The sequence below is a fragment of the Corythoichthys intestinalis genome, chromosome 14, assembly GCF_030265065.1.
Source record: "Corythoichthys intestinalis isolate RoL2023-P3 chromosome 14, ASM3026506v1, whole genome shotgun sequence".
NCBI lineage: Eukaryota > Metazoa > Chordata > Actinopteri > Syngnathiformes > Syngnathidae > Corythoichthys > Corythoichthys intestinalis.
In genome coordinates this window covers 42,300,258-42,410,041 of record NC_080408.1, presented here as the reverse complement: position 1 = coordinate 42,410,041, position 109,784 = coordinate 42,300,258, and the positions used below count along the sequence as shown (strand labels likewise).

General features: G+C 38.8%; 5 protein-coding genes and 1 non-coding gene across 7 annotated transcripts; 2 read left to right on the top strand and 4 right to left on the bottom strand.

Moving 5' to 3' along the window:
- The first annotated feature begins 4,310 nt into the window (after positions 1-4,310).
- LOC130930260 (ras-related protein Rab-3A-like) lies at positions 4,311-16,196 on the top strand. Its single transcript, XM_057858086.1, has 5 exons — positions 4,311-4,462; positions 8,714-8,938; positions 9,088-9,206; positions 9,603-9,727; positions 14,227-16,196. Exons 2-5 carry the CDS (start codon positions 8,714-8,716, stop codon positions 14,415-14,417), a joined length of 660 nt encoding a protein of 219 aa, XP_057714069.1. The 5' UTR covers positions 4,311-4,462; the 3' UTR covers positions 14,418-16,196.
- Positions 16,197-18,144: 1,948 nt separating this feature from the next.
- Positions 18,145-23,061, bottom strand: jund (JunD proto-oncogene, AP-1 transcription factor subunit). The gene has a single exon (XM_057858416.1). The coding sequence runs from the start codon at positions 22,844-22,846 to the stop codon at positions 21,971-21,973; it is 876 nt and encodes a 291-aa protein (XP_057714399.1). The 5' UTR covers positions 22,847-23,061; the 3' UTR covers positions 18,145-21,970.
- A 15,100-nt stretch (positions 23,062-38,161) lies between these two features.
- LOC130929376 (pyroglutamyl-peptidase 1-like) lies at positions 38,162-50,729 on the top strand. Its single transcript, XM_057856476.1, has 5 exons — positions 38,162-38,267; positions 38,714-38,766; positions 38,881-38,997; positions 47,220-47,452; positions 47,537-50,729. The coding sequence occupies exons 1-5, from the start codon at positions 38,237-38,239 to the stop codon at positions 47,754-47,756; spliced, it is 654 nt and encodes a 217-aa protein (XP_057712459.1). The 5' UTR covers positions 38,162-38,236; the 3' UTR covers positions 47,757-50,729.
- Positions 50,730-53,889: 3,160 nt separating this feature from the next.
- Positions 53,890-80,346, bottom strand: LOC130929347 (homer protein homolog 3-like). Of its 2 annotated transcripts, none has more exons than XM_057856441.1 (10): positions 80,126-80,346; positions 79,997-80,045; positions 78,502-78,658; positions 70,660-70,791; positions 70,458-70,562; positions 65,268-65,401; positions 59,662-59,818; positions 55,405-55,512; positions 55,238-55,318; positions 53,890-55,147 (listed from the first exon to the last, which is right to left on the bottom strand). In XM_057856441.1, exons 2-10 carry the CDS (start codon positions 80,017-80,019, stop codon positions 54,962-54,964), a joined length of 1,083 nt encoding a protein of 360 aa, XP_057712424.1. In that variant the 5' UTR covers positions 80,020-80,045; positions 80,126-80,346; the 3' UTR covers positions 53,890-54,961. The 2 variants fall into 2 exon arrangements, with proteins under 2 accessions (XP_057712424.1, XP_057712425.1); XM_057856442.1 differs by having other exon boundaries at positions 65,268-65,380.
- A 4,878-nt stretch (positions 80,347-85,224) lies between these two features.
- trnan-guu (transfer RNA asparagine (anticodon GUU)) lies at positions 85,225-85,298 on the bottom strand. The gene has a single exon. It is a non-coding gene; the product is annotated as a tRNA-Asn (tRNA).
- Positions 85,299-88,598: 3,300 nt separating this feature from the next.
- On the bottom strand, positions 88,599-100,359 carry LOC130929398 (ceramide synthase 2-like). Its single transcript, XM_057856502.1, has 11 exons — positions 100,258-100,359; positions 99,878-100,047; positions 96,508-96,625; positions 96,258-96,376; positions 96,128-96,185; positions 96,008-96,058; positions 93,489-93,581; positions 93,270-93,398; positions 93,082-93,191; positions 91,308-91,461; positions 88,599-88,799 (listed from the first exon to the last, which is right to left on the bottom strand). The coding sequence occupies exons 1-11, from the start codon at positions 100,294-100,296 to the stop codon at positions 88,602-88,604; spliced, it is 1,239 nt and encodes a 412-aa protein (XP_057712485.1). The 5' UTR covers positions 100,297-100,359; the 3' UTR covers positions 88,599-88,601.
- Between the last annotated feature and the right edge of the window lie 9,425 nt (positions 100,360-109,784).

The window sequence follows — 109,784 nt, the reverse complement described above, 5'->3', positions numbered from 1 at the left end:
AAGCAGGAATCATGGGTTAGTTTAACATACGGTATTTTGTGGTGAAGTAAGTTTCTCAAGCAATCCCAAACCAAATTAGAGCTACATTATGGGAACGGAGCTAGCTATTTAGCTAGCTACGATGGAAAAATGACTGCACTGTCTAGGTGTTCAATACATTAATTTAGACAAGGCTGGATTGTGTCATATTTAGTGATTTTAGCGCTTTAATTGGAAAAAGAATTACATTTGCCTTAGGGTTGAATATTGCACGCAAGTATGTATTGCACATAGAATATGTGCAAATAGAAGTGAAGTAGCAGCAGTTTCACAGTGAAGGCATTTAATATTGCACGTGAATAAATATTGCACATAGAATATTGCATGTAAATGAATATTGGACATTAAGTGGTGTGGTGTTACCAGGATACACATAGCCTCTTTCTAGGTCTTGTGTTTTCCGGTCAGCTTCCTCGACTTGTACAAGTCCCTGTTCCTCGCCATCTTCTTTCTGCCCTATTTGACTCTGCTCCTCTTCCTGCTGGTCAGCCCCTCCAAGGCCTTGCCCTTCCTCGCTTTGGAAGTCACCTCCTTGGAGAAGTTCGCACCAAAACAGTTGAAGAGGGACCTGCTGATGTGCAGTAAAATGGTGTTGGCCAGCCTGTGTCCCTCCTGGCACCTGTACCCCTGCAAGGTCAGGTCTGAGGCCGCCAGGAACTCCAGCGGGTGCCTGAAGCCGTCACTATGGTGCATGGCAAAGGAGAGGAACTTAAACCTGCGGTCCTTCGTGTCCTTCCTGCACATCAGGGAGTCCGCAGCTCTTGGCCGCAGCAAGCATCGGTATTTATAGTTCCAGCACACGTCCTGCCCCTGCCCGTTCAACACAGAGATCATCATCTGGAACATCTCCACGACGTCGGCCGTGTCCCTGTGTTCATCCTTGCCCATGGTCATGGCGAGGAGCCTCAGCCCGACGACCGTGTAGGGGTTGACGACCGCCATGATGAGCCCGACGCTCTGCTTCTCGGTCAAAGATGGCGCCAGCACCTTCTGGGTCAACTTGTAGCGGGCCTTGACAGACTTGTAGTTCTCCCAGCTGGAGATTATTATTATGAATTCTCTGATCCAGCATGTGTGTGTACTGCCATTGTGCACGCATAGTATGGAGAAAACACGCAAGCATGACAAATTTGGACCGAAACGTCTGTTTTTGGATAGGAACACTAAAAAAGATCCTCAGCACCCCCTGCTGTAAATGACGTCCAGCGCCCCTGACTGTGCTACTTCAGCAACTTGTTCAATGTTAAATAATAGAATCAAAACACACAAAAAATAAAGTAAACATGAACTGTTTTTTTGCTATCAGTGCCTTTTTTTTAATTCATGTACTGCTGACATTAAATAATGATATTTCAGTGCTCCAGTTTAAGACATTTATTGCCATTGACAGCAATGCGCGTCCAATTCATTTGAACTGGGGTAGTGCAGTTCTAGGATTTTTCTGAAATAGCCAAGAAGGGGCATATGTAACCCACAGGGGCCAAGTGTTGCTGCCATCTTTGTTCAGTGTTTGTTTTGGTCAAAAAGGCAGTACGCATCTTTGCTTTACACTGTGCAAGTTTGTAAAAAATTGTATTTAAAGGTGCACAATGTAAGATTTGCACTTCAATTATTCATGAAATGGCCATAATGTTTCAACTGACATTCAAGAAACGTGTTTTTTGGAAATACTTCTAGTATGGCTGAGCGGAGATTTTCACGTTTTAAAAGACGATTTACGCGTCGCAAATTTCTTTCTCTTTTGCTTCAGTGGTCATCATCAGCCAATCATAAAATCAGTTTCCAGTCTTTATCCGGGTTGCCATAGCTCTGTAAACTTAGGCCATGTCTACACTGAGCCGTTTTTTTTTTTAAGATCCTGCCCTAATTTGTCGGGAAAAAATAATTACGTCCACGTGGCCTAAGGCACATGTGTCAAACCGATTCCAGAAAGGGCCAAATGGGTGCAGGTTTGCTTTCCAACCAATGAAGAGGACACCTTTTCACCAATCAGATCTTTTACATGCGTAATCAGTTAAACTTTGTCAGGTGCTGCTTGTTTCAGTAGGAAGTTCATTGGTTAAACTCTCTGCAAGGTATTGGTTGGAACAAAATCCAGCACCCACTTGGCCCTTTCTGTAATCAGTTTGAGACCTGTGGCCTAAGGCCATGTCTATATGTAGCAAGGTATTTGGCAAAAAGAACTTTTTTCTACAGTTTGGCCTATCATCCACATTTATACGAGGGTTCTTGAAAACTGCGCCGTTAGTGAAGATGTGCGAATTCTGCTTTTGTGGCACCATCATGTGGACACTGATTACTGAAGATTTAACTGTGGAAACGTCACCAACTGCGACAAACCTTATCCCTACGTCACACATGAGACCAATGTTTACATTAGGAGTAAATTAGACAGGTGCTTTTTTGCTTCCATTTATTTACAAACTCTTGCAGTGCTTCATATTGAAGAAAACATGCGAAGGATGGGGGTAATATGGATAATTATTTTTCGCCCATTGCTATGAATGTACTTTAAAAATTAATGAATGCGGTTGGCCGAGGAAGCTTTTTTTTTCTACAAAAGTGCTGGTGTGGACGTGATTATTTTTTCCCTATGTATTAGGGCAGGATCCTCGGTTTAAAAAAAAAAAAAAAAAAAAACCCTGCTAGGTGTAGACATGGCCTTAAAGTTCTTTTCCTGCAGATTCTCCAATGTGAAGCGGCATTCTAGCAACCCGAAGGGGAAGGGCATTTTATGCTTGTCAATTTTTGATCTAGTTGCAGTAGCATGTTTTTCGGCAATAAATCCTGCATTGTGCACCTTGAATCATATTGTGTGCAAGTAGGATACAATACATGGAACAATAATTTTAATCACTTTTTTGAAAAGCCATTTCAAACACCAAAAGCACCATTAATATTTAACACTCTAGAAACCACGTTATCTCATTCTCTCACTTCAGAAAAGAAGGATTCACCAATAGCATACCGCAAGAATGCTATTTTTAGACCGTGACGTCTCCATCGTAGAGTGACATTATAGGCACACCCTCGCATACAAACCATGTTATTTCTGCTACTTTTCTCCGGTAACTTTCCAGAAAAGAACATGCCGATCAAACACTGCTGCTATGGAACTTGTAGAAACGACTCCAGACATTATGATATATGAAGGATGTTTTTTTCATACGTTTCCCGAAACCAAAAAATCGGAGGTAAAAAATGTTAAGAATGGATTAACTTGCGCGGATGTCCAAAAGACCAGCTTAACGCCAGCAAGGTGAAGCCATTCACATTTCATATGCAGTAAACATTTTGTTGGGGGCCGTTTTCCTTCAGAGGATGAAGAGGTAAGCCATTTTGATATTTGTACTTATTTTTTAGCGTGATGTTTTGCTGTGCTGCTTCTGTCTGACAATGAATGATCTGCAAAAAATTAAAAAGGTATCTGACTGCCACTGTTACCTTTTCCATTATAAAAAAAAAAACAAAGCAACGACTTTAGTAAGGGAGAAGTGTAAATAAATTATCGAATTAAGATTTGTTATTAATGAAAAAAATTAAAAGTGTTTGTTGGCTGTCACTAAATAGCATTTGCGATCGCTACACAAATAGCATTGTAAATTGCCCCCAAGAACAGTCAGAGACATAAGACAACCAGAGGATATACTATATAAAAAAGACAGGGCATATAGTGGTCAAGGATAGATTGTTGAAACAGGAGAATGTCATTGTCAGTGGCGTAAGGCAATGCACACAAGAAAGAGTTGTCGATAAAAAAGCTACCTCTGGATCAGGTCGGCTCTTTTCCCCATCTTTTTCAGCCCTCGACACTCAGTCTTTAACTGAACATTTGTATGTTTTTCCACATCTTTATCAGTGATTTTGGCACCAGGGACATCATTTTCGGACAGGATTGGTAGGATTAGCTCAGTAAACATCTCGTTCGTACACTATTTACATGCATTTAGCCTAGCAACAGTTGCCAACGTCAAGAATATTAATAATGAGCAAAAGTGACGTGTTGTGTGCTGTATAATGCTTTGTGCTAAAATCGGAACAGGGGCACTTCAGGGGCCATTCGAATTACAGGTGGGGCCAGTGCCCCTGTAGCCCCACTCCTACAACCGCCACTGACTGGAGGCTAAAATGCCAACCCCCAGTCCGAATGGATAGACGTCTATCGCCGTCAACGGCAGGCAATGAGTTAAATCCCTACTCGACATAGTTCTCCGGAGTGGTAGTGGGAAGGGGATGGTGCTGCGTAATGCCTCCTCTCCGATTGGCGGATACTCTCGTCTATCATTCTTACAGTTGGGTTTAGCCCCGCCCAATAAGGCCTGGTCTGTCAATCAAGAGGCGCACGCTTTACTGCAGGTGCGAAGCTGGGCAGGCTCCGGGCTAACTACTGCAGCGAAGCCGAGAAGAAAACAAACATTTCACGGTAAAGCAGATGATGCTATGTCAGCGCTTCACCTAGTCTGTATTACCGCTGCTATTTGATGGTTTGTCGAAAGCCGGCGTATCTTTTTGGATTGATTTGTGTTGCCATAAGAAGGAAGAGTAACCTTCATTTGACATAGCTAAGGATGCCTAGCTAGCGCCTGCTGTCACATAAATAGCAGCAACGAAGCTGTTTGGCAGCATTATTACATCTCATACAGCATTTCCTCGTGCTTGTAATGTCGTCCAGCTCAATAGAACAGGTTTTCCCCGGTGACAATTGGCTATATTTTACTGACGGTGGATACGCTCCGATGTGAGAAGTCTCTTAAAATGATCGAAACGTGTTTAATCAGTTTCGTTGCGTATTGGTTGTTTGTTTTTGTGTGTGACTCGTGCGATAAAGGGGTCTAGTGAACCATATGGTTGTCCGTATTCGGCTTTCCCAGCCTTCCTTGGAGCCTGCTTGGATCCAGTCAGACGGTTGATCTGATGCTTAGCCTTGTTAAGCCCCGCTACTTCCGTTGTCATCCTGCACATTTGGCCATAGTGCTCTGATTATCGACTAATAGGGTCCACACTAGTACACTATAAACTCAAATATATCCAGTATCCACAACTTTTTTCATTTTCATCCGCCGTTTCTGTTCTACTGCTTTGTCAAGAGGTTTCAAACCGGCGGCCAGAGGCCCAGATCCGGCCAAGGGACCAAAGAAGAAAAAAAATATTATAGGTGAAAGCTTGTATTAGTAGAATAAATGACTTTATTCTCGCAAGATTATGACTTTAATCTCGTAATATTACAACCCTGCTCTCATAGGGTATTTTTTTCTTTCTTTCTTTGGCCATTGTATTTTTCTCTAAAATAAAATTAATATAAAACATCCATAGTCCAAAAATCAGGGAACAATTACTGCTCCTTTTTAACTGAATAACTAAATATAATTATTTTTAAATAAAGGGAAAACAGTGGTACCTCATAGGGTTGTTCCGATCATGTTTTTTTGCTCCCGATCCAATCCCTATCGTTTTAGTTTGAGTATCTGCCGACCCCGATATTTCCCGATCCGATTGCTTTTTTTTTGCTCCCAATTCAATTCCAATTATTCCCGATAATTTTTCCCGATCATATACATTTTGGCAATGCATTAAGAAAAAATTAATAAAACTCGGACGAATATATACATTCAACATACAGTACATTCAATATACAGTACTGTATATGTTTGTTATGACAATAAATCCTCAAGATGGCATTTACATTATTAACATTCTTTCTGTGAGAGGGATCTACGGATAGAAAGACTTGTGACTTTGTATATTGTGACTAAATATTGCCATCTAGTGCATTTGTTCAGCTTTCAATAAATGATACTGTAGGCATGCCCAAATGCATGATGGGAAGTGGAACCATGACTGTACGTAGTGCTACCAATGGATTTATCTTCTCTGCGTTGGGAAATAACATAAGGTGATAAGAAAAAGATCAATTGCTACCTTGCTTCCCCACATTGCTTCCCATGATATTTCTAATCGTAGGGAGAGGGATTGTAAGGCTCTAGCAAATTAAAATAAGGCTCCAAAGGCTGCCAAAATTCACTCTACTCATTTTACGCTGCCTTTTATCTCTCTACATAGGTAAAACGGCGCTATTACAGATTGAGCGCGCCAATGCGTCAGTGGGTCGTGCAGCGCATGCATTAATTGCGTTAAATTTATTAACGTGATACATTTTTTAAAAAATTAATTACCGCCGTTATCGGGATAAATTTGATAACCCTACCTTAAGCCTAAACTAAAGACTCTGGATGAATGTAACATATTATGTCTGTAACGTTAAACACAATTAGAAAATGATTTAATTAAAATATATATATATTAGGGCTGTCCCAAACGACTAATTTTCTCCCGATTAGTCAGCCGACTATTTTTACGATTAGTCGACTAATCTAATAATTTAATTTTTTTTTTTTTTTACTAATTTAGCAATGAAATTGTTTTGACGCTTATCAATTCACAAAAACATATTGGAACACTTAAATTATTTATTAAAGTACAAATAAACACGTAAATCACAATAATAAATCACAAATAAACAATGAGTTCAAATGCTGATAGAATTAACTAGTGCAAAAAATGGAATGTAAACAGATTCAGAACACTGACTTCGCCTTTCCAACATGATTCAAAACAATTCTTAAAAAAACACCTAGCATTAATAGTTTAGCATAGTACTATATATAATAGTATTATAATAATTATAATAATTATTCATTGCCAGTCAGATTTTTCATAAAGGGTGTCATTTTAAAGGCTTAGTGTAGAATCTGAATTCTGAAGTATGTGGGATTAACTTCAGAAATCGCTATTTATATGATGAACATGACATGTTTTTATTTTGAAATGTTCACCGGAAGTACGTTCGCTAAACCGCTAACTTCAGCTTTACATTCCTCAAAAAAAGCACTTTTTGTCATTGCATGTAGTGTCAATAATACATTTTTGGGTCATTTTTTTCGTTTGCAAATGCTGTTAACCAGCGATTTTTCATGTCTGAAGTGTCACCTTTTAACCGCAAGTTTGCTTTCGCGAGACAACTGCCAAAGTTTTATAGCAGGCTAAAGTAAGTTGCCTTTTTCCCCCATTCACCTCAGTGTAGCAGTGCTAACGTTAGTGTTTAATATAGATGTGTTTTCTTATTTTGTATGTCTGAACTTTAATTCTACAGCGTGTTGATAAGACAAAGGAACTTGAGACTCATATGCCATCAGCACGCACGCACCAATGTATGCACGCACGCACGTGCGCAGCTATAAAAGGCAGCCGTGAAAATTACCGCCCTCATTTTTATTTGCCGTGCGATAAATGGACTCATTGCATATCGTGACAGGCTTAGCAACTTCAATAAAACATGTCATTAGTTAGTTAGATTGACTTACAAACTGGGTAACGGCGCTTTGGGTGTTTATTCACGGCTGACGTGCAGCCAAGCTTGGCGTTGAAGAGACAGGACACAAGAGTGTTCCCTCCTTTGTTTCTTTGAAATAAGTCAATGTTTTGGACAGTCTGGTGCGCTTTTTTGGCTTTGTGCCGCTTTCCCCGCTTGCATACAGAGCGTCAAACATTCTGAACTTTCCACGCATATATTTTTTTAACCCTTCATTAACCGTCGACGGGATGTTGTGCTCGTCGACGGATTTACGTCATCGATGACGTCGACGATGTCGACTAGTCGGGACAGCTCTAATATATATATATATATATTAAAAAAAGGCATGGCCGATATTTTTTTGCCGATTCTGATACTTTGAAAATGACGTGATCGGACCCAATCGATCGGGACATCTCTAGTACCTCAACATACGATCGCTTTGACACACAAGCTTTTCGACATCCGACGTAAAATTTGACTCGCCCTTTGTTTCTACATCCGACGACCTGCTCAAAATACGATGATTTATGACAGCGCCGCAGTTTGTTTTTCTGTAAGACTGATGCAAGGCGGATATTGTTGTGAAAGAAATCAACACGAATCCCAAGAATGTGCAGGTGGGGAAAAAAGGTGGTTTTTTACCATTGAAATGAGGATGGAAATGACGGTCCTCCTCCGTTCACAGGTCTTTATAAGTTAAGGTGACATTTATTATTATTGCATTATCGCCAAAGAAATCGCCAGCTTCGTCAGGTTTTTAATCATTTATTTCAGGACTTGTGCAACAAAACATGCCTACTGTTTGCCGCAGCTGACGTAAACAGCAGAACATGAAATGTAATGTAAAAAGCCCTCACTCACTCCGGTACACCACGCAAAACACATCTGCCAAATGAGAACCCGATTCGTTACATTATTAAAGGTATTTTTATTATTATTACTGTTATTATTTTTACGATTTTTATTTAATTTATTTGTTTTGCTCTCTGTAATTGCTATTTGCAATAGTGCCAGCAGTATTTATTAAGGATTTAGTGTAGGTTTTCGGGCTGTGGAACAAATTAATGGAATTATAATGCATTCTAATGGGAAAATCCTGCTCGAGATTCGACCATTTCAACTTACAAACAAGGAACGAATTAACTTCGTATGTAGAGGTACCACTGTATTTGACAAGATCGTGTACTGACACCCCTGCGTGAATGCAACATTTAATTTTGCAAATCTTGAGATCTTAGACTTTCCAATGCTTTTTTTCATTAATTGCTTCTACTCACTGATCAGTGTGTTTATTAAATTTTTTTAACCCTGTTCTTATAGATGGCGTCTGCAAATGCCACATACGGACAAAAGGAGTCCTCGGACCAGAACTTTGACTACATGTTTAAAATTCTTATCATCGGCAACAGCAGCGTTGGCAAGACGTCCTTCCTCTTCCGCTACGCGGACGACTCGTTCACGCCGGCCTTTGTCAGCACGGTGGGCATCGACTTCAAAGTCAAGACCATCTACAGGAATGACAAGAGGATAAAGCTGCAGATTTGGGTAAGGCGGCCAATGTCATTTAGGGGTCCCGGGCTGGTATTTGCTCAAATTCAGGCATACTAAAGCCACCTTTCTGTGAAATGGCATCCACATTCCCATGCTTGATGTTCTCAGTTGGTATGGTGAGTTTGTGTTTGGTGTTGTTGCAGGACACGGCTGGCCAGGAGCGATACAGGACCATCACCACAGCCTATTACAGAGGAGCCATGGGCTTCATCCTCATGTATGACATTACCAATGAAGAGTCCTTCAACGCTGTGCAAGACTGGTGAGAAGACACTTGTGTGGCGTATTTATGTACTGTTGTTGCCTAGCAGCACTATCCTATGTTAATACTTTAGTCCTCGTGACAAGACTTTATGATACTACACAAATACTCTATTACGATCATCACGGATCTAGTGAATTGAATGGACTTTATTGGTTTTGTTTTAACATTCCACTTGTTAGCCAAAATAGGGTAAATATTTGTTTGAAACCTGTTTGGTTGCCTTGTTGACATTGCACATATCGACTGCAACATTAGGTACACCTGAACAAACAATTCTATCAACTATATTGAGAGGGTAGAAAAAGATCCCAAGCCTCAGTGTCTTATTGTTTTATGCTAGGTTAGGGCATGGCAAGTTTAGCAAATGTCATCGTGTGTTTTGTACCTTCACAGGTCCACTCAGATCAAGACCTACTCGTGGGACAATGCTCAGGTGCTCCTGGTGGGGAACAAGGTTGATATGGAAGATGAACGTGTGGTGGCCACAGAAAGGGGCCGGCAGCTGTCAGAACAGCTTGGTAAGTGTCAATAAAAATCGGCATACTGATGATCATAGTTGATGTTTTCAAAATGTTCACTTTAGGGGTGTTCATCAACAGTTTCATGACGATATGATATTGAGTCGTTGGATGATACAATATTTGGGAATACTATTGTCTGCCATTATTCGATACGATTCAAGGGCCTTTGTTGGATCATATCCGACCCGCCGTGCCATTTTATGTGGCCTGCGAAAATAAATCATGTGCATCTATAGTTTTTTCATTAAAAGGAAATGTAAATATACAGTAATTTCTGAACTTCTCAAGAAAAGATTGGGGACTTCAGTGGTACCCTGACATCCGATTGCATCGACATAATTGAAATCAAATTCTACTCGTCATTTGTCTCATTATATGACGACATGCTCGAAATAGAAGGATTTATGACAGAGTCACAATTTCATTGTTTTTCCGCAAGACGGACGCACAGTGGATTTTCTTGTGAGAGAAATCAAGATTGGTCACAAGAAGGTTAGTGCAGGCGATGGAAAAGGTTATGCTTACCATTGAAATTAAGATTGAAATGATAGAAAAATATGAGCGTTTTGTGCGCGTCAGTGAACTGCCAGGACAATAAGGCCGGAATATGTCTACGATCCTCCTCCGTTCGCTAGTCTTTATTAGTTGGTTGGTTGGTGTTGGTGTTATATTTATATAGCGCTTTTCCACCTTCCAAGGCGCTCAAAGCGCTTTTACATCGCCAAGGTGACAATTATTATTGTAACATCGGCAAAGAAGTCTTCAACTTAGTCAGGTTTTTAATAATTTATTTCAGAACTTGTGCAACACAACACGCTGTCCGCTGTAGCCGATGCCAACAACAATATGAGAAAGTAATAACTCCCTACTCTTCCACACTCACTCTTGTCGTCAGTCACACTGTGCGTTCAGGAACAGCATGCAAAACACAACCGCCACATTACAACCCGATTCGTTACATAATAATTCTTACTCTCTTTTTTTTTGTATTTATAATTTTTTTGTTTTGCTATGTGTAATCACTATTTGTAATTGTACCAGGAGTATTTATGAAAGATCTAGCGTAGGTTTTTGGGCTGCGGAACGAACTAATCGAATTATGATATATTCTTATGGGAAAATCCCGCTCGACATACGACCATTTCAATTTACAAACCAGGTACTGGAACGAATTAAATTTGTATGTAGAGGTATCACTGTACAGAAATCAGAAAATATTAACATTTCCAGCCTATTTTTTAAATAAATGTCCCGTTTTTTTAAAATGTCAAAATTAGGACTGTCAAACGATTAAAATTTTTAATCGAGTTAATTACAGCTTAAAAATTAATTAATCGCAATTCAAACCATCTATAAAATATGCCATATTTTTCTGTAAATTATATATATATTCTGTAAAATAAATTGTTGGAATGGAAAGATAAGACACAAGATGAATATATACATTCAACATACGGTACATAAGGACTGTAGTGGGCATTTCACTCTACTGTCATTTAAATCTGTCTATGCTGTCCTCACTCCGAAGCGTCTACTATTTCCAAAGCTAGACAGCTAGTGAACGACGCCTTAATAATTAGACTTCTTCCTTTTTCATCTGGTTTATTAATAAAATGACCTCAAACCATTGTCCTCTTTAGACCGTCGTAAAACTACAAAATAAAAGTACACAAGCATTGCTTTAGCAACAACGTTAGCTTAGCACGCTATACAGGTTCACTAAACATAAACAAGAAGCGTCTCATACAAAAAATATAACATTTCGCTTACTAACATAATATGTACATTCTTTACAACAACCATACTTACGGACAAATCTTGTCCAAGGATCATATAAGCACAACATTATCAGCCCGAGACGTCGTGCAGCCATAATGAAGAAAGAAAAGAAGAAAATAATAAACCATGTCGCAAAGCGACCACAAGAGTTCGCTGTTGGACAGCAAAAAAAGCCTTGCTGTAAAACTTACCAAAAGGCAAAATACTTTCTGAGCGGGACATGTGCGTTAATTGCGTCAAATATTTTAACATGATTAATTTAAAAAATTAATTACCGCGCGTTAACGCGATAATTTTGACAGCCCTAGTCAAAATACCTCGAGATATGATAAATTAGTTTCACAAAAAGATTTTCAAGCTTTTTTTTTTCGCTTCACATTACGAAAATTGATTCATAATCCGAAAGATGATACGTAATGTAATAGATAATTCCTGTTCGTAGCAATCCAATACTATAACTAGTGCTGTTGTTCGTCTTATTATTCTAATAAGCAGACGAGGCATGAAAATCATGCTCAAACACTTAATGAACAGTTTCGTTTTCACTCTACCAGTCACGCAGTGCAGCGTACACTTCTTTGTATACAAAACCCCGTGGCTCCATAGGTAATCACTTTGCACGCTGGGTAATTGAGTTCTAACTCCTAAAACCATAACTACATTTGACTATAAATGTTAACAAAATATACACACCACAATGTGCTACACAATGCTCATGTATATGAAGCAAAGAAATTTAACTTATAAGTGATGCTTTAAAGGGTATGACAACACCTGGGGAAATGCTAATATTCCATCATTTGTCCATCAACGGATGCCTTTTGAATTCATATCATGCCACTTCGTGTAATTACACACATCGCAACACCAAGAAAATTATAGAAATTAGGTCGATTGTACAAGCTAAAACGACCCGCCCCCGAGATCCCGGAAATCTAGCATATTGTGTGCGTGACGTCACTATAAGGAAACAACTGGCTCAGTGCTTAGTACTGAATGGCGGCGATGATGGCGGACAATTTTGTTTCTAGTTGCAGCGACGAATCCGATGTAACGAACATTCTTCTAATGGTGACGAGGAGAGTTATGAACCTTTCTTTGGTGTTTTGGGTTATCAATTTGAGCTCAAACGAAAGCCAATGCAGCCTAATGAAAGGATCATTGAGGGGAGCAATCACACTGATGAAGCACCGGCGGCAACAGAAACACCGAATGGTTTGTTTTGCATTTCTTTTTGTGAAGCTGATACACCGTGACCGCAAAATAAAGTAACGTATAGAATAATTATCATTTAATGTGCTATCATCGGTTTTCGCTCTGCCAACCGACACAAATATGAATGGGATTAGAGGATTTGTTCTATATATTTTACGAGCGATAATTTATACATGTGTCCAGTCCTATATCCAATGCGTGATATGTTTTTTATTATAAAAGAGTACTCACCCTGGCCATTTCCCTCCTTTGCTTTGCCTGGGGTGGTGGGGTGGTCTCATCAGAGCCAGTCATCGTCCTCTTTCTTGTTATCTCGGGACATTTAGGTGGCTGCGCGTGTAGATGGGCACCGCATCTGCTTTCAGCAGCAATTTCTTAGCAAAACCTGATTTCATTTGTCCATAGTTCGTATAGCTTTCAGGTGTAAAATGCGCACCACACAAAACCGTACCGGAGGTTGGGTCTGCAAAATTAGCCCTCTTAACACTGACGAACTTTACTCATTGTCTGCGTAGTCCAGCTCTTTTTCTCGCGTTCGGGAACTCATGGGTACTACATTGCGACAAATGGCTATTTGTAAACCACATAGCATGACAGGTTTGAACCATTTTAGCGATTTTTTGATAAAACACGAACGCAACTCCCTCGTCGATAAACAACGATGGCACCTGCCTCGACCTTTTGTTTCCTTGTTATGACGTCTCCGCCCCATTCGGCTGTTTCCGGAATACTTTCGGAAATGTTCGTAATTTTCGATATATTTTCGATAATTGCTCATGAATGCGATTTATTTTTTTGTTAACTTTATTAATATTTGTTATCTTGCCACATAACGGTTCTATTGATATCTCACAGCCGCTTAGTGTTTTCATACCCTTTAACAAGGCAAAAACAACGGAATAAAATGGCAAGCAATTGCTGCTGAAGTTAGCCCGTCGCATAGCACTGTCTTCGCTATGAGCTCAAGTAGTCATTTGATGACATCTGTAGAATGAGCGTTAAACAGTTACACATAAATTCCACTAGGGGGTGACAAAGCATTACAAATAAAGACGGGCAATCCGAGGAGATGGCAGCAAATTTAATGTGTTTTTAGTAGAGCTTGAAATGAATTAGGCGATTCACATGAAAAATGCAATTCATTATACGAAAAAAAATCAACATACGAAAGCCACTCTGGATCGAATTAGTTTCGTATCTTGAGGTACCATTCCAGTTTTTGTTTTTTTTCCAAATTTGAAAAAAGATATTTACTGTTTCAAAGTTTGTTTTTTAAAGAAAACCAATAAAGTGAAGTTCAAAATAGTTTGATTCATTTGTTCATCGATTATTTGATTCTAGTTAAAAGACTTAATGGCCCTCTGATGGAAATTACTATGGACTACAGTGTAGTCTTTGACACAAATGTTTAGTACTCCGAAGCATGATCATTCAATGCCATCCATCCCAGTCCGAATAGATTTGACGTCTCTCAATGTTTGTCTCCTCCTACGGGCTGACAGGTTTTGAGCACTTTGAAGCGAGCGCCAAAGATAACATCAACGTGAAGCAAACCTTTGAGAGGCTAGTGGACATCATCTGCGAAAGGATGTCTGAGAGCTTGGACAACAATGACCCCTCCGTCACCGGAACCAAACAAGGGCCGCAGCTCACTGAGCAGCCGCAGAGGTCCCATCAGGACTGCGCTTGCTAAATGCAATGCACACACACGCACTACATCTCCCATCCTGGAACCCATAGTCAATCCCTTTTTTAATGTATCTTATCCGTTGGTCATGTCAACAGCCACGCATTTATTGAATACACCCCCCCACCCCCCGAGCTGACTGCTGCTGAGACTAACGAACCTACTTCCTCTTCATAAACAGTCGATTCCCAAAGATCTGCTCTATGAGATCTATATTATCCTCACAGCATACTGCTAATTGAGTCACGGGATGAGTGCTCTTTTAACATGCTCATGTTTCCGTGTTGACCCCAACACACAAAATCCATTGTTGTCTGTAGTTTGGTCACAACCCTTCCTGCCATTCACATTCACGCCTCTAGTCCCCTCCATTTTTTTCCCCCATTGTCCCACTGAGCAGTTTATATCCAAGTTGATCAAAGATTCATCAGTCCAAGTGTTTGTATAATTTATGACGGAAACTTAAAGCAAAAGACAATGGATCCTGTGTATGAAATGTTATTTAAGATTTTATGTTGCGCCTTTCAAGCTTTTTAACTTAAGAACACGCTTCTTTAAAGTAGGCTGTGGCATCAATTTAGGTTTTGATGCGCAGACCCTCAGTGTTGAATATTATAGCTTAATATGGTTTTGTTTTTCCCCAAAGTTTTATCACTACAGTAGAAATGGGTGGGCTGGGTGACGTGAACATGGCAGATTTTGAGCATTTCCTCAAAAAGAATCCAATGTTGATACTTTTAGGTGGTTTATTACACTCAGGATGTGGTCAACTCTAAAGCTAAGAAAATTACACACATTGTGCAGTAAAATTCAAAATGACATTTTTTGAAAGACTGCTAGCTTAATCCTACTATACAATAGTAGACATTGTATGGAAACCACCAGTTAATTAAAAAAAAAAAAAAAAAAAAAGAACAGAGATCAGACGACATGAAATAGTCTAGCCTGATGCTACTCACAAACTTTTAGGGATATTTTTTGCAGGTCAAATTTCTGCTAAAATGCGGGCTGACTTTTAAAGTTCTTGTTCATAAAAACATGAATATGAAAAAAGACAAATCTATGACTAAAATGTGGAGTGAGCCCATCAACCCTCCGTTAGATAAGAAATTTGGAGCGATTCTGTTCGCATCCGTGGTCATCTTTCACAGTGGCAACATGCGGTTGGTTGGCTATCTATCTAAGCTAACATTTGCTTTTTGGGTTGTCTGCTGGCATGGTCGCTTTAGAGTGCCTTGCTGTGGGTCGCGACTGCATGCGCATGTCACCGAGAGAACGATGGAAGTAAGGGCTGGTGGGTAAGCGCCTCATTGTTGCCCCGTGTGGCCTAAAAGTAGATGACCTTCAAAATTTTGTGAAATATTTCACCTGAAAGATCCCTAGCGTTATGAAAGTAGTGAATAAATAAATGTATGACTATATATAAAGCCAATAGCTATGCACATAAAGATGCATATAAAATGGAGATAATACATTATACATAAATATGCTTTTTAATGCTGGATTCCATCGTTAAGGTGCATGTCGTTGGTGTTGCTGGTTAACCGGGCAGGTTGTCACATCTGACAAGTTTTTTTTTTTTTTTTTTTTTTTTTTGTCACCTTAGACTTGCCAGCACATCAGCTCCTACTCGGTCTGTTTTATGGGAAAGAACTATTTATTTTTTTGCATGCAGGTCCAATGTTAAAACTTGAATTTAGTTTGGTTTGCCTGTGTGTGTGTGGTGTGCATGTGAGAATATGGTGTCGCTTTTATTACTTTTTTGTATTATTTATAACTATTTTTCACGTCTCATTCTTCCTGTAATGTTGAATTCTAATCTGCATCGTCTTTATTATGCTCCCTTTTTGTTTGTTTGGTTTAACATGTCAGTGTTTACAAACTCGAGACAAAACATTCCAGGCGTTTGGTGGGCAGCTTGTCTTTTCCATATCAGTTATGTAACTTTTTAAAGCATTCCACTGTAACAGCAGACTGTTCTCACAGAGCAATAACATGCCGTGAAGAAAGGAATTAAAAGTACAGTTTGTCTTGTACTGGCAACTCTTTCCAAAAGGCAGTAAATGGAATACACCGAATACTAAATCAAAGGTTGTTTTTTCCCCCCAGCCTCTGAGTGGTTTGTGTTGCTATTGTTTGTGTTTTGCTCTGGCTGTAAACGTGTATATGACTCAAGAATGCCCTCCCTGTCATAACTTGTAAATAGCTGTTTTCTGCCCGTCTGGTATTAGTTGTGTGCAATGTGCTGTAATCTTGTGATGCCAGATTTGCTCAAACGAGGGATCAATAAAAAAAAATCCTAGCAGCTGGACTTCGTGGTAGTGCTATTATCTAAATGTATATATAAATTTGTGTGTGTGTTCGTTTACTATGGACTCTGATACGGCTTGACCGATTTTCTTGAAAATGTGCACATTTGTACTACTAGTGTCTGCAAATGTTCTTTGATGGGTTTGATCTCTGCAGGCTTCAATTTAGTGCGTAAATTTAAACTCAAAATTAGCATAAAAAATCCCTAATTTTGGAGGTAAAAGACAAGTCTCTTGCAATTGCAATGTTGCAGTTGGCTTTCAAACTTTACGGTTTCATGTACAAATTTAAATGTGCTGCAATGATATGTTGTGGCTTTGAAAGCTCCACAAAAAAGACGCTGGATTAAAAAAAAAAAAATTGGGAGGAATATTACTAATGGATTCATTTCGGCTGGATATCTTAATCTCTATAACGGTGAGTTTATTAGTGTGACTGTGTTCGTGTTTTATGGACGCCGAAACTGCTGGTTGGATTTTGACGAAATTTTACACAGTTGTACTTTATGTGTATAAGGATGTTTTTAGATGGGTTTGTACTCTAGGCCTCCATTTAGTGTAGAAAATTAATTCGAAACAAATGTCACTTTTCACCTGAGCTACGCTGGGCCATACTGCTAGTTACTCCTAAAAGTAGGTCTAGTACAACAGATTATTTTGATAGATCAGATGGTTCTTCACAGATTTTTGCGATAAGTCGACTGAACAGCTCAAATTTAAATCACATTATTTACTGATATCATTCGGGCTTCACGTTTAAACTAAATGTGCAGTGGAACTAAAAACTATGCGCTGAGATTAATATACATAGGGGAGACTGGGGCAATGTGAAACATTTTTTACATTTGCTCTCCTCCAAGCAAGCTTAAACAACCAATCAGTAAAGTTTACTTTTTTCCCATTAATGTAGGATGTTTGCTAGCAATGGAAATGATCAGAATGTACTCAGGATAAAGAGTATTTAAAATATAACCAGTTTAAAAAAGTATTGTGTCTTACTTTTTCCCCCATCTAAAGTGCAAACTAAGCCAGATTACAAAAATTAAAGGGGTAAACTGATTTAGTTCCTTTTTCCATCTTAATATCAAATATCATAATAGCAAATGTTATGAAAGTTAGAATCCTAACAGGTAGCTTGACAATAACACAATTCAGAATGAATGTCAGAATAGTAACAGCATCCTCAGGTTATGTCGATTTGACTTTTTTTTTTAAAACTCAAAATCTACTACATCATAATAGAATACAGTACCATCATAACATAATACATTGATTCCTCGTTTTTTGCACCAGAGAAGTGAAAAATTGCCAAGTAGCTCACCATAATTTTTTTTTAAATTGTGTGTGTTCAGTTAATTTATTCAGATTTAGTAGTGGAAAGAGATGCATACAAGACATGTTTTTTTTTTTACCCCCCCCCCCCCCCCCAATTATAATATATATTTTAATAAATGGTTTTTAAGCACTTCAAATGAATGATTATAAGTTTTAAACATGTTACTGTCCCACCAAATTATTTTTAAACAAGAATAAAGTATAAAAATATTTGTCGTTGTTAAATACTTGAGTGAGTCGACTAAAATCCGCTCAAGCTGCTCTTACAAGTTGCCACAGCAACTGTTTAACAAATAAAATGATGATTGACACATGTGGCGCTTTGAAGCTTCGGGTTCCAGGCTTCTGTGGCAAGATCAAACATTAAAAGTCTGTCATTAATCGTTAACTTTAATAAGCAACTCCAGTGCCCTGCCTTACGAACAAAGAGAAGGAAGAGGGAGGGAGGGAGGGAGAGTGAGACTACGCCATCGGCTCGGGACAGCTCATCTGTATTTATTTTTAATTTTAGAAAATCTGCGATGGACTGAGGGCACGAAGTTTGAAGCGCGAAATAGCGAGGGATCACTGTGACAAAATTACCCATGGCCAGATCTGTTTCCTGGATCACTTCTTTCATCTTTTGAACTCTCTTCATCGGGCAAGTGGGACAAGGATATCAATCTCCTCAGAGCTTCTAACTACAATTTTCTTTTTTGTTGTTTCTTTTTCAGGTTAGTCTTTTCTTTGCCTTTTCATAGCCAGTTTCTGACTGTGACCATGTGGGACATAAATCAGCTGACCAGGCTTATCGAGGTGGACAATGTGCAGTGGATGGATTAGTATCAGTTACTGAATTGTCTGAAGCGAGTAGTTCATCCTTAAGTGGATCATCTGCATGGGTGGACCATCCAGATCTTCTGCAGTGGCAGGCTGCACTCAGGGTTTGGCCTGTCCAACACCATGGATGGTGCAAATTCTTAATCAGAGAAAATTCAGGAGATCTTAATCCAGATGTGATGTTGTGTAGGTCACTGGTGACATGAAGGAGTGAAGTGAGAAATCTCATCTTACCCCATCGTCACAATTTTGTAAAATAAACAACCTCTCCTAGCAATACAGGCTAATCTTAAGATAGCATCAAAACAAGGTTTTATAGTCCATCAACATGTGTGATAAAATATTGTCGAGTTAAAACAATTTGCTTTGGTACAACAGCTCATTAAGATGACATAAAGAAAATTCTTAGTTTCACATGAAAAAAAAATAAAATTTGGGGGGAAAAAACACATTTACCACAGTAGTAGGAAGATCACTTTTTCAGACAAGGTGAAATGGTAGGGGCTTGAAAACATGATGGTTGCATGATCACAAATTTTACTGTAGACATAAAGGGTGTCTCATATTACCCCAGTCTCCCCTATTATGAATACTTTTGTAACAGTATTAACTCTCGAAGCAAAAGCTGATGTTCGCACATATTTTGACTAATTACCAAATGAATTGGTCTTCTTTCATTGTAGACTACATAAATGGTCTTTTTTTTTTTTTTTTTAATTTAAAGATATATAATTGAATATGTACTTTTTTTTTTAATTTCTTGAAAATTTAAAAAGATTTTTATGTACAATATAATTTAATATAATACAATAATTTCTGTAGAGAGATTCAAAATTTGGATGATGTTTAGGCCAACAATGTTTCAAACTGTCAAACTAGTTTTTGAAGAATATAATCGATTAGCTGTCGATTATTTATGGCAGCCCCACTATTCAATTAAATGTGACTGTGGCGTTCCTGCATTTTTATCTGTTGGCCAACAGAGGGAGTCATAATACAAGTTTATGATTTTATTTATTTTTTTAATAAACTGAACCTCGAACCAGGCAGGGTGTGGAACCTTTTTCCTACCAGATGCCATTTCAGTTTTTTATAGTCTCTTGAGTGCAATAATACATTTATGTTTTTTTTAAACGCACTTTTATTATTTTGAAAGCATTTTTGCTCTTTTTACAACCATTTTCTGTTCCTAGATTTGCAGGCCAGTCTTGATGAAATGTTTCCCTCAAACTTCATCTATTGTAAAACGCAAGACAAGAGCACAGTTAACTGGTAAGAAAAGCTTTGTTTTATTTACAATATTAACGAAACACTCGCTGTGTCATGTAGTGAATTTAATAAATGTCAGGTAGAGATGAGTTTATCATATACTGGTAAATGTGTCATCCTAATACACATTCATGGCAAGTTTGGCATCTAAATTCTACGAAGCACACGACGGTTACAAAACATGCAGTGTTCATCTTTGAGGAACAAAATGTAAATAAATGCTTCAGTAAATAAAAAATAGATATCTTTGCTAAGTGCTTGTAAACACGTAAGGCAGTATATATGTACAGTTGGATGGTAGCACTTAGTGACACCGTTACATTTGGCTTTTGAGATTTTCCATCAATATCCGTTACATTTTATATGGCCTAAAAAGCCAATCGTTGGCAGCAACTTCATATTTCTTGGTAAAAATATGTACCGGAATCGCAAAATATGACATATCTAATATCGTGTTGTTGTTTTTTTTTAACAGTGGTACCTTGACTTATAGGCATAATGGTTCGTCGATGGACGCCCAATTCATTTATGACTGCATGGGAGAGGCAGGCAGCAATCTCAGTCAAAATGGATTGAACGTCCATTGTCGTCAATGGCATTGGGGAAATTAAATACCAATTTTGCACGAAAAAAAATCTACCTCTAAGTCATGGCACCACTGTATATGAGACAAACCTCTATCAAAAATACTTCGGCGTCAATTTGTTGCATACATGTAATAACACAATGAGGCGATTATACATTGACTCCATCTGGTTTCACATTCATAACGGCCCTGTGAGAATACATCCAAATGAGTTTGACAGTCATGCTGCTGCATGGCACTTTGCTACATGGCACTTGAGCAAGGGCGTAGGATTGCATATAGAGACGGTAGGGACATATCACTACCAGCATTTTAGGATGCTTAAATTGTCCACACAAACTTTAAAGCAACCTTATTTGCATTATTATCATGACTTCAGTTATATAGATGATTTAGATTGTCTTCCATTATGTTGTAAGGATAGAATTGACCCTACTAATATTTAAGTGAATTATTTTCATTATGTTCAGACTTACAGCAGCAGCACCCACTATATATATTTTTTTAATTTTTTTCATTTTTATTTTATTTATGTGGTGTTAAAGCAGACCAAAGGCGCTTTCATTTTTTGTTTAGTTTGGCTGTGCTTGTGGAGAACACCAGCAGTGTTTTTCCTGAAGGAAGGCTTCATTTTTATTTATTTTTGTTATTAAGTTTTTTCACTTATATTCAATGTATGTATTTATACAGGCAATGTTGAGTAGTCTTAAGACAATTTTTTTTTTTTTTTTTTTTTTTTTTTGCTTTCATGGATAGTTAACAAGTTTGTATTCATTGTGTATGTTAATATATGTTCAAATATTGCAAATTAAATGTACTAATAATATTCAGACATTTATTCAGGAAGTTTTCAAAGTGCTTCTTTAGTAGTTTTTCCAACAAAAAAGGTTTGAATTAAACGGTGTATCACCTGAACCAATACATATGAAAGTTAGTATAAAGCCAATACAGATTTATTTTGCATTGATCATTTAGCCTATCAATTAATTAGGTTCCTATTTGTGAGAAATGTAGCCCTGACCACCGTTCATCCAATCTGCTTGGTATTTAATGTCCTGTCCCCAGCATAAAGTGTACGTGCAGGTTATGCTGTTTTATCGTCCCTACCAATGTTGAGACCAAACCTACGCCCTTGCTCTTGAGCAACAAGCCACTTCCACCGAGTCCCACAGCATCAGACCACTCTGAACTTTTGAACCTTTCAGTTCATCTGCAGGGCACCTTTCCAAAAATGCCTTCGATTAGTAAGCTTGGACCTGGTTAGGTAAAAGTTGGCATCCGCTGCTGACGTGGTTCATCACCTTCTGCTTGAGCTGGGCCACCTGCTCCCTTAGCACGCTGGCCGTGGACGCCAACTCCGTGTTCTGCGTCTTCAGGCTTTTGACTTTGTCCTCCAGCCGAGAAATCCTCTCCAGTTTCCTTTTGCGGCACTTGGAAGCAGCTATCCGGTTGCGAAGCTTTTTCCTCTCCGCCTTAATGCGCTCCTGGTTGTCCATGTCGATCGGGGAGAGAGGCGGGCTCTCCCCGAGGCTCTGCATGTCCGGAACCGTCTGCGGCTCGTCCTTGACGGCGCCGCCGGCCGACTGCAACCGCGACAGAGCCGCCGCCGTCGCCGCGGCTTGCTGTTGCTGCTGCTGCGGGCTGAGGTGGGACGGAGGCGGCGGGAACGGAATGGTGTCGGTGGAGTAGTTGATGGTGGTGCCGCCCAGTGGGCTGGCGGCGTAGCCGTTCAGCGTGGTATACACGGGCAGATCCGTCGTCTGGAGCCCGGACGAGCCCACCGCGTTGGCCGCACCGAGGAGCTCCAGCCGGTCCACCGACACACAGCCGGCTTCGCTCAGCTGGTTCTGCTTATGCAGGTCCTCCAACGCCTTGACGAAGCCCTCCGCGAACTCCTGCTCGTCGCTGGCCGACTTCGGGTAAAGGAACTGAGATGCCGGGTTGGCGGCGCCCGCCAGTCCGTTGGACTGGATGATGAGACGCTCCAGGTCGGGGGACGCCAGTTTGAGAAGCCCCAAGTCCGGCGAGTTGAGCAGCACGTCAGAGTCGCGCAGAGGGTTCGCCTTCAGATCGCTGCTCTGCGTGTCCAGGTTGAGATTGACGTCCTTCTTCATCATGTTTCTGTGGGAATTAATAATGTCCTGTCCATTCTACACCCTCACATGAGGGTGAACGCTCCAGTCCTAAACATGGAGGAAAGCGGACGATCTCTTTTGCAAAACCGCTGGACGACGGGGTCTTCCTAGACTGGTTTTCTCTTCCTTGTGGCACGTCCGCTATGCACTGCTCGCTTTCTAGCCCTAAAAATTCCATTATGTCACTCCAGAGCGCGCAGATTGGCCCAAAATGACGTGCGTTTCCGGTGCCATTTGAATATGGGGCCGGCCCTGCCTTTGTTGCCATGGAGACTCTAGGTAAACTCCAAACAGTGCAATGCATTGTGGTTTGATGTCATAGCATAAAAAAGCTCAGGGTCGCCAAAAGAGAGTGGAGAGAGACTGCATGGGCGGGGAAGGTGTGAGAGGCGAGGGCTGGAGGAACCACAAGCAACCATTAGAGAACGGCGTAATATGAAGCAGATTTATAGGGAAAGCTTGGCATTTCACAAGAGTGTTGCGCTTGGAATCTGTCGATTCACCAGAGCTGACAAACAGAAAATATTATAATGAAGTAAAAGTACAAAAAACTTGTTTAATTGCTGATTCAAGTCCTTAACTGAACCCCTTGACACCAAGATTTAAACAAATAAATCATTGGCTGCCATTTACAGCGATGGACGTCCAATCCATTTTGACTGGGATGCTTGGCAGTAGACGTGCTGATTACCGGTTTCAAGATATACCGTGGTATAATAATGTCACGGTTTCAAAACGGCAAAAATGTTAAATCATACCGTCCCTAAGGTATCAGTTATTTTTTATGTCCCAAAAATGCATGGAGAAATCCCTCACTTGCAGCTGCAAGGTTCAACCCTACCCCACCGGTTGATACTCAGTGTCAGTGAGTCAGCTGTGCTACATGATAGCTGGATGAGGTGAAACTCCTGAAGTTTTTCCCCCATCGAAGAAAACAAAATCCCCTGTATGGGAATACTTCGGCTACAGAAAATTTACAGACAACCGCGGCTTAGTGGAGGAGGGTCAACCGACATGTAAAATATATTTGCAGTGGGTGGCTGCCGAGGAGGCAATACTGCCAATATGATTTCGCATTTATTCAAAATTAAAGGTTAGTAAACACTGTCATGAACGTTTCCCACCAGCTACGAGATTTAACTCCAGCGTGTTTAGTGTGTCTAGCAGTGGTAAAATGTGGTGTTTTTTTTCTCTCTGGCAACTGTCTGTGTTGAGAAAGAGAGTGTGTGTATAATGTAACATTATGAGTCATACACACATGCTTTATATGGAAAATAATTATTTTTGTTCTGATGGTAATAATGTTCAGCTGTGGCTGTGGGTTTAGGCTCACCTAAAGGACTGCATTTATTTTAATTGTTTATTTAAGATATGCTTTTTTAAAATTTCTTTTAACTTAACATTATAATTAATGTTACAATTTGCAAATGTTTTGAAAAACAAAAATCCTGTTCAATGGAAAAAAAACATGTTTTTTTTTTAACCCAGATATCTCTAAGTAACACAATTTAGAGCTTTAGTTGCAATACTGTGATACCGTGAAACCGTGATATTTTGGCTTAAGGTTATCATACCGTCAGAATATCATACCGTCACGTGCCAACTTGGCAGCAATTGTTGGCAAAGTGACAACTCAGTTCTGGACGAGTACAGGTCTGTTTTCAAAGGTTGGTCATCAGAAAGATACTCAAAGTACATATCAAGCAATTCAAGTACCAAAATGCAGTATTTTTACTAGATTACTTCCCACTACTGGGACAGTGTGAGAGTCCAGGGCTGTAGTAATCACTTGCAACCTTTTGAATGATACCCAAAATTAACATGTAATGACCCGGAATTGCGCTCCAAAATCAATGGGAAGAGACCCGAAGTCAAAGGGAAGTGACCCGCAATTGCCCCCAACTCAGCAGGAATTACGATATTACAAAATCCATCATGAAAGCATTCCCATGCAATTTCTCCATCAACTGCATGTTCTAGTTCTGATATAAAGCAGATTTTAGAGTGAATTATTCTCCTTTCATTTGCAAAGATTGCTCCACTGTGGAATCCCTTGTCTTTTTAAGTATTAAAAGTCACATTTGCCCAATAGGGAAAATTTCAAAATGTCAAACTGAGAAAAATGCAAAAGACTGTATGAGTAGAAATGGGAGGGAGACGGTAGAAAGGAAGAATCCATGTGTTTTTTCAAGGATGGTGAATAATGTATATGTATTTTTTCTCATATTCTCATGGCAAACAGTGGGATGAAAGCTAATCATCACATGAATAACGCTAAGAATGGACCTCAAATGTCAATTCAGACAGTTACTGTGAAAGAAATATTAGTGCTAAAAGATGGCTGTATGTTAAAACTGGTTGGCACATATGCCTCAATTTTGACGTTATGGGTTGAAATCTGGTTTCATGATTAAATAAGACATAGTTGCAGTTCTTTTTTTTCATAAATGTCAAAAGAAGACTGGGCTAATACATTTATATAATAAAAGGTTTAACCCTTTTATGCATGAATTATGAATTTAAAAAAAAAAAAAAAACATACAGTTCACCTATTTTACTCATTAGCTGCCATTGACGGTGCTGGCCGCCTAATCAATCTGTTTTGAATGGAATGAGCGAATGAAAAACCGTTTATCCACCCCTCCCATTCAAAATGGATTGGACGTATAGCGCCGTCAGTGGCACTGATAGATGAGCATTCAAGGCCAGTCCTTTCAGTTTAAATGAACTTGACATCCGTGGCATGAAATAAATTAAATACTTGGGCCGTGGCCAGAGAGTGTTTCTGTTTTTATTAGATTTAATTTCTTTAATTCAGCTTTTATTGAATTAGTATTAATTAACATGTTTATTTATTATGATATCATTATGATATTATGATTTACTTAATAATTAAAATATATATATATATACATTATAATAATTGCTTTTTTTTTTTTTTTTTTTATGATACAAAAATAGTCACTTGCCCTATGAAGGGTTGAAGGTCATAAGCGTCAACATTTGAATAGCTGTCCACTATAGTGACCACTGCCCCTGAAAGTGTTAAAATTATAGCGTTGGGACCAGATCCTGGATATACCATATTATTATTCTGCCCATATATGGCAACGACGTCAGCAGACCGTCTGCATCAGTACCACCACTGAGCAGAAAGGGCATCATTAGTTTCCACGGCAACACTACATCACGAATGACGCACAGGAGACGGAGAAAGGTGAATGGGTTCCGCAGTGCAGCTCGTGTGGGCGGTGGAGGGAGGGCTTCTCATTCATATAAGTATGAATCAGTGTTGCTGTTTCGAACATTAGCAGCCTGCATTTCAACAGACACGTGTTCAACCCGTATATGAAGAAAAAAAAACAACAACACCCCTTCATGCTGTCGAGCATATTTTCCTTCACAATGCCTATTCACAGCCACATAGTGTCCATCGTCTGAGTCATTTCGAAACCGAATGGGTGTCAATTGCACTCAACGTGAAGAAAATAGAGCCTTTTCAGTACTAAACTGAGATTAGTTCTGCTTTATTGACAAACTAATCAGATTTGTTCTAAAAATCGTACAATGGTGAATATGTCACTTTGTGTAAGACATGTTTTCCCCTCCCTATGCCTTTGGTGCCCTTTGACTTAAATACACTCCCTCGGGAGACGCTAAGTTGTCACCAACGCCCTGTGTAACATACTAGAACATGTTCCTAGCTGAGCTGCACAACTGCAACGTATGGCGGGAGGACAAAAATGCAAACATAAAAAAAGCACTTTTTGTAGCTAGAGGGATAACAGTATTTTATTTACTTTTAATTTAGCTGTAAAGTCATTAGACAAATGGCCTAAAAAAGGACCTTAATCCTTTATAGAGCAAGGGATTTTTGGTCTCAGCTGCGGAGTTTCAGGACAAAAAAAACTTTCATTCAGAAAAGTTCAAACATAAAACGCTCCAAATTGAGGAAAAAGCCAATACAACTAATATCAAAAATTCAAACACAAAGCACTCCAAATGGAGAATAATACCTAGACCAGTGTTTTCCAACCACGGGTACGCGTACCCCTTAGGGTACGTGAGCACATTGCAGGGGGTACGTGGAAAAAAATAAGAATTTCTTTCCAAGATGATAAAAAAAACATTCTTAGTCATTTCATAAGTCCGTCAATAAAATGGTAGGTGTTCGCTATGACTTGATTCCCTGATCAGACAACAACCTGTGGCACAGCCATACCAACATCAAACAACGGGGAACCTGTTTACCTGCAGGTAAACATGGATAAATGGCTGAAATGTCCAGTTGCTGTGGATCCAGGAGGAGGAAAAAGAGCCCACCGACAAACACAAGAAAGATTCCAAACCTAAGATTAAGCCAAAATATCATGATTTCACGGTACTGCAATTAAAGCTCTAAAATGTGTTACTTTGAGATATCTGGGTTTTAAAAAAAGATCCATTAAACAGGATTTTTATTTTTCAAAACATTAGCAACTTGGAACATAAGTATAATGTTAATTGAAATAAATAAATAATTAAAAAAACATTAAATTAAAATAAATGTGGTCCTTTAGGCGAACCTAAACCCACAACCACAGCTCAACATTATCACCATCAGAACAAAAATTATTATTTTCCATAAAAAGCACGTGTGTATGAATCTTATCATGTTTGAATTTGAATTTTATTGTCATTTGTCATCATCATCATCAACATCATCATCATCATCAACATTAAAAATCAACGTAAAATCAACGTAAAGAGAAAAGAGAAAAAGAGAAAAGGAAAGAAAGAAAAGAAAAAAAGAAAGAAAAGAGGGGAATATTTGTTTATCCAAGAAGATGAGAACAGACATGACAAAGGGAACGGAAAAAAAGCCAAGGCTTATCGGGACCCGTCCCCCTTCCACCAAGGTCGCACAGGCAACAGCTCTGGATCAGTCCAATGACAGTCTAGCTCCTTTTGTTCAAAAAGTCATTAATTTCCATGGAGATTTCACATATAGTAATTTATGTATCTTTGATCAGTTCATGTCCTAGTTTGGTGAGGGGTGAAAGCCAGGGGTGCTTTGGAGGCTCGCATGTGTTGCATCCACTGTAGAAGATTTGTGGTCAGCATCCCTTTAGGAGGTTAGTCATCATCATCTCTGGCCCGGTTGGCCCGAGCGAGTCTCTCATGATCACGCAGCTCCGCGTCAAGTTTTGTGGCCAGTCGTGCGGCGGCGTCACTCAGCATTGCCTGCTCCTTCATTAACAGTGCCAACTCATCGCCGTTGCGTCGAACAGTCTCCAATGTGTCATGGAGTTGGTTCTTCATCCTGATCGAGAAGCGACGAACCCAGAGAGCAGCCAGTAGCATCAGGAAGGCTAGAGCCAGCAGCGTGCCGAAGATGTACAGATCCTCAGCGTCCTCTATCAGGAGGGACGTTAGGCATAGCGGTCTCCATTTACCCCAGGCGTCCTCCACATATCCAGACGTGAAGGTGGTCACTGGGCAAGGACGTTGACCAGAGTTAGGCCGCATCGTAGAGAATATTCCGTCCATCGAACTGAGAGCCCAGTTTACCAGTTCCATAGTTGCCTCAGGAGGAAATTCAGCGTGTACGTAGCTGAAGCAGAGTCCGTAATGTGATTTCGTTGCGGGGCACGTCCCAGAATTGTTATGTCTTATCTAGTTGGCCCTGACATTTAGCTTGGTTTGGTGTGAGGACAGTCTTATCTGTGTCGTGTGTGCTTTTACTGTTGAGTCTGGGCAACGTACTGGCTTATTATGTTTTTTTTGTACATTTTTTTGAAGTAGCTTAATGAGTTTATATTCGTTAGCGCTGCATCACATGTATTCCATAGTCGAGCCCCTGTGTTTACAACGGAAAAAGATTTCATTTTAGTCCTAATGGACTGGTAGGAAAACGTTCGGGATACTCTCAGTTTGTAGGAGGATTCTACATTCTTCATTCTTACATTATACATACACTTTTTCTCTACACAGACTGTTGCCAGAAAGAAAAATAACACCACATGTTTTACCACCGCTAGACACACTAAACACGCTGGAGATAACTCTCGTAGCTGGTGGGAAACGTTCATGACAGTGTTTACTAACCGCTAATTTTGTATAAATGTGAAATAATATTGGAGGTATTGCCTCCTCGGCAGACACCTTCCACAAACATGTATTACATGTCGGTTGGCCCTCCTGCGGTTTAGAGGAGGAGGGCCGCGGCCGCCTGCAACTTTTCTGTAACCGAAGCATTCCCATACCAGCGATTTTGTTTTTTCTTCGACGGGGGAAAAATTCAGGAGTTTCACCCTCTCCAGCCACCGTGTAGCACAGCTGACTCACTGACACTGAGCAACAACCGTTGGGGAAGGGTTGGTCTTTACAGGTTCAAGCGAGGGATTTCTTCATGCATTTTTGGGACATAAAAAATAGCTAACTCCTTAGAGATGGTATGACGGAAAATTTTTGCGGTTTTCATACCACGGCATACCTTGAACCCGGCGATCGGCACATGTCTATTTATGTATATATGTGTGTATATATTAGTGCTGTCAAGCGATTAAAATATTTGATCGCGATTAATCGCACAAATGTCATAGTTAACTCGCGATTAATCGCACATTGATCACAACTTTTTATCTATTATAAATGTCCCTTGAATTATTTTAATACTCATATCAACATCGAAAAGTGGATAGGCTTGCTTTGTGCATTTTTTTTTATTGAAAACAATATGTAGTGTTTTATATTTCGCAGTACCATTCTCACTTTGAGCAGTCATTCACATTTCAAGCAATATCTAACACAAGTTCAAACACGTACCTGCAATAATATAAAGAAGCTCTTCAGTGTTGTTAGTCATATAGAGCTCCCTCACTCACTCACTCACTCACTCACTCACTCACTCACTCACTCACTCACTCACTCACTCACTCACTCACTCACTCACTCACTCACTCACTCACTCACTCACCCAAACTCACTCACTCACTCACTCACTCACTCACTCACTCACTCACTCACTCACTCACTCACTCACTCACTCACTCACTCACTCACTCACTCACTCACTCACTCACTCACAGATAGCCCACACTGGTATTAGTAGTTACAGTAGTATATGGGGAGAGAGGAGGGATATGTCTCTGTGTCTCTCTGTGTGTCTCTCTCTCACACACACACACACCCACACACACATTAACATTACTGTTCTGAAACATATATACTTTGATTATTAAATTAACAGATAGGCACATGACATGGACAAACTATAAGTTACCTGCACTGCTCCAACGCAGCTTTGAGCTTCTTCATTTTCTCCAGCTCGGTAGCTGTTGGCATGGCGACATTGGTTGGGTGGAGGCCCAGCGCATCTCTCAGATGTCCCATATTCCGCTGGACGTGCTTGATCATTTCAAGGGTACTATTCCATCTAGTTGACACTTCCTGTGTGAGCGACTCTTTCTTCTGATGGTGTGCTAGCTCCACGGCATTTGCTGGGCTGTGTTTGAAATGTCCAACTTTTCGGCATTTTGCCAATGTGCTGTCAAACGGGCTGTTGTGTAAAGAAACCGCAACTGCTCGGTGCACACTGTGTGTGATGCACGGCAAGTGTTCAAAAGGAAGCTGCCTGGCCGCAGCAATCAAGTTGCCTGCACTATCAGTGGTTTGTGAGACCACTTTGTGTTCAATGTTCCAGTCTTTGGCTACTTGCATGAAATGCACTGCAACAATGTCGCTGAAGTGTGCACCTGTGGTCATGTCTGGTGTGATAGACCCCGGCCTCCATTGATCTTGTGTTTAGGGCCTGTTCTTGTGCTGCCATGATCAGTGCCTCCGTGCTGTCCTTCAGTCCGGCCTTTTCCAGCCACTGGTATGTTTTCCCCATGTCAGCTACCCCCTCAATTTGTCGGTGGTATACACCATGCAGGGGCTGGTCCTTCCATGATATCTCCTCAGGGTCCTCCTCCTTTCTGAGCTTCTGTTGCCTGAGGCATTCACCGAGCAGGTCATCACTGGGGGCCATTTTCATGATGTACTCTTGGAGGGATGTAGTTTCCTCCTGGATATTGGCTCTGATGCTCACTAGTCCTCGGCCTCCCTCTTTCGGCTTTGTGTAGAGCCTCAGGAGGCTGGACTTAGGGTGAAACCCTCCGTGCATTGTAAGGAGCTTCCTTGTCTTGATGTCGGTAGCCTGCATCTCTTCCAGCGGCCAGGATACGGTGCCGGCAGGGTATCTGATTACTGGTAGGGCATAGCTGTTAATGGCCTGGATCTTATTCTTGCCATTCAGCTGACTCTTGAAGACATGCCTCACCCTCCGTAAGTATTTGGTTGTGGCAGACCTCATAGTTGCTTCCTCAAGGTTCCCATTTGCCTGTGGGATCCCCAGGTATTTGTAGCTGTCCTGCACATCAGTTATGTTGCCTTCAGGTAATTCAGCCCCCTTCAGTTGAGATCACCTTCCCTCTTCTGGATACCATTCGCCCACACTTAACTAGTCCGAATGACATCCCGATGTCATTGCTGTATATTCTCGTGAGGTGAATCAGGGAGTCAATGTCACACTCGTTCTTGGCATACAGCTTGATATCATCCATGTAGAGGAGGTGACTGATGGTTGTTCCACTTCGGAACCGGTACCCGAAACCACTCTTGGTGATGATCTGGCTGAGGGGGTTTAGGCCTATGCAGAACAGCAGGGGTGACAGAGCATCTCCTTGGTAGATACTGCAATTAATGCTCACATGTGCAACTGGCTTTAAGTTGGCTTCTAGAGTTGTCTTCCACAGCCCCACTGAGTTCTGGAAGAAGGTCCTTAGTGTCCTGTTGATGTTATACAGCTTCAAGCATTCCATTATCCATGTGTGTGGCATTGAGTCATAGGCTTTCTTGTAGTCGATCCAGGCAGTGCACAGGTTGGTGCTCCTGGCCTTGCAGTCTCTGGCGACAGCCCTGTCCACCAGTAGCTGGTGCTTGGCTCCCCTGGTGTCATTGCCATTCCCTTTCTGTGCCCTGTGCATGTATTGCTCCATGTGCCTGCTCATTTTAACCACAATGATCCCTGATAGGAGCTTCCATGTGTTGCTGAGGCAGGTGATAGGCTGGTAGTTGGATGGTACTGCCCTTCTGGGGGTCCTTCATGATGAGGACTGTCCGACCTTGGGTTAGCCACTCTGAGTGGGTCCTCGACTTCAGCAGTTGGTTCATTTGTCCTGCTAGGCGTTCATGGAGTGCAGTTAGCTTCTTAAGCCATAGGCATGAATCTTGTCGGACCCTGGAGCTGTCCAGTTCTTCATTTTGGACAGTCTTGTCTGGATGTCTGCTGTTGTGATGACTACTGGGTCTTGTTGCTTGGATGTTACGATGTTCTGACTGCAGGTCTGCCATCCATTGGGCGTTAGTGTGGGGAGACGCCTCATTTCAATTCAATTCAATTCAATTCAGTTCAATTCGATTCAATTCAATTCAATTTTATTTGTATAGCCCTCAATCACAACAGATGTCTCAAAGGACTTTACAGAGGCAATATGATACACAATTAGAAATGAAGCAACAAAGATGTATAGATACAGTTCAAGTCCTGGGTATCCCCTATTCTTAAGACCCTCCATGCCGGCAAGGAAAAACTCCAAAAACTCCAGAGCCAATTGGGAGAAAAATGAGAATTTTCCCAGATGCTCTTCCAGTATCGTTCAGTCTCAGCCCTGGGTGGATCTGCTGTGGTCTTGCTACCCTGCCTACCTTTAGCTGGATTATTGGAGAACAGAGTGTTTATTCTCCTGGCCTCTACTTCTCCTGTGTACCTCTTTAGGCGGCTAGCTTGGGCTGTTAGCCTTTGCTTAGCAGTCTCCAGTGCCTCAGCTGTGGACAGCTTGCTATATTTCTTGGGCAGTTCCTTCTTAGGTTTCACGTCTTTGCTCAGCTCTGTTACGAGGCTAACTTCTCTCCGTGTTGCTGGGATTTTTGCCTCTAGCCTTCGTTTCCATGGAGGCTCCTTCCGGCTGCTGGCGCTGCTTATCTTGTCAAGGATGACATATATATACTGTATATATTACAGATGTGACGGAAAACCTTCGGCTAAATGGAGCTAAAATTTCATTTTCGGTTTTCGGCTAAAATGCCGAAAGTTTACCACAGAATAGTGTGAAGATCCATAGTCCTCATGTGATGACATCATCAAAACATGGCGAGAAGCAACACTACCGGCTCACAGCCAACATGTCCGAGGTGTGGTAGTATTTTGAGGTATCAAAGAAATATATAAATTATTAAAAGAAAAAAAATACATTTGCTTCATCGCTGCTACACACCTGTCCTGAAGTTACTTTCCATTGATGTCCTGCTTCTCATCGAGTACCGTGCATTTGAGCACGTGCGTGAGTTGTTTGGAGTTCAAACAAGTGAGCAGTATACAAATAAAATAGTATTTAAATGCATACATGTGTATTTACTGTGGTTTAGTACATTAATTTTATGGCACGAGCACTTCTTCTTTTTGTCACATTTTTTCCGCGACTTCCAAACCCTGTCTGCCAGTCGTCGTTTAATCCGGCCGGGAGCGACTTCGCTCAACATCATCGCCGCTAGGACTTGGCCCACTCGCCTGGCTCTCGATCGATTCAATTTGTTGCACGAGAAAACAGTGAATTATTTTTTTAAGGAGTGCCAGAGATTGTAATAGCCTTGAAAAGAGCTTTACTAATTTCGAATAGGAATAGTTTTTTGTTTGTTTGTTGTGAAATACAGTTCCACACAAATGTACATTGGAAGCTCATTTAGCTTAGCAACTGGTGGCATGAAACCCATTTTTTGAGTGTCCCAAAATTCCGAGAAAATGCATTTGCCAAGGTTTCATTGGCCGTAACATCCACCGAACAGAATGCTGCGGCGACACTGACGCCTCTACTATTGGACACGTTCGGAGTTTGTCACAAAATGCTCAGCGCCCTGAGCCAGCGTAGTCCATCCCTGCTCCCGTACCCCAGCAAAGGAGCCATCGTCAACCCCCGGGATCCAGGGTGGTCCCCCGGGCCACCCACGCCCCCATCAACTGGCCTCCAGGGATGGGAAGAGGGGACACACCGCCAACCCACGCCCACCTCCACCCCCCTCCGCCCACACGGCCCATGAGCCACAGCCGCAGTCCACCAACCGGCACGGCATGCCACGGGACCCCCAACGGCCCACCAAGCCCAGGGCAGGGCAGGGTCCCCCGCCAGAGCAGGCGACATCCAGCCGACACACCGGCGTCTAGCCGACACGCCGGCGTCCAGCCAACGACCCACGACAGAGAGCAGAGCGGATACCCAAACAGAGTAGAGAGGGGAAGACGGAAGCAGAACACCAAGGAGCTGCCGTGGGTCGACGCAAGTTTGGAGCCCCGACCTCCCCCCACTCCCACGGCCGGCAGCCCAGGCAGAGGGGAGGCCATGCCCTGGGAGCCACGCCATAGAGAGAAAGTGTGGGACCCACCGACCGCCCTGTTACTGTGGCTGCCAGGTCCCCGGCTGGCAGCCATTACCCAGCACTGTGATGGGATTGTGTGGGGATGGTAGTGCAATGTATGCATTAAAATAGGAGAGCTCGGCTTGGGGCTGTGGGACCGCTGCATGGAATTTCTCCTAGCCTCCCGTCCCACCGCCCTTTGCTGGGGCTCCCCCTTGGAGTCCGATGTGTGTGGTGCGTTAAAAAAAGTGCGGGAATGGCTGGGCCTGCTGTGAGAAGGTAACCGTGATCTCACCCCCCCAACAGGTCCCATCCATCCCACAACCTTTGGTGTGTGATGCATTAAAATCAAGGGGGAGCCGGGCCGGACTGTATGGCCCCGTCCAACTCTCCCCGGAGGAATGAATGAGTATGTAGGTGCCAGGGTGAAACATATTTACAGTGCAAAGTGAGGAGTGCGTGAATTAAGATGCAGGCTCCCTCAGGCGTGGCCCTGTCCGCCAGAATCACCGCCCGCAGGGCGGGAGAGGCGCCAGGGCGACCCGAGAGGGAACTGTGGCCGCCGCATACAACCGCCACCACCAACTCCCCTCCACGCCACCCCGGTTGGCCAGGGAAGGGCCGTGGCCCTGGGGCGGCACCCACACAGCACCCCCACCAGCCCGCGAGACCACCACACGCTCGATTGGACCCACACACGATTTGATGCAACCAGACAAGCTCAAGCTGAAAACCCCGGCGCCAGGACCGGTGACGGAAAAGCACAGGGCAGGATGCTAACAACCTCCAACCAGCACCTGTAAAGCTCACATCATGCTAACGTCTCTCTGTCAACAGTTAACGTTTCCATTTGAATAGCGCCTGATCCAACGTGACCAGGTAGCAAGCAAGGTGTCAAACAAACAAAAAAAACTTTTTCAACTTATATAATCAATCCCCAAAGTTAAATATGCCATTGTTTCAATGTTTTATTTATTTATTTTAAAAAAAGAAAAATCACCTAACATCAGGGGGTGCTGCAGCACCCTCAGAACCCCACTTCCTGCGCCACTGTCCCAAGGGGTTTCGGAATCTGCACCTTTCAAACAAAATTTCTCGAGCCTTGGGGGTCTTAGAACATTTTGGAAGATGTTTGCGTACTTATGAGAAGCGACAATATTTTACTTTCACCTGATTGTTAAAAAAAAGGCAAAGGGCATTAAATCGGGAAATAATAAACCAAAATAATTTTTAAAATAAATAATGAATATACACGTGTATTACTCGGCCTTTCGGTTTTTCGGGCAAGTGTTTCCAATATTCGGTTTCCGCCAAGAATTTTGCTTTCGGTACATCCCTGATATAATTACAGTGATCTCTCGCTACTTCGCACCTCAAACTTCTCGCCCTCAGTACATCACAATTTTTTTTTTAATTAAAAAAAAAAATGCAGTATTTTATAGAGTCCTGATCACGTAGTCTCTCACTCCCGCTCCTGCCGCTTTTCATGGTCAGGCAGTGCACTGGAGTTGCTTAGTAAAGTTAACGATGATTGACAGACGTTAAGGTTTGATTTAGTCACAGATGCTTAGAAGCCAAAAATTCAAAGCGCCGCATGCATCAATCAACGTTTAACTTGTTCACGCTGCTGTGGCAACTCAATTGGGTGTAAGAGAGCAGCTTGAGGGGATTTGAGTGGACTCACTCATTGAAGCAATAAATAAAGACAAGCATTTTTCTACATTATTCTTGTTTACAAATTATTCGGTGGGACAGTAACATGTTTAAAACTTATCATAAATATTACATTTGAAGTGCTTAAAAAACATTTATTAAAAATATATATGGCCTACATTAAAGTTTATTTTTAAATTATACTTTGGGGGGAAAAAAGTACAATACAATACATGTATGTATCTGTGTCTAAAACATTTTTTTGTGCAACCGCGGTTTTTCACTTATCGCGGCAGGTTTTGGTCCCCATTCACCACAAAAAACGAGGGATCACTGTAATCGGGAAATAATGAATTAAAATAATTTAAAAAATAAATAATTTAAAAAAGAGTATTTTTTTTGTTTTCGGTTTCGGTCAAGAATTCAGCTTTTGGTACAATTCTAATATATACTGTTCTTCTAAAAAAATTTGCATATTGTGATAAGATCAACATTAGACTTTCATATATTTTAGATTCATTACACACAACTGAAGTAGTACAAGCCTTTTATTGTTTTAATATTGATGATTTTGGCAAAAAAGTCCAGAAAAAACAAAAATCCCTATCTCAAAAAATTAGCATATCATGAAAAGATACTTTAAAGAAGCTACTAACCTAATTATCTGAATCAATGAATTAACTCAAAACCCCTGCGAAAGATTCCTGAGGCTTTTAAAAACTCCCAGCCTGGTTCATTACTCAAAACCGCAATCATGTGCAAGACTGCCGACCTGACTGCTGTCCAGAAGGCCATAATTGACACCCTCAAGCAAGAAGCTCAGACACAGAAAGAAATTTCTGAGCGAATAGGCTGTTCCCAGATTGCTGTATCAAGGCACCTCAGTGGGAAGTCTGTGGGAAGTAAAAAGTGTGGCAGGAAACGCTGCACAACCAGAAGAGGTGACCGCACCCTGAGAAAGATTGCGGAGAAGGGCCGATTCCAGACCTTGGGGGACCTGCAGAAACAGTGGACTGAGCCTGGAGTAGAAACATCCTGAGCCACCGTGCACAGGCGTGTGCTGGAAATGGGCTACGGGTGCCGCATTCCCCAGGTCAAGCCACTTTTGAACCTCAAACAGCGGCAGAAGCGCCTGACTTGGGCTACAGAGAAACAGCACTGGACTGTTGCTCAGTGGTCCAAAGTACTTTTTTCAGATGAAAGCAAATTTTGCATGTCATTCGGAAATCAAGGTGCCAGAGTTTGCAGGAAGACTGGGGAGAAGGAAATGCCAAAATGCCTGAAGTCCATTGTCAAGTACCCACAGCCAGTGATGGTCTGGGGTGCCATTTCATCTGCTGGTGCTGGTCTACTGTGTTTTATCAAGGGCAGGGTAAATGCAGCTAGCTGTCAGGAGATTTTGGAGCACTTCATGCTTCCATCTGCTGAAAAGCTTTATGGAGATAAAGATTTCATTTTTCAGCACGACCTGCCACCTGCTCACAGTGCTAAAACCACTGGTCAATGGTTTACTGACCATGGCATTACTGTGCTCAATTGGCCTGCCAACTCTCCTGACCTGAACCCCATAGAGAATCTGTGGGATATTGTGAAGAGGAAGTTGAGAGACACCAGACCCAACACTGTGGATGAGCTTAAGGCCGCTGTCGAAGCATCCTGGGCCTCCATTACACCTCAGCAGTGCCAAGGCTGATTGCCTCCATCCCACACTGCATTGAAGCAATCATTTCTGCAAAAGGATTCTCGACCAAGTATTGAGTGCATAGCTTATATAATTAATTGAAGGTTGACTTTTTTTTTTTTGGTATTAAAAACACTTTTTTGTATTGGTCGGATGAAATATGCTAATTTTTTTAGATAAGGATTTTTGGTTCTTGTTGACTTTTTTTGCCAAAATTATCAATATTAAAACAATTAAAGGCTTGAACTACTTCAGTTGTGTGTAAGGAATCTGAAATATATGAAAGTCTAATGTTTATCAGTGCATTACAGAAAATAATGAACTTCATCACAATATGCTAATTTTATGAGAAGGACTAGTATATTGTAAAATTTGTTTAAAAAAATTTTTTTTTGTGTGTGTGTGTGTTGTTGTTGGCGCCTGCCTCTGTTCGTTCCTCATATTCAGTGCTAGTCGTAATATGCAACGCAAGGCAGTAGATGGCAGTAAAAGCTAATCCCCGCGCTTCAATTTTGCCTCACTTCCGGTCCATTGCGGGTCATATGACAGCTCTCCAATGTTAGCGGTGGAGGTAAAAACTCACTCCACTCAGAATAATAACAAGAATGGGCAATAAGAAGAAAGTCATAGTAACAGGTGAGTTGACTTAATATACAACTAAACTGTTATTACAAATTGTTAATATTTACAGTTATCTTTGCTCTAATTTGGCATATTCGACATAAAACAGGAGTTGTAATTTAACCGACCGGATCAAAGTAGGAACTTAATCTACAATTCATTTCACATTTTAGTTCAGAAAGACAAAAATTTCACACTTTTTTTCTTGAACCAAACGGGAGATTAACAACCTTCTGTAGTTAATGTTTAACTTAAACCTTCAGACCTGGATTTACTGTTAAGCACTCTTTTAAGATCTCTTCAGGAACCCGAATTATTCATTGAAAATACAGCAATTACCTTTATATAATTATTTTTAGAGGGATCGCTGATATGTAAATGACCCAATTTATGACTTAAAAATGACGTTTTCCATAATGTGTCTCCTGCCTGTCAGTAAGGAGTTCCTCTTTGCTCTTCAGGCTTCGAACCTTTTGGAGAACATGCTGTGAACTCCAGCTGGGTAGCAGTACAGGTACAAGTACAAGTTGAAGTATTTTTTCACTGTGTTGAATAAAGGTGGTGTCAAATTCAAAACACAAGTGTGGCTGGAGGAATGGATAACTGATGAGGACTGTTTCACGGACAGGAACTGGAACGACTGGGGCTGGGTGAGGCTGTAGATCTTTTTGTTTGTGAGGTGCCTGTGGAGTACCAGGCAGTGCAGAATCTACTTCCATCTCTGTGGGAACAGCACCTACCACAGGTGAGTCATAAAGTGCAAACAGTATTTGTACCAAATTTCTTTTATTGAGCAAAATAAGATATATTTAAGAAATGTACACCACACAAAAACGTGCATATTTACTGAAATAATTTTAACATCTCATCTAATATCTCTTTTTATAGTGAGTGTGAGTAGCAAAAATCTGCACTCGATTGATAACAAAAGTCAGTGGCGTAGTACTTCTGTTGTCCCATTGAGAAAAAATAAACCTACGGTAATTTTCGGACCATAAGGCGCTACTTTTTCCCGTCATGTTGAATCCTGCGGTTTATAGTCCAGTGCAGCTTATTTGTTGATTTATTTGGGTTGATAAGTAACACTTTATTTGACAGTGGCATTATTAGACTGTAATTAGACAGTCATGATTATGACATGGCACGACACTGTCATGGTCATTACTGAATGCTTATGACAGATGTCATCGAGTGTCATCCGGAGAATTATGTTACTAACTCCATTTATGTCCTGCCTGGATCTTTTACATCCATTCAAAAGTATGATAATTTGTCGGCTGACATTAAATTCCATCTGTCATAAGCATTCACCAATGCTCATGACAGTATGACAGTGTCATGTCATAATTATGATAGTCTTATGGCGCCACTGTCAAATCAAGTGTTTCCAAATACCATAACTACTGTGGTACGAAAAAGTATCTGAACCTTTTGGAATTTCTCACATTTCTGCATAAAATCACCATCAATGTGATCTGATCCCTCTCAAAATCACACAGATGTAAAAACAGGTCTGCTTTAACTAAAACCACCCAAACATTTATAGATTTTCATATTTTAATGAGGATAGCATGCAAACAATGACATACGGAGGAAAAATATGTAAGTGAACCCTCTGCCTAAGGAGACTTAAAGAGCAATTGAAACCAATTTTTAGCAAACAATTTAAGCCATGTGTGTGCCCAATCACTGATGAGTGGTTTAAAGCTGCCCTGCCCACTATAAAACACACACAGGGTACCCGTGGGTTATTAAAAGTTTTGAAAAAGCATTGAATTTAGTTTTCCATTATCAAAGGTATTAAAAGTATTAAATTAGCTGTTGTAAGTCTGGAATTTTTTCAGCGTGGTCTTAATTTTCAAGAACATCTCAGTGCAACCTAAATTATATCCGTGACGTAGTTTTTTTTTTTTTTTTTTTAAATCCATAACGAAGATGACGCATAGAATTTTTACGATGCACTGCACTACAAATCGAAATGCAACTAGTGCGTGCCAAACCACCACAACCGGCAAAACGGAGAATCCACCCACCTCTGCATCGGGAATGCGTGGAACGAAAACCCAGCAGGCAGAAGTATTGTGGATTCTGAACACCAAAACAGACCACCATTCATATACTTCAAATGAGTCCATTGGTGATCTGTTTAGAATACTACGTCATTTTTGGTTGGCATCGGCTGTCACAATGTTGGTCATATCGCGTTTTGTTCCAGAGGGAGCGTTCCCGATGTCTTAACTGTCTTTTGTAAAAAAATTCAGTTGCCAGAAAAACCGCACATTTTCTTAATGTTTAAATAGTCTACATATTTTTATGATTATAAATGCATTTCCACAAAAAATAACGGGGGAAAAGTTTGTTAAACATAATGAAGGTCAAATCGTGTTTTTTTCCGGAGGGAGCATTCCCGACTTCGTAACTGCAGTCAATTTAAGCTCATCAAGACTTTAAGATAGAGGTATAATCGGGCCTAAAAAATTCAGCCCGACCCGAACTGGTCTGCGGGTATAGCCCGACCCGCGTTTATAGCCGCCGCTATGATATTTGAGTCATCAGCCATCTGCTGTGACCAGGGAATTTAACGCCTGCTTTCACGCACACTGCTTCCCATGTCAGTCGACACGGGAAATTGTTTTCACACACAACTGCTGCACGGTTAAGTCCCGCGATATTCCTGTTGTTTTGGAGTATGTGATAGGGGCTCAAGTTACATCCAGATACTTTAGGTTGCAGTTTATGGGTCATGCGAAGGCAGTGGAGCTGCTTAAACATTTCGGTTTGCCTTTCGAATGAATGTGAATTTCGCCGTTTAACTCGAGAGTTAGCCATGTTCACTGGGGTCTTGGCAGGTGCGCTAGCGGCAAGCCTGTTACAGAAGATGGCTGGTCTGAGTCCTGTCCTCCTCCTCTTTTTGTCCATAATTATTGTGTTGCGTGTGTGTGTTTAAAAAAATTCTGACAGACTTTATAATGTTACTTTAAATGTGTTGTATCTTATATATATTATATATATATATATATATATATATATATATATATATATATATATATATATATTTGCATTCTTTTGTCAAACACACTTAGTAATTGAGGTTAAATTTGATGTTCAGTGCTTTATTTATTTAATATGATTCAATATGATCTAAATAATGGGTGCAAGAAAAGTATTAATTTTCAGTTGAAATGGCATTAAAAAAGGTCTTAAAAGTCTTGAATTTAGATTGATCAATTCTGGGGGGACCCTGCACACACCTGGTAAGAATTGTCTTAATAAGAATCATTGTCTGATGTGCATCATGGCTCGGTCAAAAGAGCTGTCTGAAGACCTGCGATCAAGGGTTGTTGATTTTTATAAAGCTGGGAAAGGATACAAAACCATCCCTAAAAGTCTGGATGTTCATTGACAGAGAGGTTGTCTATAAATGGAGAGAGTTTGGCACTGTTGCTGCTCTCCCAAGGATTGGCTTTCCGACAAAGATGATGCCCAAAATCCAGCGCAGAATACTCAGAGTGGTAAAAAAGAACCCTATAGTGTCTGCTAAAGATCTTCACAAATCACTGGTACAGTCCAATATCTGTGCACACATCAACTATATGTAAAACTATGGCAAAGAATGGTGTTCATGGAAGGACTCCACGGAGGAAACCACTGCTGTCTAAAAAAGCATTGTTGCTCGTTTAATGTTCGCAAAAAGGCACTTAGACACTCCACAGAAGTTTTTAAAAAATATTTTGTGGACTGATAAAACCAAAGTTGAATTGTTTGGGAGTAACACACAACGTCATGTGTGGAGGAGAAATGGAACAGCACACAAACATCAACACTAGTGATGTGTTCGTGAGACCTCATGAAGCGTGTCGACACAGTGACACACTGTGTTGACACAGTGTGGATACTGTGTCATTGAATACTGACACCTGCTGGACATAAAAAAATCCCTACTGGCAACCCACTTGACAGACTGACACTGAATTGATGACATAGCATGTAAAATCAAATCATTTAAGTCTTTGCATTCATATTGCATTATTCCATATCTTTAAATTATGTGAACGTATATTATAATGTGAATATGTAAGTAATAATGAATGGGTGAATGAGGATGCTTGTGGACTTTTTGTTCTATAAAATTTTATTTAAAAACAATTGTTTTTTTAATGTTTAAAATTTAGTTGGTTCCTTTTTATTTATTTATTTTTCTAAACAAGCAATTTCACCTGCTATGGACAACACACACTCGCATGGAACCAACCAACGATGCCAGCATGCACAAGAATTTCTTAGCCAGTTGAAAGAGGTTTGGATAAGATGTCCAATAGCTCCTCCAGAATTGAAGAAAATCTGCATTGCGTGCCATGTTCGGCTCAGCCATGCATCGTTGCACTTTTGCAATTTCTTCTACAGTTGCATTGCCTCCTTGACTCCCCACTTCGTCATCTTAGTGCGACCATTGCCCATCAGAAAAAAATTGAAGTGGACAATAAATAAATTACAGCTTAATTACCGATTTCCAATAAATTACCAAAAAAGCTACTGTGGGAAAGTAAAGGAATGACTCTATTAGGCTCGAGCGTATGACGTGGCACTCGCGAGGTTTCCGCCGCTATCGCCATTTTGGAAGCGGGAAACATAAACAATGAGGCATTTCAACACAGGTCGCTCTTTAAAAATGGTTGGAAATTATTGTGCGGTAAAGAATTGCAACAACCAATCGAATAGAAAGGAGAATGTACAGCTCGACGGAACACCATTGAGTTTCTTCCGGATCCCTACATGGAGAAAAGGCGAGGGAAAGGTCATATCTGAACTTACCAAACGTCGAAGAATGGCATGGGTGGCCTCGATCAGAAGGAAGGGCATAACGTTTGATTCTCCAGTTACACACGGAGTTTGCTCTATGCACTTCCACTCCGGTAAGTTAATTTCGTTTGTTTACGCAAATTTCGGTAACTTTATGCCCTAAGTCGGCCTGTTGTTAGCTAAAGCTACAGCTAAACAACTAGCATGCATACATGTGCATTGTCTTCATAAGACAATTCCTGTCATTGCTAAATGAAAAAGCTGTAATATTTTGACGTGAGAGAGTGGCAAAGAATTTGTACACAGGCTACATTTTCTGCAACAAAAAATTTGTACATCCGTGGTCACAGACTAATGTAAACACACATTGCCTACCTTTGCTAGAAAGATGGTGTTGCCGTTTGCTATGCTCATATTGTGCAGATCCTGCACCCATCCGCAGCAAAACTGTTCGTCGCTTTGTAGCGATTTGTAGTTTCGGAATTGCTGATGAGTGTAGTAACTTACACCAAACACTAAATACAGCATGATGTCCATTTCGCGTAGTGGTGGAAGCTTGTCGACATCTTTATTCCATTTGTGTTTGGCTTGCTCGTAAGGGTCAACATTGTTCACATCCTTAAAATTGCTCACATATCTGTCCTTCGCCGTGGTAACAAGTTTGTCTCTGTATCGAACTGGCAAGTTTTCCTTACTTTTTTCCATCTTTGGCACTCGTAGTTGAATTGTATTTGCCGTTAAGTTTAAATGTCCTGTGATGCAGACGTGCTTCCGAAATGGCTGCGTTGTCGCAAATCTCGCATGCTGTTGTGACGTAAACGCTCGAGCCTAATACCCGTGTTTATCTTGGGATTATCAGAAACTTCATTCTCATGCTTGGCCCAATAATGCTTCACCATTGAGGAGGTGGCTACTATTTGTATGTGACAGGTTGAAAGTACAAATGCAACATTTCAGCTGCAAAAAAAAAAAACATTAATAATATAATCAGATATCTTTGAGCCATGACATGTGATAGAATCCATTCAGATCAAGAATCGCACTCACGCGAACGACGAGTTGTGGACGAAAGGCGAGTGCATAAACCACTAAGCTAGCAGGTTACTTGCCAACAGAATCTCTTGAAGGCATTGAAGGGAATATTTTCCAGCACCGCAGACGACGGACCCGCGTGTACCCGTCACACTAATAAACTAAGAGTTACGTTAAAATTAATTATATTTTGAATGGAAGATGACAAGTGCGTTTTTCCTGTGTTACGTCCATTTCCACAGCATGTAGACGAGGAAGTAACTGTGAGACGTGGATTGTTTCAGCAGCTCCATCGCGTTGACAGACGCGCTTCCTTTTGAACCAGTTCACCGCGTCATGACTGTGTCGACACAGTTCAATGAGTTTATGCATCGGTCACGTGATTTTCTTGTAGCGATACGCGCACCAACTCAGGGGTTGCTCCATGAGCTCGGCGCGCGCACCCGCGCATTTGTGTCACTGGACCCTTCACTAATCAAGACCTCATCCCCACTGTGAAGCATGGTGGAGGTAGCATCATGATTTGGTGCTGTTTTGCTGCCTCAGGGCTTGGACAACTTGCAGTTATTAATGGAAGAATGAATTCAAATGTTTATCAGGATATTTTGCAGGAAAACCTGAGGCCGTCTGTCAGACAGTTGAAGCTAAAAAGAGGATGGATGCTGCAACAAGACAATGATCCAAAACACAGAAGTAAATCAACTTCAGAATGGTTTCAGAAGAATAAAATACACATTCTGGAATGGCCAAGTCAAAGTCCAGACTTGAACCCCATTGAGATGCTGTGGCATGACCTAAAAAAAGCGATTCATGCCAGACATCCCAGGAATCTGACTGAACTACAGCAGTTTTGTTGAGAAGAATGGGCTAAGATTAATCCTGATCGATGTGCCAGACTGATCTGCAGCTACTGGAAGCATTTTGTTGAAGTTATTGCTGCCTAAGGGGGTGGGGGGCACAAAATATTAAATGCGATGATTCACTTACTTATTTTCCCCCTTTTGTCATTGTTTGCATACTATCCTCTTTAAAATGTGTAAACCTATACATGTTTGGGTAGTATTAGTGAAGCAGAAACTGTTTTTTTCATCTGTGTGATTTTGACAAAGATCAGATCACTTTTGATAGTGATTTTATGCAGAAATGTGAGAAATTCCAAAAGGTTCTGATACTTTTTCATACCACTGTAGCAATTAATGAAACAACTGGAACATTAGCTGAAGAAATAATTAGCACAGAACTTGACTTTTGATTGTTATTTACATCTGCAGTGTTGCAATGCATGCTAGGAGGCATGTTGAATGACAACAATGTTGACAGCAGGTGGCAGCAGAGATTGACTGTTTCCCCCAAGGGAGCAGTGATGGCCAAATGAAACTGCAATTAAGCTTTGCAGCTAATTGGTTCAAAGCTTCATGGTGATTCATTTGGTCTTTTGACAGTCTTATGTTGCCGCTCTCAAACAAATTGTTACCGGTTGATATCTTTGGTGTAAATATCCGATTATACAGTGAGGACAGCTGCGATTTATAGTCCAGTGCGGCTTATCTATGAACAAATGTTATTTTCGTGTCAAATTTGGTGGTTGGCGGCTTATAGTCAGGTGCGCCTTATAGTCCTAAAACTACGGTAGTGTGCTAACAAATGATCCAAAAAAATACACATTTCGTTGAGTTTTTCAACAGATAACAGGATAGAGCCCTCACTCCACAAAAAATAAAATTTCCAGATTTATTAGGGGTGTTACCATGATGCAATATTTACCAGTATTCTGAAGTTTGATTTGATTCGATAGTTTTTGATCGATTTAATATATTATGTACGCATTTAGCACAATGTTACATTTCACATAAATAAGAACTAAAAAGCAGTTTTAGACTTTCATAATGAAACATTTTAGACATTTGAATGAAAAACATTGTTTTGAGCAAAACAGCACGTATATCTAAAAGATGGCGATTTTCATCGATATTTTGCATTTCAACTGATTTGATTGGCTTGTTGCTTAACCAATCGATATATTGATCCAGATTGTTGTATCGTTACAACTAGAGGTGTGCAAAATTTCCGATTCTTAGATTATTCGCGATTCGGCAGTGGAAGATTCGAGAACGATTCACAAACATCCAAATTCCTATTATTGAAATATGTCAAGTAAAGCGGAAGTAAAACACACTCAGCGCGCCGCGCAGTCTTCGGGAAGCAATGAGGAACGGAGCGAGAGTAGCTAAACATCATGCTTTTCATTACCCAGCCCCTCGGGTAATGCCAATGATCAACTCACGGCTCTAGCTCAACTCATGCCACGAGATAAAAAAACACAACAACATACGTGACTGCTGCCGAAAAGCTGCTACAAAGTACATCCACATAATGTTACGGTAGATATCATTTATATAGGACTAGATGCAATATAGATACGGTAGCGTTAGCAGCACATCTACAAAAAGCTAGATGCGGGCGTTAGTAAACGGCCGCCATCTTAAAGCAGTACACTTCCCTGCAAGGCTGTTGTAGTGAACCTTCCAAGCAAACCTAATTAACTTTTTATCTAAAATACTCCTAAATCGGTAAAATATTGACTTTAATCTATCTTTAAAATAGTTTGAAAACTTTCACATGTCGAAAGTAGACAAAAGGGAAATTATGGAATAACGGGAGCAATTTTAACAACTTTAATGGTTGATTCACAACATTAAATTAATTGAATGTAGTTTAAAGCTGCTGATACAGAATGTGGACTGGAGTTTTTTATTTACTGTTACTTTTGTATATTTGTTTACTGCTATATGTTAACTTGTTACTGAAATAGTAGTTTGGTTTAGCCTGAGAGTATTTATGAACAATTTTGGAACTAATGTACAAAACATAATAAAAATAAAAAAAGAGGGGGGTGCATCAATAATCGTTTTATAATCGAATCGGAGCATCTGAATCGTAATCGAATCGTTAGGTGCCCAAAGTTTCCCAGCTCTAGTTACAACTCTAATAGTGACTTTCAGTCGAACTGAGTGGTATCAGGTGGTATTTAACATATAGTGATTGTAACTCCATGTGAACTATAAAAACGCTGCTGATTTTAAGATTGAACGTAAAATCATGTTTTTTTCTGTGTTTTGGGTGTCCTGAATGCAGCTAGTAGTCCACGTTGGTGTGTCAGGCTTAGCAACCACAGTCACTCTGGAACAGTGTGGCCATAATAAGGGCTATAAACGCCTGGACAATTGCCGCTTCTGCCCATCTTCCCAATGTTGCATGGAAGACGGGCCCGACTGCATCAGCTCTCTTCTGGACATGGACAAGGTCTGCGAAAGGGTTAACAAATCTGATATAGGTGTCACTGTGTCAGTGTCCAAGGATGCGGGAAGGTGTGTGATGAAGGTTTTGTCATTGTGTATACGGTAAATCTTTCCAAAACATACTGTATTAACAAAGTTTTGTATTTTTGACAGATACCTGTGCGACTTCACTTACTACTCATCACTGTTTCTGGGCCACGGCCGCTCCGCCTTCATACATGTGCCTCCACTGGGCAAACCTTACAGCAGCCAGCAACTGGGCCGAGCGCTTCGGGCTGTCGTCGAGGAGATGCTGGCACTCCTGGACGGGGTTAACAATGACGAGCCGAACTGCAAAGATGCACCTCAGCAGCGGTACGATCACCTCTGCTGACTCCTGAGATTGCCTCAACTGGTATCATTCCTCACACCATAGTGGTGTATCACTTTTAAACTACATATAGAGGCGATTTAGAGTATGAGTGATGATCATTTTAAAGCCTGTGCAATATTCCTGTATGGAGGCTTGTTTTGACAAACATTCTTGTGTTTGTTAAAATGTGTCCACCCAACATTTCCATGCATTTTGCTTGTTTTGCACCAAACTGTATTCCTTTTGACATAAATGGCACTGCAATTTGGATTTAATGACCTTGAGGAGAGAACACTGAACCTGCAACCCAAGGGCGTAGGTTTGCATAGGGGCGGTAGGGACATAACACTACCAACATTTCCGGATACTCAAATTGTCCCCACCAACTTTCAAGCAACCTTATTTGCATTATATAATGACTTTAGTTATATAAGTAATTTAGAATGTCTTCCTAAATGTTGTAAGGATATAATTGACCCTACCATAATTAAGTGATTTGCATTATGTTCAGACTTACATTGACATCTTTGGACTTGCTGAATGTGCCAGTCCATTTTTTTCCTTTTGGCTGATTGGCTGATGACTTGACCCCCCAACCCCTAACACACGCACCCACATCCCTCAAAAAAAATGCAACATGTCGACAACATGCCACCTCCCCACGCCCTTCGAATTTTTTTTTTTTTTTTTACCACTAGCAGTAGCAGCCACTGTAAGTAATGTAAAAAGAAATCAGGGTTGTAGAGGTGTGAGGGAACACACTACTAATTTTGCTACTAAAAGTCCGACCACAGAGTTCACATTAAACTGTGAGAATTTGCTAACCTGCAAAATACTAATAAATACTTTTTTTTTGTTGATCCCTGACTATGAAGTTTTTTCAGTTACTTTTAATTTCTTTATTTAGACACACAATGTTGAGTGGTCTTAAGAAAAATGTTTTTTTTTTTTTCTTTGCATTCCTGGATAGTTAGATGATTAACACATGTAAATATAACTTATGTTCAAATATTGCAATATAAATTTGTTAATAAAATCCAGACATTTATTCTGGAAGTTTTGAAAATGTTTTAGTAGTTTTTCAAAACAAAGGTCTATATCGAACGGTTTATCACCTGAACCAATACACATTAAAGTATAAGTCAATACAGATTTATTTTGTTTATCACCTGAACCAATACAAATTAAAGTATAAGTCAATAGATTTATTTTGCATTGATAATTTAGCCTATCAATTAATTAGGTTCATATTCATGAGAAATGTAGCCGTGACCCCCATTTACCCAATCTGTTTGGTCTTATTAATGTCCCGTCCCCAGCAAAAAGTGGACATGTAGGTTATGCGGTTATATCGTCCCTACCAATGTTGAGACCAAACCTATGCCCTTGCTGCAACCAATATTTGAAGGTACCAGTAAATGTGAAAGTGGCTGCATTGTATTAAACTTACTTTGTAGTGATGTATCTGTTGTTTTGTCGTCACTGAAATGTGTTATTCAGGGTATCCGCGGGATCTCAAAAAGTAAAAAAAAAAATCTTAAATCCAATAATTTTAATTTAAGGCCTTAAAATGTATAAAATTCTCCTAAAATTGCATAAAAAGTCTTAAATACGACTGTAAAAGGTCTTAAAAATCTATTGACGTTACTTTACGACTACTACTAGTAGTAGTACTTCGTGCTTATTTGTATCACAGTGTGAAAGAGCTGGGAATAAATTCAAATACTTTGCAAGTAATTCCAGGCCTCCAATTTTCCTTCAACTCATGTATGTTTTTTGCCGGCATCGATGTGAAATTGGTCATAAATTTTATTCATTGTGGTCTTATCAAATTCTTTGAAAGTCTTAAATTTGGCTTGTTGAACCCTTCAGAGACCCTGTTATTCTTAGATCGTAGCCTTGGTCATAATCAGTTATTACTAGTTATGCAATACTCATCTTGTAGTGGATGTTGTACTGGTAAATGAGTTAAAAAAATAATCATGAGTTAATTATGAACAATTTACAAATATGTATGCCCGATAAGTTCAGCCTCGGTTTCAAACACATTTTAATGTGTTATATTTTATTTCTGTTCTACCCATGTTTTGTAACCGATTGAAAACATTTTAGTTTTGAAGTCCCCGAAAGACGAGATCTTTTCGCCCTGGACAAGATCTTTTCTACAATGTGATCAGAACCTGGACAATGTGCCTGCCCGGGAAACACTTTCAAGTCTGGATATGTAGAGGATGCTGGGGAAAATGGCGGCCACTGTGTCTGACCACACTCGAAGTGGAAGACGTCGAAGATGTTTTTCTTTTTTTTGTGCTGCTGGCTGCGATTCTTCTGCAGGGGCTTGGAGCACACTTGATTCGTCGGAACATCATCAAAGTGTTGGATAGTCAAAAGCGATCGGTGGAATTGGCAGCTACTGCGGTCAATGCTATCGCTGGAGTGCATGTCAGCCTCAACAAGGCCTGTGATGACATATTACAGGTGAATGACCTGGCGGCATCCAACACTGCACTACGAAGCTGCGCAACCTTGAGATGAATGTTCGTCGGAATGCAGCAAGGAATGGAAACAGCGACGAGGATTAAGTTGACGAAAAGGGGGTGGCGGACACAGCCTGCCATCGGTCCTCAGCTATTCCCTATCTTCTGGTTCGAATCAAGTTGATGAACTAACCTCTGAATTATCAATTAATCTACTGGATTTAATTAACATAGCTCGCACATCGCCACGATCGACAATGGACTATTGTGAAAATGAACAATCAATGGGGATGGGGAAAAGCAAAAAAACAACAACCTTGAAATCATTAGGCAATCTGAATGTCAAAAATTCAATAAGCTTCGGCTTCTCCTGTCTGCCCTTTTCTTTTCGGGTTGAATTAATTGTAAACACATATAAATGCTGTATGTTTGTTTGGATTTGCTATGCCTAAAGGGGAAAGAAAGAAAGAAACAAAGAAATGACCTTTTATCGCGTTTATTTACGTCAGTGTCTAGATGGCCCGTGTACCTTCAAAGAACTGACCTTGAAGAATAAACTTGTGTGACCTTTTAATGACTAATGATGTCAATGCTACGTTTTATTCTCTTTCATTGCATCCTCATCTCTCCTCCCATCAGTCTCAAGCTCACTGAGAAAAATTGCAATGTGCAAATACTTTTACTGTATTGTGGTACTGTCTTTTGTTTATTGTTTACTCATGTCTCCGTTTTCTTCAGTTTAGAATGGGAAATTTTACGTTTAAATGAAGTTATAAAGTGTAGTGAACCCTTGTTACTGGGCTGAAAAGTGAAAATTCGCTTAATCCATAACTCGTAGCACTCGCCTCAATTTTTTTCCCTCATTAAAAGTTAATAATATCCACTCTATAAACACAACAAAACTGTTTTTAGTGTAACTTATAAAAAGAAAAACGTCGTTGATCCAATCTATTAACATACTGGCTGCCATTGACGGCGACAGACGTCCAATCCATTTGAACTGAGAGGGCCATCCCTTCTAATTCAAATGGATTGGATGCCTTCTAGTGACAAACTAATTTAAATTCACAGCAGAATGATGAAAAGAGACACATGGCTGGACGTCTATCATCGTAAATGGTACTGAAAGAGTTAATTATTGATAAATGTAGTACTTTTTAGAAAAATAGTCACAACAAATTATAAAGAAATTAAACAATTTTCTAATGCAGACATACAGTATATTGTACTCGTAATAATAATATTAGTTGTTTGTTGCAGGGGATAAAGAATATATTCCAGTAAGTATTGGTATGAACTGCTCCCATTTGGGAGATGCTATAGGTGTTTAAAATTGAGAACAAACAGACTGAGGAACAGTTTCTTTGCTAAAGCTATCTCCACCCTGAACAGTAACACCACTTCAATGTCCAATATTCAGTTACATGCAATATTCTATGTGCAATACTTTCTAAGTGCAATATTCAATGTCTCACTGTCAACTTCTGCTACTTCTATTCACACATATTCTATGTGCAATACTTATTTATGTGCAATAATAATGTGCAATATTCAATGCCTTCACTGTCAAGTGCTGCTACTTTACTTCAATTATTTGCACTGCCTGAACATAGGACTACCTCATACATATTTTATATTTATTTATTTAGATTTTATACTTTTTAGTTTTGCAAGCCACTTTCGAGATTTTTACTTTTCCTGCACTTTAAAGGGAAATGCTTCACAATTTCAACTGTATAACTACAACTGTATAATGACAATGAAGGTCTATTTATTCTACTCTATTCTATTCTAATTTTATCATTCTACATGAGTTGCGCCACCTGCTTGTGTATCTAATACACGCTGCAACAAGGGTTGTAATGGTATTCTTTTGCCCTGCTATTCCATTACAGGTTGTGGATGTTAAAGCAAATTTATGATTGATTCTCCCCCCAAAATATAATCCTTTGTATGATTATTATTTGGACAATACTTTATCTGGGATTGGCAGATTTATTTTTGATTTCCTGCCCTTACCGTTGCGTGTTATTAAATGAGTTGCGTTCAGTGCCACCATAACATGCTCGCATCTCAAACATTTGATCGCAAGTCAAAGCAAATTATAGGCCAGCCTATGGCTCAACATTCGCGTTACTCGTGTCTCAAGGTGCAACACTATCTTTTGTAATTGACTACAACTGCCACAGGATGGCAGCATAGCAATATTTTCTTTATTGGCCAACCACAGTATTAATCATATTACTTTTTTGTGATTCCCTCCGAAATTTGGATAATCCTCACACATTTCTAATACCTAGAAAATTAAAATGCTTGGTTTTGTTACTTGATATTCTTTGCTTTTTAATTTCTCATCAGAGAAGCTCAACGTATACGAACGAAAAGGCTTGAGAAAAAAAAATGGCGGAAATCACAGATAAGACTGAGAAAGCAGTTTCTGCTCTTGCACTCGTCTTTAAAAGAAACTGCTGTATATTAAGCCCAAAAAACTTGTTTGATAGAACAATATGTCTATATGCTGCCATAGCAGATTCATGGCGTATTAAGCCCCAAAACTATTTTTAATTTGTCCGTTTTACCCTGGAAACCCCGGTTTACAGACGTCGCATAACCGCTTTTGTTTCAACCTAGTCATAAAAGGTCAGTAATTTTATTCATTATACAAAATGTCGTTTTTAGCTTAGAATCATTAATTGATGATGATTATTAATTGAATTCGTGAAAAAACAAAACAAAAGCGACTTTAAAAAATGATTCACTCGCATATTTTAAACTTTTAAACAAATAATGTGACAATGAAAAAAATGGCGTCTGTAAAAAAGGCACAAATATTTACCTCATAACTATCGCTTCATTGTATTTTTTTTGTTACTGTCGCATTTTCCCCCGATATATGATGAATAATCCATCCAAACAAAGGAAAAAAAAAAGAAACAAACAAAAAACATTTAAAGGGTTAATTATATGAAAAAGAACATCTCGACCACTCCTTGATGTGTGCTATTTCTGGATCGCGACTCTCGTTATATTACTGTGTTTCACCTATAAAATCTTTCGAAAATCCGGCTGTGGCCATTCACATCTGTGTCTTGACACGCGATGATACATGATGCATGGACTTTTTGGATCGAAACAAGGTAAGTACGCGATAATATCTCATTAAAATCATGGCGTCTGTAATTCTGCTGTCGCGTGCTCTCACCTCCAGGTAGGGTTTTGCTGTTAATTTTTTTGTTTTTTAAATGCCCTCCTGTTCAATTTTTTTCTCCCCCCAGAAAATTGAGATTTTAAGCTTTCCAATGATGTATCACACATGCATACAGGACAATTTTGAATTTTGGCCAAATTGGGGGTCTCAGAGCTTCAAGAACTTCAAGTCACCTGAGTGTTTTCAGCCATATATATACATACAGTCTGTGTAGCTTCTGAAAATACATTCTATCAAGTCACTGTTATGTTTCTCCACAGAAAATGTGCAGAAAATGACAAGATCTGATCTTGAATGCATCACAGCGGAGATTTTGCCATATACAACATCTGAAATTAATGTTGCATCATTTTTATCTTTCAGTATGCACAAGGCAAGTTGCACCCAGTCATATTGGATTGGACGGCTATTGCTGTCAAAGACATCCAATGAGTAGAAAACAAATCAGATTATCTTTGGTGTCTTTATTTTCTGTGTTTCACCAAATACAGTGCTATTTTTCTTACGTCACCCTAAAGAATCATATCTAATTCAATGACTCTTTTTAATTCTACATACATAATGCATTGAGAACTACATCCAGCGGTTGGACAAAATACTGGAAACACCTTTAAAAAAATCAACAAAAACTAATTTAATATGATTTAATAGATAAGCCTTATGCGGCTATTACAGCCTCAATTCTCTAAGGTGTTGATTCATACAACTTATGAATTGTTTCCTAAGGAATTTCAAGCCATTCTTCAGTTAGAACACCCTCTAACTCTTTTAGAGACGATGGCGGTGGAAATCGACGTCTTAATTGAATTTCAAAAACTGACAATAAATGTTCAATAATGTTGAGGTCTGGGGATTGTGCCAGCCATACGAGATGCTCAACTTCATTAGAATGTTCCTTATGCCAGTCTTTAACAATTAAGTTCAATAATTATGATGCCAAAGTGTTAGGTGTTTCCATTATTTTGTCCAACCCCTGCATATACATGTAATAAATTAGTTAATCAGCATTAGCTGAGGAGCTGCGAATGCCATTCTAACTCCACGCACACCATTATAGTGATAATGAAAACCAATAGCTTTTAAAATCAAATAGTTGGGATGTTAGTAAATGCCCCCCCCACCCCCCTCCCGCCCAAAATGAAGCATAATAACGACTAAAAGCAAATGAAAACTTATTTTTTTTATAAACTCTTAACACAAATTAATGCAATGTAATATTATGTTCCTTATTTGCTTTCCTAATGTTTAAAGGGTGTATTTGTATTTCTATGCTGCTGAATGCTTGTCAAGGCAGTTTATACAGTAAAACAAGGCCTCTTATTATCCGTAATATGCAATTTGTAACACAATGAGCATAATTAATGTAAAACTATACGCACCAGTTGTCCTTGCGCTTGCAAGTCAATTGAAGTTATTGCATTGTTAACCATCACGAAGCAGCACTGCATTATCAGACGAATAAAACTAGATAGCCCAACAGACAAGATGGTTCCTTGGATCTTTTTTTTTTTTAAATTCCTGTTTCTACATTTCTATATTTTTTATTTGTCCATGAGTTTAACTAAGCTCTGGCGAAGGTCGTTGAGGTCAAAGATCTTGATGTCTAAAATTTCGATAGCTCTCTGGAGCTCAGTGTCAATGCGGTCTCGATCCCCCAGCGAGTTGCTCAAGTTCTGCTCCGTATTCTGGATGCGACGCTCCAACTCGGAATTGCGCATCTCAACTTCCTGTCAATGAGAAGCAACGGCAAAGATACTGAAAAAGTTAAAGTGAAAACTAAAAATAATAAGCAGTAATGTATACTTTTTTTCTCTTACCCGTAATCTGTGAATAGCTTGATCTCTATCCCGCTCAATCTCATGATAGTCTGACTTTTTGCTTTGCAAAATGTGAATTTCCTGCCAAGAATCATGAAAAAATAACAACAGCAAAAAAAAAGCATTACAATAATTTTTTGGTTTAATACCGCTGAAAGTTTACTGACCTCATCTTTGGCTTTCAACAGAGCCTCCAACTCCTCCAGAGACTGTGTCAACTCATCTTTCAGTAAGTCACTGGGGCCGTGACCGCCGTGAGCCTCCAGGTCGGCCACCTAAACACACACAAACACAAATTTGCTATTTATGAGACTCATTTTGTACGTATTCAGGTTTCCCCCTAAAAATTTGAAGGAAAAGCCTGGCAGCCCACCAGGTTTATTAAAGACAAGGGGAAACCCTGGTATCACAGTTACTTGTCCTATGATTTTAGAAGGCCTTCTGTGCATATACTTTGTACTACTAGTTCAGAATTTCAATTTTTATTGAAAAATAATTCAAAATAGTAATTAATATATATGCAAAATACTATACCAATCAGTTTCTGACTACCAAATTAAAATTTAAAGAGTAATATTGCTTTAAATTAAAAAAAAAAAAAAAAAAATAGAAATTAAGTCTGGAGTACCCAGTAAAATGTACATTTTCTCTAGACTCTCAAATAAAACCATTAAAATTACATTTAACTTCATTTTTGGTATTATTTTTCTTCATGTCCATCTCTTGTAACTGTGGGAACATTTGCATTAACATAACACAGTACTGTATTTCAAAATAATATTTATAACTTTTTTAGCATGGTAAAAGAAAGCAACGAATAACACATTACGCTGCATTTTTACATAAGTTTTCCAAAAGAACGGGAAGAGCAAATTTTTCATATTTTACAACATTGTTACCATTGATTGAATGTCACACTGTTAGTCATTCAACTGTGTTGTGCAAATGATCCAAAAAAGAACATTTTTTTCTTCACTTTTTAGATTTATCCACTCGATCAGGATTTACAGCTAGCTAAACTGCTAGCTTTTACTCTACTTAGAAAAATCTAACATTAGTATTGATTTTCAACCATTTTACCTTTTGCCATATTGCTGTGTTTTCATCAATGATTACGTTAAAAAAACATTTAATCAAAGAAAGCTTTTCTTCATGACGATAACGAGACGATCATGAGCTAAAAACGTGTTTTCGGGGACTGAAACAACAAGACCAATGCCAGCTTTTGTCTGATGAGACTAGAAGAAAATGCTCAACACAATGGTGTGAAAAAATATCGGAACCTTTTGGAATTTCTCACATTTCTGCATAAAATCACCATCAAATATGATCTGATCTTTGTCAAAATCACACAAATGAAAAAATAGTGTCTGCTTTAAGTAAAACCAAACACCCAGACATTTATAAGTTTTCATATTTTAATGAGGGTGGTATGCAAACAATGACAGAAGGGGGGAAAATAAGTAAGTGAACCATCACATTTAATATTTTGTGCCCCCCCCCCCCCCCCCCTTTGGCAGCAATAACTTCAACCAGACACTTCCTGTAGCTGCAGCTCAGTCTGGCACATCGATCAGGACTAATCTTGGCCCAGTCTTCTCTACAAAACTGTAGTTCAGTCAGATTCCAGGGATGTCTGGCATGAACCTGCTGTTTTCATGTCATGCCACAGCATCTCAATGGGGATCAAGCCTGGCTGGACTTTGACTTGGCCACTCCAGAACGTGTATTTCATTCTTCTGAAACCATTCTGAAGTTGATTTACTTCTGTGTTTTGGATCATTGTCTTGTTGCAGCATCCATCCTATTTTTAGCTTCAACTGTTTGACAGAGGGCTTCATGTTTTACTGCAAAACATCCTGATACAGGCGGCACGGTGGCTGAGTGGTTAGCACATCTGCCTCACAGTTCTGAGATTAAGGGTTCTTCCTGTGTGGGGTTTGCATGTTCTCCCCTCCGGGAACTACGGTTTCCTCCCACATCCCAAAAACATGCATTGTAGGCTGATTGAACACTCTAAATTGTCCATAGGTATGAGTTTGTGTGAATGGTTGTATGTCTCATTGTGCCCTGCAACTGGCTGGCAGGGTGTACCCTGCCCTCTGCCCGTAGTTAGCCGTAGTTCCTCCGCGACCCTCATGAGGAAAAGCGGCATGGAAAATAAATGAATGAATGAACCATCCTGATACACTTTTGAATTCATTCTTCCATTAATGATTGCAAATTGTCCATGCCCTGAGGCAGCAAAACAGCCCCAAATCATGACATTCCCTCCACCATGCTTCATGGTGGGGATAAGGTGTTGATGTTGGTGAGCTGTTCCATTTTTCCTCCACACATGACATTGTGTGTTACTCCCAAAAAATTCAATTTTGTTTTCATCAGTCCATATAATATTTTAGCCAAAATTTCTATGTCCAAGTGCCTTTTTGCGAACATTAAACGAGCAATAATATTTTTTTTAGACTGTAGTGGCTTCCTTCATGGAGTCCTCCCATGAACACCATTCTTGGCCATAGTTTAACATATAGTTGATGTGTGCACAGAGATATTGGACTGTGCCAGTGAGTTCTGTAAGTCTTTAGCACTCTAGGGTTCCTTTTTTTTTTTTTTTTTTTAACCTCTCTGAGTATTCTGCGCTCAACTCTTAGCGTCATCTATGGTGGACGGCCACTCCTTGGGAGAGAAGCAACAGTGCAAAACTCTCTCCAATTGTGGACAACTTCTGTCGATTGATGAACATCCAGACTTTTATAGATGGTTTTGTATCCTTTCCCAGTTTTATACAAATCAACAATCCTTGGTCGCAGGTCTTCAGACAGCTCTTTTGACCGAGCCATGATGCACATAAGACAGTGCTTCTCATCAAGACAATTCTTACCAGGTATGTGTTTTATAGTGGGCAGGGCAGCTTTAAGCCACTAATCAGTGATTTGACACACACCTGACTTAAATTGTTTGGTGAAAATTGGTTTCAATGGCTCTTTAAGTCTTCTTAGGCAGACGGTTCACTTACTTATTTTTGCCCCTTCTGTCATTGTTTGCATGCTAGCCTCATTAAAAATATGACATCCTATAAATGTTTGGGTAGTTGTAGTTGGAGCAAACGCTGTTTTTCCATCTGTGTGATTTTGACAAAGATCAGCTCACATGTGATGGTGATTTTATGCAGAAATGTGAGAAATTCCAAAAGGTTCTGATACTTTTTCATACCACTGTAGTTTCCGTCACATGTTCACAAGTGTGACATTTTATGGGTAGATAGCCTGCATTGTAGCAGTGTCTGGTTGTGACTCTCCTGACGTGCTATGGCCAGGCTATGTTTTCTTGGCCAGAGAGAATATGTCATAAGGCTTTAGGCTTTAAAGGTGTGAGTGAGTGAGTGAGTGAGTGAGTGAGTGAGTGAGTGAGTGAGTGAGTGAGTGAGTGAGTGAGTGAGTGAGTGAGTGAGTGAGTGAGTGAGTGAGTGAGTGAGTGAGTGAGTGAGTGAGTGAGTGAGTGAGTGAGTGAGTGAGTGAGTGAGTGAGTGAGTGAGTGAGTGAGTGAGTGAGTGAGTGAGTGAGTGAGTGAGTGAGTGATCGATCATCACACACTAAATGTAATTCGTAGCGTTACCAGAGCATTTGCGTTAGCATTAGACTAATGCTAACGGCAAGCGACCTCTAAACTCTCAGATAACTTTTTTTACATACGTACAGTTCGTGGCGTCCAGGTGGCTATAATTTATTGACAATAAAGTACTGTTTTCCGGCTGAGTGTGTATATAATCACCAAGTTGGCGTTGTCCTTGTAGATGCTACAACGGGGTCGGGAACATTTTTGGCTGCTAATAGGTTAATTGCTCAACTGAGGTGAGTTTGCTAGTAGAAAAAATAGAATTTTTGGCACAGTGTTAAACAAATAATAGTAGAGTAGCAGTTGCCTTGAAATTAGCTCTGAAACATGATTATTGATTGCCAACATGTCTTCACTGAGTTCAAGTCAAGTATGCCTGAAAGGAGCTACACATGGCAGTAAGAAGAGAAAATGAGCAGATGTCAGCTCCCTCTGGTGAGCTCTCTTTTTTGGTCCTAAGTGGGCCAGCCAAAGTAGGATATGGCTGTCCTACAAACTCCTCTTTCCTCTTGCTCGGCCACCAAAGAGACGTGTCGTGTCTCACTTGGCAAAAATCTCAAAGTGGCCCGAAATGACGTATGTGCTGGAAATGAACGTTTCGAGGATCGATACTGCGGGGCTGAGCTTTAATGGAAAGATCAAATTTAGTAAAGCTGTTATTGATGATTTGGAGGCGTGAGCGGTGTGCACTCATTGGAATGGAGCATGAAATTTGATTGAATCATAAAAGCCTCCGTAGGGATTAAATGTCTATACACTGAAAACTTGTGGTGAAAAAAAGCAAATTAGGAAATCGCAGCTCGGCTTACCTGCTCTCTGAGCCTTTCGGTTTCTCCTTGATATGCGAGGAGCTGTTTTTTCCACTGCTCCACATTTGCGTTGGCCTCGTGCAATGCTGCCACTAATTTGGAGTTGCTGTCTTGTAGCGTGAAGAGCTCTGCTTCCAGGTTCATCTCGCAGATGGACCTGCCGCCAAGCAAAAACGTCGTTAAAAGGCCGTTTTTTTTTTTTTTTTTTTTTTTTTTTTTTTGGAAGTGGGGGTATATTGTGAGTTTGTATGGTGATAACCTTCATTGGGCAAGTCACTATTTTTTGGTTAGCTTCATAAAGACCTGGCATCTACATGCGTGGACATTACATTTTGGATCATGTAGGCTGTTATTTTTAAATAGAATTAAGATACATGCAGAAATATAAGAATAATATGTCATGTTTGCGTGTGTTCTCAGTTCCTTTTTTTTCATTCAGCACCTGATTCAGCCAGATGGGCGGGGCCATTCGACACACCTTTGGCACATTAGGAACGCTCAATATTTAAGGACGCCTGTCACCATCTGTAAGTGTCGGACAATTGCTTGCTTCTTGCTTGCTTACCGCTGTGTGCTTCATCTGGAGAGCTATTGCCTACTTACGGTTGTATTCTTTGTTATCACATTGTTGTTGTGCTGGTATTTTTTGTTGGACTCTGCTATTATTTGTTAGTGCCTTTTCTGGCCATTGTTGCCTTCCCCTTGGTTTTATCGCCGACTCGGGTCGTACCATTTTTGTTGTTTTTTTTCTTACGTCTTCTGGTGTGCTCCCTTAGTTCTCGTTTTGTAATAATAAATACTACAAACGTCCACGTCTGTGTTTGCATCCATATTTGATGGCTCGCCGTGTCATAACATAATACCTGTATGAGAAATTTACTGCATTTTTCCTGCAAGTTCATTTTCAAATCATTTGCTCCCAAAAATGTATAAACACGTTTGATTTTTAATTGTTTCAGTGTCAAAAAGACGTACTTATGCGTCTTTTACGTTTTGTTTTGTTTTTTTCCTTTCAAAAAAGACATCTCTGGGTCGTGATTCAATTTAGCTCCAATGCACAAAGCTGAAAATCCATTTTAAAGCAATAAAACTGGCCACTGGAGGGCAGTAGCACATTTGGTAAGACCCGCAACCCGATTCAACAGCAACGAACGGCCGTGCGCCGGCGGAAGGCGACGGAATGGGTGCCAGGCGGCGGATGACCGAGCAGAACAACCGGAAGGACGCCCGGGATCCCAGGCGCTGGACGACCGAGCAGAACGATCAGGACCACTAGTGCAGCGGACGATGTCTTTGAGTTCGTGCTGCTTGCGAGCAGAGCCCGCAGAGACTCCAAAAAATTCATCTTTATGAGACAGACGGTGATGAGGGAAAAGTTTAACCGGTTGTCGCGGCCAGAACAACGTCATCTTTCAGTTAGTTATGTGTAAATAAATTGTTACTTTGCTATCAAAAGTTCTATTTGTCTTGTTGTGTATACTATTTTTTAAAAGGAAAACATTATTCATATTTTTGGGATGTAACTAAAGCAAAAAATAGCTGTGTATAAGTCAAAGTTATGTTAGAAATGTATGCTTTCACAAAAAGCTCAATTTCTCAGTTTTTTCATCAGAAAGTGGAAAATTGCTCAAACTAAGGTTTTTTCTAATGCTGATTTCTCAAGAATGGAAAAAGATAGGAACTTTTTTTGCTACGAACCCCCACAAAAACCACATCAACATCTTGCGTGTTCTTTTTTGCCAAGCTAGTTGTACATAAACCTAGCTTCAAATCTAACATTTTCTTGGTCCTTTAGAGCCGGGAGGCAACATATCTGGACAACGCCAGACAGCAAGATTTATCACCATCAACTTTCAAGTTTTTTACAGAGGTGAGGTAATTTTTCAGGTTTGTTTGCATCCAAGGATTGACACGTTGCCGAAGTACAGCAGAAGAACAAGCGGGAGGTAGGTTTAGTTTTGTTGTATGAATGATGCATGTCCACTTCACTTAAACTACGAGGACTGGCTGTGAATCCTCATGTTTCAGTGCCATTGACAGCACGAGACATCCAATCCATCATTCGTTGCCATCCTCTCCCAGTCAAAATGGATTAGACGTCCAGTGTCATCAGTGTCAGCCAATGAGTTTTATGTGTGCCTGATAATGGGTTAAGTAAAAAAAACCTGTTCAAATTAATAACGGCAAACTAATTCAACCGTGACATAATCCTGTCAATACACTGAGAGAACAGAGCTTGTATTAAAAAAAATAAAAAATAAAAAATCAATAAATGCTTATACGCTACAATTAACATCCAGCTCATTATTTGGTTGCTTCTGCAGTACAAAAATGTTTTCCCTTTTTTTTTTTTTTTTTTTTTCTCGGAGAAGGGAAACAGTAAGATATTTATGTACCATATAATTTGGTATGAACTTGGCTCAATTCGTACTGAACGCATAACTGTACCTGGGTCATAATAGTTATGGCTTTTGCATCATCAGGGTCCTCCCAGGATTGATCAATCTAAATTCAAGACTTTTAAGACGTTTTTTAATGCCATTTCAACTGAAAATTAATACTTTTCTTGCACCCATTATTTAGATAATATTGAATCATTAAAAAAATAAAGCACTGAACATCAAATTTAACCTCAATTAATAAGTGTGTTTGACAAAAGAATGCACATTTACTGAAGATGCAATTAAAACACATTTAAATATAAGGTCTTTCAGATTTTTTTCCCCCAGGATAAAATGGATTTTACACTATTTTTGTAAAGCAACTTCAGAAATTACATTTGCAATACAACAGGTTTCCCTTTTAAGAGGACCAAGTCAAGGTGGTAGGTTGGTGATTGTCAAGTTGGTCACCTTAACTGTAAAGTGATTGGGAAAATCTTGCAATTGGCAGTGAAAGTTTAAAAAACAGCCACTAAATGGCAGTAGGTTACCATTAATTACCACAAAATAAAAAAGCTACACATGACCATTTCCCTTGGTAATTGTTTTTTCTAATCACATTACAAGAAGTATACAAAACACATATGAATCCTTTGTTAGCTATTGAAGACATTTCTTTTAATCCGATAGAGAAAATCCATACTCTTATTCAATCAAGAAAAACATTTAAATATACCAGGAGGTGTTTTACTATCATCTACATTATAATTTGCCTATCACCATGCCATGTTATTCAGATCAACGTTACCCCGCACTCGTTCCAATCATAGTGTCAACCGTGTTCTGTATCTGAGGGTGATGGTGGATCTACGGCTTCGGTTTATCCATGCTAAGGCTAGTGCACCTGCCAATAGCCCATTGAACATGGCTAACTCTTGAGTCAAAACTACGAAATTCACATTCATTCGAAAGGCAAACCGTGCAGAAATACATTATTGCATCTAACACATTTTAATTGGAGAATTTGCCAACTTTGAAATGTTAAGCAGGTCCACTGCCTTCGCATGACTCATAAACTGCGACCCAAAGTATCTGGATGCGACTTGGTCGCCAATCCAATACCTCACATGCTGGTCCAACTGTTTGGACTTGGTTGTCTTGTTGAGGCTTTCGTCGAACATAACAACTAAGGCATCTGAGCAGTTCCTTACGTTAGCACACAGTACTGTGCGATTGCCTGCTGTTGTGATGTTGATGCTAATGATGCTAACAGCACGCACGCACGAGGTGCATTATGATTTGTAGTGCAGTGCATCGTAAAAATTCTACGTATCATCTTCGTAATGGATTAAAAAAAAAAAAAAAAAAAAAAAAAAACGATATAATTTAGGTTGCACTGAGATGTTCTTCAAAATTAAAACCACGGTGAAAAAATTCCAGACCTACGACAGCTAATTTAATACTTTTAATACCTTTAATAATGGAAAACTAAATTCAATGCTTTTTTAATACTTTTAATAACCCGCGGGTACCCTGATCATACATACCTGTAATTTTCGGACTACAAAGCGCACCTGATTACAAGCCGCAAACCACATAATTTGACACGAAAATGGCATTTGTTAATTGAAAATCCGCATCGGACTACAAGCCGCAGCTATCCTCACTGTATTATTTACATCAAAACATATTTGCCAGTAACAGTTTATTTGACAGTGGTGTCATAAAACTGTCATAAGACTGCCATGATTATGTCATGACACTGTCATGAGCATTAATGAATGCTTATGACAGTTGTCATTAAGTGTCATTCTGCAAATTATCTCACTTTTGAATAGATGTGCAGTGGTCGCTGGCTACTTTGCGCTTCAAATTTCGCGCCCTCAGTCCATCATGGATTTTTTTCTATTAAAAAATAAATAAATAAATACAGTATTTAAAAATGTTAAGATATATGAATGTATACATGTACAAATCATTGTTTTCTTTTATATACTGTATATCTCATTTACATATATCATAATTATTACATTTGCACTGCTTAAAAACCATTTATTAAAATGTATACATTTGAGGTTTTTTTTGTTTGCTTGTTTGTTTTTGAATTATACTTTGGGGGGAAAAAGGGAAAAATATGTTTTATATGTATTTCTTTCAAATGCTGTTAAATCTGAATAAATACGATGAACACACACACACAAAGTACATGTATTTTTTTTATGTAAAAAAGCTCTGCCTTTACTTCGCTGTCATCATTAACCCTAAAAAACAAGGGATCACTGTAAAAGATCCTAAACATAAATGTTCGTGAAAAAATTTGACATCTGTAATGGGCATTCATTAATGCCCATGAACGTGTCATATCATAAATATGACGGTCTTATGACATGTGTGTTACCTATTAAACCATAAATATCCACAAATAAGCTGCACTGGGCTATAAGACGCAGGATTCAAAATGAGGGGAAAAAGTAGCGGATTATAGTCCGAACGTTACGGTAGTTTTTAATTTCATTTCGATGTTATTTTTCAAATCCAATTTTAATTGATGTTCCATGTATTTATAGTTTTTCTTTTTAGAATATGTTTAGCTTTAGGTTTTTTTTACATTTCATACTAGTATTTGTTTCTCGTGTGGATATTTGTCCCTTGTGAAATAATTGTCGTAAAACTGTCCATGCCGAAATGAATACGTACAATTAAAATTACCCATAAAAGCTTCTTTATTAATTAATGGACATGGGCTAAAATGCATTTTCTCTTCAATAGCTGGTTTTCAGTTTTATGTACATATGTTTATGAACATAGCTGTTTTAGTGAGTTTTTGGTGTCTAAAAAAATCTTATTGTTCTGTAATTGAAATTTCATTTAAAAACAATGTTTTAGTTTTTTTGTTAGCTTTTGTAAACTAAATAACCTTAAACTGTACACAATTGTGTGTATCTGTGTATTCTCTAGTTTTTTTTGTTGCTTTTTTTTTTTTTTTTTTGCATGTTACAACTTCATTAAATCCAACTTTTATGTCCAAGGTCATCACTATAAAATTTCCATTGTTGGAATCAAAGTGCTTTTCATGACATTTTTCAAAGCTCATAACCAACTATCAGAAAGACAATTATCTGCTCTTTTGTTGATAAGATCCAAAATGTATTCCTTTCATGGTAATGAGGTTGAGCGTAATAAAAAGTGTGCATTGTATTTTGTGTGTAGAAAAGTTAAGTTTACCCCTCAGAGAGCATCTTTTTGATGCGCTCCTTCTCAGAGGACAGCGTGATGTCTGCACTTTGACTGCGAAACAGCTTGTCTTCAGGCCCGTTCACACACATGACTGGAGGGGACTGGAGGTCATCCGAGAGGTCCTGAGGAACACATCAGTAAATGCACTCGCCGAGCAAGGCGTGAATAAAAAAAAAATATTAAAGGCAGATCTTAGAGAATGATTGCCAAATAAGTCGCAAAAAGTGATGGTTTAAAAAAGCTGGCTTTTTCTTATTAATTCAATTTCCAGAAATATTACATTTACTGATCCAAAGTTTTATTATCATTAAATACAAGTCTGATCCAGTATCTGTATTGGGTTCCGATACAAGTTTAATTCACAGATCGGATTGACCCAACTTGTGAAAATTTCCCATCCATGAGCCATTTCTTGGTCCTCATCTTTTAAGGTGCATGAATGTGTTCAATGTGCCAGAAATGTAATTTGGGTAGCACCTTAACCGTACTCCTCAGTTTTATTACATTTTATCAACAGATACGCATGCTAATATTTGGTTTTGGGTCCATTTTCGTGAGCAACGTCTGTTTTGCCCATTTACAAGTCCCTCACCACTTTGGGCTTACGACGGAATTGGCAGTGTTCGGTGCACATGATAGCTGTAAGGGAACATCATACTTATTCAGCGGCAAATAATCCACCTTAGATTGCTCCATTTTAGGGAGTTTTGGTTCAACAAATGACTATCATTTGAAAACCAGGATTTGACACCGTCACTGCATTTAACATAAGCCCGAAATCAGGCCTCCTTGATGGCCATAAGAGCTGCATGTAGGGGGTTGAAGTCACAAAATGACACTCCCCCCAGAAATGTCCATAAATCCCGCAAAAAGTTGCCACTCAATCTGCCTGGAATACCATTTTCGTCATTTTTTTGGTCAAAAATGAGTTTTCACCTAAGAAGCAGGATTTGTCACTGACCCTTTTAACAAGCCAAGCCCAAAATGAGGTGCCCTTGGCAGCTGTGAGAGAGGGGGATAGTGGTTGGAAGTCCTTCATTTTATTTTTTTCTTCCACAGAAGAATCTAGTTGCTAAGCAAAAGTGAAGGGTTGTTGTCAAAATTTTACTAGTCTGTTGTTAATTTTGGAGAGCCAAGTTGTATGGAGCATCCAACTTCAAGTGGCAAATTTTTCAGAGATGAAACGGTATAACAAAATGGTTGATATTGTGAGAGAATTTTATTCATGTTTAAAACACAACCATTATACATTATATTTTGTATGTTTTTTGTTATACTTGCATGAGAACATTGTAGCATTAATCTGTTGAGTGTGCCTTGACTACTGCAGACTGTATCACCATATGCCCAAATATGGACTGTTATGTTCCTGCGTTTTTCAATATGCCCTGAATGAATACAATGAGGGACTGTAGTTTATCAGACTAAGCTTATTTTCGTTCTAGCCGGGACCAGCGCTCAAGGTCTCAGCTCAAAGATGCTTTTGTATGGAAAAATACCCAGGTTTGTGAGATGATGAGTTTCGTTTCTGAGTAAGTTTCGTTTCACTGTCGGCTTCGGCAGCGCAATTTCAAACAGTATAAATGTCCAGCCTCTATTGTACTTCTTCGTACTTTCTGGGTGATTACAGCTTCTGGTTGGGTCGCATCATTTTGTACCCAAGAGCTCTTGTTTATAAAGCCTTCGAAGAAAAGCAATCCATGGTTGGGCTCATATTCATTTCTGTAATCGAGCTATCGAGGTAACACTTGTCTTGGAGTTCAAAGTTGAATTTCCTTGACAGATATGTCATTGGAAATTAAGCTGATATTACCAAAACCTCACGACTGAAAGATGGCTAACTGTGCCACTTTGGTTTAAAATGACCTTTAATAAATAACTCAGTAAAGCTACTCACCTGTGAGAACTGTTGGTGAAATCCATTACGAAGTCATTACGAAGTAGACAAAACAAAAGAAAAAAATATGTCAACATAAAAGCTGTCATAATTCAAAAATTACAAAGAGAATTAAAGCAACACTTTGTAACTTTTTAGTTTTGGTCGATTTTAACGATGCCGGTGGACAAAAGCTGTAGTGTTTTGCCCATAGACTTGAATACCAGTTGATGGGACATGGGGCTCGGGGCCGATCTGTAGGGGCCGATCTATTTTGAAAAACTTAAAATACAAATATATTTAAAACCAAAGCTGCTAGCAAGCTAAAACCAAAACAGGCACCTCCCCCTTAGGCATATATGAGTCTCCATGAGCAGCGACATAAAAAAAATTCAGTCGTTCCCTAAAAAAATCCTGGTTAATTATTTTTTATACAAGTATAGCAAAACTTAAAATGGCTATAAAATTCTCAAATTTTATGCTAGATGCACAAAAACCACCAAATGCAAAGATAATCACCTATATTTTAAGGATCAATAGCAATATTTAACATAACATGTATAAGTTTTTGCCCAAAATAAACAATTTTTTTTTAATTTAGTGCAAGTTTTCAACAGCTAATAAAATTTTCACATCAGAAACTTAACACTTGCAGAATGCAGCATGCAGAAAAATGTTGATTTTACAAAAACATAATTTGCATTTTTCTATATACAATCACAACTTATTTAGGTTGAATTCCAATCTTACTATTGACTCAACACGGAAGCATGTCTTCCTGGCTATGTGGCCCTCATCAATTTTAGATTGAAATGTTACATAAAATAACACACGTAAAAGCCGATTTTTTTTTTGTATGGACGCAGAAATTACTACCAAATTACTACTTTTTTCCAAAAACGGGCAGTTAGCCAAAAATTACCTGATCATTTGAATGTAAACTTACACTACTGTGTATGGATACAACATGGAGGCCATCCCAAAACAAAGTGCTTATTAAGTTGAAAATTCTTGTAAATAAATGCATACACCACCGGAATTTCTATAGATATGAAGTCTAGATTCTTGGTTAAAATTAGGCCTGTCGAGATACCAAATTTTAGTAGACGATATAGTGTCTCATAAATTATTGCCGATATGCGATATTATTGCCTTTTTTTGTTTGTTTTTTTTTTCCTATTCAACCATGAATATACTGACAATACATCCTAATAAATCATATATTAAAATGCAAAAAAATTGTTATTCTTAAATAAAACAAATAAAAACTATATCAATATTTATAAATATTAAAAAAAACACACACACACAACGCATAATGAGTCATTTTAAAGTTCGTTAGGTGCAGAATATGAAATAGGTGAGAAACCCAATGTCATTTTTGTTGTCCGACAATTAGAGCCCATTAAAAGTGTTAAATTGATCCAAAATGACTGTCATCTTGTCCTACAAAGTGTGCATGCAACAAATTTTAAGACAGATTATTATCATTTATTACATCATATTATCATTGCCAATCAGATTTTTCATCATGGTTGTCATTTTAAATTCCTCCAGAAATCTGAACATGACGTGCTTTTATTTTGAAATGTTCACCGGAAGTACTTTTGCTAAGCCACTGACCGGAAGCTTTACACTCAGTAAAAAGAAACAAAAACAAAGTGCACTTTGTCATGCATGTGGTATCAGAAATAGATTTTTTTTCCTTTTGTTCTTATCGCTTGCAAATTCTTTAATCCAGCGAGTTTCATGTTTAAGTGTCACCTTTTAACCGAAATGTTGCGTTGTGGAGAAGAGCGCCAATGTTTTATCGCAGGCTAAAGTGGCTAGTACATTGTCTTTTTTCCATTAGCCTCAATGTAGCAATGATAGCGTTTTACAGTTTTTAACATAGAAGTGTTTCCTTATTTTGTATGTCTGAACTTTAATTCTGCGGCGTGTTGATGGCCAATAAACATCTGTGGAAGCTACTATAGTCTCCTATGAAATCAACACGCACGTGTGCCGAGTAGGCTTGCCACCTTTCAGAAATAGAAATAAAGGATGCCCCCCTCACGCCCAAAGCTGTTCTGGCGAAATAAAAAAGGGACATTCCCAAAACTCTTAAAATGCATAGAAATGTATTTATTTATATATATTCCGTATTGGTTCAATACGGAACGCAAATTTTATTTCCAAATTCGGAACGATTCCTTATTTCAATGGACGGGTGGAAAGCCTATTGCCGAGTGCACGCAGCACACGCACGCGCAAATGTATGCACGCACGCATGTGGCGATAAATCGCAGCCGCGAAAATTACCGCCCTCATTTCTATTTACCGTGCAATAATTTGACTTATTGCATATCGTGACAGGCTGAGTTAAAAGCAAAAAAGAGGCAGTTATCATTCATTTTACGTAAATATTTTTAGCTAAAATTACGCTATTGTTTAATCCAATGTGGCGGCTGTCACAAAAAGAGCTTTTTAAGTTGAAAGTGCATGCATGAGGCTCTTTTTTATAATAATTACCTTGAATCCTCTACCTTGAATCCTCGACCAAATCACTCTTGAGACAATCCTTCCTGCTTGTATGCGGTAAAAGATTTGTCAGTGCTGACGAGTTCGGTTGGGTGGGACGTCATGCCAGCTAGTGAAAGCCAGGCAAACATTTATTCTGTATATCCTGGTAGCCTACCTTTTTTTCTCCTCAGACAAAACTTTTTGTCTCTTGTTGCTCTGCCATCTTTGCAGAATTTGCGCGAAAGCGTATGCCGTAAAGTGCTTAGCACATTTGTATTTTTTTTTGGTGTGTGTGGCAGGTTCCTGACACCCTCCTCAAAGTTAATTAGTGCCGGTGAAAGCGATACAGACCCCCTCAAGATTTAAAAGACATATAATCACAAATGTTTTGAAAATATTTTTATAAAGGTGGAAAAGTTACCTGGTGTTGCTTTAAGACCTCTATTGGTGACTACAAATAGCTGATCTCTAATCTTCCTGGCTGTAGAGAGTGGTGTTCTCTATATAGGCACATTTTCAGCTCTATTATTTATTAATGGAAGGTGCTCAACTAAAATAAGTCACTGGTACTGATTGTTAATTATTCCTAATTGATCTTGCTGCTGTGAAGTGACAAAAGTGAGGAGGAAGCTGGCGGGATAATTTTACCATCGCCCTACATTCCTCACTGTCGCTCCCCTCTGAGATATATGACCCACTTCATCTTTCTTTTGTCTCTCTTACCGCTCACAGCATGCTATTCATTCTCTTAACTTCTCTGACTGATAAGTGGACACAAGTTTTTTGCTTACTGTGCTCACCTGAGGTGCAGCGATACTGAGGGCCGTGTTGGCTAGTTCTTTATCTTGTGACTTTTCTCTTGCCAGACGAGCGGCATCTTTCACTTCTTTGAACTTATCTGAGAACTTGTCCAACAGAAAAAAAAAACGATTTCAAATGCTTACAAATGTCTGGCAATGAATGAGTTAAGATGAAGTTTTGCATCCATTCAGGTGCTGTTACCTGGTGCAGTTGTTGCTCCGTCGCAAAACCCAAACCGTAGACTGTGTTGGCCCTGCTGTCGGCCCACTGCCCGAACTTTTGGGACGTCTTTGTAAACGTCATGCTGGGTGTAACAATGCAGTTGATGATTGCCTAAGGAGAAAGAAAGATTTCAGCAGGAGTCAAACAATAAAGTTATTGCACTATATAATTGTGGAGGACCAATTATGCCCAAATTAGACATAAACATATAAGTGAAAGTGAAAATAAAAATGATTATAAATATAAAAATAAGATTCAAAGATAAAAAAATAAACATGGAAATAGAGAAAAACAAATCAGAGTAAAAAAAAAAAAAAAAAGTAATTATATTTATTATTCAAAATTTCTGTCATTTTCAGCACAGAATCATTGATAGATATCTAATATTTATTTATTTAAAAAAAAAACGACTTAAAAAAATTATTCACTTGTAAACTTTTAAACAAATTACGTCGCAATGAAAAAAATAGTGTCTGTAAATAAGTGACTGATATACCTCATAACTATCGCTTAATTGTATTTTTTTTTGTTACTGTCGCATTTCCCCCGATATTTTAGATGATAGATAATCAAGCCAAAAAAAAACGTTTAAAAGGGTAAATATATGAAAAAGAAAATCTCAACCACTCCTTGATGTCACGATTTCTGCATCGCGACGCTTGTTATTTTACCATGTTTCACCCATAAAATCCCCCGTCAATCCGGCTGTGGCCATTCACAGCTGTGACCTGAAACTCGGTGATACATGATACAAGGAGTTTTTGGATCGAAACGAGATAAGTATGCAATAATATCTCATTAAGATCATGCCGTTTTTAATTATGCTCTCACATGCTCTCACCCACAGTTAGGGTTTCGCAGTTTAAAATTTTCTTTTAAAATGCCCACCTGTTCAAATTTTCTTCCCCCAGAAAAAACAGATTTTAAGCTTTCCAGTGATGCATCACACATGCATATAGGACAATTTTGAAATTTGCCCAAATTGGGGGTCTCAGAGCGGAACTCCAAGTCACATGAGTGTTTTCAGCCATATATTGAATTAAGAAATAAAAGCACTTTGATCTCATATTTATCAATTTCATTGTCTGCATGAATATACAAAGAAAATGTTATTCAAATGAGGGGGCGGTCCTATGCGGCCTTGGTTTGAACTGTTTGTTTGGATGACTGGTTGCTTATGTACATAGACGCTATTGCTATGTAGATGCTAATGGGTAGCGCTACTACACTAAGGTGGATGCTTATTGTATTCGCTAGCATTAACTGAAAATTCTAACCACTAAGGCAAATTGTCGTCTGCAACAGCTAGCTTTGACTAATCATTGTACTGTATTTTATGATGATGAGCGCGTTCTGTTCTTTTTGTTTTACTTGGTCGATTGACCAATAGGTGAGTTGTTCAACACACTTAGGACCACCCCTTGATGTAAAAAAAAAAAAAAGTCTTTCTTCACGTTTACAGTATATGAGAGCAAAGCGCTTTTATTTATCGAGCGATATTTAACTGAATATATACATATTTACTAGTATTTGTGTATTTATTTCCACATTTATTTTGTATTTACCGTATTGACCCGAATATAAGACGGTGTTTTTTGCATTGAAATAAGAATGAAAAAGAGGGGGTCGTCTTATAATCGTCATACGTCATACCCATTCACGACGCTAGATGGCGCCAGATATCATTGAAGCGATGTTCTGTCATGACAGATCTCAGCTACGCTCCCCATTCATGACGCTAGATGGCGCCAGATATCATTGAAGCGATGTTCTGTCATGACAGATCTCAGCTACTCTCAAGTTTAACCAGTTTACAATAATTTATTGCAATGTTTTTCCTTATTCAGATTTTGTTTCAAGACTACAGTTACAGTTAGACTTCACTTTGATGGTTAATGCAGTTATTGCAATTTTGTTGTTTTGTCACAACAGATTGGTTTATTTACATTTCAAAAACTAGAAGCCATTCATTTACGAATGTGAGTGCACTTTAGTTTACATATTTAAATGTTCAGATATCAAGATTTGAATGAGGCAAAATAACATGCTTTTTCTCTCAAATATATTGTTATACTCATTTGTTTCGGATGTACTGTAATTATTTTCTTTATAAAAATTAATTTGGTGTTCAAAAAGTCTTTTTTCAAACTTGAGTCTTGAAAAAGAGGGGGGTCGTCTTATAATCAGGGCCGTCTTATATTCGGGCCAATACGGTATTTGAAATAATTTAATCTTATTTCTTATATTAATTGTTGTTTTTACTTTAATTTATTGACTTATTTCCATATTCATTTGTACTCTTTGAATAATCTCTTTTTTTCTTTTTTTTTATATTAATAGTCGTTTTTATTTTCACTTTTACTTATTTATTCATTTATCTATTTATTTTTAATTTTGGCAGTTTTGATCCTCCATACTAAATGCCCCCCAAAATAAGTGACCTAGAACTGCTTAAAAAAATCAACAAAAGGTGACACAAAATCACCAAGAAGTGACCCAAAATGCCCCAAAATCAATAGGTTTCCAAATTTCAACAGAAAGTACCCCAATGTTCCTGAAAAAATCAACAGGAAGTGACCTGGAATCGGGATGTAACCCGGAATTGCTCCTAATCAACAGAAAGTAAATGGAAAATGCCCCATTATCAACATGAAGTGGCCCAACGTTAACAAGAAGTGGTCTAAGTGGTCTAAAATCAAGTCAAATCAAATTCATTTATAGCCTTAAATCACAAAAGGGCTTCACAGTTAACAGTGCACATTAATATGTTACAAATAAAATTAATAGTGAATCAAAGGCAAAAAAAAAAAAACAAGAGAAAAAAATGTTTCAAGTCAATATTATGGACTAATGTAGTGAAATAATGTAGAACGAAGCAGAATAAAGCTGAACAAAATGACTTTAAGGCAACTTCCTATTGATTTCAGGTCACAGCCAACATTTGTTGTGTATGTTGACATTGTCACATGATCACAGCATGATCATTCACGGCCACCCCTCCTCGCCCAAACTTTGTCATAAGAGGATTTCATGCACATTGTAAATCCACAATGCCAGAGAACCTTGCCGCACATCCGTTAGCTTCGGCAGTCTCAGTGGATGAAGCCAATTCATCCGGCCCTGAGCACATGATGAAGAGATATCAGAGCAAAACTATTTATAAAGCCCCTGACGTCAGTTCTGTGTGCTACAAAAAAAAATCCTGGAATTGCGGGTCAGAGGGGGCATTAGAAGAAGCTGTTCTCTCCATGTCCTTATTTTCCCCACCACACACCCCAAAAAACATGAACCGACTATGTTGTCAGTCTTCTGCTTTGACATGAATGACATAACAAGTTGGATGCAAGCAAGAGTGGAGATTACACTTGGAGGCAAAGACATGGCAGGATTGGGCCGTTGACCGCACTGCTGCCGCAACACACAGCTTTGCAATGTGGGTCAGACTGGAGGTGCAAAGAGATCAGATAAACACCCCACTCCCCCTCTCAGTGCTTGATGTGTCCTTCGTGATCTCAATCCAGATCAGCCACAGAAAAGCCAGGCTGTATTGTTTCTTTATTTAGAGTGTAGGAAACACTAGCTATATTTCTGAGCCAAATAATTAGGGTGACTGGATTTATTCATAAAGCCGTCATGAAATCTCATTTGCGCTTCATCTAAATCGCGAGACTAGAGCAATAAAGTAGTATTCGTCTACTAGTACCACACAAATATTGATTTAGTTCTACGTTTTTGTTGAACTAAACATGAAATCAACTCAAGCATTGCCAGTCGTAGCACATCACAATTGTCAGAACAAATTTTGGACTGTTCCTCTTTACAAATTGACTAATTATCAAGAAATACTCGAAAATCTGAATCACTTCAACTGACTGCAACATGTACCGCTGCTCAGTGGCTGTCATTGACGCTGATGGGTGTGATGTAAAGCACATTGAATGACCTCGTGTTGAACTGTGTTATAAAATACATTTGTCTTGCCTTAACTTGATGGACCAGAGTCGTTCGAGAAATGAGCTGTTTTGGCATTACCAACCCAAACATTTTAGCATATTATCACTTACAACACACAAAGTATCAACAACCTTCCCTACTAGTAGCTTTAAAGGGGAACTTTGAAGTAAGGTTGGCCAACCATGTTTTTGAATAATATCAATGGCTAAACAATTATAAGCATATTTTCATTATTTTTTTTAACGCAACCCTTCCAGATTCTTTGTTTAACCCATAGCAACGCCCTTGACAACGAAAATGCTTTTCTTCGGCAATCTTCGGAAATCTTCGGAAATTACGTCACACCTAGACGTGCGAGGGGAGTCCACCATAGAACAGTATTGTTTGCTGCATTGCTTCTCGGGAAGATGCCACAGCGGTGTGTGGCGATGTTTTGTTCTCACTCAAAAGAAAAGTTGTATGAGTGGCCAAAGGATAGCAGGGCATCTTTCGTTCGCACGAAGCGAATGAATTTCACGCCATCATCGAGTAGTGTTCTCTGCTGCAAACACTTCGAAGATGCCTGCTTCCTTAACCGGTCTGCTTATGATCAAGGATTTGCCAAAAAGTAAGTGTGATTTTTGGATAGATGACTGATGACTTTGTCAAAGCATAGCTGCCTACTGTTGTGGAATTGAACAGTATAAGCTATGAGAGCCGCTGACAGGTGACAGCTGAAAAATAGCGTGTTGGTTTAGCGTAGCCATTGAGTCAATCTCGCAGCGAATCAGCGAGCGCGAAGGTCACGCAGTGAATCATGGGAAATGTAGTCTCGGGACAACACTGAAGTGGTGCTTTGTAATCTGTTCGTTTGTGTGAAAAAAACACATTTCCTCACGCCATTAGACGCCAATTCCTGGCGAGAGCTGTGCCGAGCTGTGTTCTAACTTTTCCATAAGAACTGCTCCATGTGGTAATAAAGAGACAAGGTTGTCAGCGCGTCGTGTGTTCGATACATTTGTAAACAAAAAGCTCATAACAAGACACTATGCACAATCCGTTTAAGAGACGCTGGAGTGGGAGGTGAGGAGGAGATCGGCGAGAAGCAAAACTTCGCGGTGGAATGTGGCGGCAGTCCGCTATTATTTTGTTTTCTTATTGTTGCCACAATAAAGTGGAGAAAGCCACCGAAGACTCATCTCCTTCTTTCCCCCCAACGTTTTTATATTATTATTTTATATGCACGAGAGCTGCCGGATCTGCCAAAATTAACATGAAGTCTGATTATTATTTTTTTTAACAATGTCATCAGATAGACAAAAACATAACATTATGTGCAAATGCCTGCATCTTCAAATCATAAAAATAATAACAGCCTATATCTTACCAATGTTGTAATCTCGATGGGTCTTGTATCCATTCCATGTCAGGTAGTCTAGGTACATTGTTTGCATTCTGATTAGCGTCTGGCTAATACATGTTAGATCCAACATAAAATTCCAAGCTCCTCTTCTTCCTCCAACTCTTCAAAAACTTGGATCTCCTCCCTTGCACTCGGTCTATCGCTTATATCACTGTTTGAATCATTGTTTGAAGGGCTTTATTTGGCGGCCGTATGTATGGAGCTGCCAACGCTGTTCCCGGTGTGACGTATCACTTCCGGGTTCGTCCCCTTTCAGGCTCGAACTTCGGAAACGCGATTATTTTGTCAAATATACAACATATAAATTATTTTTTCATGCTTTATTTGGTGGACAATGTTTAATTACTTTACTTGTGACCCTATTTGGCATGTGAAGAAATTAGTTCACACTACAGCTTTAAAGGTAGTTCATAAATTAACAAACATGTAAATTCATTGTTTTTACTGTTATAATTGTAATGATATATAATAAAAATATAATCAATATCAAATGATTTAGCAACTATTTTGATAGTCAATTCATCGACCCCAAAATTGTCCAACTCTTCTTTTTTGAGCCTCTCAATACAAATTGTTTTCTTTTCCTAATTTATTTACATATTTCTTTTTTACAGTGGTATGAAAAAGTATCTGAACCTTTTGGAATTTCTCACATTTATACATGAAATCACCATTAGATGTGATCTGATCTTTGTCAAAATCACACAGATGAAAAAAACAGTGTTTGCTTTAACTAAAACCAACCAAACATTTATAGGTTTTCATATTTTAATGAGGATATTATGCAAACAATGACAGAAGGGGGAAAAAATAAGTTGGTGAACCATCACATTTAAATATTTTGTGCCTCCCCCCCTTTGGTAGCAATAACTTATAACTAACTTATAATAATTTTGTTCCTCTGAAACCATTCTGAAGTGGATTTACTTTTGTGTTTTGGATCATTGTCTAAGACAATAAAGACATCCATCCTCTTTTTAGCTTCAACTGTCTGACAGATGGCCTCAGGTTTTCTTGCCAAACATCCTGATAAACTTTTGAATTCATTCTTCCTTTAATGATTGCAAGTTGTCAAGGCCCTGAGGCAGCGAAAAAGACCCAAATCATGACGCTCCCTCCACCATGCTTCTCGGTGGGGATGAGGTGTTTATGTTGCTGAGCTGTTCCATTTTTCCTCCACACATGACATTGTGTGTTACTCCCAAACAATTAAACTTTGGTTTCATCAGTCCACAAAATATTTTGCCAAAACTTCTGTGGAGTGTCCAAGTGCCTTTTTGCGAACATTAAACGAGCAACGATGTTTTTTTAGACAGCAGTGGCTTCCTCTGTGGAGTCCTCCCATGAATACCATTTTTGGCCATAGTTTAGTTGATGTGTGCACAGAGATATTGGACTGTGCCAGTGATTTCTGTAAGTCTTTAGCAGACACTCTAGGGTTCTTTTTTAACTCTCTGAGTATTCTGCACTGAACTCTTGGCGTCATCTTTGGTGGACGGCCACTCCTTGGGAGAGAAGCAACAGTGCCTAACTCTCTCCAACTGTAGACAACTTCTCCTACTGTCGATTGATGAACATCCAGACTTTTAGAGATGGTTTTGTTTCCTTTCCCAGTTTTATACAAATCAACAATCCTTGATCACAGGTCTTCAGAAAGCTCTTTTGACCGAGCCATGATGCACATCAGACAATTCTTCTCATCAAGACAATTCTTACCCGGTGTGTGTTTTATAGTGGGCAGAGCAGCTTTAAACCACTCATCAGTGATTGGGCACACACCTGACTTAAAATGTTTGCTAAAAATTGGTTTTCAATTGCTCTTTTAGTCTCCTTCGGCAGAGAGTTCACTTATTTATTTTCCCCCTTCTGTCATTGTTTGCGTGGTATCCTCATTAAAATATGCATACCACTGTAACTCATTGGTTGCTATTGACGGCGATAGACGTCAATCCAATTTGACTGAGGGGATTGGACATCTATCACCGTCAATGGTAGTAAACAACTCATGCCATTCATCCCAGTTAAAAAGGATTGAATGTCTCTCACTTTCACAGAGGTGAATTAAAAAAAAAGCAAAAGAGGAAAAACAAGAAATAGGAAATATTTTTGTTTTATGTTTTGTTTACAAAAGGGAAAAGAAATTTCTTCAATTTTCAATTTTTCATTAGTACATTTTTATTTATTTATTATTGTTATTTTTTTTTTAAGCAATTTACATTTTTAAAGGGGAAAATAAGTATATCTTCTCTTTTTATTTTTTGTTTTTTGTAATTAAATAACAATTGAAAACAACCAAAATAATAGGATTTAAAAAGGGGTAAAAAAAACCAAAAAACAACTAATATTCTATTATTGTAGTGAGAAACATGAAGTCAGTGCGCATGATAAACTTTCGCTGGCCACACAAAATGATGTGAAGAGAGGAATAGGCCCACGGGCCTTGAGTTTGAGACCTGTACTCTCACCTTAGTGCCACCCACGCTGATGATACGGTAGACATTGCGATTGGAGTCGAAGAAAAAGGACACGTTAACTGCATGTTTGCTTGCAGGGATCCAGTTCCTCTTGGTGGTCGGGTCAATTTGGAAGACATGAGCCCGCGTGCTGAAGATTGGCTGCTCTCTAGAGGAAAATAACAGAAAGGTTAACTCATTCAGTGCCATTGAAGGCGATAGACGTCCAATCCATTTTAAGTTGGACGGATGGCAGCGAATGAACATCATTCATTGTTTAGTTGAAACCGATTGGATGACTACAGGTGACAAACTCATTCACTCAATTCACAGCAGATAAAAAGAGCCGCATGTCAAGACATTTATCATCGTCAAAGTCACTGAAAGAGTTTGTAAGTAAAAATGTGAAATTTGGATTTTATAAATTTATTTAGATCAATTTTCATTTGATCTTAATGTCCAATGCGTTTTAACTGATTGTGATGATTAATTGACTAATCCACAACTAATTGATTATCAAATTAATTGACAACTATTGTGATAGTCGATTAAAAGTTTTGACCTCAAAATTTGTTGACCTCGAAGTGGTCCAAATCCCGTTTTTCGGCCTCTTACTAATAAATACACGCTAATTTAGTTATTTATTAATTTCTTTTTAATGTAATGTAAATAAAAATACAGTGAATAAATAAAGTCTAAAAAGTTTTTAATTTTTTTCTCTATTGACTTTTTATTTTCGCTTTAAAAAAATATTTTATATTAAAAAGAATAAAACGGTAAATATTCCCTTTTTATATTTTTTAATTTAAAACATATTTATCGATTAAAGAAAAAATTGGCAAATTTCAGATTTCTTCAGATACCAGCAGAGGATTTTACTTTTATTTATTCACATTTATTGTGAATATTCTGTTTTAGTTGAATTAAAAAATATTTAACCTAAAAAATATTCAAAATAAATAAATAAGAGTAACTACATTTTTTATATAATTTCTCTGACTTCTGCAATCAAGCAGATTGTCTTTGTAATGATTTTTTTTTTAATTGCAAACTTCTGCTTTATCTTCAAAAAACAACAACAACAGTTAAACAAATAATTTCAATAGGCTATGATTATTCAAATAATCATTTGCGGCATCTCTAATATCCAAAAATATTATAACTAAAACAACATCACAGCGATGAAATTCTCACAATCACATGAAAAATATGATCATTGTAGATTTACTAAATTGTTAAAAATTACAATATGAAAAATTTAGGGTACCTACAATTCCCAGACTGCAACGCTGCTGTTCTTTTAAAGAACTACTGTCATATATGCTGTAGCTCAGGATTCTAAGCAGCTTAACACAATAACACGAGAAGGCTATTTCAGATAATTCTGTCTATGAAACATATTGTCAGTCATCACGTTTCAGATTGAACGATCGCTTCAAGCCCTCCAAATGAAATGGACGTTTATTGCAGTCAATGAACTTCCAAGGCAACAAAAAATGGATCTTACCTTTCTCTGTGATGGGGAAACATCTTAAAAAGTGTTCACCACTTCTTTTCTAAAGAGAGTTTATGCAGCAAGTTATATTGATAGCATTCTCTCAGTTTTTTCTTTCAAATAAATTCCTTCCCAACTCACCCCATGTCGTTATAGTCTCTGTAATGACTCTGCCTCTCAGTCTCCACTTTCCAAGAGTAAAGATGCTTTCTTTTCTGCGGTGCCGTGATTGCTCTGCTGTGTCAAAGCTTGGAAAAGGTGCGCATTTTGGGGCAAAAAACAAGTATTTTCGTGCCTTTACCCCCCTCTCCTCTCCTCTCTCTCTAAGAGCTCCGTGCCGGCCGCCAGAGCTGCCTGATGTGCTCAATTTGACAGTCTGCCGGACACATCAGTCGGCGCGCACAAGCGAACGCCACCTGCTGGCAGAGAGAGGAGGGGCAGATTTAGATAATTGGTCAGTAAATATGTTTTACCCCTCATTAGGCACTTCATTTTGACTGGCCAAGGATTGGACGTCAAAGCGCTGTGAATGGCACTGAAAGATGAGCATTTTCTGCGAGTCCTCCAAGTTTAAAGTACAGTAATTGCAAGGACGTAGGTTTGCATAGGGACGGTAGGGACATAATACTACTAACTTTTCAGGATGCTGAAATTGTCCACACCAACTTTTAGGCAACCTTATTTGCATTATATAATGGCTTCAGTTATATAGGTCATTCAGATTGTCTTCCCATATGTTGTAAGAATAGAATTAACCCGACCATTATTAAGTGAATTACAGTACTTTCATTATGTTCAGACTTACATTGACCTCTTTTCACATGCTGAATGTGGCAGTCCCATTTTCCCCTCAAGCACACGTTTGATTGGCTGATTACCCCCCCCCCGCCCCCACACACGCGAATTCACAGCCTGACGGAAATACAACATGCTGCCTCCTCCACCCACTTAGAAGGATATTATTTTTTTCCCACTAGCAGCAGCAACTGTAAGTAGTGTAAAAAGACGTCAATTTTTTGGAGGTGGCGAAAACAACACTAATTTTGCTACTGAAAGTCCGACCTGCATTAGAGTTAGCATGACATTAATCTGTGTGAATTTCTCGAATTCGAGGAGGAAGCTACATCGAGAGAAATATTGTCCTGTATGTTTTCTACTGTTAATGTTAATTAAACTGTAAGAAATGAAATGAACTATGGATTAGCCCCTTGTAGATAGTTAATTGATGATGAACAAGTTTGTATTTGTTTTGTATGTTCATATCATTTGTGTATACTGTATATAATATTGCAATTTCAATTTGCTAATAAAATCTCGACATTTATTCTGGAAGTTTTTTTAAATTGTTTCTTTAATTGTTTTTTAAAACAAAGGTTTAAATCAAACAGTGTATCACATGAACCAATACACATGAAAGTTAGTATAAGTCAATACACATTTATTTTGCATTGATCATTTAGCCCAGTGCTTCTCAATTATTTTCTGTTACGGCCCCCCAAAGAAAGACGTAAATGTTTCGCCCCCCCCCCCCCCCAAACTCTCTGCCGCCACTGTAAATAGTATCATTTCTCTATAAAATTACTATTATAAATACGCATCTGCCTAACATTGTGTTCTTTTTTTCTAATAAAGAAAAAAAGTAACATAGATCAACTTATAATAAAGTATAACTTTATTAATATTGTTTTGTTTGTAACAGAGAAGACTAGCATCAATTTGCCTGAATTAAAAAAAAAAAAAAAGTCACATTCAAACTGTAAAAATACACTCAAGGTACATTTTTGGCCATTTGATACAAAAAAATAAGATGTAATAAAATCAGTAAATAATAACAAATTCAAATTGATTAGAAACATTCACTCATGAGGACAATATGCCAAAAAATTTGACCAAAAAAACAAAACTGAATAAAAGAAAAAAAAGAGTGTCCTTGGACAGAAGGACAGTTTTTATTTTTGCTGCCCACACTCAGTATTACCTCCTTTGCAATGGTGTGGAGTTATTTTGCAATGACCATGCTAACAATGCTTACTGGTTTACTGATACAATACTGACAAAGCAGGACGATTGTTGGCAATATTCGGCACGTTTTCGCTGAAAAACAATCAAGCGGCTTATCAATGAGATTGGGGTCGAATGTCTTTAAGTGGCGTCTTAAATGATTTGGCTTCTGGCTGTCCGCTATAATTATTTTTAGACACAGTAAACAGTGGTCTTTCCTCATCACCCACTGTATTAAAAGTCAAAGCTAAAAGGCAAACGGCACGAAAAAAGCGCATTCTCGGCGGCCGAGGTAGAACCGTAGGTGAGGGCTGTCATCGTGACGATCCCAAGCCGAAAATGGCACTTCTCGGGCGGCGACGTGAGAACCGGACAAGACAGTGGGTCGCTGCGTGAGTGAGTCCGGTCGGAAAACGGCTTTCGAAAACGGCGGCGGCGCACTGCTCTTCATATCTGTTTTCTGTGTGCTGAGTGCTCTTCCTTAGTTCAAAAATACTGCACGCACTCTGAAAATAAGAGCGCCACTGCCACCCACTGAGTGGATGTGCAAGTACACTTTATTCCAGTACGGCAAAAAAAAAAAAAACAAACATGTTCCCCAAGGACACATGCGCCCCCCCGGCATCGCTCTGCGCCCCCCACTATTTGAGAAATACTGATTTAGCCTATCAAATAATTAGGTTCATACTGGTGAGAAATGTAGCCCTGACCCCCTTTCACCCAGTCTGTTTGGTCGTATACATGTCCCGTCCCCAGCAAAAAGTGTACATGCAGGTTATGCTGTTATATCGTCCCTACCAATGTTGAGACCAAACTTACGCCCTTGAGTAATTGGATGCTTCTTCGTTGTCAGTGGTAGCCAATGCGTTATTAGTACATATTATCCAATTAATTTGTCTTTTTTTATTTACATTTCTTTTAATAAATTATAATTTCTTTTATTCAATACAATCGCTTGAATAAAAAAGATAACTGCAAATCTTTTTATTTAATTAAAAAGTGCTTTATTTATTTATTATTATTTAAAAAAGGGGGGGATTTTTAAAAATGTATTTGTTATTAATTCTATCTCATTTAGTATTTATCAGCCTTAGAGTGTTATTGGGGCCCACAACCAGAGTGTCTTTGTGTTCACTTTCGTATCTGTTTGTTTTTCTGTATCTTTGTTTCCAAGATCACTCAAGAACGAATACAAGGATTACTATCAAACTTGCAGGATATGTTATTTGAAACATAAAACGTTAGGTCAGAAAAAGACGATAGCTTTCACGATAGCTCAAGAACGGATAAAAGAAAGATTATCATACTCATAATATGTTTGTAATGTCAAATGGAAGAGGTGATTCATTATAGGGAAAATGTGGTCATCGGTCGTAAAGGTCAGAAAAGGACTTTTGCGATAATTTGTTTAAGACTTAAAGGCACTATATGGAATTTATTGTGTTAATGTACACTACTTTTCTCCTCCACCAATGCCATGATGAGTCCATAGAGCCCTGACATTTGAACTGAAACTGCTCAAAGGGCCTTTTTGCACCCCCGTGGTTGCCGCCTAGTTTCCACTTGGCAAAAACACTGCACATGCGAGCCGGTAACTGTCCACAATTTACCATGGATTCTGCAGACAATAAGAAGAAACTGGCTGCCAGCACAGCCCCAACTCCAGCTCAAATCTCCAAGCATTATGCATAGGTGGAGTTTGACTTTTAGGGTGGGTGGGTGGGGGGGCAAAACATGTTGATGACCCCGAAACGCAGTGTAAGCAATAAAATTAACTTACAAGAATATTTATAATAATAAGTTGAAAATGAGCATTTTTGTTTTTTTTTTGTTTTTTTGTTTCCCATCGTTTTTGAGGAGAATTCTAAATCAGGCTGCTTAGGACAGCTATAATTTTTTGCTAAGATCGTCATTCATTGAATATGGTACGCCCACCGCTCTGTTGTGCAATTAGCGTCTTTAGTGGGGCAAATTGAAACTTCGCTCACCATTTTGGTGGTGCTCTCTGGCGTTTCATGGTCCACATTTTCAATCCTTGGTTCTTGCTCAGTAGTTGTTGTCGCTTTTAAAAGTTTAGGATGGAAAAAATTACATATTTCCATCTTGCCTCTTCGGTCCTCCGGTGGTTTTGGCTAACCAAAGCAAATCACCGTCTAAGGTGCTAGTCACATGATCTATTTGAAAAATAATTTTGACCCATTATAAAAAAAAAATTTTTTTTGTTCGTTTCTTTCATTGTTGTTGTTTGTTTTATTGCTTTACAACTTTTATAGACAATATTTAACCGGAAAACTCTTAATTTTAGAACTATAAGACAGTCAATTACGTGCAATGACAATTTTCGGCCACCAGGGGGGAATGTACCCCCCCCAAACTATCGTACAAGCATGCACGAGCTTAACAAAGAGGCTGCAGTTACGCTTTAGGCCTCCGGTGGCAGTCGCGAGTAAAAAAGTGACAAACTGAGTGCCCACTCTACTAAATTGTGGTGATGTTTTGAATTTAGCTGCTAGGCCGACGTCTGCTCTCTCTGAGTGCTTTAAATTTAAAAATGTATTCATGCATGAATAAATTATATTAGAAATAATAATGATAATAATAATAACAATCATAATAGAGACCTGGCATCAACATATACCAAAAATAGTCACATACTTTTATTATAAGGGCTGCTACAACTCATCGACAAATCAACAACTATTAACTATGTTTATTTGCATTTGATCGGTTAAAGAAATTGTTCAAAAACTCTTTTTGAAACATGATCATGATCACATACCCTACACTTGGCTTTCCAGTAATTGTGTCTGAACCTTTGTCATCTGCTAATGGTCACTATTGGAACGGACAGCGAAACCTGTCACACTGGTTGGTCCAATGATGTTGGCGCGATTGGTTCTTGCACTCCACATTTGGGAGCATTTTATCCGGCAAAAATGGTTCCCCGACTTCATTCCGTTGCACGCAAAAATACAAATGACATCATTGGTGTAAAACGAGTTTCGAGATAAGAGTCAGAGATTACTTCCCGTGATTAAAACATTTTTGTGGAATTCAAGTGGAAAACTCATAAAATGATGTCACTATTTGCAGGCCACTATTATGCACTGCTTGAAAGTGGCTGATCATTTTATGTGTTAGCCAGATAAATAAATTGGTAAGAAGAAGCTTTATTGTGATAGTTTCAATGCACAACGACATGAAATCAAATAAACATGCTTGAAAGATTCAAAACATCTCGTCCCTGGGTGGGCTCGAACCACCAACCTTTCGGTTAACAGCCGAACGCGCTAACCGATTGCGCCACAGAGACGGTTGAAAACTTGCGCATTCCTTTCCTATTTTCTCTAGTCGCAGTCCGTCTAGTGATCAGATTTGATCTATGCTACCTGCATGGCTAAATGTTCACGCCATAAAGACTTACATATCGCTTGAAGTAATCATATATGTAATTGTTTAAGTATGCGACACTACGCACAATCACAGTGCCTACGATGCAAACGTAACCCAGTTTTGCCCATACATCTATCTCAACGCCTATTACTGCGTGAATTAAGTCATAATCACTGTAAATATGTGCATTAAAATACTTATCAAATACTTTAGTTGTCTGCCCATGAATTATTCCTTACATGCACGCATTATTCGTAGTTGTTCGTAGTCACAATTCCTGTTTTCCGACAGTGACGTAATCTGATTTTCTGCGTAAATCGAACACTAACAATTGCCAACGCAATAATGAAGTCATTATAGGCTAAATCTTTAGAAGGGTCTAACACAGGGGTGTCCAAACCTTTTGCAAAGGGGCCCATATTTGGTGTGGTAAAAATGTGGGGGGCCGACCAGGGCTGACGTCCTTTACATAGAACAATATATTTAAGCAAATTTTAGCAAGCCATTATGTGTGTCAAATTTGCTTTATTATTTTTTTGATTAATAATTTCAACAATCTCGCAACTAGCCTTTGTGGCGTTGTCTTTCTCGGGCTCTTGTGAAATACTGCTGCTGTAAAATTAAACTAGCTTCAAGTTGCTTCAATTTCTCGCTTCGTATCTTCCCGGTAATCTTGTCGTACATGTCAGCGTGTCTTGTCTGGTAACATCGCCTCACATTGAACTTTTTAAAAACTGCGGCTGTCTCTTTGCAAATGACGCAGACACAGTTGTTGCATATTTTAGTGACGAAATAGTCAAATTTCCACCTATCCTTGAAGCGTCGGCGTCGCAGTCAACTTTCTTTATTTTTGTGGATTGCCGCCATTTTAGAAAACTGGGAGTAAAAGGTCACACGGGGTAGTGTTGCTTAGAGTGCTGCTGCCTTTTAGTGGGTAAATGAGGAGCAGCATTTAGTGTGTAATCTACTTCATATGCTGGTAGCAGTACTGCTGACCAATTTATTAAGTCTGTGTGCGGGCCAGACGTTATTGATATTATGACAGTGGCTGGGGGCCGGATGAAATTTGACCGTTTGGCCGCATTTGGCCCCCGGGCCGGACTATGGACACAACTGGTGTAACCGTTCGAGGCCATGAATATTAATTAAGCAACATTAGCTTAGCATCGATTTAAGCTAAAGTTAGGCTACAACAATAAAATGTGTACCTCAGTTTTTTAACTTTTATTAAACTAAAGCACTTATTTTTTAAATATAGTAGAAAACATAGAAAAAACATCACATTTATTGAATAACTACTGAAATATACTCACAAATCTCCATACTCCATATCAAAACTGTTATTCTGCTCTGTGAATTGCAACAGGTGAAACCATCACTTCTAGAAGATTTTGTTTGTCCTACAGTATGTCAGTGGCATAGATAAACAAAGATGCATTATTTGTTGTCGTTATCAACCTCTTCTGTGTTGTTCTCAAAATGTTTTCAAACCTAAAAAAATGTAAGTACAGACCACACATGTATTACAATTAATTAAAAAGGCAGCATTTTTTAGATACAGTGGGGCGAATAAGTCAACCACTAATTGTGCAAGTTCTCCTACTTGAAAATACAGTATTAGCGAGGCCTGTAATTGTCAACATGGGTAAACCTGAACCATGAGAGACAGAATGTGTGTGTGTGTGTGTGTGTGTGGGGGGGGGGGGGGGGGGGGCTGGGGGTTCAGAAAATCACATTGTTTGATTTTTAAAGAATTTATTTGCAAATCATGATGGAAAATATGTATTTGGTCAATCCCAAAAGTTCATCTCAAAACTTTGTTATGTACCCTTTGTTGGCAATAACGGAGGCTAAACATTTTCTGTAACTCTTCACAAGCTTTTCACACACTGTTGCTGATATTTTGGCCCATTCCTCCATGCAGATCTCCTCTAGAGCAGTGATGTTTAGGGGCTGTCGTTGGGCAACACGGACTTTCAACTCCCTCCAAAGATTTTCTATGGGGTTGAGATCTGGAGACTGGCTAGGCCACTCCAGGACCTTGAAATGCTTCTTACGAAGCCACTCCTTTGTTGCCCTGGCTGTGTGTTTGGGATCATTGTCATGCTGAAAGACCCAGCCACGTCTCATCTTCAATGCCCTTGCTGATGGAAGGAGATTTTCTCTCAAAATCTATCGATACATGGCCCCATGAATTCTTTCCTTCACACAGATCAGTCGTCCTGGTCCCTTTGCAGAAAAACAGCCCCAAAGCATGATGTTTCCACCCCCATGCTTCACAGTGGGTATGGCGTTCTTCGGATCCAATTTAGTATTCTTTCTCCTCCAAACACGAGAACCGGTGTTTCTACCAAAAAGTTCGATTTTTGTTTGATCTGACCATAAAACATTATCCCAGTCCTTTTCTGGATCATCGAAATGCTCTCTAGCGAACCGCAGACGGGCCTGGACGTGTACTGGCTTCAACAGGGGGACACGTCTGACAGTGCAGTATTTGAGTCCCTGGCGGTGCATTGTGTTACTGATAGTAGCCTTTGTTACTGTGGTCCCAGCTCTCTGTAGGTCATTCAATAGGTCCCCCCATGTGGTTCTGGGATTTTTGCTCACCGTTCTTGTTATCATTTTGACGCCACGGGCTGAGATCTTGCATGAAGCCCCAGATCGAGGGAGATTATCAGTGGTCTTGTATGTCTTCCATTTTCTAATAATTGCTCCCACATTTGATTTCTTTACACCAAGCGTTTTACCTATTGCAGATTCAGTCTTCCCAGCCTGGTGCAGGTCTACAATTTTGTCTCTGGTGTCCTTCGACAGCTCTTTGGTCTTGGCCATAGTGGAGTTTGGAGTGTGACTGACTGAGTTTGTGGACAGGTGTCTTTTATACCGATAATGAGTTAAAACAGGTGCCATTTATACAGGTAACGAGTGGAGCCTCGTTAGAAGAAGTTAGACCTCTTTGACAGCCAGGAATCTTGCTTGTTTGTAGGTGACCAAATACTTATTTTCCACTCTAATTTGGAAATACATTATTTAAAAAGCAAACAATGGGATTTTCTGTTTTTTTCCCCCCACATTCTGTCTCTCATGGTTGAGATTTACCCTATGTTGATAATTACAGGCCTCTCTAATTTTTTCAAGTAGGACAACTTGCACAATTGGCGGTGGACTAAATACTTACAGGTATTTGCCCCACTGTAGTTTACAACTAATTATCTTTCAAAATCTAATGTGCTTTACGCATTCTGTCGACAATTGAGGCTCTTTGGTGGGTGAGATGATTAAGGACACAATTGTTACTCAAAGGAGGTAGTTTGTAGTTTTGGGCGACTTCACTTGCATTTTGACTATAATCTAAACCTTGAATATCTTCTTTGTCCTCTTCCAGCTCACTGTCTTCATCGCTGCGTTCATCTTTTTCCATCTGAGGACAGAAGACAGCAAAGTTTGTATATTTTAGATAATTCTGTTCATGAAACATATCGTGAATGATCATGTTTCAGTGCCACTGACGGCGAATGATCGTTGCCAGTCGATGGCAGTGAATGAGTTAACATTGGCAACATGGGCTCATATTTGAAAAATGTGTAATTTGTCTTTGAATCCAAGCCCGTCGATGGTGGGGGGTTGGGAAGGGCAACCTTAATTTATTTTACTTTACGTTAATATATTTCTTTTTTTAATTAAATCATTGTCTGATTAAAGATTATGTTCTTCTCAATATATATTTAAAAACTTTAACATATTAAATATTCAAAATATATATCTTTTCTTTTTTTTTTTGCACAACACCCCCCTCAACACACCCTCTGTCTTAGCAGAGAATGGTTTGACCCCACTCTGCTGCACTCAAGGCTACACTACATACGTGCCCTGAAGCGGGAAATTAAAATCTGTCATTGTTATAAACTTTAAACATGGCGAGTCGTCATAAATCGGGTGTGCAGAAACGAAAAGAAAAAAAAAGAGAGGAAGATCATACAGGTGAACGAGAAAAAATGATGAAATTTTTAAAAGGGGTACAAAAAGCCAGAGAATTAGGGCTAGAGTTGGCTGTAGATGGTGATGTGAACAGCTGCTAACACTGAACGTTTACATTCGCGATCACCGTGACCAAAGCCCGATTCGAGTCTGTCACCGGCCACTTGTAGCCTATTGAGCTGCGGTATGACAAGACATGTTGCTCGCGTTGAGACGAGGAGAGAGAAGGTGATGGGAGATCAGGGATATATGTAAGTCTGTGGGGAGCAGGTGCGCGAGGCTGAACAGGCTCGGGTCCGGCGGCTGGATTTATCTTAGGTTAACAACCTAGCCATGCTCTCCATTCGGTGTGAGCTTGTACAAAAACTAGATTTCACTGATGTTATAAATGACTTTGCTGTCGAAAAATCTAGGCGCATCACTGTTTGAGGGCTTGATAACCCCAGGGGTGTAGAGGGGGCAGGCACAGAATGTTTAGTTATACTGTTTTGTTGCTTAGCAGACAGGCATAGCACTCTCAGTTGTATTGTATTGTAGCCCACATGGGACAATAGATGGAAATTGTTTGTTTATATTGTGTCACATCACATTGTGGTCTGTTAAATTTAACCGTCCATCTAAAATTAAATAATTTGAAATTTGACACCGTCATTGCTTGCAAAGCGTAAAAGTACTGCGTATGTTGTTGTGACAAGCCAGTGGCAGGGGTGGGGTGGAGTGGGTAGGGGGAGCCCTATAATGGTCTTTTGTCCCCGGGCCCCTGCAAGTCTGTTGACAGCCCTGCTTGAATCACTATGAGAGCTGCTTTAAATAATAGTTTTGATAGCCAAAATGGATGGATATTTTTATTATTTATCGACTACTAAGCTGAAAAATTTTGTCACATTATTTACAGCCATATTACACTGGGCTTTACATTTTAGCTGGAAAAATACATTGAAACCAAAAATTATAACAAAAAGGGAGTTTGGGCAAGTAATAATACGTAAGTAAATTACCAAAATAAAAGTAGAAGCTGCAAATGTCTATTTTCTTTTAATTACAAAGATAATCAGTCTGTTTTTACTACAGAAATGAATATTTAAAGATTTTTGGGGTCTTTTTCTTAATTAAAAAAAATTGTGAATAAAGTAAAATAAGTGTGTGTTTGTTTGTTTTTTACTTTAAACATACTTGTTAATAATAATAATAATAATAAAAAAAACTAAAATATTTTTAAATGATCATTTTTATTGTTATTTTTGCTCTTTTATTTTTTCTCAAGATAAAAAATATAAAGAAAAAAACTTAAAAATAAATAACATTCAACGATGTCTCCAAACGAGTAATTAATCAATTTAGTTAATTTGATAATCTTTTTGTCGATTAATAGGGCAGCCCAATCACTATTGAAAAATTCATTCATTCATTCATTCATTCATTCATTTTCCATGCCGCTTTTCCTCACGAGGGTCGCGGAGGTGCTGGAGCCTATCCCAGCTAACTACGGGCAGTAGGCAGGGGACACCCTGAACTGGTTGCCACAATTGAAAAATGTTACACTAAAATAAAGTATAACTACCGGTAAATGAGCCCTCTGAGAGCACAGACTTTCCCAAAAAGTCATCACTCTTTTTCTTCTGATCATCTCACTTACCCTGCAAAACTTAACTTAAATACCGGTAGGCTAATTAGTTATCATATTACCATGAAATTAATGTTCTGTCCTCTCTGACTTTTGACCTCATTGCCCCAATATTTAACCACCTCTTCCGTTTCATATAACAAACATTTCCTGCTAGCCTGCAAATAATCCCTTTGTTGTTCTCGAGTTATCCTGAACACAAACATATGCACAAACAAACAGACAAACAGACAGACAGACAAACAGAACCAAATACATAACGTCCACACCCTAGGTTTCACCTGCTGGTGAGGGCAAAGTTTAGAATTGTGGAAAGATGAGTCTCACCTTTCCTGTCAAGAATTTCGGGACCATCCTTAAGATCAAAGCAGCCCAAAAGACATGAAGGCCTTGTAGCACCATTAAAAGGATGTTGAAAAAGTAGTAGCCAACAAAAGGTTGGAAAGTCTCCATGGATAACACTAGGGTGGTGTGGATGATCCTGGAAAATCATTAAACAGCGCGAATTAAATTACCTTACATGTACAGTGGTATGAAAAAGTATCTGAACCTTTTGGAATTTCTCACATTTGTGCATAAAATCACCATCAAATGTGATCTGATCTTTGTCAGATGTAAAAACGGTGTCTGCTTTAACTAACTGAAACCACCTAAACATTTATAGGTTTTCATATTTTAATGAGGATAGCATGCAAACATGGACAGAAGGGGTAAAAATAAGTAAGTGAACCCTCTGCCTAAGGAGACTTGAAGAGCACTTGAGACCAATTTTTACCAAACAATTTAAGTTAGGTGTGTGCCCAATCACTGATGAGTGGTTTAAAGCTGCACTGCCCACTATAAAACACACCTGGTAAGAATTGTCTTGATGAGAAGCATTGTCTGATGTGCATCATGGCTCGGTCAAAAGAGCTATCTGAAGACCTGCGATCAAGGATTGTTGATTTGTACAAAGCTGAGAAAGGATACAAAACCCTCTCTAAAAGTCTGGGTCGACAGTCAGAGAAGTTGTTTACAAATGGAGAGAGTTTGGCACTGTTGCTTCTCTCCCAAGGAGTGGCCGTCCACCAAAGATGATACCAGGAGTTCAGTGCAGAATACTCAGAGAGGTAAAAAAGAACCCTAGAGTGTCTGCTAAAGACTTACAGAAATCACTGGCACAGTCCAATATCTCTGTGCGCACATCAACTACATGTAAAACTATGGTCAAGAATGGTGTTAATGGGAGGACTCCACGGAGGAAGCCACTGCTGTCTATAAAAAACATTGTTGCCCATTTAATATTCGCAAAAAGGCACTTGGACACTCCACAGAAGTTTTGGCAAAATATTTTGTGGACTAATAAAACCAAAGTTGAATTGTTTATTAACATTCAACGTCATGTGTGGAGGAAAAATGGAACAGCTCACCGACATCAACACTTCATCCCCACCGTGAAGCATGGTGGAGGGAGCATCATGATTTGGGGCTGTTTTGCTGCCTCAGGGCATGGACAACTTGCAGTCATAAATGGAAGAATGAATTCAAAGGTTTATCAGGATGTTTTCCAGGAAAACCTGAGGCTGTCTGTCAGACAGTTGAAGGTAAAAAGAGGATGGATGCTGCAACAAGACAATGATCCAAAACACAGAAGTAAATCAACTTCAGAATGGTTTCAGAAAAATTAAATACACGTTCTGGAGTGGCCAAGTCAAAGTCCAGACATGAACCCCATTGAGATGCTGTGGCATGACCTAAAGACAGCGATTCAGGCCAGACATCCCAGGAATCTGACTGAACTACAGCAGTTTTGAACAGAAGAATGGGCCAAGATTAGTCCTGATCGGGGGGCACAAAATGTTAAATGTGATGGTTCACTTACTTATTTTTCCCCCTTTTCTCATTATTTGCACACTATCCTCATTAAAATATGAAAACCTATAAATGTTTGGGTGTTTGGTTTTAGTTAAAGCAGACACTTTTTTCATCTGAGTGATTTTGACAAAGATCAGATCACATTTGATGGTGATTTTAGGCAGAAATATGAGAAATTCAAAAAGGTTCAGATACTTTTTCCATACCACTGTAGTTATGCTAGTAAGAAAGAGAGAAACGGACTTACTTGCTGGGAAAAATAACCAATCTGCTTAAAAAAAAGACGGCAGCAAAAACCACGAAGAGGACGTCACACACTTTCCTCCAGCCAGAGCCATAGTTAAACATCTTGGCAGCCTGCAGAGATAGTAAAAAGCCACCAAAAAGGGTAAAAACATTAAGGAATATCATAGTTCCTATTAAGTAGCATTTTACCTCTAGCAGGATATCAGCTGAGTCATGGAGGAGCATGACCAAAGTCCCGATTCGAATGTAGTTGGCACAATAAGAAAAACTGATCAGGAACACAGTGGCCAAATGGTGGATCACTTGCTCCTTAAAATCCTTAAACAAAAAAGAACATTTAAAGAAACTTGGCACATAAAGAACTAATATATGGGCTAAAAACAGCCAGAATTGATGGTAATACAACACCTTTCTCTTGATGTCAACAGAGATCCGCAACAGCAGAGAACCATAAAAACCCAGCTCCAGCATGTAGTACCAGTAATGACGTCTTTGCATGGGCTGTGGATAATTGTGTATTTATTAGGTACTGGGATCAACACGAATAATGATGGACTTTTACAACCTCAATTTTGATCATTAAATAACATTGACCGTGATAGACGAATGAGTTGTTTTTACATTGACCATACAGTTATTTTGGCATATGACCACTTACAACGCTAACATTAAGGAAACACATACTTTCAACTGTTCTAACAGGTTTAATTAATGTTATGTCTAGGTGTAGGACTGCAGCTATCGAACATTTTAGTACCGTAATTGAGTGTTCTACTGAAAATTCTATCGATTTAATCGAGTAATATATTTTTTTAAGGTAAAGAGCAATTATAAATATACATGAGAAAACAAGATATTGCACCTAATATTGAACCCTTTTTAGACAATCAGTGTCTTTATTTTAAATGTACATTATTGTAAATAGCCAACAACTGCATCTCAGATGTGACTGGAAAAAACAAAAACAAAAAAAACAAATCCACTTTCACTCCAAAAAAACAAAAATCTTATTTCTTACCTAAAAATGTCATTACGCTTGATAACACACATCACTTAAATGTTTTTCCCACATGTTTCAATTGAATCTCCATTTGTGTCAAGCTATTTTGAAGTTCTAGTTAAGTTTTAAGTCAGTCTATATTCTAAGTCCTGATAGGATTTAGCGTTTTTTGCAGTGTTCAAAATAAATGTATGATACCTGCTGTATTAGCACATTAGGCACCAGTGCTACTTGCTGTTTTATCCATCAATGACTACTGAGCTAAAATTGACAGTTAGCTTTATTATGTTTTTATTTTACGCATTGACATTAGTCATAATTAATAGAACCCTAGCCCTCCGCAGGGCTAACGTTACTTAAGCAAGGTACAGTAACATTAACCTTATTTATTAGCGCTACGTTAACTTAATTCTACCTTGTTGCGAGTATCGCTCCTCCGCTCTCTGAGTAAACGGGGTGCCTTTGGTGGTTGACCTGGCGCACTGAAGACGTGCTGTAGTGTTATGCAAGCGCTGTCTTACAGGGAATACATGAAACAATGTTCGCCTTGGTGTCCAGCTAGAAATGCTCCCACACTTTTGACATTTTCTGCTTTTTCTTGGCGCCTTTCTTTTCGCTTTCGACATTACCTTTACTCATGCATGGTTGGAATGAAATATATGCGCCGCCTGTCTTCTTCCTATTCGCACGTGACATCAACGTGTTGTGCCGCATTAAAAGTAGTCCAGGCAAGATGTCATGCTTAGAGCTGGCAAAATTTAATGATTCCTCAAGGCAGAGAAAATTCCTCGATCAATTTTGAAAACAGAGTTACTCAAATTATTCGAGTGATCGTTACAGCTCTAGTTATGTCATAAATTACACTTCAGCTATTATTGACACCGAAAGAAGTCTTGAGATGAGACTTGAGATGTCCAAACGGATTGGTCGTGTATTGCCACCAATGGCACTGAAAAATAATCATTCAATGGCTGCCATAGCAATTCAAATGGATTCTATGTCTGTCATTATGGATCACGTTTTTCTTATTTTTATAAGACCCCAAACTCAAGTTCTAAACCGCAGTTGAGTTTCTTTCTGGCGACACGACGGGTCTCAAATTTAATTTATCGGGGGGCCACTGGAATTAGAATCTGGCTGAGTCTAGGCTACAACACGGTTTCCTCAAAAAAGAGACTTTTGTTGCTAATTGACTTTGGATAATTTGTTGATAAAAACACCACCAAAAGTTATCATTAGCTTGAGCTATGTTCGGTAATAAGAAATTTAAAAAGCAAAAACTAAACAAAACATAGCATTTCGAGGGCAAAATATATGCGCCCGCACACTTTAAAGAAAAAAAATAAAATAAAATAAACAAACAAACAAACAAAAAAAAAAGCAATTAACGTATTTATTACTATATTTTTTTAATTTATTAAAATTTTTATTGTTTTTCAATGTTTTCTTTTTAATTTTTTTTTTTGCTTATTTGATTTTATATAGAAATTTGTATACATTCTTTAAATTGCCCAGTATGTTCCGGTCCCCTTTTTATTTTATTTTTTATTTTTTTTAATTTATGTTTATTATTTTTATTTATTTGCTACTATTTTATTCATTTATTTCTTATTTGAAATCAATTATTTGATTCAAAATTCTATATTTTTTATTGCCCATAGCAAAGTTTGTTTGGCTCACACAAATAATACTATTTGATGTCAAAGAGGGGCCACAAAATATCATCCTGCAGACCTCAATTGGCCCCAGGACTGCAGTCTTGAGACCCCTGGTTTACACCTTTTAAAGTTATATAATTGAATCGTAGAAAAATTAAAAATATTAGAAAAAATAGGCAGTCAAAAGTATAGATCTGTGTTCGTCTATGACAAACATGATCATTCAATGCTGGCAGTGAATGGGTCAATTAGTCCTGCATTGTACGCACCTGAACTGGATATTGCCTCCAGCATTCTCTCCGATCCCAGAACCAAGGGGTCTGAAGAAGAACCAATACCAATGAGGACTTATTATGCTACAAATATTTTCCTGAAACTCTAAAACATACGTCAATCAAACAGGCGAGTCCGCCCGCAAAGGCTGTGAGGTAGAAAAAGAATCTCCAACTGTAAAAATAAAACAAAATATTTGCGATGGAAATGACAAAGAGTGATGTCACCATGCTCTGAATGACTTACGCCGCTTCACCAAACTTCTTGGTTTGACACGGCTTGTCTTGGTGTCGCCGCAATCGGAACCAGCTCTCGATGTGCCGCTGGGTTTTACCGCACAGCGACATTAAATGAAGGATGTCACTCTGGAATGATGACATAATGGATATAGGGAATGTTATTTTAAAACCGTTGATCTTGTAGAACTCTGGTTTCCAGTGGGAACAAGTGAGAAACAATAGACAATATATGAAAGGCCCATTATGGAGAGTCTTACCTGTGTCGGCCGTGTGCTTTGTTGAGTGTAAAACGACTCCAGCTTCGAGGAGGGGGCCACAGTCACTCGTAACCTATTCCTCACCCCCAAACATCTGCCAATAGGTGGGGCGCAGAACCTGAGGGCAGGATCAACAAAAGACAGTCGGATGTGATGACACAACATAATGTAAGAGTGTGGGAGAGTTTGAGTTTAGGAAAAAAATGGCGCTTAAAGGAAAACATCTTCATTGTAAATGTTTGCCTTTAAAGTCTGTTTTTTTTTTTTTTTTTTTTTGTAGATTCTAAACAGTTTAAAAAAAAAAGGTCATTACAAAAACATCAAAATATTCACACATTGAATACATTGAATAACAATGGAATAACAATAATGGACGGACTAGATTAAAAAAAAAAAAAAAATTGTATTTTTTTTATCTTGATAAAGATTAAATCAATGAAACAAGATAAGTGTAAAATAATTTTAAGAAAATACTTTAAACATTTGGAATGGCTTCATTTGGGCAAAAATTGTCTTTTTCCAAAGAAGAATCTAAAATATAAATCCATTGGAAGTGATCCGAAAACAATAACATTTGGAATAATTAATTTGTACACAAGCATGTAAAAATATAGTCCACTGGTTCACTCTTCCTCTATATCCAGTCAACTAAATTCCAAAGAAAGAAAGAAAGAAAAAAGTAGGACTACAAGAATAGTCAAAATATTAGGAGATAAAAGTCGCTGTACTATGAAGATGAACTCATACATTGTGATATTTCGAGAGAAAAGTTCTATTCCATTAAATTTGTAACATGACGAGATCACAGTTTTTTTTTTGTTGCAAATCTTAATATTATGTGAACTAGTGCTGCAACAATTAATCGATTAACTCGAGTATTCGATTAGAAAAAACGATTCGAATTAAATTTTGCTGCTTCGAGTATTCGTTTAATTAAAGTGGCGTTGTAATGGTTTGTTTTGAAAGTGTATGCATTTAGTTTTATTGATTTGGGTGGATACATTGTCCTCTAGTCTGCCTCATTTCACATGGCTGAATCCAGCTGCTCCCTGTTAAGACCAATCTAAGCTAAGTTTTTGTTTGCGTTTAAGTTTTTTTTTTTTTAATCTATTCGTTTTTTAGTCTATAGGTATATTTAGCAGTTTTTTGTGGGAATATGTGTCTGAACCATTTGTTAAAGCATTGTAAAAAAATATTAATTAAAAAAAAGTTAGCATTTTATAGCATTTAAGCTAGTGGACTTTTCCTATGTAAGTTAGCCATTTGTTCTTTTGTTGTACCTAGATCCTTTTTTTTTTTTTTTTAACCGTTTGATGCTTAGCTCAGGTATTTTAATTTTTTATGTTCCTTATCCGATTACTGGATTATTCGAACTAAATAGTTGATTGATTAATCGACTAATAAAATAATCGATAGCTGAAGCCCTAATGTGAACCAAAAGTTGTTTTGTGTCATGGGCTGAGACTAGAGTTGTCCAATATTATCGGGTAGCCGATAATATCGATGGATAAAAGCATATTAAAATGATTTCTAGGCCTGTCGCAATAACAAATTTTAGTAGGTGATATATTCACATAAATTATTTCGATATGCGATATTATTGCCTGCATTTTTTTTTTTTACCTATTCACCCACAAATATAGTGACAATAAATCACCTATTGAAATGCAATAAATTGTTATTTTTAAATATAAATAAAACACAAACTATATTAACATTTATAAATATTAAAAAAAAAGCACACATGTGGAATTCTGTAGAATAAAATTGAATGATGTGGATTAATATGAAAGTGATTTTTGCAGTTATAAAACCATACCTTTGATGATAGTTTGTTGTTCATTTGACTGCAAACTTCATACGTTTTTTTTCCCACAGTAAAATACTGGCAAGGTCCCCCAAGATTTTCTCCCCTTGGAGTTGACACAAAGCTTGTTCTGACAACACCTGCTCCCCACCCTGCTTAGCCAGACACACGCTCAATGCTTGATCCCAATCAGGAAATGGCGTGTCTGTGAGGTTTGTAGACAAATATTTGTCACGCGATAACCTCACAAGGGGAATGTAAGCAATGGTTTACCACCTGCTTGGCAAAAGCAGGACACTTGTTTGCTTTCATTGTTAAAGCGGCTCCGCCCTGTTAAGATAGCTGTAGCGTTGCTATACTGCAATTAAAAAAAAATTTTTTTAAATCTAATTTACGGTAAAATATATAACAGAATGTACAATATATAACAGTACCGTGGAGAAATTGGGAAACCTTAAAATGTTTCCTGTTAATTTAACAAAAAATGACTGTAAAAAACTGTTGTTTTTACAGAGACTATAAAATATATATAGATTTTTTTTTTTTTTACAGGAAATCATAGTATTATAATCGAAGGTATATATTTGTACCATGATCTTTTTTTTTTTTTTTTTTTTTTAATATAAAGAAAAATTCAACAAACCGAGCCACCATCATTTTGATTTTAATGATTTCCTAGCTTAAATTAATTAATGAGGGTTGTGTTTGGCTAACGTTATAAAGATTTATGCTGTCCATTTTACTGTGGGAAGTAATACATATTTACTTGAGTAACTGTTTGAGAAAAATGTACTTCTTAGAGTAGTTTTACCACACAATAAATTTTACTTTTTATGTGAGTAGATTTGTGAAGAAGAAACACTACTCTTACTCCGCTACCTTGGGCTACAACAGAGTTGTTAAATTTTTTTCTTCTTTATTCTACAGTACATATTGACTTCATTTTTACCAGAGATGCCAAGAGTGTCTGTCTCAGTTTCACCAATGAGATCTCGCAAAAATAACCAAATGACTCCATTATAACAATCGGAGGTAACAATGTTTTTTCTGGAAGGCACTCATGCTCTTTGCATGGGTGATGTTTCATTTTGCTCATCTGAATTCCATGATTTTGGTGTATTTTGGAGCCTAATATAGTCATGTTATAGGTTACAGTGCAGTATAACAATAACAGTTTATATAGCTGAAGTTGTGCTGAAAAAAATAATACCATCATTTTAAAAAGTCAGGCATTGTAAGCAGTTACTCACAGGGTTACTCATTATTTAAGTATTCTTTTCAACGAATACTTTTGTACTTGAATAAATTATTGGATGACTGCTTTTACTTGACTATACTTGAGTAAAATTAATAAGAAGAAACGCCACTCTTGAATAAAATTTTTTGGCTACTTTACCCACCTCTGCTGACAATGATAGACATCCTATTTATACACATATTATGTGTTTTTCCGAGGAGCAGGAAAGAACACTGGAAGATTATGCCCAATTTTTTCTACTATTGAAAAAAAAAATAATAATAATAATAAAAAATAATAAGAATAGGAGTGAAATGCTGTTGTACCTCTCAAAAACATAACGCAGAAGCACAAAGCCCAACGCAAGGGGTACCGCCACAAGTAAATCCCGGGGGAGTGGGCGCTCCGATTGGGCCAGCTGGTCCATGTCCTCCCATGTCACACCCGTGGGGAGCCAGTAGTCCTCTCTCCACACGTCAGGCAGCATCTCCATTTGCTGTGAGTGGAGATTTAATGGAGTGATGATCAGTGCCATTGAGGGCAATAGACCTCCAATCCGTTTTGACTGGGAAGGTTGAAAGCGATTATTCACTGCAAGCCTCTCCCAATTTGTATGGATTGGACGTCTGTCGCTCTCAAATGCACTGAATGAGTTAAATCACTTCTTAAACCAATAGTGGAACTTGGAAAATGGCCTTCAACTTACTGTTCCTGAGCCAAATGTTCCAAACAGAAAAATCCCCATAAAGAGTCAAGTCCTCTCCGTCCGTCTGATGCTTGTTTCACAGGCTGACTCCTAACAACCAAGCGCGCGCAAGGGCGCAGGCGCGCACGCACGCACGGCAAACAAACAGCGACTCCGAGTGCCAAAGCGTCTTTTTGTGTGTGCGTGTGTGTGTGACTTACTTCCGGTTTGTTTCGGTTTCATCCTTATCACATTTAATCAAATGACGCTTAAAAACTACAGTGGGTTTTTTGTGGAATTGTAAATGTGAATTATTAAATGTAAATTTACATTTACCTTTTTTATAAATGCAAATTTACTACATTGTTTGACAACTTTTAATTAAATCCAAATATTACTTATTACATGTTTTAAAATGCTGTGTTGATATGCAGATTCAAGCTGATGATAGAATTACCAAAATAAAAGCTCAAGGTCACAACTTGCTTATAGCTAACGCATAGGGCGGAAAACACTCAGGTGACTTGAAGTTCCGCTCTCAGACTCCCAATTTGGCCAAATTTCAAAATTGTCCGAGATGCACGTGTGATACATCATTGGGAAGTTTAAAATCTCAATTTTCAAGGAGGAAAAAAAAATTATACAGGAGGGCATTTAATAAATAATAATAATAATTTAAACAGTGAAACCCTATCTGGAGGTGAGAGCACGCGAGAGCAGAGTCAAAGACGCCACGACTTTAACGAGATATTATCACGTACTTACCTTGTTTCGATCCAAAAACTCCATGTTGCATGTATCACTGAGTGTCAAAAACAGCTGTGAATGGCCACAGCTGGATTTTGGGGGGATTTTATGGGTGAAACATGATAATATAACAAGGGTCGCCATGCAGAAATCACAGACATCAAGGAGTGGTCGAGATTTTCTTTTTTATATATTTACCCTTTTCGGGGCCGGATCTATGGGTGGGCCAGGGTGGGCACGGCCCACCCAGATGTGAGTCGTGCCCACCCAATCAAAATGTCGGTGTTCTGTTATGCATAAAAGATTGATGGGTTTTGTGATTGAATACCTGAGTTTATTGCTTTTACGTCTTATTAGCATCATCTAGTGGACGCCTTAATTTACTGCATCCCATGTGCATTTTATTTGAAAGAAACTGTCACACGGATGTTCAGTAGTTGTTCAGTAGGGAATCACACGACGACGGCCGCAGTCAGTTCGCACCATCTCTGTGACCACTTTGCCTTGAATTTGAGGTTGCATCGCCGGTAGGTATTGTTTAAATGTGTTTAAAAACGTAAATATGTGAATTGTGTGTACTTCAGTGCTAAAAAAGTGAGACAGATTTACTTAGCATGAAACTTGTGATATGCTAATTACCCACGAGTTAGAGGGTCGGCAAAATGGCGTCTCGGGCGCTCTGCTAATTGTTTATTCATATTTTCATATGCAGTTTGCTACAGATAGGGCAGTACGTATGCGATTTCATATATTGTGCATAATTTGATTGTGTTGTTTTGTCTGTTTTCTTTAGTTTCACCCTTTTGAGTGTTAATAAACCTGCTTAGACATAGCCACGTCTGTAGAGTCGTTGATACGAGAAAGGTGTTCATAGCCACGACTATCGTGACGGCACAGTCTCTATTTAGCGTCGCACTGGATATAGAGAACGTACGGAGAGTTGGTCTCACCTACTTTTTTATTGCAGGATTAACGGTTACTGTTGGCCGCAACCACGCCGAACAAGCAATCACCAAAACAAGCTGTTTTTCCAACCTCATTTGTTATCCGCGCGCTTCCTCTCTCTCCTCCAGACACATTCTCGCAGTCGGACATCCGGGCATTAATGATGTCACCAGCCACAACAATGCGTCGCCATATTGAAATGGGGGCAAAACACGAGTCACAAGCAGTTGCTCTGTCCTTTATTGAAGTACAAACGCGTTGAACTTTTGTCTTATTTGCGGTCTTTTTTTCCATCGGAATGACTAAAAGTTGCCGTGTTGAGGTTTGTAACACAAGGAAGAGTTCGGAGCCGCATTTGAAGTTCTTTATTCTTCCTCGTGAGAAGAAAAGGACAAGCAAATGGCTGAAAGCAATTAATTAAGGAACAGTAAAACAAGACGGTTCAGTGGACCATTCTCGCCAGTGGGAACCTAAATCCAGGCACATTTACTGTACGTTTGCAGCTGACATTTTATTACTGGTGAGTAAACTTTAATCGATTTTTCTTGCCCCAACTAGCTGCTAGGATTCAATAGACTAAGCATTTTTATTATTACCGTAACTGACAACTTGCAAAGCGTTATTTTTCTTTTGCCATGAACTGCTCTGATCGGTCAATCGGTATATTATTGGCCTGGTGGGAATTGGTTATTTTGCCGTGACGTGTTCACAGCTAAATAACGCTTGGAGGCAAATTACCGGTTACGGCAGAAATGATCACTCCGTATATACTACCAGTTTTCTTAGTTCCTCACAGTACATATTCCACGTAATTGGTAAAGGTCAACTTACTGGGTGACTTTGTGAGGTAGTTGTAGATGTTACCGAACTCCACTGCAGGCAATTCCTTTGGATTGCTTATCCAGCTATCAGCTGCGACTTTGTATGGGCAGATTTGCTGGCCAATACACGCTAATTTTAAGTTGTATCGCCTCCTCGCGTCTGTCGGCAGTGACTCCTGATAATAAGTCATGTTTAAGATGTTTTTAATGAAAAAAAGACGCAAAACACACCTGAAATATATGAATTTCAGGCGTTTGTCTACTAATGTTTACCTGTGTGTGCCCCCATCTCAAAATGGCGACACGTTGCTATGCGAGATGACGTCATCGTGACATCACGCCGACAGCGAGAATGAAAAAAAACAAACAAACAAAAAACAAACCCCCCCAAAATTAATGCAGCCTCAACGGGACACAAGCCAGTGTCCTACTTGCGCCGTTCCCAAGCCTGGAGAAATGCAGAGGGTTAAAAAAAAGCCCACATTTGGGGTGCCCCCTCAAGTTTTCTTAGTGCCCACCCTGGTGGGTAAACCTAGATCCGGGCCTGACCCTTTTAAACATTCCCCCCCCCCAATTTTTCATTGTTTGGATCGATTATTTATCATTTACCATATCGGAGAAAATTCGACAGTAACAAAAAAATACTATTAAGCGATAGTTATGAGGTAGATATCCATGACTTTTTTACAGACACCATTTTTTTCATTGTGACGTAATTTGTTCAGAAATGTTTAAAATATACGAGTGAATAATTTTTTTTAGGTGGGTTTTTTTTTTAAACGAAATATTAGACATCAATTAATTATTCTAAGCTAAAAATGACAGACATTTTGAATAGTAAATATAATTAATTACCTTCGTTTTATGGCTGGGTTGAAACAAAAGCGGTTGTGCGACCTCTGTAAACGGGGGTTTCCAGGGTAAAACGGACAAATTAAAAGTAGTTCGGGGGCTTAATGCGCCATGAATCTGCTATGGCAGCATATAGACACATTGTTCTGTCAAACACAACAGTTGTTTTGGCTTAAAACACAGCAGTTTCTTTTAAAGAGGAGTGTAAGTGCAGAAACTGCTTTTTCAGTCTTGTCTGTGTTTTCCGCCATAGACAAGTTTCTAAAGTACTTCCGCTTAACTTCCGCATGTCTGCTCGCAACTTCCGTTTTAGAATTTCTCCATCCAAAACACCAGAGGAGCTGGAGTAACATTACTCATCAAAATCTCTTAAAAAAGACAATTTGGAAATACCGCATCCATCTGCCATCATCACGACAGGGGAGGACAGTATGTTCATGAAGGCAAATGTGGAACTAAGCCCATGCCACCACAAAGACCGGGTGTTTTTGTAACCATGTTGCCGCTGTGTAATGGAAGGTAAGTTCTTCCTATCCCTGCATTTTCATGTGTCCGGTGCTAAAAAATGCTAAAGCTAAAAACATGAATCATTAAACGACTTGTTGCCTCTGATATTGTTATTACGATGATGATTGTAATTATGATGATCTTTAATATTATTTACTACAACTACTGTGTCTGCTGCTAGCCTGTTGCTAATCAGTATGTTTTGGATGGCACAATTATGTCAATGCATAAATACAAGTGTTATGCAAGTTGTTTTGTTTGTTTGTTTACAGGTGGAAAACGCTGTTAGGCAAGGAAGGACAAGTTGATGTGTCTCACAACAACACTGTACGTTGATGGACAGATATCGAGACTACGTGCGTTCTACACGGGGGCGGCCGAGAGGCTGGGGGTGGGAGGCAGTGGCTCGCCTCACGGCAGACCACCAGCTCGATACCGAGATCCAACTACGAGCTTTTTAACTGCAGCAACTTTTAGGTACGGTATTGGAGCTGGAATTATTGAGGACAGCGGGAGAACGCCCGTCTGGAGGCCGCCGTAATGTCAGGTGAAAGTTTGGCGAGTCTCTGGAGCTCTGCTGTTTGATATCACATTCTCGTATGCTATTTTTCTAATAATTATATAAATTGTGATTTATTGACCTGTTTTGCACATTCATCAAACGTATTGACCTGTTTTGCACATTCACCAAACGTTTTAAATAAAACAAGGAATTGAATCATGTTGTCCAAATGTTTTATTGCGATTAATATCTGCAATAAAAAAAGAATGACATACTACTTTTATTTATATGTACATACTGTACCTTGTAGTATTTCCTTCTAACAACAAAATCCGTGTCAGCCCTTCTGCAAATGTAATATTATTTGTAATTTCACCTCATTTTGGTCACTCAAGTGGCCGGCGTATCAATTTACACCTCACGTCAACAGAGGCTGACAGGTTGTTATAATTTTGTCCACGAATGATCAACAAAGTGATAAGAACAATCATACAATCTTTTAGGTATACAGTATCCTTAGGTTTAAATCACATCCTTAACTTCTTGTCTGCAGCGGGTCTCGATTTAAGGCGTATGGTGAGGTAGATCCACAATCATGCTTTGAAGCTGAAAGCTGTTCAAAACATTCCACTGTTAAGTGTATATATATAGGTGCTTCCAGGAGTTCACGCACAGCACAGTATGTCTCGGAATGTCATTTACGTCATGCTGAATCAATTTTTGGAGATTCTGTAGGTTCCTATGGTTTGATTTTGCGGTTTTAACTTTGTCGACACACTGCTTACTCCAACCGCAATACATGTTTTTCTATCTAAACCGGAAGTTTAGCAGACATTTTCCAAGATGGCGTCGCCCATATTTCTCTCAGGAAACTTGTCTATATATCTAATTAAATTGGTAGGATATGAGCAATGACGTTTAGAAAAACTGTTTGTAAAATGTTTGCCTTGTAGCTGCTTTACGCTTTTCATGAAAAAACTAGGATGGATTCATGTGAATCACTTTTTTTGGCGTAAGAATGATATTTGTTAACTTTTAGTTGAATTCACTTTTCAAATGTAGTTTCAAATGTTGGGTAATAAGCAGATTCCAGCCGCAAATAAGAAAAAAATACCAAAATAAAAGTTCAAGGTCAGAGATTTTTTTTCTAGTTTAACGATAACAACTAGGGTTGTTCTGATCACGTTTTTTTGCTCCCGATCTGATCCCGATCGTTTTAGTTTGAGTATCTGCCGATCCCGATATTTCCCGATCCGATTGCTTTTTTTTGGTCCCGATTCAATTCCAATCATTCCCGATAATTTTTCCTGATCATATACATTTTGGCAATGCATTAAGAAAAAAATGAATAAAAAGAATATACACATTCAACATACAGTACATAAGTACTGTATTTGTTTATTATGACAATAAATCCTCAAGATGGCATTTACATTATTAACATTCTTTCTGTGAGAGGGATCCACGGATAGGAAGACTTGTAATTCTTAAAGGATAAACGTGACTTTCTATATTTTGACTAAATATTGCCATCTAGTGTATTTGTTGAGCTTTCAGTAAATGATACTGTAGCCATGCCCAGATGCATGATGGGAAGTGCAACCATGACTGTGCGTAGTGCTACCAATTGATATATCTTCTGTGCGTTGGGAAATAACATAGGGTATTAAGAAAAAGATCAATTACTACCTTGCTTCCCCACATTGCTTCCCACGATATTTCTAATCGCAGAGAGATAGATAGATATATATAGGTGAAACGGCGCCATTACAGATTGAGCGCGACAATGCGTGAGTGGGTCGTGCACCGCATGCATTAATTGCGTTAAATATTTTAACGTGATACATTTAAAAAAAAAAATTAATTACCGCCGTTATTGGGATAAATTTGATAACCCTACCTTAAGCCTAAACTAAAGACTCTGGATGAGTGTAACATGTTATGTCTGTAACGTTAAATACAACTAGAAAACGATTTAATTAAAATATATATATATATATTTAAAAAAGGCATGTCCGATATTTTTTTGCCGATTCCGATACTTTGGAAATGACATGATCGGACCCGATCGATTGGCATCCCATCTCCAATAACAACATGTAAATATCTATTAAAATGGGCTCTTGGACAATGACAATGAGGTTCAGAAAACCTGGATTGTGAACCATAAAGGTGATAAGGAAATTGAATTCTAAAGGGCAAAAAAGTTTTTATGTTTTTACTTTCATTTTTTTGTAAGAGAAAACCTTTTGATTTAATATATTTGGGAGGCAACACACTTGTTCAATATTTTCCCCTCAAATTAATTAATGACAGGTGTCATTTACACAGCAATTTTCGCCCAAGCCACTGCCCCATGATTGCAATTGGGTACAGAAGCTAGGAGTGTGACAATAAATCGATATGGTGATTTAGCAATGGGTTACCAATATGTCTCCTTATATTTATAAGGACTCCGGCAGCAACATTCTAGATTAGCTGCAGCCTCCTGTTTGATTTTTTTGTTGAGACCCGTGAGTAACCATTTGATTAAGACAATTTTGACATCAACGATGTCTCTAAACAGATTATTAACTATCAAAATAGATGACGATTCATTGTCTGATCAATTGGTCAATTAATTTTAGTAGTCCTACTTTACCTGCCATTGACGGCGCTAGATGTCTTATCCATCTTGACCGGTACAAACGAATGAACATTAAGCATAAACTTTAACAATAATTGTTGCATCGCCAAATCAAGAGATAATCGTTATCACGAGCCTTGTATCGAAAATCTTATTGTGAGGGACCGCAAAGGTTCCTGCTCTTAACAAAAACATTGAAAAATGACCTTTAGAAGTGTTTAATTCCAGTCAAAGTTGTTCATTATAATAATGGCTAACCCAAAGCCCAGTTTGAATGTGAGCTTGAATTGTTCTAGGTCAGGAAGTAAAACTAAAGTCAACAATAAGGGGAAGCACTCAACTGGAAATCATTGCATTTCCTTCTGTTCCACTAAAGTACCTGTCATTCAAAAGGCTCAGCTTCTCTTTGTCATAACTCATTTCTTCATTTTGGATTAAAACGCACGAGACCGCAAAACCAGGTTAGATAGAGTGACATATTTTGTCCCCCTTTCCCTCTGCTGGGACAATTTCTTCTGTCATCTGATTGTGTTGTTGCTAGGAGACAAGCTAAGTGTAGATAATATCTCAACTGTCATGCAAATGAGTACCAGCCAGGTGACCTGCTCGGTATTTGTGTGTATACATTGGTTTGTGAGTGCACACAAAACAGAGAAAATAATTTGCATTTATTTTGTAAGTTACCTGTAAGCATCTAGCTGAGGAGAGGGAACTTTATAATATATGAGCAATTTCTGACATTCAGTCTGGCCACCAGATCCCACATTTCCATGATTTGGTATTTTTGGATACTGCACAGTTTGTTTACTGGGAACTCAGGGAATCTTTATTGTTATTTATCAGCAGCCACTGTACTTCAAATTTGTTATGTTCATTTGCCACACTAATGAGGGCTCAAATGTTACGCTTCAGAGCATTTGTGGCCTGCAGGCAGCACCAAATCAACAGGAGAGCAGTGTTTCTCAAACCGAGGTTACCAGAAACCTGGGCTGAGCTGTTGTTTAGGGGTTAGTGAAATCATTTGCAGTACGTGGATGTGATCATTTTAGTACACACTTACCTAAAGAACAGGGATTGGCCAATTACCCAAATTTAACTCAACTTTTATCCAGTAAAGCACTTAAAAACACAACAACAGCTGAAATAAAGAGCTTTACATAAACAAAGCATTAAAAAATATATTAATATTAACAAATATATTATATTACACTAGTGCTAAATTCACTTAGCCCTATTCATCACCATTATCCCTCACAACACCTCCAGTTGATGAACTTGTTAATACTTTCAGTTCCGGTGTTATAACTGCCTCAACTATGCCTCAGTTAAGACAAAAATTTTGGCAAGGATGAAGAGGTCAACCTGGAGAAATGCCAAGCTGCTTTTTAAACAAAAGCCTTTCCAGACGAGCAGAACGCAGGTGGCGGAAACGTATCTGACGTTTGTACTCCAGGTATCTGATGACAGCTACAAAGAGAGTCTTCGCAATTACACCCAGCAACTGAAGAATGCAAGGCAATCACATTTTTCAGAGAACATTAGTTGAAACAGCAATAACTCCCGCATACTAGTTTCTGTTATGGACAGACTGAAAAATCCACAAGAATCAGTACCTCTGGAAAAGGCATTTGATGAGTCCTGTAACAATTCTGCAGCCTTCTTTACAAACAAAGTATTACAGATAAGAGAGGCTGTGTACAACTCCAATTCAGCAATGAATACACTAAATTAGGGTGACCAAACGTCCTCTTTTGCCCGGACAAGTTCTCTTATTACATCCCCTCTGGAGCGTCCGGACGGGTTTCGTAAATTCATGAAAATGTCCGGTTTTTATGATTTTTCACGCAACCAATTTGAAGAGAATCCCTCCGGCCGCTAGGTGGCAGTGCCTACCTGCGTTGTCGTGGCTCCTACTAGTAGGGGCGGGAGAAGGAGTAGATCTTCTTCTTCTTCTTTTTTGTTTGCAGTTTACCCTTTGTTTCATGGGGAATTACCACCATCTACTGACGTTTTGGCGAGAGATCAGACTACAGTAAGGAGTTCAATAAGGAGTTATAAAAGACGTGGCTCCATACACCTTTGTGTAAGTTTATCTCCTGTAAATGTCGATCATGTGTCTTCTGTTGTATATAGGGTTATATGTATACACAGAGATGCAGTATATTGTATGAGTCTTGTAATTGTTCTGCGTTAGTTTATTTGGTTGAATGCTAGTATTATATTTTAAATAGCTGTGTTTCTAATAAGGTTTTTTTTTTTAACAACAAATATGTATATAATGGCAACTGTTGACTTCTGTCGGAGATTTGTACTGCTGTAATCTGTAAAATCCCGTTTGGTGTCGCGCTGCCGATCATTGTAAACTTTTATAGCAAAGTCTGATTTTGCCTCGGCTCCCGTACTCACTAATAGGGTAGCAATCAGTGAGCTCAGCCGCGCTAGGCATTATGGGCAATGTAGTTTTCAAATGCCGCGTTTGGAAACATGCTGATTGAATAGCTTGTCAGTTTATTTCGGTTATTGTTCGCGTACAATCTAGAACATTGAA

Bases quoted from the DNA above. Each gene is read 5' to 3' on its own strand.
- LOC130930260 (XM_057858086.1), top strand. From the start codon at position 8,714: ATGGCGTCTGCAAATGCCACATACGGACAAAAGGAGTCCTCGGACCAG. The intron at 9,207-9,602 runs GTGAGAAGACAC...GTACCTTCACAG, and splicing joins TTCAACGCTGTGCAAGACTG to GTCCACTCAGATCAAGACCT. The intron at 9,728-14,226 runs GTAAGTGTCAAT...ACGGGCTGACAG, and splicing joins GCAGCTGTCAGAACAGCTTG to GTTTTGAGCACTTTGAAGCG.
- jund (XM_057858416.1), bottom strand. From the start codon at position 22,846: ATGATGAAGAAGGACGTCAATCTCAACCTGGACACGCAGAGCAGCGAT.
- LOC130929376 (XM_057856476.1), top strand. From the start codon at position 38,237: ATGGGCAATAAGAAGAAAGTCATAGTAACAG. The intron at 38,767-38,880 runs GTACAAGTACAA...TTTCACGGACAG, and splicing joins CCAGCTGGGTAGCAGTACAG to GAACTGGAACGACTGGGGCT. The intron at 38,998-47,219 runs GTGAGTCATAAA...TCCTGAATGCAG, and splicing joins GGGAACAGCACCTACCACAG to CTAGTAGTCCACGTTGGTGT.
- LOC130929347 (XM_057856441.1), bottom strand. From the start codon at position 80,019: ATGTTTCCCCATCACAGAGAAAG. The intron at 65,402-70,457 runs GTGAGCACAGTA...TGTGTTCCTCAG, and splicing joins TCAGTATCGCTGCACCTCAG to GACCTCTCGGATGACCTCCA. The intron at 59,819-65,267 runs GTAAACTTAACT...GCTTGGCGGCAG, and splicing joins AAAAAGATGCTCTCTGAGGG to GTCCATCTGCGAGATGAACC.
- LOC130929398 (XM_057856502.1), bottom strand. From the start codon at position 100,296: ATGGGGATTTTTCTGTTTGGAACATTTGGCTCAGGAACA. The intron at 96,626-99,877 runs GTACAACAGCAT...TCCTGCCCTCAG, and splicing joins CTGCGTTATGTTTTTGAGAG to GTTCTGCGCCCCACCTATTG. The intron at 96,059-96,127 runs GTATGTTTTAGA...GTTCTTCTTCAG, and splicing joins GACTCGCCTGTTTGATTGAC to ACCCCTTGGTTCTGGGATCG.